This window comes from Phocoena sinus, chromosome 17, assembly GCF_008692025.1.
Source record: "Phocoena sinus isolate mPhoSin1 chromosome 17, mPhoSin1.pri, whole genome shotgun sequence".
Lineage (NCBI taxonomy): Eukaryota > Metazoa > Chordata > Mammalia > Artiodactyla > Phocoenidae > Phocoena > Phocoena sinus.
In genome coordinates this window covers 4,842,248-4,986,426 of record NC_045779.1, presented here as the reverse complement: position 1 = coordinate 4,986,426, position 144,179 = coordinate 4,842,248, and the positions used below count along the sequence as shown (strand labels likewise).

The window sequence follows — 144,179 nt, the reverse complement described above, 5'->3', positions numbered from 1 at the left end:
TTATAGGGGTCCCAGAAGGAGAAGAGAGAGAGAGAAAGGGCCAGAGAAAATATTTGAAGAGATGAGAGTCGATAACTTCCCTTACATGGGAAAGGAAATAGCCACCCAAGTCCAAGAAAAGCAGAGAGTCCCATACAGGATAAACCCAAGGAGAAACATGCTGAGACACATAGTAATGAAACTGGCAAAAATTAATGACAAAGAAAAACTATTGAAAGCAGTAAGGGAAAAATGACAAATAACATACAAGGGAACTCCCATAAGGTTAACAGCGGATTTCTCAGCAGAACCTCTACAAGCCAGAAGGGAGTGGCATGATATATTTATTTAGGAAGAACCTACAACCAAGATTACTCTACCCGGCAAGGATCTCATTCAGATTCGACGGAGAAATCAAAAGCTTTACAGACAAGCAAAAGCTAAGAGAATTCAGCACCACAAAACCAGCTCTACAACAAATGCTAAAGGAACTTCTCTAACTGGGAAACACAAGAGACGAAAAGGACCTACAAAAACAAACCCAAAACAATTAAGAAAATGGTAATAGAGACATACATATCGATAATTACCTTAAACGTGAATGCATTAAATGCTCCAACCAAAAGATATAGACTGGCTGAATGGATACAAAAACAAGACACATATATATGCTGTCTACGAGAGACCCACTTCAGACCTAGGGACACATACAGACTGAAAGTGAGGGGATGGAAAAAGATATTCCATGCAAATGGAAATCAAAAGGAAGCTGGAGTAGCAATACTCATATCAGATAAAATAGACTTTAAAATAAAGAACATTACAAGAGACAAGGAAGGACACTACATAATGATCAAAGGATCAGTCCAAGAAGAAGATATAACAATTATAAATATATATTGCACCCAACATAGGAGCACCTCAATACATAAGGCAACTGCTAACAGCTATAAGAGAGGAAATCGACAGTAACACAATAATAGTGGGCAACTTTAACACCTCGCTTATACCAATGGACAGATCATCCAAACAGAAAGTTAGTAAGGAAACACAAGCTTTAAATGACACCATAGACCAGATAGATTTAATTGATATTTATAGGACATTCCATCCAAAAACAGCAGATTATACTTTCTTCTCAAGTGTGCATGGAATATTCTCCAGGATAGATCCCATCTTGGGTCACAAATCAAGCCTAGTAAATTTAAGAAAATTGAAATCACATCAAGCATCTTTTCTGACCACAACGCTATGAGATGAATTGAATTAGAAATTCAAAATGAATTACAGGGAAAAAAATGTTAAAAACACAAACACATGGAGGCTAAACAATACGTTACTAAATAACCAAGAGATCACTGAGGAAATCAGAGGAAATAAAAAAATACCTAGAGACAAATTACAACGAAAACACAATAATCCAAAACCTATGGGATGCAGCAAAAGCAGTTCTAAGAGGCAAGTTTATAGCAATACAAGCCTACCTCAAGAAACAAGAAAAATCTCAAAATCTATCCGTACACCTAAAGGAACTAGAGAAAGAAGAACAAACAAAACCCAAAGTTAGCAGAAGGAAAGAAATCATAAAGATCAGAGCAGAAAGAAATGAAATAGAAACAAAGAAAACAATAGCAAAGATCAATAAAACTAAAAGCTGGTTCTTTGAGAAGATAAACAAAATTGATAAACCATTAGCCAGACTCATCAAGAAAAAGAGGGAGAAGACTCAAATCAATATTCATCAGTGTTAATGCATAGTTAATACAAGAGTGAGATATTTGTTTTGTTGTTGTTGTTGTTGTTGTTTTTTAAGAGTGAGATATTTGTGAGGAAAAAAAGAGAGGAAAGCCAGCCCGCCTGTGGAAATGTGCATAAAGCTGACCATCTGTAAACAGAAAAAAGGTCATTAGATTTGCCATACAGTTGCTGTACAGCTGCCATGGGTCCCACTGGTTCCTCATATTTGGGATAAAGATTTCTTCAATTCCCGTGCAAAAGTACACTCTATCCACTAATTAGGTCTACCTGCAGGGAAAAACATAATAGCAGCGTCTTGCTGGGTTTTCTTAAACCTGACAGGTCACTTCTTCCTAGACCTCTGATGTTGGTGATTCCCACCTCAGGAACAGCCAAGTGTAGAACACAGTCCGAACAACGGGCTGCTTTTGCATGGTGTCAGTTCAGCTTCCTACAAACAAAATTAAAGCAACTGGAAATACATATCAAAGGGAGGAAGCTTAACTCAAAACCAATTTTTCTAACCATCCTCAATATACGTGTGTAGGAAAAATGCATCTTTTTGTTGTAGCAATGCATACGTTGGTGTTTATACGCAAGTAAATAATGGCTTGCCAGCAATTCGTTCTTGCCCTTGAATGATGAGACCGATACAGGATTCAAGGCAGAATGTGGAACTCCCCATTGGCTCCGACGTGAGATACAGATATGTGAACAGTGGAAACAGGAAGGGACGTGAAGATCTCTTTTTGGGGAAGCATGGTGGTCTCCTAATCAACATGCCTGAAAACAGTAAATGTGTATCTTCTCCCACCAAGATTAAGACTGCCTAAAGAATGCAAATGTAACTAAGTTCATTTGAGAGAAAAATTAATTTACAAGGCCTGGAGAAAGAGAGATCATTCTAGAAGAGAAGCTCGGAGGAAGGGAGGGGCTAGGAAGCCACAGCATCCTGAGAAGGACCATAACAACATCCCTTCTTGCCTTTCACCAACCTGGATGCATCTCACTTTTTTTTTTTAATTTATATACCATGACCAAATGGGATTAATGCCAGGGATGCAAAAATCAATGCCAACATGCAAAAATCAATCAATATAATACATCATATTAATAGAAAAAAGGACAGAAAGCACATGATCATCTCACAGACAAAGGAAAAACATTTAACAATATCCAACATCCCTTCATGACGAAAACACTCAACAAAGTCACAATAGAGGAAAACTTTCCCAACCCAAGAAAGGTCATCTATGAAAAATCACAGCTAACATCATAATCAGCAGAGAAAGACTGAATGTTTTCCCCAAAGGTATGTGGCATATCCGTACGATAGAATAGTATTCAGCAATAAAGCGTAATAAAATATTGATACATGCAGTATCAAGGATAAACCTTGAAAACATTACAATAAGCAAAAGAATCTAGTCACAGGAAAACAAATATTCTATGATTCTATTCATATGAAATGTCCAGAATAAGCAATTATATAGCATCTCACATTTTGTTTCCCAAACAAATAACTAGATTTGACTCCACAAGGGAAAGAATTTATAAGTGTGTATTCTAAATTCCTTTGTAAGGGAAAATACACTTCAGTATGACTTAGAATGTTTAAGAAAAAAATGAGAATGTTGTGGTTAGAGATATTTCTGGGTTCATCTCAGAAAACAGAACGTTTGCCTGTTGGTTTCTGTTTTACCAAACAAAATGTAGCTGCCAATTCATCCGTCTGTAAAAGCTCTCCTTATGTACGGCTTAAGAGAACTACTGAGTTATTTTGTTTGCAAAAAAATGGTTTCCTTAAGTTCTCTTTCAGATTTTTCATCATTAGTGTATAGGAATGCAAGAGATTTCTGTGCATTAATTTTGTATACTGCTACTCTACCAAATTCATTGAATAACTCTAGCAGTTTTCTGGTAGCATCTTTAGGATTCTTTATGTAGAGTATCATGTCACCTGCAGTGACAGTTTTACTTCTTCTTTTCTGATTTGGATGCCTTTTATTGCTTTTTCTTCTCTGATTGCTGTGGCTAAAACTTCCAAAACCGTGTTGAATAATAATGGTGAGAGTGGGCAAGCTTGTCTTGTTCCTGATCTTAGAGGAAATGGTTTCAGTTTTTCACCATTGAGAATGATGTTGGCTGTGGGTTTGACATATATGGCCTTTATTATGTTGAGGTAAGTTCCCTCTGTGCCTACTTTCTGTAGAGTTTTTATCATAAATGAGTGTTGAATTTTGTCGAAAGCTTTTCTGCATCTATTGAGATGATCATATGGTTTATATCATTCAATTTATTAATATGGTGTAGCCCACTGATTGATTTGCTTATACTGAAGGATCCTTGCATTCTGGGGATAAACACCACTTGATCATGGCGTATGATCCGCTTAATGTGCTGTTGGATTCTGTTTGCTGGCATTTTGTTGAGGATTTTTGCATCTATGTTCATCAGTGATATTGGCCTGTAGTTTTTTTTTTTTGTAACATCTTTGTCTGGTTTTGGTATCAGGGTGATGGTGACCTCACAGAATGAGTTTGGGAGTGTTTCTCCCTCTGCTATATTTTGGAAGAGTTTGAGAAGGATAGGTGTTAGCTCTTCTCTAAATGCTTGATAGAATTCACCTGTGAATCCATCTGGTCCTGGGCTTTTGTTTGTTGGAAGATTTTTAATCACAGTTTCAATTTCAATGCTTGTGATTGATCTGTTTATATTTTCTATTTCTTCCTGGTTCAGTCTCGGGAGGTTGTGCTTTTCTAAGAATATGTGCATTTCTTCCAGGTTGTCCATTTTGTTGGCATATAGTTGCTGGTAGTAATCTCTCATGATCCTTTGTATTTCTGCAGTGGCAGTTGTTACTTCTCCTTTTTCATTTCTAATTCTGTTGATTTGAGTCTTCTCCCTTTTTTACTTGATGAGTCTGGCTAATGGTTTATCAATTTTGTTTATCTTCTCAAAGAACCATCTTTTAGTTTTATTGATCTTTGCTATCACTACCTTCATTTCTTTTTCATTTATTTCTGATCTGATCTTTATGATTTATTTCCTTCTGCTAACTTTGGGGTATTTTTGTTCTTCTTTCTCTAATTGCTTTAGGTGTAAGTTTAGGTTGTTTATGTGAGATTTTTCTTGTTTCTTGAGGTAGGATTGTATTGTTATAAACTTCCCTCTTAGAACTGCTTTTGCTGCATCCCATAGGTTTGGGGTTGTAGTGTCTCCATTGTCATTTGTTTCTAGGTATTTTTTTTATTTCCTCTTTGATTTCTTCAGTGATCTCTTGGTTATTTAGTATCATATTGATTAGCCTCCATGTGTTTGTATTTTTTACAGTTTGTTTTCTGTAATTGATATCTAGTCTCATAGTGTTGTGGTCGGAAAAGAGACTTGATATGATTTCAATTTTCTTAAATTTACCAAGGCTTGATTTGTGACCCAAGATCTATGCTGGATAATGTTCCATGAGCACTTGAGAAGAAAGTGTATTCTGTTGTTTTGGGATGAAATGTCCTATAAATATCAACTAAGTCCATCTTTTTTAATGTGTCATTTAAAGCCTGTGTTTCCTTATTTATTTTCATTTTGGATAATCTTTCACATTGGTGAAAGTGGGGTTTTAAAGTCCCCTACTGTTATTGTGTTACTGTCAATTTCCCCCCTTATGGCTGTTAGTATTTGCCTTATGTATTAAGGTGCTCCTATGTTGGGTGCATAAATATTTACAATTGTTATATCTTCTGCTTGGATTGATCCCTTGATCATTATGTAGTGTCCTTCTTTGTCTTTTGTAATAGTCTTTATTTTAAAGTCTTTCATGTCTGATATGAGAATTGCTACTCCTGCTTTCTTTTGATTTCCATTTGGATGGAGTATCCTTTTCCATCCCCTCACTTTGAGTCTGTATGTGCCCCTAGGTATGAAGTGGGTTGCTTGTAGACAACATATATATGGGTCTTGTTTTTGTATCTATTCAGCCAGGCTATATCTTTTGGTTGGAGCATTTAATCCATTTACATTTAAGGTAGTTATCGATATGTATGTTCCTATCACCATTTTCTTAATTGTTTTGGGTTTGTTATTGTAGGTCTTTTCCTTCTCTTGTGTTTCCCAGCTAGAGAAGTTCCTTTAGCATTTGTTGTAAAGCTGATTTGGTGATGCTGAATTCTCTTAGCTTTTGCTTGTCTGTAAAGGTTTTAATTTCTCTATCAAATCTGAATGTGATCCTTGCTGGGTAGAGTAATCTTGGCTGTAGGTTTTTCCCTTTCATCCCTGTAAATATGTCCTGCCACTCCCTTCTGGCTTGCAGAGTTTCTGCTGAAAGATCAGCTGTTAACCTCATGGGGATTCCCTTGTATGTTATTTGTTGCTTTTCCCTTGCTACTTTTAGTATTTTTTCTTTGTATTTAATTTTTGATAGTTTGATTAATATACGTCTTGGTGTGTTTCTCCTTGGATTTATCCTATATGGGACTCTCTGCGCTTCCTGGACTTGATTGACTATTTCCTTTCCCATATTAAGGAAGTTTTCAACTATAATCTCTTCAAATATTTTCTCAGTCCCTTTTTATCTCTTCTTCTTCTGGGACCCCTATAATTCGAATATTGGTGTGTTTAATGTTGTCCCAGTGGTTTCTGAGACTGTCCTCAATTCGTTTCATTCTCTTCTCTTTATTCTGCTCTGTGGTAGTTATTTCCACTATTTTATGTTCCAGGTCACTTAGCCGTTCTTCTGTCTCAGGTGTTCTGCTATTGATTCCTTCTAGAGAATTTTTACTTTCATTTATTGTGTTGTTCATTATTGTTTGTTTGCTCTTTAGTTCTTCTAGGTCCTTGTTAAACTTTTCTTGTATTCTCTCCATTCTATTTCCAAGATTTTGGACCGTCTTTACTATCATTACTCCGAATTCTTTTTCAGGTAGACTGCCTCTTTCCTCTTCATTTGTTTAATCTGGTGTGTTTTTGCCTTCCTCCTTCATCTGCTGCATATTTCTCTGTCTTCTCATTTTGCTTAACTTAACTGTGTTTGGGGTCTCCTTTTCGCAGGCTGCACATTCATACTTCCCATTACTTTTGATGTCTGCCCATAGTGGGTAATGTTGGTTCAGTGGGTTGTGTAGACTTCTTGGTGGTGGGGATTGGTGCCTGTGTTCTGGTGGATGAGGCTGGTGTTCTGTAGGAGTTGTTCCACATGTCGATGTACTCCTGTTGTATTTGTGGGGAGGAAGGTGATCTCCACATCTTACTCCTCCACCACCTTGAAGGTCCTCCCCCATTTTTTTTAAATTGTGCTGTTTGTTTTTTGATATTGACCTCCATGAGCTGTTTGTATATTTTGGAGATTAATCCTTTGTCCATTGTTTCATTGGCAAATATTTTCTCCCATTCTGAGGGTTGTCTTTTAGTCTTGTTTACAGTTTCCTTTGCTGTGCAAAAGCTTTTAAGTTTCATTAGGTCCCATTTGTTTAGTCTTGTTTTTATTTTCATTACTCTAAGTGGGTCAAAAAAGGTCTTGGTAACAATTTTTTTTTTTTTTGCGGTATGTGGGCCTCTCACTGTTGTGGCCTCACCTGTTGCAGAGCACAGGCTCTGGACGCGCAGGCTCAGCAGCCATGGCTCATGGGCCCAGCCGCTCTGTGGCAGGTGGGATCTTCCCAGACCGGGGCACAAACCCATGTCCCCTGCATCGGCAGGTGGGACTCTCAACCACTGCGCCACCAGGGAAGCCCTTGGTAACAATTTTAATATCTAACAAGTTTGGAGAAGATGTAGAGAAAAAAGAACTTTTGATACTGCTGTTGGGAGCATAAATTAGTACAACTGCTTCAGAGAACAATGTGTCAATAACTACGCAGTTAAAGGGGCACCTGCTCTAACACCTTGGTAATCTAACATGGGTGTGATTCTTGAGAGTCTCTGGAGCATGAGGGCAATGAGATACATTTAGGGGTATCTCTGCAGCACTGTTTGTATTGAAAATAACCTACATGCTCATAAGAAGGTAATGAATCCTAAATTGTGATTTAATCATTCCATAAAGCAATTAAAATGATTAAGCTAGAAATACATGTATTAACATGGATAAATTTTAACTGTGATTCTACAGACATCAACATGACCCTGTGTATTTTATGAACCCGAAGAGATGAAACAAAGTTTTAAAAATATGTGGATGAGAATATAACCACATACTCAGAAGTGAGTCACTCTGAAGGCAGAGATAGCACAACAATATGGAAAAGGAGTAGGAAAAAAATGCTTTACCTCTTGACAGTTCATTACCTTTAAAATGGGGAAATGTATGGTGATATTTATCATAGACATTCCGTCCAGGTAGTGGGTATATATGTGTTTGTCTTTTATCCTCTCTGTTTTTCTATAAGCGTTACTTACATGAGGCACCGGATATGAGGGGGTGAAAGGCACTTAAATCCACCACTATTGCATGAGCCAGTGGTTCTATCACATTTCCACACCTTCTGAATCATCTTTTCATTTCATAGGGAAACAAGCTATAATACTTAAAATTTCAAATCACTTTCTTACCATAGCAGTCTTTCTACGGCTGCTTACACATTTTAAATGTTTTATTTGCACCAAACACACCCTACTAAAAACAGAGTTTATTCTAAGCATCCCTTAAGAGGGAGAACCTCAGTCATAAACTACATTTTCTCACTCATTTTGGCAGCTCAGCTTATGGGAAGTGATCTCATCTGGGCTCTTGCTAATTGCATGTTCTTAAGTATCTGGCATAAGATAATTGCTTTTTTTGATGTGTGGAAGAAAATCTAATCTTTAGGACAGCAGCCTCTCACTCCCTGGAAGTCTGAATGCCAAGCTTGCTACCAATTCATCTGTTCACTCAACACATGCTTACTGAGAGCCCACATGCTCCCTGGCACAAAAATGGAATTGAGTACCAAGTACTGTGAAGTAAGCTTTACATGCAAGATACCGTTGGGGTTCATCTAAGGGCTTCTCATATACTGGCTGGCTCTGAACCTTCCAGGGTGTGAGTGCTTTCAAAGACAAACAAATAAGACCCTAGTCAAAGCAGCAAGGACACATTTTAATCGGTAATATACTACTGCAGTAGGGAAAACAGTCCAGCAGGGACTGACCTCATCTTTGATTTGTATAGAGGTGACTGGGCCTTTAAGGGAGAGTGAGAAAGTAAGGAGGGGTGAGCAGAAGCTCAGTAGAATCAGGGGAAGTGAGACCTTACAAAAAGCATGAAAGAGATGGAGGGATTGGTCCATGGGAAATGCATCTGGTTTGCCAGCTGGCACTTATGGAAGTTCATCTCCTCCCCTCCCACAGAGGCTGGAGACAGGGGTCCTATCTTCAGGTCTTGGCTGGAACAAACAGCAAATTCTTCCGGCAGCCTTGAGTTTTCTCAGGCAAGGCACTTTAAGGGGAGCTAGAGTCATCCTTGGGAGAAGGACTTGCATTGCTAGAAACCGGATTAGTGTTTGTTCAACCAAGTTTGAGGTCTACTGGAGAAGAAGACTCAGGAGAGTCGGGCTAGGGTTTGGTCAAGGAGAGAATCTTTGCCAGAAGCCCTGCCCCTACAGATGCAGGCAGGGAAGAGGAAGGAAAAGGAGGGCTTAAAAGTGACGCGTGACGTGGACACTTCTGCCCATGTCAAATGCAGTGTTCATAGCTAGCTCAATGGTTTTGAGAACTGGAAAGCATCCTCGTTCAAGTTAGGGGAACCACTGACCGAAACTGCCCTCCCTGGCCAGGCCCCATAGTAACCACTTGCGGTGAGCCATCTCACAACAGGAGGTCCTAGTAAGGAACATGGAACTAACAAGCTACCACCAACCGGAAGAATTCGGGAAAGACCAAAAGGAGAGAGGAGATGCCAGTCCATATGTCCTACTAACCTCCCAGAATCCTCCTTGCTGAATTCCACCCCGGCTGAGTGATGCACATGGCTCTCAAGGAGAGCCATTCCCTCTCCTTTTTCTCCTTTTATTAGACTTCCCTCTTGAGATAATGTAATCTAGGATGTGATTTGACACTTACCTTGTTAAGATGAACAATGAATACTTTGGGTGCCAATCAAGTGTAGAAAAAGTCCACATTTTTCAAATCAGTCAAGTAACTGTCAAATCACTTCATTCTACTTTTCAGATATAGCTCAAGCTATGAGAATCCCCAGAGTTTTAAATCCTGAGTGCTTTTTAATGGTCTTTTGAAAACTAAACCAAAATGAACTTGATCTTGAAAGTGATACTCTTATTCAAAAAAACTTTTATTGAGGCCTATTAAATACAAGTCCCTGTGCCTACACATGGGAATGAAAAGAAGACTCTGTGAAGTCACCTACAGGCTAGGAGTGGAGAAATGCACTATCGATTATAATCTAAGGTAGAATAACATCAGGTTAGAACCTATAAGAGTTCGTTCCTCTATGGGAAAAGAATCTAAAAAAGAGTGGATATATGTATATGTAGAACTGATCCACTATGCTGTACACCTGAAACTAACACAACACTGTAAATCAACTATACTCCAATAAAAATAAAAAACAAAAAAGAGTTTGTTCCTCTTTGCTAACAAAAAATCAGAACTAGTAACAAACAACTGGAAAATAAACTTTAAAGTCATACCATTTGAAAGAGATCAAAATGCATGAAATCCTTAGAAATAAATTTTATAAAATGTATGCAATATCTATACATTTAAAACTGATAAAAATTAAAGAAGATCTGAATATATAGAGAGATATACCATGCTCATGGACTGGGAGACACAGTTGTTAAGACGTCACTTCTCCCACAACTGATGTACAGATTTAATGAGTCCAATCAAAATCCCAGCAAGCTTTTCTGTAGAAATTGATGAACTGATTCTAAAATTTACATGGAAATGTAAAGAACCTGCAATGGCTAAAACAATTACGAAGAACAAGGTTGGAGAATTTACTGTTTGATTTCCATATAAAGCTACAGTAATCAAGACAGTGTGGAATGTTAGCATAAAGGTAAACATATTGATCAGTGGAACAAAAAACTGAACAGAGAATTCAGAAATAGATCCACAGTTACATGGTCAATTGATTTTTGACCAAGTTGCCAAGATAATTCAATGGGAAAAATAGTCTGGAACACTGGATGTTTGTTGAAAAACAATTTACTTTGACCCTTATCACAGACCCAAATATTAACTTGATATATATCAAAGACCTAAACATAGCAACCAGAACTATAATACTGGTAGAAGAAAATAGGAGAGTGTCTTCACAATCTTAGGGTAGGCAAAATTTTCTTAAACAAGACACAAATCTTTGGCTCTTCAAAAGACATGGTTAAGAAAATAAGGAGGCAAGCCTCATAACACAGATTTATGACAAAAGAGAAAATACTCATACCACAGATTTATGACAAAAGGCCTGTAGCCAGAATATATAAAGAGTTCTGACAACTCAATCATAAACAACCCAATAAAAATGGGCAAAATATTTGAACTGACATATCACAAACAATATGAATGACCAAACAGCATGTGAAAAGAAACTCAACATGAAGAGTCATGAGAGAAAACACTGTAAATCAACTATACTCCAGGAAAATTTTTTTTAAATAGTCATCAGAGAAATACAAATTCAAGTTAGGAGATGTCACTACACACCCATTAGAATGGCTAAATTTAAAATAAAAGAGAATGATTTCCTCTGTCTGCCATCCACTGAGAGTGAATACACAGCAAGAGCAGATTTAAAGAAGAGATAATTTAAGCAGTTGAACACGTGACAAGTTTGAGGTGCCCAGAGCACATACACATTGAGATAACCTCATGTAGACAGAGGAGGAGCCAGAACTGGAGACAGAAATAATTGATGCATAGATGAGAGGTAAAGTCCTGGAGCGGATAAGAGTTCCCAAGCAGAACACGTAACTTGAGATGAGGCACAGGACAAAACCATAGGGAACATCACCATTTAAAGGACAGATGGAGAAAGAAAAGTCCAGGAGATAGAGTAAGAAGGCACAGCCGAAAAAAGGAAGAGGAAAAGTTTTAGGGAGAACTCCTAGAAAGAAGGAATGGACAACGATATCCAACACTGCAGATACAACGTGTCCAATACTGCAGATATGACAAGTGTCCAGTAATGCAGATACAAGTGTCCAGTACTGCAGATATGACAAGTAATATAAGGTCTAAAAAGTTTCTTGGGCTTTCATCTAGAAGTTCCTACTGACCTTAACAGGTCACCGTGTCCTGTTTTACCGGAGTGGTAAGAGCAAAAGTAAACCGGCAGCGGCATAAGAAATTCATAGAGGAGATGAGGAAGGGCCAACGAAGGAATCAGACCATTTTCCGACAGTTTTCACTGCCAAGATGGAGTTAGATAGATATTGAGCATGGAGGAGAATGATGGCAGGTTTAAGATAGTGCCCTTTTTAAAAAACAAGAGAAAATAAGAAAGTTTTTATGCTTATGAGAGTGTATGAGGACTAAGAAGTAACTAAAATTAACCGTCCAAGAGAGGAATACGTCGTCAATGACATGAGCTACCTGAGGGCTAGGGAGTATGCCACATGCAAATTCAGAGACAATCTAAGTGGAAGAAGCAAATACATTTGGAGGACATATGGCAAGAAGCTGAAGGAGGACTTGCCTGGAGAACGTCCATTAATCAATAAAGTGTGTGTGGTCCTCTAGGGAAGGATGATGGACTGGGCGAATGATAAGAGATGATCCCAAAGGCTCACATTCTGTCTTATTCCCACGTCTTCCCTGGGGGATATGAAGTTAAAAACACAAACGTACTATACATGAGGGACAAAAGCATTTCTTCTCCCCCCACCCCCCATCTCTGAGCAAATCTCCTTGGGGGCATCAGGCTCCTTAGAGAACTCACTGTGGGAGTGGGCATTGCAGAGAAAATGGTGGGCTCATGGGAGCCAATGCCCTGTCCATCATGCATCCCTGAGTGGCCAGTTGCTCCCCTGCAGTCCCCCCCAAGAGCGCTTAAGCAACTTCCTTCCTTCCTGCGTCACTCCCACGGCCCCCCAGCCCACTCCCCTGGAGGCTCCCATGGCAGATCAATTCCCCATTCACACACCTTGCACTCTGACAGCTGTCTCCTTCGACAGGCTCCTTCCTGCCTCTCTGCCTTGTTCCTGGACTCTCTCTCCAGTCTTCTCCACTTGTTCCAGGAACCCTGCCCTCCTGGGGAGCCTCTGAGTTCCCCAAACATTTTCTGATTTTCTGATCCAAACACTTCTGCATCTTATCTCCCCTAATTGGCTCTGCCACGCATAGAAGTGTTGAAGATTAATGCGACATAATCTCTCCCAAATAAAATAACAATTGATCAAACTGTGCATGCCATGCCCAAGTCCTCTTTTCCAGCAATATCTTATTACAGTTTTATGAAGCAGCTTGCTACCCGCAGTTATTATAAATTGCTCTATCGATGTGATTTTTAATTTGGAGCGCTGGATCCAGGTAGATAAATAGCCTTTTTCCTTCAACCATTATCAAAATAGTCACTTGTTTTCATTATTTGAACACTCCAATAAGGAAGCCAAATCTTAGCTTCAAAAATAAGAGGCCAAGAACATGACAATCCAGAAACTGAGAAAAAAACCATTCTGCCTCAGAAATTCAAGTTTAACACAGCACAACAAAAGGTCATTAATATAAATTGAATTCCTACACAGTATATATGCATATACATATTAGTTTTTCGTTTAATCCATGCAACAAACTAGTGTGGTTGGCTTTATTGTCCCCATTGCATGGAGACGAGAAAAATGAGGTTTAGAGATTGACTTTCCCAAGTTTACATGCTCAACTGACAACAAAACAGAAATTAAACTTAGTATTTTCTGATCCTAAACTCTTAAGAGCAAAATAATTGTTTTCCTGCATGAAATCATGCGACTTGTTAGTTTCTAGGCCATCTGCTGAGATATTTCCTGACGTTGCTCTTTCACTAAATGTGTAATCAGATAACAGCTTCAGAGTAGAAAAAAAGCATATATTTTGACCTTACTCTTCTCCTCTGATTCTATTTCGTGCCACACAAGATCACTTTCTCTAGACTGATTTTCACAAGATTCATCAAAATAATATTTTTGTCTAAGCTGTAACGTCTATGCACAACAAAAGAGATACCAAGAGAGTAATGATAGAGTTAGAAGTGAGTATATGCTGGGTTTAGCTCTTCCTCTATATACTTTTATGGCACCAGTTTGACTTTGGGGGTCCATCCCATGAGCATGTGAGCTACGGAAGATGTAGCTACAAGAGGAACACGGTTTTCAAAAACGACTTTACTGAATATCTATCATGTGTAAAGCTTGTGCTGTGGGTTGTATGCAGAGGAGTTCCCTCCAGAAGCTGATGACCTGGAGCCACTGCACTTGCAACAGTGATTTATTGTTACCGAAAACCTGTTTTGAGTTGCTCTTCTAGCACCGCCTCGATTTCGGAAATCGTTTCCTTGGTGGATGTGTCCACTCATTCAGTTAATACTTTTGATCCCCTTCTCTTCAGGTCCTGCAGGTGGGGTCTTGAATTTGATTTTGGAAACCACCAAAAACAAATCAAAGTCAAGTTATGAACTAAGGATTAGGTCCAATGAGGCAATACCATTTTTTAACATGCCTGGTTCTCCGGGGTGGCTGTTAAATTCCTTCAAAGCCGTTCCAGAAGTCATTTCAAAAGTCAAGCTGCTCCAGAGTCTGGTTGCATCCCCAGCTATGTCTTCCTTGAATCTAACGAGTCATCGTGTGACTTGCTCTATTCGCGGGCTAATTACCTATACTTAACACTAAAATGTATGTTTCCCTGTCTGAGAGTTGAAGGCTAAGTTTATCAAGTCTTTCTAAGTTTACAGGATACAAACAGTGTGTTCCATAGGCTTCCTTTAGTTTCCCTTCCTGGCTGCTTTGTTACTGTTTCCTCACTCTCTTTCTCTCTCTGACACATCGACACAGTTTCTATTATTTAAACTCCGTTTCAGGCAACTTTGTACCAGGTTCCTTTTTCTTCCAAGGGGTTTATTTTGCTCCCTGGCTGTTTGAGGGTGAGGATGTGCCAGCATTCACCCTCCTTAGAATGGGGATTTATTACAGCACAAATCATCTTCCCACCAGCTCCGCTTACACCCTCTCTGCCACGGTGCTCTTTGTGTGCCAGTCTGAAGAAGACGCCTTAACAGAGGTCCTTCACGGTAACATGCCCAGCTCACAGAATCCTATCTTGCAAAGCCCACACTTTACAGTGTAACTGAAAATGGGCAAGTTTGCCCTGCCTCTGGTGTGACTCCAGACATCTGAAATGTGAGAACATGGTGTTTTTATGCTGAAACATTACACGATCCCCAGAGTGCAGAACTGCCTTGTTCCCACTGCTGCTATCTTACAGAGAGAGGGGCAGAAAAGCAAGTTTCCATAACGAAGAATGTGTGTTTGGGAGGCGGGAAGTGGAGGGAAGGAGAGGAACCTGAAAGACATCCCGGAAATGATGGAAAAGGACCCGGAAAGGACTTGTTAAAATCCCTCCTACAGGCTCCCAGAATACATAAGAACTGAGTAAAACACCACTCATCATCGGGGCTTCAAAAGCCACATTTCTTGGTCTCTAGAATGAATCTCTTTTGTCTGATGTTTGGGACCTTAGGATCAGAAGAAGGTGAGGTCTTGATCATAACCTGGGAATCAGAATTCTGTGGATTAAATGCTTTAAGAGAAGGTTCCCTTCTCTTTTTTGAGTCTGATTTCTAAAGCGTTTTCCCAGAAGATAAGGCAAAATCTATCAGTGCTTGATAAATATCTAGAGGATCGTGGAAAAATGAATCCCTTGGAACTCACTACCACTGTTCAAATATAAAGGAATGAACACAGAAATGTATGTCTTGTAGCCCCAGGGTAGATGGGGGAGGGTGGTAGGAAGAGATCCTCGCTGATTGGGGCACGCAAACCACACCCACCTCTCCCCACCGCATCCCTCCAGTCAGTCTGTCAACACAAATTCACTCAGTACCATCTACACCCCAAGTATCTAGGCGGGTGCGGGGGCAGTCAGTATCCCCACCCTACTCCTAGGGGACAGCCTTCTCTTTCCTTTTCTCTCTCTCCTGACATTGAAAACGCCTCAGAGAGCTTCCCCAGTGGTGCAGTGTTTGAGAATCCGCCTGCCGATAAAGGAGACACGAGTTCGAGCCCTGGTCCGGGAAGATCCCACATGCCGCGAAGCAACAACGCCCATGCACCACAACTACTGAGCCTGTGCTCTAGAGCCCGTGAGCCACAACTACTGAGCCCACGTGCCACAACTACGGAAGCCCGTGTGCGTAGAGCCCATGCTCTGCAACAAGAGAAGCCAGCGCAATGAGAAGCCCGCGCACTGCAACGAAGACCCAACGCAGCCAAAAATAGATAAATAATTAACTTAAGCCTCAGAGAATGACGCAGGTCCGCCAAGAGACACTAACTCAGAGCAGACAGTGATTGTTCCAACAGAAACAAAAAACAGTCCTGAGGGTGTGAGGGGAGGGGCAGGGGGAGGACCTCTCCTAGAGAGGTGTGATGGGACCTGGTTCTGCCTCGTTCTGTCTGGGCCGGTCACTTGGACGTCACTTGTATGCTCGGATCCTCGTTTTTCCCGTCTATAGAATAAAGGTTGGAATAACTTATCCCCAAGTCCACTTTCAGTCTTCAGCTTCTACTTTTCCAAGATTCTAAGGGGTCTTTCGGCGTCCAGCACTGTGTACCCAGGGAAACAGCACGTGGTGCGGTCACTCACACGCGGGTCTCAGCCTTTGGCCCCGGTTACGTGTTTAATGTTCGTACCTGGGTGATCCCCAGGATGCCAGTGCTCAGATATAGCGAGTTTTCGCTCCTTTTAGGCCCGGTTGTTCGTGCACGGCTTTCGCACTGAGTACTGCAGTGTAGTCGCTGCCTTTCCAAACCCCAGGCAGCAGGGGGAAACCTAGTTCCTGCTGGGGGACGGGTAAGTGGCTGGAGACAGCATCACCAGCTCTCTACCCTCGTCCATGTGAAAAGCCTAAAACGTCGAAGGGGAAACGTTCTGCTTTTCCGGCAAGATGTCAATGCTGGCTCCTCCGATCTGTGCGGAGCGTTCTGCCGCCGTAGCCCCGCGCTCCGCTTCCCGGCCCGGTGCAGGGCTGCCTTGCCCGGGAGGCAGGCAGGGCGCGGGAGGTGCTCCGCGGCTGGCACCCTAAGACCCCTCCCCGGAGCCCAGACCTACGCAGGAGAGCGCTGCCCTCTAGTGACCAGAGTGGGAGACGCAGCGCGGCCCGAGCTCGGAAGAGCCCTGCGGCGGCTGGTCCGCGCGAAGGTCCAAGTGCTGGCGCATCCTTTGCAGAAGGTGCTTTGACTGGGAAAGCACTGGGATTCTTTCTCTGTGTACGAGCTGTGGGACTCTGTGATTTCCCTCTAAGACCAGGATTGATAGATACATAGATGGATGGATCGACCAATAAACAATAAACGTAGGATAAGTAAATGATAGACAAACCTAAAGGCAGATAGATGGATGGCAGGGTTAGAAACACGTTTTTAAGGCTTGCTATGTGCCAGGCACAAGGCTATGTGCTTTGGTCCATTATTTCATTTGCGTCTCTCCGGAACCCTATGCGTAGCCTCCGGCCCTATTGTCCCTCATTACCTCTGTCCCTATTTTCCAAATGGGGAAACTAAGGCCTCAGACAAGGTAAATGGCTTGCTTCCTGGCAATCTTCCGCAGAGCGAGGATGGCGAGCGGGTCTCAATCGACGGCCCCAGCCTCCGCCATCGGCGCTCTGCCTGGCCGCGCCCCAAGCCCCAGACGCCCTGGGTACCGCGTCCCTCCAACCTCGCTCCTTGGCCACCAACCCTGATGCGGACATCGCCCCGGCCCCGCACCCAGTCTCACTCGTGGAAATCCCCCAGGACACCCTGGTAGGTGGAAACATCGTTAACGAAGCGTGGGCTTTACCGCGTGCGCGCTTGGCAAGGGGTCTCACTAACGAGAAAGGGGAAAGCTCTGTCCAGAGATTTTAAGATCCCCGGAAAGTTTCAGTCATTCCTTTAACTGTTAACTGAGCGCTTACTACGCGCCTGATGCTGTCAGCAAGGGAGTCTAGTGCGGGGACAGACCGGTGGACAAGTGGCCACATTCCGGACGGCTGCGCCCGGCGCCCACCCGGGCCACGGGGCAGCTCCAGGAGGAGGCGGGGGAAGGGTACCCCCGCATATACTCGGAGGGTCTCCAGCACATTCCGTGTGCCCCGCTAACTCCCCCTCCCGCCTGGGCCCTCGACCGGAGCCCGCACGCCAGGGAGGGCGATGGCAGTGACTTTGCGCGGGGGCCCTTGATCTCATCCCACTCTCTCCCCAACTTTCCTAACTGCCTTGGTGTGTCACCCGGCCGAGGGGTGGGCCGCCACGCGCATTCCCCCGCCGCGGTCCGGACCCCCCTTCCGGCGGGGGCGGCACGCGGCCGGCGTAGGGCCTGCGTCAGCGGCAGCCCGCCGGCGATTGGGGCGCGCACGCCTCCTGCGCTCCGGGGCGAATTATAAAGTGGCTCCGGCCGCCCCAGCCCGGAAGGCGAGGGAGGCTGTAGAGGCGGGCCCCCAACACCGCGCTGCGGCCGCGGCGACGCCGAGGACCGTGACGGTGAGCCCCGCGCCGCCCGCCCGCCTGCCTTGCTCTCCTCTCCCTCCTGGAGTCGCCCGCACCGGCTTTCTCCGACCAGCCTGTGCGCCCGGAACAGTGGCAACGTGAGTGAACTTGGCCAAAGCTCGCCTTGCTGCGTGGGTTTGGGGCCGTCCGCCAGCTGCGTTTTATTCCGCGTTGCGTTGCATGGGGTTCCCCAACTTTCTTCCGCTCCTTGTATGTGACCCCGGTCAATATCGCCCCTCCCCGGGCTGGCGCGCTCTCGAATTTGGTCTCCGTAGTTCCCTCCAGAATCCTGCCCGGGCCAGCGGCCGCCCGGAAAGGGAGCGAGCGTCTGGGGCCGCCCCGGGGTCCGGGTGACAGTGACAACTCGGGAACCGCGAGGCGATCGGAGCCGTCCCCCAGGCGGGCGAGGGGACCGGGAAAGAGTGTCCCGGCGGGCTCGACGAACGCCCCCGTTGCAGCTGCCCCGCGAGGAGTCCCTGCCAGGGAGCCGCTCTGCGCCCCGGGCGGGCTCGGAGTTCGTGTGCCCTCTCCCCGCAGACCATGGCGCGGTTCCTGAGACTCTGCACTTGGCTGTTGGCGCTCGGCCCCGGGCTCCTGGCGACCGTGCGGGCGGAATGCAGCCAGGACTGCGCGACCTGCATCTACCGCCTGGCGCGCCCGACCGATCTCAACCCGCTGGTGAGTGTTCCGCGCGGCGCGGGAGCTGGTAACCGCGACCCTGAGCGGACAGCCCGGGTCCTCCGCGCGGCGGATCTCGTGGTCACAGCCGGCGCGGACCCCTGGTAACCCAGGCGTCCCGACTGTTCCCTGAACGCTGACCAAGTAGCTCTCGGGACCCACGACTATCTAGGGACCGGAAAGGGCGGCGGGGTCTCCCCGCAAGCCAAGTTTGTTTTCACCCCGGGGAGGCGGGAGCCCCGAGCTGTACTGTCTTCAGCACCTCGGAGAGCACTGGGTTGTCGCCTCACCTGCCGCCAGGAAGATGCTCAGTTACCCCGCCTCCTCACGTAGCCCACCAAGGGCTCCTTCCGCACACAGCCATCTTCCCATCCTTCCCGCAAAGAATATAGCCTTTTTTATTAGTGATATTCCGCTGCCTTTATTCGAATGTCATATCTCTAGCCCTTTTAAGCTCAGGTCTCTCAGACCCTGACCCTCACTTGCGGGTAAGAGAGAGCAATGGGATGGGGAAGGGATAAAGGGAGGGGAGGAAGGGAGACCGCAGGAGGCTGGAGAGAAGGGGGTCAGCCACCGTTTTACAGACAGCAAGTGATGCTGGAATTCAACTTCTGTCTTGTCTAGAACGTACTTTTGTAACACCTACTAAGACAGCAGTTTACTTTGGCTATGAAGAGGGCACAGGAGACGTGGCGGAGTCCAAAGAGGTGGCCGCAATGCAGAGATAAATTACACAGGGGCTTGGGGTTGGGGGGGAATCTAAGGTCAAAAGAACCGTCTTTCTAATCATGGTCTGTGTGCTCTTGAATCACTCCTGTTGCTCTACTGAGTCAGAATCTCTGAAGCTGGGACTCGGGAAGCTTCATTTTAACTAGTTCCCCCAATAATTCCTTTGCACTGTCTCCTCAATTTGTTGAACTTCTGTGATAACTTAAGTTGGGCAGAGAATAATGTATTAATCCAAAGAGCTCAGCTCCTCACTAGAGCTTTTGAAGCAATTTTATTATGTAGATGCATAAAACAGGGACAAAAATTAAGGAAAGGATTCCACAAAACCCAAGGTGTATATTTCAGGTTAAATGTTTCTTCGTTCCATTGGATTACCTGATCCACTTCATTTGACAAGACAAGTAGTAGGGCTTTATATTTAAACTCTGAGAAAAATGCTGCATCTTAAGTAGGGGTAACAATCCCCTCCATCCATCTTTTTTCTTTCTGATTTGTTTTTTGTTTAACTGGTTAGTTTTCTATTGAAGCTTACATTTAGGATTGTTATTTTCTCTGTGAAAAAAGGCTTGTTGATGACTATATTGTTAGAATTATAGCAGCTCTGGAATTTTCACTTAGATGAAAAAGACACATGAGAAATTAGGTTGCTTGGCCAGAACTATGTAGTAAAATCAATGTAACACATATTTATTGAGTTTCTAGCATGTGAAAGACACTTGTGCTTCATTCTGTGGTGGATACAAAGATGAGCAGGCATGCCATGATTGATGTCCAAATTGAATTTACCCTCTAACACAGAGGGTGAATAATACAAAAATTCATAGATGGCTACAGGAGCATATAAGTTAACACCACTTCCATTCTGTGACTGTGCTATTCCGATTATTTGCCATTATTTGTTTTTGAAGGAATCCCTTTTTAAAAGCCTTTTGGTAACAGTATACAAATATTCAACATTAATTTTTGGCCAATAGATTATTTAAATTTCATTTTAGGATGGAAATATTCTTGACACCTGAACATCTTAAATTTTTAATGATGTTTTGATTTCTTAATCAGATGTGAAGAATAAAACAACCATTTAAATTAGATCTTTAGATTTTTATATATGCATATATTTAATTTTCTTAGACACAAAATTAATAAATAAATCATTAAGAGCTGCTTAAATATATACCCTAAAGAATTTTGTTGCACTAATAAAATGCTTCCTTTCATTGTGAAAATAATATGTATGTATTTCATATTAAGTAATATATATATATATACATATATACATATATATTTTTTTTTTTTTGCGGTACGTGGGCTTCTCACTATTGTGGCCTCTCCCGTTGTGGAGCACAGGCTCCGGACACACAGGCTCAGAGACCATGACTCACGGGCCCAGCCGCTCCCCCTGCATCGGCAGGTGGACTCTCAACCACTGTGCCACCAGGGAATCCCTACCAATATATTTTTAAATCTCCAGAAAATGCCTGGTTTTTATGTCTAAATCATGGGTTGGTAACTGGGCTCTATAAGTAGACTTCAGAGGGCCATAAAAACCCCTGAATTGCTAGGAAATATCATATATAGGTTAAAATTGGGTGGGAAAATATCTTTACAATATTGCAAGGGCACAGCATATACAATCTGTTAAAATGCAAAGAAAAATTCTAATTTGATTCCCCCCTTCTGAATTTCCCTTGATTTGCCTGTTCAGTACGGCAAAAAGTTGTAATAAGGAAAATGAGACCATTATGTGGGAGTTTCCACATCAAAGCAAGCATAGAGTGGTCTAAAAAAAAAATGTGTTTGATGAACGAAATCAGAAAAGCCTCTTTTTATCACTAAATCGAATTCTTTTCCCAGGCTTGCACACTGGAATGTGAGGGGAAACTGCCTTCTCTCAAGACCTGGGAAACCTGCAAGGAGCTTCTGCAGCTGTCCAAGCTGGAGCTCCCTCCAGACGGCAACAGTGCCCTCAGCAAACAGGAGGACCACCGCCTGCTCGCCAAGAAGTACGGGGGCTTCATGAAGAGGATGGATGAGCTGTATCCCCTGGAGCCGGAGGAAGGGGCAAATGGAGGTGACATCCTTGGCAAGAGATACGGGGGCTTCATGAAGAGGTATGGAGGCTTCATGAAGAAGATGGATGAGCTGTATCCCCTGGAGCCGGAGGAAGAGGCAAATGGAGGTCAAATCCTTGGCAAGAGATACGGGGGCTTCATGAAGAAGGATACGGAGGAAGACGACTCCATAGGCAATCCCTCCGACCTGCTGAAAGAGCTGCTGGGAGAGGGGAACCAGCGAGAAGGGGCTCCCCACCAGGAAGGCAAGGATGACGCAGACGTGAGCAAGAGATACGGGGGCTTCATGCGAGGCTTAAAGAGAAGCCCCCAGCTGGAAGACGAAGCCAAAGAGCTGCAGAAGCGGTACGGCGGCTTCATGAGAAGAGTGGGTCGCCCAGAGTGGTGGACGGACTACCAGAAAAGGTATGGCGGCTTCCTCAAGCGCTTTCCAGATTCCCTGCCCTCTGACGAAGAAGGTGAAAGTTACTCAAAGGAAGTTCCCGAAATGGAGAAAAGATATGGAGGATTTATGAGATTTTAATCCCCTTTCCCATCAGTGAGCCCAGGCCCCAGCAAGCCTTCCTCCACCCCCCAGTGAGAGACTGCTTCGCCGGCCGTGTTGTATTGTCCTGTGTTGCTTGCATTATACAGTTGACTTGATTGTCTGGATAACTTAACTGTACAACCTGAAAGCTGTCATTCCAGGTCCTGTGTTCTTTTGAGAATCCTTAAGCCTTTAAGTATTGGTCTCTTGCAGCTGTCTTGTTTACATGCTCAAATAGTTTTTGGTATTACCTTGTCCTTTATTTTTGACAAAACGCCAATAAATGCATACTTGTATGTAGATATAATAAACCCATCACCCCAACTGCACAACATTCTTGCAAGTTTCTTCCCCTCCGAAGCTCTCACTCGCCCTTAGGTTTCCACCGCATATCCTACACTCACAGACAGTGAAACCATCTGCTTTAAACAGAAGCATCACTGGCCCCCTCCTCTTCCAACTGCTGAGGCTGCAAAAACATTTTGCATTTAATTCCTTGTATATGACATCTTAGATGAGCAAACACAGTAGCAAAACAAAATGTATTTCCACTCTCGTTTCCGGAATTCAGGTACGTGAGGAATAACCAAAGCCTAATAAAGATACAAACTGTACCCTCATATATAAGGAACTCTGCATTTACATCCAAATGTTTACGTCTCTTTTCTTCAGCAAAATATTTTAGACGTTAATTAAAAAGAAAATTAAAGATAATTTAGCCCCATTTTACAAATACAGAAAGTGGAGCCCAGAAAGGTCAATTCATTGGCCCAAGATTGCCCAGCAGTTGAAGGATAGAAATGGAATTAAGACCCGAAACTTCTTGCTCCCAAGCAATGTCCTTTCCACTCCAGTTCCCTGTCTCTCATCCAGGCCACTACCAAGAATCGGAAGGACTTGTGTCTCTATCTCCACTGTTGTCCACCCCCTACACCATAACCCCGGTGGGTCCTCCAGAATCTGATGAATGGACAGATCCATGAATGGAGGGATTTGGTGACCAGATCACTGGGCAAGGTCTTATGAATGTTTTGGAAGGCAAATTCTCATCACACAAGGAGTTTATGACTACTTCACATTAATTAAAACATTTGGGACAACAGGTACAAAACAGGTAACATGTCTTTGTTTTTCTAACTGAAACCACCTGCAGCTAAATTCCCATCCACTGAGTCATTTTCCCAGGACCCTCGCTCATCCTTTCCTTTGCGTTCTTCCCCCCAAATCAGAGTTTAGCGACTGAGGGAGACAGAGGAAGAGCCTCTGCTCTGCAACCCAGGTCTGTGCAAGACCATGTGCTGTATCCCGATGGGGCCGCCCACCGCCCCTCTGAGTCCAGCCCTGCTGGGTTCCCGGGACCTCCCCACGGCCATGTGCTGTCCCCCCGGTCAGTGCAAGGGGTCACAGGTCCCTGCCACTCACTGATCCCCACCAGCAGCTATCTCTGTGATCTTTCCTCCTCCTTTTGAACTAGAGATGCAGGTAATGTAAGCGTTTGAAGCAGGTTGGAAAGGAGCTGATAAACAGCAGCAGGCCTGTGGAAATCCGTGTCTGGAGCAGTAAGAAATGGTAGGGCTGAAACACATCAGAGATCTTGGGTCTCTATTCACCCTGAGCCAACTCTTTCCCTTGGAAACGCCAGCCCAGTACTTTTCCAAAGAAATCTGAAACCTCAATTTTCACGATAATATCTCAAGTTCTTAATTTTGGTCTATTGATTCCATTTAAAACAGGGTGGCCCAAACAAAACCCATCTGCAGGTCAGATTTGAGAGACAAGGGGCTAGTCCTTTGAGGGAAAAAAAGTCACTTAATTCTCTCCCTCGGAGACACAAGAGGGAGGAGATATGGGGATATATGTACATGTATAGCTGATTCACTTTGTTATAAAGCAGAAACTGACACACCATTGTAAAGCAATTATACTCCAATAAAGATGTTAAAAAAAAAAAAATTCTCTCCCTTAAAACTAAGGATACCCAAATCTGAGAAACAGAAATCCAGCCTGCACCCCGGAGACAGTAAAAGCAGAATGACTGGTTCCTTCACTTTAAGATAATAATCCAATTATTATGTTACAGTAAAGCAATATGTGTACATATATATCTCATCCAATATGTATGAGAAAATACAGTCAAATGAATATGCACTCTTTTTCAAATCAAGCATAGTTCTTCCCGGGGAGCCTTTTCGTTTCTACTTGGGGTAGCTGTGCAGCCCGAGCTCAGGTGCTCAGGGTAGCTAACAGACAAACGTCCGGCCCTCTACGTCACCATCTGGGGCCTCTTCTGAGGGTGGTGAATTGAGGGCCTGGTGGATGCACCACAAATGTTTAGGGAGGGAAGGAACAGAGGAGAGGGACGGGGAAACAGAGGAAGGGAGGAGACCACGGGACAAGATGGTTCGTTCCCCTTGGGTGCATGTGGGGCTGTCAACTCCTGCCCGGAACATCCAACGAAGCAAGGACCTCACTCGGGCTGACCTTAACAGTAAGGTCACATTGTGTGCACAGCAAGGGCGGCTGTGCACAAAACGTGACTCCTGTGGCTCAAGGGGTGCTGGTTAGGTCTTCCTGTGTCCCCAGATATCCCCCAGGCTGTCCAGCCTTCAGTCTGAAATACCATCACCAGCTTTATCTCTTAAAGGCTTTCATTTTCAAGACTTTCCTATTTAAATGCTGAGGGGCATTTGCCTAAGAGGCCCCTGGGATGCTCTTTTATTTATTTATTTTAACATCTTTATTAGAGTATAATTGCTTTACAATGATGTGTTAGTTTCTGCTTTATAACAAAGTGGATCAGTTATACATATACATATGTCCCCATATCTCTTCCCTCTTGCATCTCCCTCCCTCCCACCCTCCCTATCCCACCCCTCCGGGCGGTCACACAGCACCGAGCTGATCTCCTGTGCTATCAAATGTAAGGTAGATAGCTAGTGGGATGCTCTTGTAAACGCAAATAACTGTGCCCTGGCTGTGGCGCTCAGCGTGCGTCCAGCACAGGTGCTCTGGGCCCCATAACCGCGGAAGGGGTGGGGGTAGCCCAGGACGAGGACTTCGAGTTGATGGGCTAGAGTGTAGGGTAAGATGAACTGGAAGCTGCAGCTCTCTGAGAGGGTCTCTGGGAAACTCTGTGCGCCTTTTACAGAGTTGATCCCCACAGACTGCAGAGAGCGGCACTGCTCCACTCTGTACCTGTCCTGGCACGGGGGCTCCCCAGCTCCACCTCCGAGCCTGAGTCCTGATCTGGTTCCTCCTGGGAGGTGATAACCTGTGACCTCTGGGGCCAGCCTGCCTGGGTTGAAATCCCAGCTGATGGTGTGAGCGGAAGCTCAGTAGGGGGTGGGAATACGCTAACACGGTAATATGCACGGATGCTTCAGCCCCGCCAGGGTCAGCGCCCACAGGGCTAGCTACCGGCTTCAAAACACCCAGCTGGTAATAATGGGTCTTGGGCTTTTCTCCACCTTGCCCTGCCTCACCTGGGCCTCTCGGGACCAGGTATCCCTTACCCCCAGGCTCTCAGTGACCGGCTATCCCTCACCTGATCCTCTCAGGGATCAGGTACCCCTCACCCCTGGTCTCTCAGAGACCAAGTGTCCTTCACCTGGGCCTCTCGGGGACTTGGACTGCAAAACTCACATCAGCAGCGGGAACTAGGCAATAGTTTAAACATACCCATCTATGTCACGTGCTTATACGTCTTCTCTTAGCTTTTTTTTTTTATCAAGTATAACATATCTCCAGAGGAGTCCACACATCGTAAGTGTACATCGTAAGCTGCAAACAAACGTACCCATGAACCATCATCCCGGTCAAGAAACAGAAGAAACAGAAGACCTCTGACACCTAGAATACAGCATCACCAGCACCCACTCACATGCCCTTCCGAATAAGTAGCTCTCCCCTGTTCCCCAAAGGTAACCACTCTCCTAACTTCTGTAACCATTGATTAATTTGTATGTTTTAAAACTTTCCATAAAAAGAAGATACACTTTTTTCTATTTAACCACGTGGCTGGCGTTATATTGACAAGATTCAACCATCCCGTTGCATATAGCTGTGGCTGGCTTATTATTTTTATTGCCAAAGAGTATTCCATTGCCTGAAAATAACGCACGTCCCATTTTGTTATTAATGGAGGCTCACGTTGCTTCCAGTTTGGGGTTATTGCAAATACTGCTGCGACCATGTCGCTTATCACAGGTGACACATTTCTCTTGGGAATATAACTAGAGTAGATTTGCCAGATACTAGGATATGCATAGGTTCAACTGTAGGCTGTCACGCCAAACAGCTTTTAAAGAGTGTACTACTTTGGACTCCTAACCGCAGTGCATGCCTCACCAATACTTCATACTGTCTCTTTTAAATTTTAGCCATTCTGTTTTGATTTACATTTCCCTAATTACTAATGAGACAGAACACCACCGTATACGCTTATTGACCGCTTGGGTATCTTTAGTTATTCTTTCGCTTTTCAAATGTATTTTTCAAGCTATGCATCTGAACTATTTTCTGCTCTGTGGTAAATGGCCTTAAACCACGACATAAATGCATGAGATTTTTCAACTATAAAATACCCCCAGGAGTCACTTTTTTTACCTCCCGGTTACAATCTCCACAGCGCGCCTATAACCCTGCCCATAGACTGACTCCATGGCATTGCTGGCAGAATACCCGATATGCTTTACGATCTCCCTGCCATGTTTTTTCATGGTTGGAACATGAGGTAGAGTGTTTGGTAGAGCAGCCCCCTCCCAGCTGGGTGCCTGTGAGTCCCCAGGGTCTCCTGCCATTAGTAGAAGGGGGAGGTCCTCCCAGCACCGTCCTCAGCAAGGTGAAGGGAGCATTTCTAAGGGGATTCCCAGGTTTTGATGAGTAGTTTCAAGGAATCCTCTTCATCCAGGTCTTGCAGAGTCATCCTCTCCCCTCATCACTGGGTGCTCGCCCCTCACCCCAGCCCGAGGGACATGAGGCTCCACGCTCCTCTCTTCCCTGGAGAACCCCAGAGAACTCGAGGGCCTCTGGTTCCCCTCATCTGGGGCTTGACCTAGAAAAGAAATTGGAAGGGGGAGGGGTATGCAAGGAGGAACTGAAAGTGCCAACTTTCCACAATTCCCCCTTCAATTTCTCAATCAAGTAAAAGGCTAGATCTTCCAAGCACAGAAAAAGTGCTAAGAATAGGGGAGAGGCCATGCGGAAGTCCACACTTTGAAATCCACATTTCAAAATGTCACAAGTAATTAAATATTTTTTGCTCAATCGCAGTGTTTTCTACTTGACTTCCACACAACTTCTGAGAAAAAAAGAATCCTTGGTGCTTCGTCATAGCTGTATCCTGGGAGCCTAGCACACAGGTCTCAACAAAACAGGTGTTTGAAAAATATTTGTTGAATAAATGAATGGCTTACAAATTAGCTGGGAGGACAGTGCACAGAGTTGATTATCAATGCAAGGGGGGAAATGATGGGCTCAGGCAACAATTCAGAAAAAGAGGTGTCCCTGTGTGCTGTATGGAGGAGATGAACTTGAGCTGTGATTGGAGAGAGGACCTGACCTTCCCGGAACGTGCTCTGGGGAGCATGGAGTGGGTGCTAGGGAAGGAATCTGGCCTGGGTGTCACATAACTAAGTCTTACATATACTCAGTCATAGCGGTCCACCCAAGAAGATTATGCTTACGATGGGACACCTCACCTCAACAGCACCAAGGATTAGACACATCACCTCAACAGCACCGAGGATTAGTATTTTTTAATAAGTTTGGTAGTTGTGTCCTTATCAAAATTATACTTCAGTGTGTCTTCTGGGTTAAAACTATGACCCATTAAGTGAAACTCTGAAGCCACAGCTTGGGTATGGGATGGCACAGAGACTTCACCCCAGGTGCCAAGTGTGATTCATATCTATAAGGGTTGAAAAGATTGAGGACATATCAGGGTTCAGCAAATACTGGGTAGCAACATCTCACAAGTGTGGGATGGGAGAACGGCCACCAGTGATCCCTAATTTAGGTCAGAGGCGAGTTTCACAGGTGAGGACTGTTGGCAAAGCATCCAACCGAATGGGAAAGCACAGAGGGCAGGAGCCAGGCAAGGATGCCCACTATTACCACCACTATTTAACATTGTCCTGGAGGCCTCAGTCAATGCATTTGACAAGAGACGTCACAAGTGTAAGGATTGAAAAGGAAGAGATAAAACTATGTCCATCTACAAATGCAAGAATATCAACTGAAAAGCGACAGTCGAAAAAGTCACTACGAAAACAGGCTATGAAGTTAACAGAGAGAAATTAATAGCATAATATACAACTTGTCAGAAGATATAACTAAGAGAATACAGGCCTCACACAGAAAAACTGGACATCTAGCCCTCCCACAGGTAGGCAAGGCCCTGGGACTAATTCCAGTGCGAGGTCAACTGTGAGGTGACCTTACTGATGGTGGCACCACAGCAAGGAATCAGCCTGGACCGCTGAGTCGACTGACCCACCTAGGTCCTTGCATGAGTGACAGACAAGTCTTGACTGTATTTTGCGACTAAGCTGTAGGGCTTTATTTTTTTCATAGCACAGCCTTTTGTACACTAGTGGTAAAGGGAGGTTAAAATGTGAGCCGTCTGAGTTAGGAAACTTTCAAATATTGTTGAGAGACACAAACTTAGACCTGAACATCAAGAAAGAAATTCCAGGTTTCTGGATAAGAAGGTCTGAAGATGTCAGTCCTTCCTAAGTGAATGTATCCATTTCATCCCAAGAAAAATACCAACAGTTTTTCCTTCTGGAACTAAACACGTTGACTCTAAATTTCATAAGGAAAAATTAAATAAGAAAACAGTGGAGGAGAGGCGTGCCCAGCCTGGCGTGGAGCAGGGTAGGCGCTGGGAGGTGGACTCTGCTGCTCTGTGCTCCGGGCACATCCGGAGGCTTCAGCAGAAGCTGCAGGGGCCAAGCCAGCGCCAAGGCTGCATGGCTGGGAGATGCCAGAGCAGATACTGCGGCGGCAATGGTTGTGGCACCAGCAGGAGGGCAGGGGCTGTGAGTGCCTCAGGGAACCCCAGCTGGTCTGTGCCCCGCTCGCCAGCCTCTGAGGGCTCCCTCCCCACAGCCTGCAGCCTGACAGCTCAGCTTCCTGGCTCAGCGCCTTATCCTCCTGGTAAAAAAGAGAGAGAATGAGAACCAGGTACAGAACGGAAGCTTTTCACCAATTTCTCAACCATGGCAAGGTTTTGATCTGCTGCCTTAAAGAATATGTACATATATAGCTGATTCACTTTGTTATAAAGCAGAAACTAACACACCATTGTAAAGCAATTGTACTCCAATAAAGATGTTTAAAAAAAAAAAAAGAAACCCTGAAAACCACCCTTGTGAGGCTCAAGAAAGGAATGAAATATTGGTTTATACAACCCACTGTTGCATGTAGCCTGAAACTAACACATTTCATTAGAAAAATCAAGAAGAGCTTGAAAACTCTCTCTGCTCCAGGGAGCTCAGATTTACCTGCCAAAAATAAAAAGTAAACTCAGGGGAAAAATTAAAAAACAGTGGAAAAGAAGAGCAAATACTGAGGAGTGACCCTACCAGACAGTAAAACAAAGATAGAAAGCATCAATATTGCAAACAGTATGGCCCATGAGCAAATAAACAAACCAAGAAACATAGTAGAAAGTTAGAAACACACAAATATACATGAGAATTTAGAATATGATAGGCATAATTTCAACTGGGTGCATTAAAATGGACTCTGGAAAGAAATGCTGTGTGTATGACCAGTAATAATTTAAAAAGGTAAAATTGAACCCACACTCCACACCACGAACATAAATCGGAGATTGTTGAGCCAGAGGGTAAGTGCATCCCTAGCGTGTTAGATACTGCTGAGTTCTGTGCTAGAGGGGTCGTATCACTTAATCTGAATAATCAAAGACCTAAAAGTAAACAAAACTATACACCATCAGAAGAAAACATGTGTGAATTCCTTTACTTTTAAAGTTGGACTGTGATAGGCCTTTCTAGCTATGACTTAATATTCAGAAATCATAAAAGAAAACATTGATAAATTCAACTAACTACTTTTTAAAAATTATGCATGGAAAAAAATCATAAAAAAGGACAGAAGGCAAACTGAGAAAAAAATATTTCGTACACTTGTCACAGTTAAAGGGTGAATCTGACTAGTATATATATAAGTGCTGGTAAAAATCAGGACGAAAAACCAATATCTTACAGAAAAATAGGTGAAGAGCATAAATAACAAGGCACTAAAAAAAAATTATAAGTGGCGCTTGAACAAATGAAATAATACCCAACTGATAATTAGAGAAAGGAAAATTAAAACTACTGCTGGACCCTGGTTTTCATTCATCAGAGTTTTAAAAATCCCAAAAGTTAACAACGCAGACTCTTGCCCACCCCGGGTAGCAGCACTTTCACACATGGGAACAGAAGAAAAACAAACCTAGAGGCAGGAGTGTGGCAATATCTGACATTATCCAGTGCGTTTACCCTTTGACCCATTAAGCTCACACCTAGTGATCTATCCTTCAGGTATGCCTGCCAAAGTATAAGCTGAAATTTATTCAAAGCTATTAGTTTCAGCATTGTTTGAAATAGCAAAAGATTGGAAACGATCCACACCATGGAATACTATGCAGAGTAAAAAACAAACAAACAAAAAGAGCAAGGTCTCTGTGCTAACATGAAAGTATCACTGGGATACATTTCTAAGGGAAAAATCAAAGCACCAAACATTATATACAATGCTATTTCTGTGTGCGGAATAAGTGAGAACTAAGAACATGAATATATAAATACACACATGCAAACACAAGTATCAGTATTCGTAAAAGTAAGCACAAAAAGAGAAACAAGCAAATACTACAAAGTTCTATGTATAGGGACCTCCCTGGTGGCGCAGTGGTTACGAGTCTGCCTGCCAATGCAGGGGACACGGGTTCAATCCCTGGTCTGGGAAGATCCCACATGCCGTGGAGCAGCTAAGGCGGTGTGCCACAACTACTGAGCCCATGAGCCACAACTGCTGAAGTCCACACACCTAGAGCCCGTGCTCCACAACAAGAGAAGCCAACGCAATGAGAAGCCCACGCACCGCAACAAAGAGTAGCCCCCGCTCGCCACAACTAAAGAAAGCCTGTGCGCAGCAACGGAGACCCAGCACAGCCAAAAATAAATAAATTAAATTATTTTAAAATTCTATGTATAGGTACATATATGTGTGTATATACACGTGTGTGTGTGCATAAAAAGAGAGAAAGCAGAAAAAACAGGGTAGGAGTAGGCATAGCTTCATTGGAGGCAGGACTTTTCTGTATAATTTTGTCTTTTGAATAATGAAGATAAACCACCTCTTCTAAAAAAATCGATAAAACCAAATTTTTTCAAAATGATTTTACTTTTAAGCAAGCTGAAACAAATGAACCTATCTGTATATCAAACTGATAACCCAAACTGCACGGGAAAAGACTGATCCCAGTTGACTTTAGCACATAGTGCTTTATACAGACATAGCAGAATATTTGCTGCAGATGCGAAGAAACTCAAGTTTTAAATTTCCTGGCTCTCCTGCCTCCCCTTCCACGTTGAAAGACCCTTGTGATAAAACTGGGCCCACCCAACTAATGCAAAATATATCTCTGTTTTTAGGACAGCTGATTAGCACTGTTAATTCCCCTTTGCTATGTAACACAGAGGTTCTAGGGAAGCCTGTGGGCACCTTCTGGGGCCATTTTTCTGCCTACCAGAGTCGCCTTCTGTATTAGTTTCCTAGGGATGTCATAACCAATTATCACTAACTAGGTGGCTTAACACAGAGAAATACATTCTCTCTGTTGGAGGACAGAGGGAATGAAAAATGCCCACTGAGCTGAGAAGACATCTTGAGACCGAAATTCAAGGCAGGCAGCTCCATAAAATCAACGAATCAGTTTCTTGTAGGGTAACTTACTCGCAGGATGGGATCTGGCGGACAACCACCCAGGAGCTTTCGCGGCTGCCGTCCACGCCACCAAGGGGCCACTGTGACAATCTGATAGTTAACCTAGGATATGAGGGCAGGTGCCTAGCAACAAGACGTGCATCCCTAATCAAGCTTTATGAATGGGTAACTAGTCCCGTGGCCACTGGGAGTATGTCAGGGAAGGTCTTCATCACTGTTTGGGTACTAACAGAGCATAGAGGCCATCTGGTCCTAATGATAATTAAACAATATCTATTAATTACAAAGCCCTAGATGCAGAGAAGGGATTCACTGCACAGGACGGTCCTGGGTCGGGTCAGCGAAAGGACAGCAGAAACTAAGGGCCCAAGCTGGCGTCAGGAACGCTAACAGTCATACACTCCAGCCCCATATTCTGAGAGGCCATACAGTCGGTCCCCTAAGAAGAAACGAGTTCAATTCCAAGAGCACATTCGTGAGTCCAATTTGTTCGCAAGTCCAAGAAAGTCAGCCTAGGTACCCAACAAACACAATCAGCTATAGAGTACTACCCGGTAGGAGGTTTATAATACTTATCACACAAATCATACAGAAAAAAACAAACACCAAAAAGAAAGAAAACATTTTTAATCTTACAGTACAGTACCGTGGAAAGTGCAGTAGCACGGTATAACAGCTGGCATCCAGGGGCTGGCATCGAGTGAACAGGCAGGAAGAGTTACTGACTGGAGGAGGGAGAGGAGGCGGACGATGGTAGAGCTGAAGGGTCATCAGCAATAGCAGACGGAGGGCGACCTGCCATTTCACTCATGCCTGACGCTGATGGCACAGGTTCTGGTTCCTTGCTGGATTCGAGTCTATCTACCCTCTTGAAAAAACGGTCCAGTGGTGTCTGGGTAGTAGCTCTTTTTTTCTCGTCATAGATGACACGGTAGCACTGGATTGCATTCTGAACGGCTGCTGCAACCTTCATGTACCGTTCTATGTTCAGGTCCTGTGCCTCAAAAACTAACAGCACCTCCTCAAATAAAGAAAATCCTCTTGCCATTTCCTGCGTCGTGAATCCCTTTGGTTCTTCAGTTACTTCTTCTTCCTCTTGTCTCTCTTCGTCCTTTCTCTGGGCCTCCAACTCCTGGCACTTCTTAGCGGTACCAGCTACATCACCACTGCTTTTACACTTGCTTCCAGACATCCTGGGCTTGAAATAAAGATACTGTACTACTGTACTCTATACAGTCCTGTACAGTAAAGTCCACAAAAGCACAAGCACTTGTGCAGGATGCACACATGTGACAATGTACAGCAGACATGTGAACTAACTTACGTTATTGGACATGCGAACACACGTTAGCATCTTTGAAAGTTCGCAACTTGAAGGTTCGTATGTAGGGGACTTACCGTATAAGCTTATCCGTCAGTGCAATCTTATCTGTCATTCTTCTAGGTAGGCCGGAGGGCCAGATACGGGGAGGTGGCTTGCATCTCGAGCCCACAGCAACAATATAAACAGCAGTAAGATCAAAGGATTCCTCCCAAACATGAAAGAATACTAAGAAATATGGTTCCCCTTTTACCCAGGAGGAAGTAAGCCAAGGAGTAACAGCTTCAGCAAAGGAAATTGTATCTATTTGATTAATGACTGTTTCCATCTGGGAGAGCAAACCAGTCATGTTGGATTCATATGACGGTGTATATACAACATTCCTGCCTGATTAAGGCACACGTCCCTCCCTACGGGGCTGTCCACACGTCCAAAGCCACACTGTTTTGCAGCGCCAACTTTCTCATTGGAGCAGCTTCCTGTTCTGAGGCCAGAAGTCCGTGCTCCATCCATGAGGCTCTAGGAGAGAATGCCTTCCTTGCCTTTCCCAGCTTCTGTTGGCTCCAAGCGATCCTTGGCTTGTGGCCATGTCACTCCAGTCTCTGCCATTGAGGTCACATTGCCTCCTACCCCAGCCTCTTCTCTGCATGTCTGTCTGTCCTCCTCTGGGTGTCTGTCCCGAAACTCCCTCTGCCTTTCTCTTATAAGCATATATGTGATTGCATTTGGGACCCACCCAGGTTTACACAAGCTAAATCTCCTCCTCTCAACATCTCTATGTAATCACAACTTCCACCATATTAAGATTCAAAGGCTGCAGGGATTCGGGTTTGGACGTATCTTTGGGACCACCTTTCAAACCATTACACCTTCTGAAAAAAGACTTGTCTGATCAACAATAAATATCTGATGATCAGCACTGCCACCTGCCTTAACCAACTCTTAGAATACGGTACAAGTTTCACAGCAGCATCCTAGCCCGCACTAGCAGGGTCACCAGATCACTTCACATCTGTTAATTCATGCCAGCTGCTGAAATGATGGAACCAGCCCATACTAGCATAAGGGGTCTCCTTCAGTCTCCTTGTAATCACTGTTTTCTTTCAATGTGGCAATTCAACACTTTAGCTTGCCCGCTTGAGTTTTTCCTTTTTACAGTTTTCATTCCAGAGTAGAAGTAAACACTCCATTTCAACCATAAGCAGCTCTCTATTCATTGTGCAGTTTAAATTAAAAGGTACTGAAGCCTCTTTACCTTGGTTTTCTATTCACAGAATGTTTCAATATGGTTTGTACCCAGCTCCACGCAGGCCTAGGTCTTGTCCTAGCTTCACTTTACTGTCATCCTTTTCAAATCTTCTAATCACATCTAATTTACTTTTGATGTTACCAGTTTTCATTTCTTTGCTGTACTTTAATCTTTTTTGGCCAATTCTCTCTTTTGATTATCTATTTATAAAAAATATCAGGTGAGTTAATCACTGGGAGACAAGGAGGTAACACAACTACGTACTTTGTTGTCTACGTGGGAAATGAATAGATACAGTGACTCATCACCAACAGACTATGATCGGTCACAGACCATGATGCTCATCTGTTATTTACGTAATGATTTTCAGACTCGAGAGCTAGCAACCAAGTCTGTGTTTTATGCAGTTACTCACAGTTGATATCCATAACTGAAATCTGAACAATGTTTTGGGGGGATTAGTGTGGTTTAGCTCAACTGTGGTAACTAAAATCCACGTGTATGAGAAGACTGCCTGCATTTACCAGAATGGCTAAAATTTAAAAGACAGACAATACCAAGTGCTATTCAGGATACAGGGCAACTGGGATTCTCATACCTCGCAGACATATAAGTTGGTACAATTTCTTTGTAAAACTCTTTGGCAATATTTCCTAAACCACAATATACACATGCTCTTTGATTCAGCAATTCTATTCTTCAGTTCTTATCCAACAGAAATTCATATTTATGTGCACCCAAAAACATGTATAAGAATGTTCACAGCATTGTTTGTAGTATCCAAGCCTGGTAACAACTCAAATGTCCATCACTAGTAGAATGGTACATTAACACAACTGAGTATTCAATTGCAATGAAAATGAACAAGCTACCACTATAGGCAACAACATAAGTTTCATGAACTTAATGTTGAGCAAAAGAAGACAGAAAGAACAGCAGCAAAAATACGTGTTGTAAAATTTCATTTACATAAAGTCCCAAAACAGGACCGTGGTGTCAGGCCAGTGGGGTTTGGGGAGTAATGACTAGGTGTGGGCACACAAAGGATTTAGAGGGCTGGTAATTTTCTTTTTCCTGATCTTAACTTTGTGTTCTTTTGAAGATCCACGGAACCATACATTTATGATGTGCACTTTTTGGTAATAACAGCATACTTTAATAAATAAATGTATTGTTTTAAAATGATGGGGCCACATAAAAAGCATTTAGGCACCAGTTGGGAGGTGACCCCACACATCAAAGTTGTGACAATTTCAGCATCAAAAATATTAATGAGTTTAGTTGATTCAAGTGCATTTAACCAATGAAAATGTATGAGTTTATAATAATCCCCCCAAATAAGAGAATTCGAACCACTGATGCATGTAACAAATTGGATAAATTGCTGGGGAATGACGCTAAGTGAAAAAAAGTCCCAAAACATTACATACTGTACGACTTCCTTGATATGACATTTTTGAAATGCCAACATTCTAGAAATAGAGAACAGATTAGGGATTGTCAGGGTTACAGATCAGGAGGAGGTGATGGGGTGTGGGATTGCGGTGTGTGTGGTTACAAAAGGGCAATTTCAGGGGATCCTTGTAGCGAGTGTCTGGGCTGTGGTGTAAATATATGTGAGAAAACTGTATAAAACTAAATGCACATATACACACAAACACACACACTCACAAATGAGTACAAGCAAAATCTGGGGAATCTGAGTAAGATGAGGTAGATTGTATAAATGTCACCATCTCAGCTATGATATTATACAGTGGTTTCCATGGTATGAAACTCGGTAAAGGGTACCCAGGAATCTCTCTGTTATTCATTACAACTGCATGTGAGTCTACTTAATCAAACTTCAATTTAAAAAAAGCGAGGGCTTCCCTGGTGGCGCAGTGCTTGGGAGTCCGCCTGCCAATGCGGGGGACACGGGTTCGTGCCCCGCTCCGGGAGGATCCCGCATGCTGCGGAGCGGCTGGGCGCGTGAGCCATGGCCACTGGTCCTGTTTGTCGGGAGCCTGTGCTCCGCAACGGGAGAGGCCACAACAGTGAGAGGCCCGCGTACCACAAAAAAAAAAAAAAAAAGCGAGAACTGGAAAACAGCCTCTATTTGAGGCATCTAATAAACCAACTCCTTACTTAGAAAATCAGTAACTAAAGAGAAATAACTAAGCATTTCCAGTAGGCACTGTATTTCAGGGAAACCAAATGAAGACAAATCTTTGCAGAGAAAGCTAGCTAACAAAGCATAAGGAATGATTGAATTAGAAAATCATCATTCTGCAACACCTAACAAGATTACTGACTCATACAAAAATTATGTCAAGATTAAATGTATTAGGTGTATTTTTACTATTCATAAATGGGAAAATGTAACTGTCTAATGAAGTAACCAAAGGCGCATTTCACTAATCATCAGACCATCTCAGATATTTAAATTTCCTTATGTGATATAATACAAATTGCACATTGCCTATCATTTGTCTAGATAAAAGTGTTTAACGTATGTCCTATGAGATAACAGAAAATATATATTGGTCTCTGCCCACAGTTCCTGGCACGGAGCTCCTAAAACTCCTATAATTTCCGAAGCGATAAGAGCATTAGGTGCATATTTGTTCTGCTGTGGCAGCTCTGGGTGGGCTCCTGGAAAAGGGCTGGTCACCAGAAAGACCAAAAGCCAAGATTAGAAGTTTAGGATTTTCAGCCTCCCTCCCATCCTCCAGAGAGAGGAGAGGGGCAAGGAACTGAGTTACTAATTGATCATGCCTATGTGAGGAAGCCTCCCTAAAACCCCAACAATATGGCGTTCAGGGAACTTCCAGGTGGATGAACACATACATCCCTGGTAGGTACTGGGAGGCCAATGTACTCCAAGTCCTGAGCCTGGGACCCTTCCAGACCTCAGCCTATCTCTTCGTATGGCTATTCTTCTGTATCCTTTATCATATCCTTCAATAAACCGGTAAATGTAAGTAAGTATCTCCCCGAGTTCTGTGAGCTGCTCTAGCAAATCAATGGAACCCAAGGAGGTGGTCATGGGGACTTCTGACCTACAGCTGGCTGGTCAGAAGTACGTGTCACCTGGGCTTGCGTCTTGCATCTGAAGTGTGGTGGCAGTGGAGTGGGCAGTCCTGTGGAACTGAGCTCTTAACGTGGGAATCTGACACCATCTCAGGGTAGTTAGTGTCAGAATTGAATTAAATTATAAGATGCCCAGCTGGTATCTTGGAGAATCGATTGATGGGGGAAAGACCTCCACACGCTTGGTGACCAGAAATGAACTGTTTTGTGTGAGTAATAAAAGAGACTCACAGGGAAGAAACTTAGACTAGGGAAGAACTGGGCTTTCCCCTACCCGGGAGGTAGAAGATTATTCTTCCTTTACAACCTTTAAGCTTCTGCATCTATCTTGTAGTTTATAGGAAATACAGGAGATAGAAGAACCACTTAAACTGCACCAGAAAAGCTGAAAGATGTGACACCCACAGGATAGCACCTGGGCCTCTTCAACATGACAGGTCGGGGGCTTAAAAAGGAGAAGCTTAGGGCAGAGACGTGCTCACTTACAGTTCCAGATGATCCTCTACATTTTCCAGCTTCCCTGGCCATTAGGTTGGGACCGTGTGGCCTGTGAGGGTGTCAATTCTGGTCCAAGACAGTTAGGAGCCAGCGGCCCTTCTCGGTTCCTCTCTTGGAGGCCACCACCCGGATCCAGACGGCCAACACAGGGGAGGGGAGGGCCATGTAACCTTTGCTGACTTTGTTGACTTCAGCCTTGTCAGCTGCAACAGCTAGCATTAATTATTCTTCACCAGTGCAGCCAGGGCTTGCGCTAAATTCAAAGGGAAACGTGGGCAAAGCAACAGATGCACTGCATGCCTCTGGACTGGAGTGCTAAAAACCCGGATGAACTGCTGGAAAAGACATTTAGGAGTCCATTGGAGAAATTCAAATACGGACTGGGTGCTCAGCAGGGTGTAAAAAAGTTGGAGGTCATTAACTTAAAAGAAGTTACAAAACAAATTTTCTGGAATGATATTATTTGCATAGTGTGTGTGTGAACATACACACATCTACATTTACAACACAGGGCGCTAACAGTGACAAATCTGGGATATAGTTGTCTTATTTTCTTACTTTTGCTAATCCTCAACAACTGCTTTCATAAAGGTAGTTTACATCAAAAGGCTATTTTTTTTAATTAAAAAAATGTACTGGTAAGTGCGGCATTATGCTTGGTCATGTTAGAAAAAACAAAATTCAACCGAGTGAATTTCAAAGATCTTATTGGCTTTATTTAGTGATTCATGCATCGGGCAGCATCCCATCCAGCAGATAGAAAGGTGCCCCAAGGAGCTGCACAAGGTGAAAGACTTGTATAGGCAGAAGGGAGCAGGGACAAGGAAGTTATACTGGAAAAAAGCGGACTGGTTGTCGCACTTTCCTTTAGGGGATGCCAGGGGTCTGGCAGACGAATGACCTCCCTAGTGCTAATCGGGTGATCCCCGATTGACTGGACTCACATTCCATTTCTGGGGGAACCCAAACTGTAGTTAAGTCTCGGTTTGGTCATGGGGGACCTAGCATGAGTGACTCCGTTGGGGGCCTGTTGGCTTGTTTTTTAACAGTCACAAATAGTGGGGGCGTCCAGGTAAACCAGGTTTTGGTCAAAAAACTAATGTGAGAACAGAACAGAGTTAAAGCCTAAACAGAACTCCAGGAAAAGAATCCCAGGAGTCTTTCTGTTGTTAAAATTGCTTCATTTCAGAAGCAGCCATTTATCCAAGGCAAGAAACGTCTCCCCCAAGCGGCCTGCCCTCTTCCTGTCAGCCAGGTCGTCCTCAACTTTAAAAGACCTGAGAATGGTGAGTGGTGAACATCTCTGTTATCCATCAAGGTAGCCACCAGCCGTATGGAGCCATTAAGCTTCTTTTTTTTTTTTTTTTTTGAATTTTTGAATTTTATTTTACTTATTTTTTTATACAGCAGGTTCTTATTAGTCATCCATTTTATACATATTAGTGTGTATATGTCAATCCCAATTAAGCATTTTAAATGTGGCTGGTGCAACTGAGTACTGAATTTTTGATTTTTAATTTGATTTGATGTAATTGCACTTTAAATTTAAAGAGCCCTACACGCACGTCCCAAACCCTGCTCAAGCTGCTGGAAGCCCTGTGGGGGGAGGCGGGGAACAAGCGGGGTCCCCTGGGAGGGTGGCTCGTCTTGGATGGGAGACAGGCTTGGCTGGGTTTAGACCTGTTGACTTAAAAAAATATATGCACAACCTAGAAGTTGAGAGTTCTGTTTCATTCGGCAGGAATTTTAGGACTTCAAGCCCAGAGGCAGCATCTCAAGTTGAGGAGGTGAGGGGGGGAGCCAGGTAATATAGGAGTTTTGCAACAAAGGGCAGGTAGTCTGAACGTCAGAAGAGTATTGTTGATTAAAGGAAACCAGATATCCCAAGTTAAGAAATTTAGCGCTTTTCTCTGTATGGGAAGATGCAAGCGTCTGGGCTCACTGAAATCATTCCTTTGACATGCAGCTCAGCTCTCTGGGGCCAGTATCCTGTGTTTTCACATCCTGAGTTTCCGCAGGGCTCACCTAGGGAGTGGCTTCAGTCTGATGGCTGCTAGATGGCAGGTATTCTTTCCTTCCGGAGTTTCCTCAGGGCTCAGCAGCTGACCAATTTAATGGCTGATGACTGTGACGTCCTTTGTTTACTGATATGGGAGGCGACATTCCACTTCTCAGACCCCTCCTCTCTCTGAACTTTTCTGCCTCTGATGTTTTACCGGCTGCATCCCGACCCCAGGCCTAGGGCAAGGGTCTTCCTAAAGAGACTCTGATAAGGTTGCTTCTAGGTTTTTCATCAAGCGCAATCTCTCCTCCCAAGGCACTGCTTCTGTGACCTTAGAGGCCGTCCCCAGAAGCCCTCTGGAACTGAAACGTTGCCCAAGGCAGCATTCCTTGTGGGAGGTTCTGAGCCTCCCAGGTTTATTGTCCAATGCAAGTGAAAGAAGGAGGAAAAATTACTTAACCAGAACAAAGCCTCAAATTCAGGGCTTTGCATTGCTAAACAGGCCTTTGAAGGCAGTGATGGAGACCTGAACCTGGGAAAGGAAAAGCATTTTTTCAATTGAGGTATAGTTGATTTACAATATTATATTAGTTTCCGTGTAAAACATAGTGATTCGATATTTTTATAGATTATACTCCATTTATAGTTATTATAAAATATTGTCTATATACCCTGTGCTGCACAATATGTCCTTGTGGCTTATTTATTTTATACACAGTAGTTTGTACCTCTTAATCCCCACCCCTATCTTGCCCCTCCCCCTTCCCTCTCCCTACAGGTAACCACTAGTTTCTTCTCTATATCTGTGAGTCTGTTTCTGTTTTGCTATATCCATTCATTTGTTCCACTCCTGGGTACATAGCCGAAGAAAACGAAAATACTAATTCAAAAAGATACATGCACCCCTACATTCACAGCAGCATTATTTACAATAGCCAAGATATGGAAGCAACTTAAGTGTCAACAGGTGAATGGATGAAGAAGATGTGGTATATATATATACACACATACACAATGGAATATTACTCAGCCATTAAAAAGCCATTTGCAGCAACATGGATGGATTGGAAGGTATTATGCTAAGTGAAATAAGTCGAAAGACAGACAGTGTTGTTATCACTTAGATATGGAATCTAAAGAAACAAAACAAATGAGTGAGAAAACATGTTTTGAGCTTCTGGAGGTTGAGCCTGGAGGACTCCACTTAGGAAAGGAAGGAGCTCGGGATGAAGCAAGTACAAGGGGCCCACGACATGGACAGGACACGGCCACTCCTTTTTGAGGGAAAGGCCTACAGGGAACTCAGGAAAGAGAGAGAGCCGCTGACGGGCAACAGGAAGCAGAGTGACATGTGTGGCCTGGCCCCTGGGGAGCAGAATTGTGTGGGGAGCCCATTAGGAGACACCGCGGGGTAGAAGCTCACAAGATAAAAAGGGAAGTTACATCAGCGGCAAAAGCCTTGGAGAGAGTGTCCCAAGGAGAGGCCCCCCCATCTCCCTGCAGTGCCCTAGAGTCTGCCCGATGGCGTGGGGCAGGTGTAATATTTTGAACTGACTACCTTTCCAAAAAAGACCAAGCTTGAACCTAGAAGAAATACGGCATCACCTTGAATTGATAAGATGAATTATCTGCCATCAGTACAAATGAAGGCTTGAGAACAAAGATCATTTATTTCTAGGGGAATAAGTACTGTTTCTGCACTTGGGTCTTGCGGCCCCTGGAGAAGGAGTGGCAATTAGGTGTGCACTGGTTAGTTGATGATGAAGATGTCAGTGGCAGAGGGGAAGCGTCTTTGGGGCAGTGGGGTTTAGAGGACAGACTTCCACGGACAAAGGTATAAGGGGTAGACGGAGGAGGGCCACCTGTCTATCTGTGGCCTCCCTCCTCTGCTCGGCAGTGTCCAGGGGCACGGAGGAGACCCCCTCACTGAGCTCAGGCCTCCTCTGGAGCTGGGCACTGGGCTCCCCGGGGCTCCTTGGTCCATGGCCGGAGCAGAGGCACTGGCTTGCACAACCCCAGCGATGGACACACAGCGCTTTGATGATGCTAATTAGGGCAGAAAGCAAAATGATGATTTGGAATACGGGCTCACAGCAAGAAACCAGTAAATACTGAAGCCAGGGGCTGAAAAGACAGACTCAAAGGACAGAAGGAGCCTGAAATCCCAATGACATTGGGGAGTTGCCATTCTTGTCCAGGAACACTTAGCCATGGTATGTGTATCTACATTTAAAAACCAGGACCTGTGCTCTACAGTAGGTCCTTATTAGTTCTCTATTTTGTATATAGTAGTGTGTACGTGTCAATCCCAATCTCCCAATTTATCCCTCCCCCCTCTTTCTCTCCTTGTAACCATAGGTTTCTTTTCTACATCTGTGAGTCTATTTCTGTTTTGTAAATAAGTTCATTTACACCATTTTTTTAGATTCCACATATAAGCGATATCATACGACATTTGTCTTTCTCTGTCTGACTTAAGAATCTAAAAAAGAGTGGATATATGTATATGTATAACTGATTCACTTTGCTGTACAGCAGAAACTAACACCACACTGTAAATCAACTATACTCCAATAAAAATTTGTAAAATAAATAATTAAAAAATAAAGAGCAGTGCTGACTACAGAACAATAGCTCAACAGTGAACCAATCTTACATCTTCATCTCAGGGATTCATCAAATGTTTATGGAGAACTGACTGTGAGTCACACCTCTCGTCAGGTGCTGGGTAGACAGAGTGAATCAGCCCAGTCCTTTCCCTTAAGAACGTCATAGTCTAGGGGAAGAGAGAGCCATGTAAACCAGCAATTACAGGATGATAAATAATCTGAAAGATGATGTGGCAAACGCTGAGCTTCTATAGTTATTATACTTCAAAATATATCTCTTCTGCTATCATATATTTCTTTCATGTCATTTTCTATTTTCCAAGACCTTGAAAATACATTGAGAGTTTATTGACCACAGCCATAATAACATTTGAAGCTCATTATTCAATTCAACAAATAATTACTGAGTACTTGTTATATGCAAGGCACTGGGCTAGGTTTTATGGGGAATATAAAAAATGATGGAGTAACAGTCAGTCTTCATGTAGCTTTCTGTGAGTCCCAGGGGGGCACAAAGCATGCTAAAGCTACATGGGCAAGAGAGTCATTCTTTTCTTTAGAATTCCCCACTGTGAAAGAGAGATTAAAAAAAAAAAGAAAGAAACATGGCAAAATGTTTCCTGTTACAGAAGAAGGCTATTTAATAAATGTAGTAAGGGATGCTAAATTAGAAATTCACCATTTTGCAAGCCCCAGCATAAACACTGACTCAGGCAAGGGTCATGAGTGGAGGTTAAAATCAATGGGTGCACCCACACCTGTTCGAATGGCTAAGATGAAGACACTGAAAGCACTCAGTGCTGGTGAAGATGAGAAGCAACAGGAACTCTCATTCATTGCCGATGGGGATGCAAAATGGTGCAGTCTCGCAGTTTCTCATAAAACTGACCATACTTTTACCATGCAATCCAGTAATCACACTCCTTGGTATTTATCCAAAGGAGCTGAAAATTTATGTCCACAGAAAAAGTCGCACACAGATGTTTTTAGCAGCCTCAATCATATTTGTCAACTAAGATGCAACTAAGGTGTCCTTCAATGGGTAAATGGATAAATAAACTGCGGTGTGTCCAGACAATGGAAGATTATTCCACAATAAAAAGAAATGCGGGGCTTCCCTGGTGGCACATGGTTAAGAATCCACCTGCCAATGCAGGGGACACGGGTTCGAGGTCTGGTCCAGGAAGATCCTACATGCCGCAGAGCAACTAAGCCCGTGTGTCACAACTGCTGAGCCCACGAGCCACAACTACTGAAGCCCACACACCTAGAGCCCATGCTCTGCAGTAAGAGAAGCTACTGCAATGAGAAGCCTGAACACTGCAACAAAGAGTAACCCCCGCTCACCGCAACTAGAGAAAGCCTGTGCACAGCAACAAAGACCCAATGCAGTCAAAAATCAATCAATAAATAATTTTTTTAAAAAAAGAAACTAAAAATCTATACATTAAATAAAAAGAAATGGGAAAAGAATTTGAAAAAGAATAGATACATGTATATGTATAACTGAATCACTTTGCTGTACACCTGAAACTAACACAACATCGTGAATCAACTATGCTCCAATATAAAATAAAAATTTTAAAATAAAATAAAACAATAAAAACAGAAATGCGCTCTCAAGCCATAAAAAACAAAGAGGAAACTTAAATGTATACTATAATACCAAGTAAAAAAAGTCCATCTTACAGGATTACAGTCTGTATGAATCCAACTCTGACATTCTGGAAAAGGCAAAACTATGCATACAATAAAAAGATCAGGGGCTGGAGGAGGGAGGGGTGAATACAGAGGATTTTCAGGACAGTGAAACTACTTTGTATGATCCTGTAATTGTGGATACATGTCACTATACATCTGTCAAAACCCAAGAATAGAATGAACCCTAATGTAAACTATGGACTTGGGGTGGGAATGACATGTCAATGTAGGCTGATCGATTATAACCAGGGTACCAACTGGTGCAGATGTTGGTAGTGGGGGAAGTGTTTGTGTGGCAGGGGAGGGAGTATATGGAAATGTTCTGTGTTTTCTACTCAATTTTGGTATTAACCTAAAACTGCTCTAAAAACTAAAATCTATATATTTTTAAAAATCAGTAAGTAAAAGATTGTGGGAAGCAATATAGTCCCAGGGTGCCCAGGTGCCATCCCCCAGACCACTATGAATTGTAATGGAGAAATTCGATGGAGAAAACTTGTGGTGCCACCTTCTCCTGGGGACCAAATTTAGCATCTCTGTTGGTGGAACAGCCTGACACCAGACATTACGCCAGGTTGCAGTAGGAAGTGTTCAACAGAATGTATGATGTTTTCTTGCCAAAAATGTTTAAACTGAATATCATCAAGGCTCTAAGTCTAACTTAAAGTTTGCAAAAAATACAGGGGATGGAGGTCAAGTTAAATGACACCATGAGAAAAGACAGACAAATAGAGAATTATAGGACATTCTATAAGAAACCTGGCCTAGACTTTTCAAAAAGTCAGTGACTATATATTTTTCAAAAATTTTTGAGATGGACAGAGCTATCCTAGGTGAAAATTACTAAACGGGTATGACAGCCATAAGTAGTGCATAAAATTTAATTGGATCTTTGGGACAAGTGGGCAAATTTAAATATAGGTCCATGTTAGATGATGTTATAGCATTAATATTAATTTCATGAGGTGTGGTCATCTTACTGTGGTTACGTATGGTAACTTCCTTCTCAGGAGATGAGTGCACGGTACTTGTAGTGAAGGCTCATGCCTGCAGCGTACGTTGCAATAGTTCACCCAGAGTGAAGGAGATAAAAAGCAAATACGGTAAAATGTTAAAATTGTCTTTGTGTAGGTTCTTGGAACACTTACGTACTATTCAAGTTTTATGTGTGTTGGAAAATTTTTCATAATAAAAATTGGGGGAAAATGATGTATCTTGATCATCGAGATGCTGAGATGAGTCAAACTCTGTTCCCCACTTTCCTAACTGAGCTAGAAGCAAAATTTCAGGACACCTTCAGGAGGGCTTAAGCCTGCAAATCACTTTAAACATGTCCCTTCACAGGACACACCTTCACTCCAGGTCACTGTGGGATGTGAAAGTTTAAGATGTATATCACCCGCTTCGGTAAGGTCAAAGTGGGTGAAACTCAGGCAGGTTCTCTCAGTTGACACTCTTTTATCTGAGAGCCATAGAGACAGCAGAAGGTGTGGGAAGACACGTAAAACCAAAATCATTTAAAAAGACAGCGTCTGGCTGCGACCTGAGCTCTGTTGCTTCATCCCCTGTAAGGAGGACTTTGTGCCACTGGAGTTCAGTGTCTCTGCAGGTAAGATTTGGGCTTCCTGGCCCCTCAGGAGCAAATATTAGGCTCCCGCTGCTGAGAACCAGTTTCTCTGGGCAAAATTTAGTGCTGTTTCCCGAACAGGGGCATGAGGTAATTCCGTTCTCATCTCCAGGGTCTCTTTTTTCTTTTCTGGTTTTGCTCACTCTGGGCGAGGTGAGGGAAAAGGTGGTGAAAGGACAGCGGAGAAAGCCAGGAAGGAGCCCAGGGGCTGGTACTTGTGGGCGCCGCTGTGCACACAGGCGACTGCATGCGTTTGACCTTGCAACAGGGCCTTCATTCACCAACAGCTAACGTGAGGACTGCGACTCAGATGAAATCCTGTGCGAACCCGGCTCCCAAGCCCCACTCAGCAAGGTCACAGCGCAGACACACCCTCCGCGGTAAAGAAGAGCTTTCCATACCTCCCTGACGGGTATCCTCCCGGATGACCGGCTGCGGGTTCAGCACCATTACCCAAAAGCCGCCGATGCAGCTGATAAAAATCAATATTTGCGTAGCACTTTACAATTTACAAGAGGCTTTTGTTATATGGGTTATTTCAATATTTTTAACATTCCTGAGAGTCGGAGATTTCTACAAATACATATTCCATGCTCACAGACAACCTTTTAACCCGAAGGGCTCAGGAGGGCCTGAAAAATGAAAGAAGGTCCTTGTGATTCAAAGTCCAGTTTATAGAATGGGAAGTTCCACGTGTGGTGGTCAAAGGGGCAGAAGAAGTTCCAGAATCACAGTCTGCGTTCAAGTCCCACTTCTATTCACAAACCATGTGCCGCTGAGTTTTGTCTCTACCTGAGTCTCATACTCACCCCACAGGGCCTTTTTGAGGCTTACAAAAAAACGAGGTAATGGAAAGGTGTGACGCGGTTTAGAACTTGATAAATGTTTGTTCATCACAATGCTTCATCATTTTTTTTCTAACTGCCTGGTTACCATGACCGCCCAAGGACCACCTGGGAGTAGTCATCTTTTCTCACCAGTACTTCCTACATCTAGGGCTTACGTGTACTTTTTCCCTTTGTTCCCAAACTGAATGCTTTCCGAGGCCCGAGAGTGCGGCCTCTTAGTTCAGGGAAACTTTAAACAATGAATGATTGGAGAAATGTCAAAATATTGTCCTCAAAATGGTCCCAAAGCATAACAATCTGTTGCTGAAATTTAATAATTTTTAGAGAAAGCTACTTGAACTTCTTTCAAGATAAATCATCTACTTCGAGAACGAACTTCCTCCTACAGAAAAAGTAGGAGAGGAAAGCTGAAATCTTCTCGTTCTCCACATGAGAACCCTGTGATCCAGAATGCCTTCTCTGTTGCGTTTGTATTTGTTTTTGGTTTTTGGGGGGCTCTTTTTGCGGTACGCGGGCCTCTCACTGCTGTGGCCTCTGCCATTGCAGAGCACAGGCTCCGGACGCGCAGGCTCAGCGGCCATGGCTCACGGGCCCAGCCGCTCCACGGCACGCGGTATCCTCCCGGACCGAGGCACGAACCCGCGTCCACCTGCGTCGGCAGGCGGACTCTCAACCAACTGCGCCACCAGGGAGGCCCTGTATTTGTTTTTAATAGATGATAAGATACGGTTTCCTTTCACGATGGCAACACACTACATGTTGCCAGGATTGTGCTTAAGCCAGAAAAGTCTATATAAGCTTGGAGAAGAGACAACTTTCCGAAGCTTGATCTCTTTCCTGACTGGATACTTGACATCTGCATTAACTCCTGCTGAACATTAAGGTAAGTGGGAGTCTCTAAAGTTTTCCTAGGATAATACCATTAGGGATATAGTTAATATTCTTCATAAATGCAAATAGGTTAATGGGAGAGATCTGAAATGCCCTTTCTCTTGCTGTCTTAAAGGCACAGCCTTCTAACGAGAACTCAGATGCAATCCTCCTGTCCATTTTCTTCACCCCTCTACCAAGAAACTCATTCCCTGTCCCCAAACCTGGGACCAAGCTTTGTCCAGGTTTTATCTGCAGCACTTTTCACTCCGCAACCCTGTGTTTACTTGTCATTTTCCAGAACTGGACTCCATGCTCCTCAAGGCCAGGGACTGTAACTCAGCATTTTTAAAACTCAATGCCTAGAAGACGGCGGAAGAGTAAGACGCGGAGATCACCTTCCTCCCCACAGATACACCAGAAATACATCTACACGTGGAACAACTCCTACAGAACACCTACTGAACGCTGGCAGAAGACCTCAGACCTCCCAAAAGGCAAGAAACCCCCCACATACCTGGGTAGGGCAAAAGACAAAAGAATAAACAGAGACAAAAGAATAGGGACGGGACCTGCACCAGTGGGAGGGAGCCGTGAAGGAGGAAAAGTTCCCACACACTAGGAGCCCCTTCGCGGGCGGAGGCTGCGGGTGGCGGAGGGGGAAGCTTCGGAGCCGCAGAGGAGAGCACAGCAACAGGGGTGCGGGGGGCAAAGCGGAGAGATTCCCGCACAGAGGATCAGGGCCGACCGGCACTCACCAGTCAGAGGCTTGTCTGCTCACTTACCGGAGCGGACGCGGCTGGGAGCTGAAGCTCAGGCTTCGGTCAGAGCGCAGGGAGAGGACTGGGGTTGGCGGTGTGAACACAGCCTGAAGGGGGCTAGTGCACCACGGCTGGCCGGGAGGGAGTCCGGGGGAAAGTCTGCACCTGCCGAAGAGGCAAGAGACTTTTTCTTCCCTCTTTGTTTCCTGGTGCGCGAGGAGAGGGGATTGAGAGCGCTGCTTAAAGGAGCTCCAGAGACGGGCGCGAGCCGCGGTAAAAGCGCGGACCCCAGAGACGGGCATGGGACGCTAAGGCTGCTGCTGCCGCCACCAAGAAGCCTGTGTGCGGGCACAGGTCACTCTCCACACCCGCCTTCCGGGGAGCCTGTGCAGCCCGCCATTGCCAGGATCCCGGGATCCAGGGTCAACTCCTCCGGGAGAACGCACGGCGCGCCTGGTGCAACGTCACGCCGCCTCTGACGCCGCAGGCCCGCCCCGCACTGCGGGCCCCTCCCCCCCACCCCTCCCCCCCCCCCCCGGCCTGAGTGAGCCAGAGCCCCCGAATCAGCGGCTCCTTTAACCCCGTCCTCTGCGGGGCCAAATCCAAAGCGGAGCCCCTGGGAGCTGTGAGAACAAAGAGAAAGGGAAATCTCTCCCAGCAGCCTCAGGAGCAGCGGATTACATCTCCACAATCAACTTGATGTACCCTGCATCTGTGGAATACGTGAATAGACAACGACCCACCCCAAATTGAGGAGGTGGACTTTGAGAGCAAGATTTATGATTTTTTCCCCTTTTCCTCTTTTTGTGAGTGTGTATGTATATATGCTTCTGTGTGAGATTTTGTCTGTATAGCTTTGCTTCCAACATTTGTCCTAGAGTTCTATCTGTCCGTGTTTTTTTGTTTTTTTAATTTTTTTCTTTTTTTCTCTTAATAATTATTTTTTTATTTTAATAACTTTATTATATTTTATCTTACTTTATTTTATTTTACTTTATCTCCTTTCTTTTTTCCTTCCATCCCTCCTTCCCTCCTTCCTCCCTCCCTCCCTCCCTCCTTTCTTTCTTTCTTTCTTTCTCTCTTTCTACTTCTACTAATTCTTTCTTTCTACTTTTTCTCCCTTTTATTCTGAGCCGTGTGGATGAAAGGCTCTTGGTGCAGCAGCCAGGAGTCAGTGCTGTGCCTCTGAGGAGGGAGAGCCAACTTCAGGACACTGGTCCACAGGAGACCTCCCAGCTCCACATAATATCAAATGGCGAAAATCTCCCAGAGATCTCCATCTCAACACCAGCACCCAGCTTCACTCAACGACCAGCAACTACAGTGCTGGACACCCTATGCTAAACAACTAGCAAGACAGGAACACAACCCCACCCATTAGCAGAGAGGCTGCCTAAAATCATAATAAGTCCACAGATACCCCAAAACACACCACCAGACTTGGCCCTGCCCACCAGAAAGACAAGATCCAGCCTCACCCACCAGAACACAGGCACTAGTCCCTTCCACCAGGAAGCCTACACAACCCACTGAACCAACCTTAGCCACTGGGGACAGACACCAAAAACAACGGGAACTACGAACCTGCAGCCTGCAAAAAGGAGACCCCAAACACAGTAAGATAACCAAAATGAGAAGACAGAAAAACACACAGCAGATGAAGGAGCAACAGAAAAACCCACCAGACCTAACAAATGAAGAGGAAATAGGCAGTCTAACTGAAAAAGAATTCAGAATAATGATAGTAAAGATGATCCAAAATCTTGGAAATAGAATAGACAAAATGCAAGAAACATTTAACAAGGACCTAGAAGAACTAAAGATGAAACAAACAATGATGAACAACACAATAAATGAAATTAAAAATACTCTAGATGGGATCAATAGCAGAGTAACTGAGGCAGAAGAACTGATAAGTGACTTGGAAGAAAAAATAGTGGAAATAACTACTGCAGAGCAGAATAAAGAAAAAAGAATGAAAAGAACTGAGGACAGTCTCAGAGACCTCTGGGACAACATCAAATGCACCAACATTTAAATTATAGGGGTGCCAGAAGAAGAAAAGAAAAAGAAAGGAACTGAGAAAATATTTGAAGAGATTATAGTTGAAAACTTCCCTAATATGGGAAAGGAAATAGTTAATCAAGTCCAGGAAGCACAGAGAGTCCCATACAGGATAAATCCAAGGAGAAATATGCCAAGACACATATTAATCAAACTGTCAAAAATTAAATACAAAGAAAACATATTAAAAGCAGCAAGGGAATCCCCATAAGGTTAACAGCTGACCTTTCAGCAGAAACTCCACAAGCCAGAAGGGACTGGCAGGACATGTCTAAAGTGATGAAGGAGAAAAACCTGCAACCAAGATTACTCTACCCAGCAAGGATCTCATTCAGATTTGATGGAGAAATTAAAACCTTTACAAACAAGCAAAAGCTGAGAGAGTTCAGCACCACCAAACCAGCTTTACAACAACTGCTAAAGGAACTCCTCTAGGCAAGAAACACAAGAGAAGGAAAAGACCTACAATAACGAACCCAAAACAATTAAGAAAATGGGAATAGGAACATACATATCAATAATTACCTTAAATGTAAATGGACTAAATGCTCCCACCAAAAGAGCCAGATTGGCTGAATGGATACAAAAACAAGACCCATATATATGCTGTCTACAAGACACCCACTTCAGACCTAGAGACACATACAGACAGAAAGTGAGTGGATGGAAAAAGATATTCCATGCAAATGGAAATCAAAAGAAAGCTGGAGTAGCAATTCTCATATCAGACAAAATAGACTTTAACATAAAGACTCTTACAAGAGACAAAGAAGGACACTACATAATGATCAAGGGATCGATCCAGGAAGAAGATATAACAATTGTAAATATTTATGCACCCAACATAGGAGCACCTCAATACGTAAGGCAAATACTAACAGCCATAAAAGGGGAAATCAACAGGAACACATTCATAGTAGGGGACTTTTACACCCCACTTTCACCAATGGACAGATCATCCAAAATGAAAATAAATAAGGAAACACAAGCTTTAAATGATACATTAAACAAGATGGACTTAATTGATATTCATAGGACATTCCATCCAAAAACAACAGAATACACATTTTTCTCAAGTGCTCATGGAACATTCTCCAGGATAGATCATATCTTGGGTCACAAATCAAGCCTTGGTAAATTTAAGAAAATTGAAATTGTATCAAGTATCTTTTCCGACCACAATGCTATGAGACTAGATATCAATTACAGGAAAAGATCCGTAAAAAATACAAACACATGGAGGCTAAACAATACACTACTTAATAAAAAAGTGATCACTGAAGAAATCCAAGAGGAAATTAAAAAATACCTAGAAACAAATGACAATGGAGACACGACGACCCAAAATCTATGGGATGCAGCAAAAGCAGTCCTAAGAGGGAAGTTTATAGCAATACAATCCTACCTTACGAAACAGGAAACATCTCGAATAAACAACCTAACCTGGCACCTAAAGCAATTAGAGAAAGAAGAACAAAAATACCCCAAAGTTAGCAGAAGGAAAGAAATCATAAAAATCAGATCAGAAATAAATGAAAAAGAAATGAAGGAAATGATAGCAAAGATCAATGAAACTAAAAGCTGGTTCTTTGAGAAGATAAACAAAATTGATAAACCATTAGCCAGACTCATCAAGTAAAAAAGGAAGAAGACTCAAATCAATAGAATTAGAAATGAAAAAGGAGAAGTAACAACTGACACTGCAGAAATACAAAAGATCATGAGAGATTACTACAAGCAACTCTATGCCAATAAAATGGACAACCTGGAAGAAATGGACAAATTCTTAGAAATGCACAACCTGCCAAGACTGAATCAGGAAGAAATAGAAAATATGAACAGACCAATCACAAGCACTGAAATTGAAACTGTGATTAAAAATCTTCCAACAAACAAAAGCCCAGGACCAGATGGCTTCACAGGTGAATTCTATCAAACTTTTAGAGAAGAGATAACACCTATCCTTCTCAAATTCTTCCAAAATACAGCAGAGTGAGGAACACTCCCAAACTCATTCTACGAGGCCACCATCACCCTGATACCAAAACCAGACAAGGATGTCACAAAGAAAGAAAACTACAGGCCAATATCACTGATGAACATAGATGCAAAAATCCTCAACAAAATACTAGCAAACAGAATCCAACAGCACGTTAAATGGATCATACACCATGATCAAGTGGGGTTTATTCCAGGAATGCAAGGATTCTTCATACACGCAAATCAATCAACGTGATACACCATATCAACAAATTGAAGGAGAAAAACCATATGATCATCTCAATAGATGCAGAGAAAGCTTTCAACAAAATTCAACACCCATTTATGATAAAAACCCTACAGAAAGTAGGCATACAGGGAACTTCCCTCAACATAATAAAGGCAATATATGACAAACCCACAGCCAACATCATCCTCAATGGTGAAAAACTGAAAGCATTTCCACTAAGATCAGGAACAAGACAAGGTTGCCCACTCTCACCACTCTTATTCAACATAGTTTTGGAAGTTTTAGCCACAGCAATCAGAGAAGAAAAGGAAATAAAAGGAATCCAAATCAGAAGAGAAGAAGTGAAGCTGTCACTGTTTGCAGATGACATGATACTATACATAAAGAATCCTAAAGATGCTACCAGAAAACTACTAGAGCTAATCAATGAATTTAGTAAAGTTGCAGGATACAAAATTAATGCACAGAAATCTCTTGCATTCCTATACACTAATGATGAAAAATCTGAAAGTGAAATCAAGAAAACACTCCCATTTACCATTGCAACAAAAAGAATAAAATATCTAGGAATAAACCTACCTAAGGAGACAAAAGACCTGTATGCAGAAAATTATAAGACACTGATGAAAGAAATTAAAGATGATACAAGTAGATGGAGAGATATACCATGTTCTTGGATTGGAAGAATCAACATTGTGAAAATGACTCTACTACCCAAAGCAATCTACAGATTCAATGCAATCCCTATCAAACTACCAATGGCATTTTTCACAGAACTAGAACAAAAAATTTCACAATTTGATGGAAACACAAAAGACCCTGAATAGCCAAAGCAATCTTGAGAACGAAAAACGGAGCTGGAGGAATCAGACTTCCTGACTTCAGACTATACTACAAAGCTACAGTAATCAAGACAGTATGGCACTGGCACAAAAACAGAAATATAGATCAATGGAACAGGATAGAAAGCCCAGAGATAAACCCACGCACATATGGTCACCTTATCTTTGATAAAGGAGGCAGGAATGTACAGTGGCGAAAGGACAGCCTCTTCAATAAGCGGTGCTGGGAAAACTGGACAGGTACATGTAAAAGTATGAGATTAGATCAGTCCCTAACACCATACACAAAAATAAGCTCAAAGTGGATTAAAGACCTAAATGTAAGGCCAGAAACTATCAAACTCTTAGAGGAAAACATAGGCAGAATACTCTATGACATAAATCACAGCAAGATCCTTTTTGACCCACCTCCTAGAGAAATGGAAATAAAAACAAAAATAAACAAATGGGACCTAATGAAACTTCAAAGCTTTTGCACGGCAAAGGAAACCATAAACAAGACCAAAAGACAACCCTCAGAATGGGAGAAAATATTTGCAAATGAAGCAACTGACAAAGGATTAATCTCCAAAATTTATAAGCAGCTCATGCAGCTCAATAACAAAAAACCAAACAACCCAATCCGAAAATGGGCAGAAGACCTAAATAGACATTTCTCCAAAGAAGATATACAGATTGCCATCAAACACATGAACGAATGCTCAACATCATTAATCATTAGAGAAATGCAAATCAAAACTACAATGAGATATCATCTCACACCAGTCAGAATGGCCATCACCAAAAAATCTAGAAACAATAAATGCTGGAGAGGGTGTGGAGAAAAGGGAACCCTCTTGCACTGCTGGTGGGAATGTAAATTGATACAGCCACTGTGGAGAACAGTATGGAGGTTCCTTAAAAAACTATAAATAGAACTACCATATGACCCAGCAGTCCCACTACTGGGCATATACCCTGAGAAAACCATAATTCAAAAAGAGTCATGTACCAAAATGTTCATTGCAGCTCTATTTACAATAGCCCGCAGATGGAAACAACCTAAGTGTCCATCATTGGATGAATGGATAAAGAAGATGCGGCACATATATACAATGGAATATTACTCAGCCATAAAAAGAAACGAAATTGAGCTATTTGTAATGAGGTGGATAGACCTAGAGTCTGTCATACAGAGTGAAGTAAGTTAGAAAGAGAAAGACAAATACCGTATGCTAACACATATATATGGAATTTAGGGGGGAAAAATGTCATGAAGAACCTAGGGGTAAGACAGGAATAAAGACACAGACCTCCTAGAGAATGGACTTGAGGATATGGGGAGGGGGAAGGGTAAGCTGTGACAAAGCGAGAGAGAGGCATGGACATATATACACTACCAAACGTAAGGTAGATAGCTAGTGGGAAGCAGCCGCATAGCACAGGGAGATCAGCTGGGTGCTTTGTGACCGGCTGGAGGGGTGGGATAGGGAGGGTGGGAGGGAGGGAGACGCAAGAGGGAAGAGATATGGGAACATATGTATATGTATAACTGATTCACTTTGTTATAAGGCAGAAACTAACACACCATTGTAAGGCAATTATACTCCAATAAAGATGTAAAAAAATAAAAATAAATAAAAAGCTACATAAACTAAAAAAAAAAAAAAAGCAATAATCTTTAGGGAATTCTTCCTTTCCTGTGTGTGTTAACTTCAATGCAAATTGTTCAAATATATCAACAGGAAAATAAATGTTATTTCATAAAAAAAACCTCAATGCCTAATGTTTTGAAAGTGACTCAGGTTCAGTACATACTCATTTAATCCAGTGAAGGCCCAGATGCTTTCCTGGGGACTTTTTGTGTCCCTATGGAAATTCACATAAATATTTATAACAGTGTTCTTGCAGTAATGCTCTTTTATATCTTTTCTCAGTGGAAAGTTCTGGCTGGTCAGGACTGACAGCAAGATGAAAGTAGCCTGGGTCTTTTGGCAAGCTCACTTGGGTCCCAGAGACATCTCAACGTTAATTCCTCACTGACTTAAAATGAAATAGATGTAACACAAAAATAATTCTTTTTACCAGACTCAACTTTTGCATTTTTGTTTTTGTTGTTATATCTCTTGTCATCTGGAGCTTGGCTGTGAAGTCACTGTGTGGCTTCAAATTCCATCCTCATTACTTTTAACTGTGTGACCGTGGGCTAGTTGGCTTAGCCTCTTAGTAACTCTGATCTCTCAACTGTAAAACAGGGCAGCGCTTGGAAGAGTTAAATGAATCAACACATGCAGAACACTTACAACTTGCCAGGTGTGTAGGAAGAGTCCAAACGTATTGCTGTTGTTATTACTATTATTATTATGGCGCTAGTGTTTGTTATTTCCTCAAGAAGCTGTGGTCTGTTTCTTCATTTTGTTTTTTTTATTTAAGTATAGTTGATTTACCGTATTGCAGCAATCTCTCCTGTACAGCAAAGTGACTCAGTTATACATTCTTTTTCATATTCTTCTCAATTATGGTTCATCACGGGATGTTGAATATGGTTCCCCGTGCTCTACAGTAGGACCTTGTTGTTTATCCATTCTCGATGTAATAGTTTGCATCTAACAACCCCAAACTCCCAATCCATCCCTCTCCCTCCCCTCCTCCTCCTTGGCAACCACAAGTCTGATCTCTGTGTGTGTGAGTCTGTTTCTGTTTTGTAGATAGGTTCATTTGTGCCATATTTTAGATTCCATATATAAGTGATATCATATGGTATTTGTCTTTCTGTTCTGACTTACTTCACTTAGTATGATAATCTCTGGTTACATCCATGTTGCTGCAGGTGGCATTATTTTGTGTTTTTTTATGGCTGAGTAGTATTCCATTGTACATATTACCACATCTTTATCTATCCATTCATCTGTCGATGGACATTTAGGTTGTTTCCATGCTTTGGCAATTGTGAAGAGTGCCGCTGTGAATATAGGGTTGAATGTATCTTCATGAATTATAGTTTTTTCCAGGTATATGCCCAGGAATGGGATTGCTGGATCGTATGGTGGTTCTATGTTTAGTTTTCAGAGGAACCTCCATACTGTTCTCCACAGTGGCTGCACGAAATTACTTTCCCACCAACAGTGTAGGAGCTGTGATGCGCTTTAATGTGGGTTTTTATAGGTGTCCACATCTAACTTCTACAGAAATGATCATGTGAGAATGTTCAAGTGTACCAAGATGATTATCAAAAACCAAGGAAATGTCACCGAAAACAAAAAATGCTCCATTGTTTTATTTTTTGAAAGGTGGGTCTTGGCAAAAGGCACATTAGCTCCAGAAAAAGCCTGTTCTAATGGTAAAGGCCTGGGCATTCAGAAGACCTCTGTCCCCAATCCAGATATTCCCTATTTTATTAGCTGCCTATGTGACCTTGAATAAGTCTACTCAATCATTTTAGTCTCAGGTCTTCACTATAAACCAGTAATAACTGTACCTGGTTTGACTCTCTCAGAGGGATATTACAAATATCACGTGAAAACATAAAAAGACTTTATTTGTATTACAATAAATATTATTTCTACGTTATTGAACAACTTCTTAATGAAAAGCAAATTTCTATTAGACACGAGATCATTAATCGAGTTCATGTAATAGAAAACTGACCAGACTAAGAATCCGAAGTCTTGGTGTACAAGTCACATAATGTTGGGCAAGTTGATACTCAAAGATCTTATGTCCCTCACTATGAAGCTCTCCTAGTAACATGCGATCTACCTGTAGGTCAAATTAGATTACCTGTAAGAAAGCGCCCTGTAAGTTGGAAAGATTCTTGTTAACATAAAATATTTTCATACTCATTATTTATATAATTTAAGCATTCAAAGATGGTAGTAGTTATTGCTGAAATTTGTATTTTGAAGAACTGATGTCTCAAAGGTAATTTCCCTTGGACTAGGTGCTTTACGTGTTTTGCAGTCGTTGTGATAGTGTCATGAATTTATCAGTTACCTCTTTCCTAATTAAGACGTTCCTTTCTTCAGTGAATTAACATGAGTACAATTTTGGACACCTCCATATTTGGGGGAAAATGTCTCTATTATATTTTAGAATCTTTAGTTTACAGGATAATTCCCAAGAAGAAAAAGAATGTTGCTAGAAAGATTGTCCTTATAACAGGAGCTGGAAGTGGACTTGGGGGGTTATCGGCCATAACATTTGCCAGCCTTGGAGCCATTTTAGTTCTATGGGACATTAACGAAGAAGGCAACATGGAAACGTGTCAAATGATCAAAGAAAAGGGTGATGTGAAAGCATTTGCCTACACATGTAACTGTGGCAACAGGCAAGACGTCGACAGATTTGCTGATCAGGTAAGCTGATTGGTGTTCTTAGTTTCTATGCCCAAGAAAAGCATTGCATCTAGTATGATTTTACAACGAGAAGAGGAGAAAATCTGTCATCCACTTCCTCTGAGAGTTCTGTGTGCCTCTCGCTTGATTCTGCACGTCAGAAATCTGACTCTGTGGCCTCCAGAAAGGGAGACGGAAGAAAACAATGCAAGTGGGCATTTGCTGAGCCTTTTGAGTTGTTGCCCAGCTGCTTTCTTCTGGTGACTCATTTGCCATCAGAGGTCAGTAGAAACTAGAACTAGCACTGGCTCTGCTGTTCATTTACCTAGTTACCTGTCCTCTCTACGTCTCTGTTTCTTTATCAGTAAAATGAAAAGACTGGACCAGATGATCTTCAATATGACACTCAGCTTTAACTTAAGTCTCTTCATGGTATGATTCCAATGTACATCCACTGTCAACCTGTACTGAGGGTAGAAAGTATGGAGAATAGGGAAGAAGCATTAAGCACGTTTCTAGACTAAATTTTCTCTTAGATTTAGCCTGTGGATATTCGTTCTAACTTCACACTAAATATCGATAAATACTTTAATAATAACAGCTATTTGCTGTGCAGTTTCCACGCACTCTAACAACGGTCTAGCTGCTGAGTGGTGTTTCGACCATATGCCTTGGGTGAGATGCAGTGAAGCTAAATACACAGATGAAGCAGAGAAACCAGAAATAGAGTCACAGTCCTGCTAGACTAACAGTTCCCTGGGGAGAACACGGCATGCCACGCAGGGCCACCAGGGGAAGCACCAGGCTGGTCAGGAGGCAGGTGAGACAGAGGACGTGGACCAGAGACTTTATTGTGGTTTCCACAAGTAGGAACAGGTGAGGCAGGACCAGCAGGCTTAGGATGGATTGATCTGAATCATGTCAGCAGGATCTGGGCCACACAGAGCATCCCTGGCCATCTGATACCTGACCCTGGGGCGATTAGGACAGGTGTATGGTAGTCTACAGAGTGAGAGCCCAGTAAGGGAGGTGCTTGGGGTGCAGACTTAATCAGCTGATCAAGAGGGGGAATGGACTAGCCTCTAGCCAGGGCCTCAAAACTGGGTGAAGACAGGACAAGACAAAACACAGTATTAACCAGGAGCTATTATTCTAAACACTATAGGCACCTAATAACTCATTTAATAAAACACACGCAGCCCTCTTGGGAGTATATTGTCATCACCCTCCCCATTTACAAATGAGGAAACTTAGGAGTGAGGAGAATGTGTAAGTTGCCCAAGATCCTGAAACTGATCATAGGCGGAGCCAAACCCACCAGGACTTAGAGTCAAAGTCGCTCTCATCCTCTGCACCATGATCTGAAAGGGTGCACACAGCTCGGTTTGATAGCAGAATCTCCGAGAGACTGTCCTTTCCTCTGGCAATCCATGCTCCAAGTGTAGAATACACTTACTCACTCAGAAAACATTGATCAACTCCCGGCTCTGGGACACTTACCTTCTGAAACCTCCTCTTCACTTTTCTCCTTCAATTTCTATCGCCTCCATTTTTCTTTGGGGCCCCATAGGATTTGTTCTTTATAATGCACCACCAGCTAATGAGAATATTAACCTAGGGATTATATATAGATCCCTAGGTGTATTTTATTTTTTTTAATAAATTTATTTATTTATTTAATTTTAGTTTGGGCTATGTTGGGTCCTCATTGCTGCGTGTGGGCTTTCTCTAGTTGCAGTGAGCGGGGGCTACTCTTCGTTGCGGTGCGCGGGCTTCTCATTGCGGTGGCTTCTCTTGTGGCGGAGCACGGGCTCTAGGCACGTGAGCTTCAGTAGTTGTGGCTTGCGGGCTCAGTAGTTGTGGCTCACGGGCTCCAGAGCGCAGGCTCAGTAGTTGTGGCGCATGGGCTTAGTTGCTCCACGGCATGTGGGATCTTCCCGGACCAGGGCTCGAACCCGTGTCCCCTGTATTGGCAGGTGGATTCTTAACCACTGCACCACCAAGGAAGCCCCCACTAGGTGTATTTTAGAACAGAACAAGTGGAATCAATATCAGTTCTTATTCTGCAAAAGCAAAAACAGTGTGACAGGAAAGGTTCACAGATGAAGGTCTTTGGGGTGAGCTCAAGGAAGGAGCTTGCGGAGGAGGGGCCCCAGTCCCAGTGCCAGCACTAAGTCACAGATCAGGACTCTGAAGCCTGCAGCATTATTATATATAGTCTTTATAATAAAGTAGGTACTATAACATTGTCCACTCTACTGATGACAAGAAACCAAGTCATGAAGGAAATTAGTGATAGAGCAGAGCTGTGATTCCATCTGCCTGGCGTCAGGGGCCCTGGTGCCTCCCCAGTAGTGACCCACAAATGTGTGAGCAATGAAACGACGGCCTCACAATCCTCTTCCTTTTATCAAAAGTATTGTAATCTCCAGCACCCCCCACGGATCTTTCCTTTTTGTTCAAAATTTTCTTGCTGTCTAGTAGAAAACCAGGCTAAAAACATTAATCAAAAACTGTCTTTTCACCATTGAATATGATATTAGCTCTGGGCTTTATATATGACCTTTGTTATACTGAAGTAAGTTTCCTCTTTAAGAATTATTTTCTCTACTTCTTTGTTCTAATATTATTATTTAAATAACAATATTAGTAAGAATTGATAATAATATGTGATTAAGTGATATAAAAGTAAAAAGGTGTTATGAGAGAGAATAAAGGACATATACTTTAGAATGGGGAGGAGGAGTCAGTGATAGTTTCTCAGAGGAAGTGACATTGAAAACTGAGACCTGGGGACTTCCCTGGCAGTCCATGCTTCCACTGCAGGGGGCATGGGTTCGATCCTTGGTTGGGGAACTAAGATCCCACATGCCACACAGAGCAGCCAAAAAAAAAAAAAGAAAAGAAAAGAAAAGAAAACTGAGACCCAAAAGTCAGAGAAGTAGGAATTAACTAGGTAAAGAGCAAGTGGGAAGAGCATCTAAGTACCCTGCACAAAGCCCTTGAGATCAGAAGGAAATGGGGATTCTTAAGAACCTGAAAGAAGGCTGCTGTGTCTTAGCACAGTGAGGAAAGTAGAGAGTAAAGTCAGGTGAGGTTAGAAACCATAAATACATTTTTCACCCCAGAGGAACCATTGTTCACCATTTACCATCACATCACTGTTCATTATACTTTTCTACTTTTGTTTCTTTGAAACTCTTTATAATAAATATTTTAAATAAAATAATGAATTAAAAATTCATATTAGCTGACGGAACGGCCATAAAGGGAAAATGTAGTATTATTGGAAATAGACTTCTAGAAAATTTGAAGGAAGTGTGTCTACAAAAGAACTCTACACAGAAGAGTTTAAAAGCTCTGGAATTCAGCAGAGATAAGGTATATCTGGTTGGAAAGGACAGCCGTGAATGGCAGGAAGAGTTTCAAATGATAAAATCAGAAATGAGACCTTTGCGTTTGCTAAGAAACTTTTGCTGATAACTTAACAGAACATTAGTTTCAAAAGCTAGAGGGTCAAGGTCACAGAATAAATGTGACCAGCCAAGAGGAGGTGGCATGGTAGCCAATGAAAACAGTGATATTAAATGATGGCCCATATAAACGTGGAGTTCCTAAGTTCATAAAAGGTAAAAACAAAGTCTCTAGAAAAAGAAAGATGAATAATCCTAACTGGTAGAGTATGAAATGAACAATGATGTGTAGATTATATTTTTTCCAGCTTCATTGAGACATAATCATCATATAAAATTGTGTGAGTTTAAGACGTACAAATGTGTTGATTTGATACATTTATATGTCGCAAAAGGATTACCACCATAGCATTAGCTAACACCTCCATCTCATCACATAATTACCATTTCTTTTTTGTGGTGAGAATATTTAAGATTTACTCTCTTAGCTACATTCAAGTATGTAACAAAATACTGTTAGCTATAATCACAGCTGTATTTTAGATCCCCAGAAATTGTTAATGCTATAACTGGAAGTTTGTACCCTTTGATCAATATCTCCCTGTTTCCCCAACCTCCAGCTCTTGGTAACACCACTCTGCTCTCTATTTCTATGAATTTAGCTCTTTTACATTCTCCGTACAAGTTATATATCATACAGTGTTTGTCCTTGATTATTTCACTTTTCATAATGCCCACAGGTTTCATCCAAGCTGTCACAAACGGCAGGGTTTCCTTCTTTCTCCTGGCTGAATGATATTCCACTGTGTATTTGGATTTTCTTTATCCACACCAGATTTTCTTTATCCATTCATCCACCCACGGACACTTAGGATATTTCCATATCTTGGCTATTGTGAATAATGCTGCAATGGACATGAGAGTGCAGATATAGCTACAAGATCCTGATGCCAAATCCTTTGGATTTATACCCAGAAGTGGAATTGCTGGATCATATGGTAGCTCTATTTTCAATTTTTTGAGGAACCGCCGTATGGTTTTTCATAGCGGCTGCACCAATTTACATTCCCACCAGCAGTGCACAAGGATTCCCTTTTCTCCACACACTCACCAGCATTTGTTATCACTTGTCTTTTTGACGATAGCCATCTGACAGGTATGAGGTGATATCTCATTGCAGTTTTGCTTTGCATCATGACTGAGCACCTTTTCATGTGCTCGATTTCAGGTACCTGTTGGCCATTTGTATTTCTTCTTTGGAAAACTGTTTTTAAATAAATGTTGGAGCCCTTTAGGCTATGGTTCTAAGGAACTTTTAGGAGAAAAAATATAAAGACTAATTACCAACATTTAATTACAAGAAATCGATCAGCTTTCAATAATCAGCTGAGATAAATAGAATTTTTGAGGCAGTGTAGTTCAAATAATAGAGAAGCATAATATAAAAGTATAAAATGTCAAAGTAATGCCTAATGGGAGCTTTATTCCATGCTTATCCCATCTCAACTCCAACTGATTTCACAAACATCTAAGTCTGCTTAACGTGGTAACAATAGTCTGCCTAAAGTAAAGACACATGACGCATGCTCAGGGGATTTTTCCTTTTGGTAATAAAATTTTGCAATTTTGCTTCTTAATAGTGTACAATTGCTTGATGTTTGGACTGAAAGAGAGAAAAGAAAAATACAAAAAAAAAAAATCTCAAAGCAGTTCCTTCCATAGGTGTAGACCATCACATAGCAGAAAATCAATAAAGGCCAGGCGTTCACTCTAAAAAATTAAATGTATTAGCACTGGTCCCAATGTTGGTCACGAGAGAAAACACAAGGCAGTTGCTGATATTTACATTTGGTTTGCATATTTAGAGACATCTAATTAATGACATCTAATTAATTACTGTAATCTAATTAATTATCAAGTTAATAACTTGATATCTAAAATTTAATAATTAGTGCTCACGATGGCAGCAAAAAAATACCACTCTGACAATATAACTTTTTGTTGTTTTCATTCCAGGGATCCACTTCTGCTGCCTATACTGGAGCAGGAATATGTTGCCCCAAAAGTTTTAAATGCTATTTTAGAGGAACAGGTTTACTGGATAATAAATGCTGTTTTAGAGGAACAGGTTTACTTGATAATGCCCACACTTTTGCATGTTGTGTTGCTCCTTAAAGCGTACGTTAATAATGACTTCTCTATCATTTTGGTTATGTGTGAACAAATTGTCTCATCATTGCTTCCTCTTTTGCCAGAAAGCAACCTCATACCTTTTAAATGATAAAGGAAAAGTAATATTTAAATAGTTCAAGGGTAATTTATTGGACTGTTTCTATCTGGGCTTGGTTACTCCAGACACTGAGAAAATTTAGAAACTATTGGGTCTTACAGAGTACAAATTATTAACTTCAAGAGAAACAAATAGAACACCAATTTTTTTGGTGAATTCTTTTGGTTCAGCTAATGTAAAATTCTATTTTGAAAACAAAGGACAAATAAACCTCAGTGTGTTGACGGAAAAGTATTAAGGATATTTGGCAAGCTCCTCACTGCTTTTAGTAAAAGAGCACCGGCACCTTCATGCTAAGAGTTCTGGAGTCTTTGCGGGTGCATTCAGGCCAGGCCCACTGTCTTCTCTGGAACAACATCTCACATTCATCAGGAGGCTATATGTGCCCGACTCTGCACAACAGCCTTGCATGCATTTTATCACACTTACGGAATCTGAGGATTACAGAGAGCAAGTCATTTTTATAGGATTAAACAGCTAATAAACTCTGGAACAAAGTTTTCATCTGATCACGATCTTAAGCTCTTACCATCAGATATACTCCTCCCCTGCTGTAAGTTACTAGCAGAGTGGAAAACACAACCGGTGATTCACTATTATGAAATTATGTTATTAATAAATCTAGGACTCTCTTTACTCTTTATACCCTCTTCAACATATTTTTGGGACCTGTGGGTTTATTCACGCATTCCCTGAACAGGGAGGCACACAGGAGATTCTAAGACACTACCTCCCGTTCATCCTGCCTTGGCTGCTGAACTAGGTCAAAGTCCCTTATGTTGCAAACCCTCACATCTGTCCCTGGCCTTTGCAGCACCCACCATACCTGTGGGTTGCACGTATGATATCTGTCCTCCTTGCTGATAGCACACACGGCCTGAGGGCAGGACACAGTTTTCTGCTCCACGCTCCAGGCTGAGTACCTAACACAGAATATGCACGCAATAAGTAATTGCTGAGTTGAGCAGAGCTGAGCTGATCTAAGCAGAATTCAGCCAAAGGCACAGTTCCTCTCTCTTCAAGAAACTAAAGCAATGATTCTCCACCTCGGGTGTCCACTGGAATCACTTAAAACAACTGATGCCTACCCCCTCCCGAGGAATTCTGCTTTAATCGGTCTGGTTTTCTTTCTACTTTTTGCTACCATGTGTTAGTTTAGTGAATCAGGATATACACAGTCTTACCACAGAAGACAGTGAGTTAACATATGAAGGGACTTCCCTGGCGGTCCAGTGGTTAAGACTTCGTCTTCCAGTGCAGAGGGGGCAGGTTCCATCCCTGGTCGGGGAGCTAAGATCCCACATGCCTCGTGGCCAAAAAAACAAAATGTAAAACAGAAGCAATATTGTAACAAATTCAATAAAGACTTTAAAGACGGTCCACATCAAAAAAAAAAAAAAAAAAAGGCTAAGCTGTGGCCTGAGCATTGGGATTGTTCGAGGCTCCCTGGTTGTCGGACTGCGCTCAGCGCACGTGACGCAGTGTTTGCCCGTCCTTGTCGACGGTGACGCGTGCAGTGTGAATCACGACAACTCGCACGTCGTGTAATTCAAAGTAATCTTTACAAAGATGTCCCTTTTCTATTTGTTTGTTTTGGGGGCGGGTTTGGCTGCGTTGTGTAGCTTGTAGGATCTTAGTTCACCCACCAGGGATGGAACCCGCGCCCCCTGCAGTGGAAGCACAGAGCCCTAACCACTGGACCGCCAGGGCAGTCCCTAAAGATGTCACTTTGACTCCTTTTAAAGGATTCTGCTTTTTTTCCTCTGCTTTTCTCTAGAATAGTATCTCCAGACATGATGATCACCCTTGCCGAAACATTGGAATGAACACTTCCGTGGCTTCGTTGACAGGTCAAGAGAAAACAGGTGACGTTCAGACTGAAAACGAGAGGAAACACCTAGAGCTGAAGCCTCACATGCGGTAATAAAACCAAGTGTTGTGAGGATAGACCATTTGGAGCTCTTCCTCACGCTTAGAGCAGTCCGGTCTACCAAGGATTACTGAGGCTTTCAGAAGGGCTAGGCTACTTCCCAGGACATGGTTTGCACACTGATAATTTCCCTAGGCGTTCAAATTATATATTGGACAGTTTTTCCTGTCACTTTTTAGTTTGGTAAATGACGATAGTGCAGCCATTCCAATGAACTCAGAGAATATAATGTATTAATAAAAACATATTAATGCAAATTGACACTAATTTAATTTTTAAATAGTATAGGATACTTTTAGAAAAGGAGTCATTATAAATAATGACCTTGTAAATCAGCGTTTTAGGATGGTAATTTTTCAACATCAGATGTAAAGAAACATTTCAGTTTTGCAATGAAGAAAAATAACACTTTTCTGTTTGCCTATTAATTCCTACTGGAGTTGGATGACCACATCAAGGTCCTTAGGGAGATTGAATCTGCTTATTGGACAAAATAAGTCCACAACTAATCATGTTTGTTTGCATCTGAACATGCCAAAAATTCCTAACTTCTTTATTCCATAAGAAAAAAAGTACACATTAGACTAGGTACTGCTGGTTTGAGGAGGAGACTTATTTTCATAATTCGGTCAATAAAGTAGCCTTAACTCTGGTGAATTTGTATACACAATAGGAGCCACTCCCCTTAAAAAAGTATATACTCGTTCGAATGTGCACCTCACCTTGCCAGCTCTCAGCAAACTTTCCTAAATGACGCTCCGAGTTTGGAAATGTTCTTGAGCTGGGTTACAGAACAGCAACGTAGCTTTGCCTCTAACAGGTCAAGAGCTAGTGAGTAACGGTAAAACCAAAAAAAGAAGTATCAAGTAAAGTAAATATTTGTTAACCAAAAAGTGAACACTCAACACATAAGATCTATCCCATTATTGGGGACGTAATATTTCTATATTCTTGCAAAGAAACTTTAACTTGCGGTGAACAAACTAGAGAAAACTTTTGAACTAAAAGAGGGATAAAAATTCCAAAGTGCAATAACTTTCAGGAAATGAGTTCTCTTTTAACAGTTTTGTAGGTAAAACCTTTTTTTTTTTTAACATTTTTATTGGAGTATAATTGCTTTACAATGGTGTGTTCGTTTCTGCTTTATAGCAAAGTGAATCAGCTATACAACCAAATCTGGTCATTTCTTAGGTAAAACCTTTGTAAAATTTTGACATCTCTATACCCTCTTAAACCAAGTATTCAAAGAACCACTTAAATTTTTCTTAAACTTCCATAAATTTCCATCAATTTTCCTTAATGCCTAAGGAGCACTGACATATTTTTGTCTACCTGGGTTGACCCCCAGTAGTAGCTTTTGAACGGCCATTTATCTCTAAGTAAACTGGTCCACACCCCCTCACTGGGCATCACCTTCCACTTCACTCAGCCAAGAGGGGTACTGCTACTTCTAATTCGGGCCCATCTTATTTTCAATTGTTAGGCCTCAGGAGGGCCTCTTAGGCATTCACTTGTTCATTCATTCCACACGTATTTCCTGAGTACCTACTATGTGTGGCACTAGAAACACAGTGGCGAATAAGACAGTCACTAAGTGAGGTACAAGATCTTTGTGACAACTTTCAGCCACATAGGGGCTTTGGCTGGGTTTTGCCTATTTTAATACTGTTGGAAGTCTGGCTTTCTCATCTCCTAGGTTTACTGTATCTAGAAACTGCATAGTCTGTTTCTCTGTTATCTTTCATTTGTATTGTAGGTAAAGGGTTAACCAACCTTTTTTCTTCAAGAGAATGTTCCCTTAGGTTGACATCCTAGCTCTGTTCCCCTGGTAACCTGGCAAGAGTCAAATGTCAAACACGTTTTTAAGCAGCGTTGCTCATGATGAAAAGGACCAATGATCGGTACCTTGTTTCAGATTGAGAGGAGCTGTGAATGAATTCTAAGGACATGATGGGGAGGGACGTCGCACTTACGAGCTGGCACCTGAGAAGTTTCCTGACATCTGTGCCCAGTGCTACCTGGACTGAGGGAAGGACCCCCTCCCCGGTTCCTCCTCTCCACCTCGGAGGAGATACCCGTCCCCTGAGTCTGAATGTGGAGTTGAACCTAAAAACGATTTCCTGGTGGGCACTGCATTTTCTCTTCCTATTTCAGTATCTTTGAAATTTGAGAATATATAACAGCTGTCCATGTAACTCTGTTCCCAGTTTTCATATATAACAATGAATTCTGTCCAACAGAAGCAGCAAAACTGAATTGATTATCGTGTCCGAAGTTTGGCCGCCTCTATTATTTCCTTCCACCAAGTTCTCAAAACCCCCGTTACCCTAGTACTTTACACGTGAAGGCCCCCCTCACCCTTTCCCCGTACTTAAAACACTTCATGGGCGTGTTTTGAGAAGTGAAGATTCATTTTTGCAACAGAATAATATTATACTTGATAGTGACTCTCATCCTACAAAAGTTTTCCTAATCCAATACAATAAAAAATAGTAAAAATATTAAAAACTAAAATATGTGAAAACAGTATTTAATAATGAATTAGCCATTTTTTAGTTAAATGCTTGAAAAAAATGTATAGGCTGAAGAGATAGGAGAAGTTTGTGATAGTTCTGAAATTGATGACTAGACTCTTCCAAGGGTTTGGAAATTGAGAGCACTTTCTTTTACGTAAGTTCATTTCTTAAAGTAGCCTTTTCTTCTTGATACTGGAAAGGAGGCAGATTTTTGGCTTAACCTAAGAAAGAACTTTCTAATAATAACAGCTGCTTGAGATAAAAATGACTTTAGACTCTTGAAAAATGAAGTTTCCCATTTTTGAAAAGCAGAGGAGGTTAATGATTAAATTATCTGGATCCCTTCCAATCTGGAAAATCTTTATTTAGGGTTCATTCTTGTCATAAATCTTTATCGAGAACTTAAGTGCAAATCATAAATGTTTGTGAAATTATTGAACATACTTTTGACTCACTAGTCGGACTCAGTAAGAGAAAAGGAAAATAGGAGAATTTGAGGGTAACTCTGTAGAATTTGGAAGAAAAACGATGAAAGGCAAGTGAAGCAAAAAAGAAAATGGAGAATATCTTTTCTGAGAAGAGAAGATCATCTTAGGATGAACCTTAGGCGTTAGCTGGCAAGAATTCCAGAAACGTCTTGGAATGATGAATAAGCCCTCCCTGAAGCAAGAGGCAAGACAGACGGCAGGTTCTATCCCGGCGCTCAGGTGGGTGCCTCGGGGACAGGCTCTGGGGGCAAAGGACAAGCCAGCCTTCCACCCCGCATCTCGGCACTGCCCCCGTGTGGAGCCCTCTATCCCCTGCGGCCATCACCAGGCCAGGTCCAGGCCCAGCCACCTTCTTGGGCCCCGTGCACCCCAAACTGCCCCACAGCAAAAGCACAGACCTTCGGAGTCATCTCTCTGTGCGCCACCCACTGTGCACGTGGGCGGAGCTGGACCACAGCCCTGCGTGCACACAGCTACCTGCTCACTGTGTGTGCCCACGCACACACTCTGCTGTCCTATCAAACTCAACTCACAACACACAAGCTCAAGGTTAAATGATGAGCAAATCGAAGAGAGCAAAGGCAGAGCATTACGCTAAGTCCATACAAAGCCCTCCGACACAGGACCCTGTGCCTCCTCACACTCGAGGGTCCTTGAAGCCGGTCGTGACGCTCTGTGTCACACACTGTGCTGGATCTCCTGCAAGAGAGGCCACGTGATGGCTGGTTCAAGGTCAACTCCCGACCTACCAACTAGCTGACCTTCGCCAAGGTCACTCACTAAGCTGCAGTTTTCTTGCCTGTAAGATGAGAGTAGTAACACACCACAACTCCAAACACTGCTGGAGGAGGTGCGTTGCAAGCATCCATGGAAGGCTCTTAGCACAGTGCCTGGTACACCGTCCAGGCTCAATACATTACAGTTCTCCATAGTTTATTACCCATGGCGAGAGGCAGGAGAACACTGTCGTCAAGATGGTAGCCCTGTTTGGAATCCGGCCCTGGTGCCACCAATTGCAACTGTAACTCTGGGCAAGTCATCCTCTCTGCACTACAGGTGTCCTGTCTATAACAGAACTCACTGAGCGATTCACGGAAAGAACTCAGAAAAGCACCTGGCAAGTTGCAAGGATTCGGTAAGTGTTAGCTTTGACTATTTTTCATTATCATCATTTACTTCTTACACCCAGAATAAGTACATGCTGTGACGCTCACTTTACAGAGAAGAAAACTGAAGCTCCAGTAGGTCCAGCAGCAGGTCACCCAGCGTCACAGGGCCCAGGAGGGGTAGATTCGGGTCTCGTCCGGGCTGCTGCACCTCCATCCTGCCCCCGCTGGGCTCAGGGCCCAAACTCAGAAACACTTGCTGTTCCCGAATACAGAAGAGGCTCAAGACGCACCTGATCTAGTTGACTGGGTGGTGAGGGTCCCACAGCACCTAAGTCACGTCTGCAAAACCACAGGTAGAAAACTTCTGGGTTTAACTGATTTCCAGAATCCTTCCCAGCTCTAACATCCTGTAAACCCAAGACAAAGCCGGACGACATCGCCTGTGGACTTTCCTGCATTCAAACTTCCCTGCAGTTTCCACCGTATGCGCTGACATTCCCCAACTGGCCCTGACGGATGGAACAGATCAACAGACACGTGGGGATCTGTGCCGTCGTCACCTGATGGGACGGCCTGCTGTCAGCCTCCATCCACAAGCCAGCGAGGCAGTTTCCTCCTCCCTTTCTGCTGAGCCAGGGTCCAGGGTCACTTGCGCCCCACTGCCCTCTCTCCCCCTCCCTCCCATGCACCCTGGAACCCCCCTCCTCAGGAACAGCCACATTTCAGCAGAGGCCAGGCTGGGCTCCCAACTCACCAGGAGCGGCCAGTGGCTGGGGTCGCAGAGAGGATGAAGGATGCCCTGCTGGTCCTCCCAGAGGCCGGTATTGCTCCCACTCTGGGAGGGAGGTCCTCGGCACCTAATAAACCTAGAGGGGTGCTTCTCCAGGTTTCACTACTGTCATTTTTCAAACTGTAGAGGTTAGACTGTGGCAGCAGATATGCAAAACCCATGATTATGAATTTGATAATATGGAAGCTGTCTGTGAATGAATCTCTTGAGAATACGTGAGCCTACGGCTAAATTTTCAAGGGATCAGTTAAGCCTAAAGGCAAAGAGATTGGCTGTCTTGGCCCCCGAGGCTCTGGCTGCATGTGAGCTGGCCCCCTGGGAGGCGGTGGGAGTGGCTGGAAGGACGTGGGTAGGGGTGGTGGAAGCCTGGTCATGCGGTAGGCACGTGTCCTACCGCCTCGAGGTGCTGTTCGCTGCACCCACCTGCACCCCTGGAAGCCAGTGGGCGGTCCCACAGCGTCCCCACCAAGCACTGGCTTTTGCAATTCGACGAGAAAATCTTCTGGGCACTTGGCGTTTCAGACCCCACCTCAGTCCTGCTGTAAATGAGAGATGCTACAGGAAACCAAGCTCAAGTGAAAGCTTGTTAAATATGATCAGACTCAAAAGTAACCTGCTTCTCAGCGATTTCTTCAGCCAAAAAGGCTGCAGAAGGATGCAAATCCTTAACAAGGTGGGACCTGGCATAAAAATATCACTACGCTGTGTTTTCTCCACAGGCTAAGGCTAAAAGATACGCTAAGTGAAAAAATTCACCTGAAAATCATCATCGTTATCGGCAACAGTAAAAAGGTAAAACAGAGAGTATTTAATGTTAAAGAGTTGCCATGGTTTTAATTGGGTAAAAGAAGCACGATGCCTTTTTTTAAAGTAAGCTTTTTATTGAAATAGAACATACATTCTGTGAAGTACACCCAGTGTATATAGCTTGATAGATTTTCTTTATAGTGAACTCATCTCTGTGACTTCCACCCGGATCATGATGTAGCCGATAAAGGACACCCCAGGACCACCCCCTTTGACCCCTCTCTCAGTCATTACTCCATCTAGGTAACCACTCTTCTGACTTTTAGCATTGGAGATAAATCTTGCTGGTTTTGAACTTTATATAAGTGGTATCACACAGTATCTACTTGTGTGTATCATTCTTTTACTCAGCATTTTGTTTGTGAGATGCATCCACAGATTGTGTCCAGAGTAGTTCATTCCTTGTCATGACTGTATAGTATTCCCTTGTATGAATATGCCACAAGCTATCTGGATACCTGGTCCAGTTTGGAGCCACTAAGATAATGCTAAAATGAGCACTCTGTCTATATCATTAAAGGGACGTTGACCTAACTCAGTAGAAGCCCTTTAACTCAAAACTAATTTCTAACCATGGCTTTACTGTATTTGACAATTGAATGGTTCGTCTGTTTATTTTTTTCCATTGTTTCTTGCTAGATGGAGCAGATTTTTAAAGTTTTACGAATTAATCAATATTAATTACAAAATCTATTACTAAAGTGACTAAAATGATAAAACTCTAAAATGGTAATTGCAAAAGCAATTTAAAAAAAGACAATATAAAAACGCTAAAGAAAAATTGGTATATGTCAATAGTCTTCAAACTTGTTAAAACTTTTAAAATTGTAAATCCTGAGGAATGGCCAAGATGGCAGAGAAGTGAGACCCTGGGCTCACCCCCTCCCACGGGCACACCAACGTTACAACTATTTACAGAGCAACCATTATGAAAGCAACCTGAGGACTAGCAGAAGAGATCTACAGCAAAGATACAAAGAAGGAACCTCAGGAGATGGGTAGGAGGGGCAGAGACGCAGTACAGTCAAGACACACAAGCAGGAGGATAATTACAATCGCGGAGGTTCTCTCCAAGCAGCGAGGGGCCCGAGCCCTGCATCAAGCTCCCCAGTCCCGGGATCCTGCACCAAGAAGATCAGCCCCCAGAACACTTGGCTTTTAAGGCCAGCAGGGTTACTTCTGGGAGAGCCAAACGGCTTGGGAAATAGAGACTCCAGTCTTAAAGGGTGCACACAAAACCTCACATGCTCTGGGACCCAGAACAGAAGCAGTAATTTGAAAGGAGCCTGGGTCAGACCCATCTGCTGATCTTGGAGAACCTCCTGGAGAGGCAGGAGGCAACTGGGACTCACCCTGGGGACACGGAAACTGGGAGCAGCCGTTCTGGGAGCTCGTTCTACCACGAGGACACTGGTGCTGGGAAGCACAACATTGGAATCCTCCCTCTAGTTTATCAGTGCCAGGACCGGTCCCACGTGCCAGCAGGCTGACACAAGCTCAGAGACCCCAGGACCTGGCCTCACCCATCAGTGGGTGGGCATCAGGCCCGGGACCACAGTGGCCCTGCAGCCAGCCATGTCAGGACCCAGCCCACCCAGCAGGCCAACACTAGCTCCAGGACCCCCCGCCCCACAGTCAGTCACTCCGGGACCTGGCTTCACCCACCAATGGGCCAGCACTAGCCCCAGGACCCTCCTAGGGCTCCAAAGCCAGCCACCTCGTGACCCAGCCCCATGCACCAGTGGGCCAGCAGCCTCTGCATTAGTCAGGGCCCAGCAACTAACTAGTTGCCCACAGTAGTCAGCCTGCCACAACAGAAGGGCCCACGCAGCCCACATAAAGGGCACCCCTAGAGCATGTAACCCTGGTGACCAGAGGGAAATGCACCGCTGGGCCCACAGGACGTCCCCTACATAAAGCCACTTCTCCAAGGTCAGGAAATGCAAATCAAAACTACAATGAGCTATATCACCTCACACCAGTCAGAATGGCCATCATCAAAAGAATTTATAAACAGTAAACGCTGGAGAGGGTGTGGAGAAAAGGGAACACTCTTGCACTGTTGGTGGGAATGTAAATTGGTACAGCCTCTATGGAAAACAGTATGGAGGTTCCTTAAAAAACTAAAAATAGAGCTACCATATGATCCAGTAATCCCACTCCTGGGCAGATAACTGGAGAAGAAAAATGGTTCAAAAGGATACACGCACCCCAATGTTCATTGCAGCACTGTTTACAATAGTCAAGACGTGGAAGCAACCTAAATGTCCATCGACAGAGGAATGGATACAGAATATGTGGTACATATATACAATGGAATATTACTCGGCCATTAAAAAGAATGAAATCAGGCCATTTGCAGCAACATGGATGGACCTGGAGATTGTCATCCTAAGTGAAGTAAGTCAGACAGAGAAAGATAAATATAATATGATATCGCTAATATGCAGAATCCAAAAAAAAAGATGCAAATGAACTTATTTAAAAAACAGAAATAGATTCACAGACTTAGAGAACTAACTTCTGGTTGCCAGGGGGGAATGGGGGGGAGGGAGGGATACATTGGGAGTTTGGGATTGACATGTACCCACGGCTATATTTAAAATAGATAACCAACAAGGACCCACTGTAGAGCACAGGGAACTCTGCTCAATATTCTGTAATAACCTAAATGGGAAAAGAATTTGAAAAAGAATAGATACACGTATATGTATAACTGAATCATTTTGCTGTACACCTGAAACTAACACACCATTGTTAATCAACTATATCCCAATATAAAATTAAAAAAAAAAAAAAAAACCTCACTTCTAAATTCTAGCACTAAGATAGAGAAAGCAGGAAGCATTGTCATGAGTTGGCCACCTGGATGAAAAGGCACTGCCCCCTTCAGCTCTGTGCTAGCTTTCCTTTGCCCTCGTGCATCTCTTCCTCAGGAGCTATCCATTCTAGAATTATCTAACTGTCATCCAGGAGGGGTTTGCATCCAGGGCAAAACATGAGTAAAGTTCAGAAAGAGTGAGAAGCACCCCCAGACTTTGTATAACAGGACCAGCTCGATTATGAGGGAAGGTGGAAAAGCAGAACCAGCAGAGCACAGTCTAGTTCCGGGCAGGTCACTTTAGGAAAGAGCACATGTGGGGTTTAAGACCCGGAAATTAGTTCCCTTAAAATCAGCCCACTCTGCTTCGTACCTCCTTGAAGTTTTCACATACACCCATTTTGAAGACTCCTGGAATATTCTAAATATTATTTCAAAACTCAAAAAAGGAAAGTTTTTAAGGATGAGTGTAATGACTTCCATTTCTGGTTATATGAGGGACTAGATGTCCGGAGAAAGCCTTCTGATATGGATCTAAACATTCTGGATAAAATTTTTTTAATATTTTAAACCAATTGGTAGAACTGTTTTGAAAAGGATAGATAAGGATAAGAATGTGAAAATCCTGAGAGTTAAGCCTCTCTTATGCTGGCGTTTGTCAGGAGGTGGGGCAGGCATGTGTACCTGGGTCTCCTAGGTGGTCATAGAGTGGGGAGAAAAGACAAAAACACGGGGCCTGTAAAAGTCAAGAGGATGGATTGGGAAACATCCACATGAACCCAGAATCCCAGAAAGGATACACTGTCAGAGGGTTGAGCTGGGGAGGGGGTTCTCTCTAGAGAACTGCCCTAGTGAGATACAGTGTAGCTGGGACCAGAATTGCTATCATCCGTGTTATCCCCTACAATAAATCTCAGCCAGATGGTTGGTTTAAAACGCTGCCAACAACTTATTGGGGTGATGGAAGGCAGCCCAATAATGCACAACTATGTAAATATGCTAAATTAACGAAACTTGCATATGTAAATTTGCTATGTGAATTACTAAAAACCCAAAGTGTACACTTAAAATGGGTGAATTCTATAGCATGTAAATTAGACTTCAGTAACGCTTTGGGGGCAGAGGTAGGAGGCAGATTGCCTGTCTTGCTCCCGATCTGATCATATATCAATAGCCAATACAGGCAGCTAATGCCCTTCACCAGCAGTGTTTCCTGACCAAAGACAGAATCAAAAGGGAAAAGAAATCCAAGAACAGAAAGGCAGAATGAAGAGGAGAAAACTTATCCGTGTCGTGAGACACCGGCTGTGTCTGAATTGTCTTCCAACATGACTCAAGCAACCTTGGCATAGCAAACCAGGTCAAATCTGCATTAATTCACCACCATGACACTCACGCTATGATTACTCAGGAAAAAAAAAGTGATCTTGGGATAAATAGAGGCGCAAGAACAAACTCATAACAACCCCTCCTTTTGTCTTTTTCTGTGAGAGGTGGAATGAAGAGTGTTTGGCTGTGTGACCAGCCCTCCTGAGAAATGCAGCACACAGGGAATGCCAGTCATGTGCCCTGTCCTATCACTGTCTTCCCCAAGTCTTAGGGGAACTTGTGGGTTTCTGTGGTATATGGTTACTCTCCCCAGCCATGTGTCAGCAGAACTGTCCCTCGCCTCCTTCAACTCTTGGGTTACTTGTTTATATGTATTGTTCTTCCTACCCACTCACGTGAGTCACTTTAGGAAAGATCACATGTGGGGTTTAAGACCTGGAAATTAATTCCCTTAAAATCAGCCCACTCTGCTTCGTACCTCCTTGAAGTTTTCACATACACCCATTTCCTACTTCTGTCCCAGCTAACACTGCTTTCCTCTTGTCATGGAACAAACAAGACTATTTTTAAGCTAATTTTGTTTTTCTCTGAGAATTTTGTAATTTCCTTCTAACCAAATCCAGACAGTATCCCAAAATAATACATTTTGGTAAAACTAATATAGTTTGAATGTGTCACCTGTTGACTAGACTTCTTCCACTATTTTACAAAGTAATTCCCAAAGGCAACCTGGTCTTTTTTTTTTTTTTTTTTCTGGAGATTTGGAATTAAAACTTTTTAGTTAAAGTATAGTTGACTTACAATGTTGTGTTGACAACCTGTTCTTAAAATGAGTCTTTTCTAAACAGACAGTATGTCCATTTTAAACGGTATTTTCATTTTTAAGATTACAAAATAACGCACAACATTTGTAAAATGTCTAATAATAAGAAACATACAGATGTAGAAAACAAACTTATGGTTCCCAAGGTGGAAAGGGGGGAGGGCTAAACTGGGAGATTGGTATTGACATACACACACTACTATATGTAAAATAGATAACTAATAAGGACCTACTGTAGAGCACAGGGAACTCTACTCAATACTCTGTAATGACCTATATGGGAATAGAATCTAAAAAAGAGTGGATATATGTATATGTATAACTGAGTCACTTTGCTGTACAGCAGAAACTGACACAACATTGTCAATCAACTATACTCTAGTAAAAATTAAGTTAAAAAAAAAAAGAAAAGAAACCTATATCCTAAAGCGAGAAGCCTCCCTTAATGGCCCTCACTGAATTTGGTCCCCTCCTAGGGGTAACCATTTGAACAGTTCGGTGTGTGTCCTCAAACCCATTGCTCTAAGTGTTTCCATCTGTATTCACACACGCACGCACGCACACACACACAGTGCAATCTTAAATTTAACTTTCATGGGATAAGTCTGTACTTTTTTTTTTTCACTTAACATACCGTGGAGATCTTTCCCTGTCAGTATATAGAGTTCTAACGTCATTCTTTTTGTTGCTTCATAGAATTCTGTTATATGACTACACCATGATTAACGGAGTTTCCATTTTTTTGCTATTGCAAACAAGCTTCAGTGAGAATTCTTTATGCACAAGTGTCACTATTCCTATGTGATCGATCCCTAGATGTGGAAGAGCAGAGTCAAAGGCATGACAGCTACTGCCGAATCACCTTCCATAAGGGATACATCAGAATCTGCTCTCACGCTCAGTGCACGAGAATACCTGTGTTCCCACACCCTCATCATTCCTGGATTTTCTCTAACTTCTTAATATCTCGATATCAATGGATTAAAAAGAGGATATTCTTTTTCAGTTTGCATTTTCCTGAATACTAGTGACATCTAGCATCTTTTCAGATGTTTTCAGTCATTTGTATTTATTTGCCTATTAATTCCTGTGCATTTCTTTACCCATTTTTCCTACTGCCCTACTCAGAGTGGTTTAGAGGAATGCTCTAAATTATGCCTAATTATCAAATGTCGATTCTTTATGTGAAAATATTGCCTCCTTAGTCTGTTGCTTATGATATTTTTTTTACTGTGTGGTGGTTTACACTCTTTATGGAGCCAGATCAATAACTGATGGTTTCGGGGTGGGCGCTTGCCTAGCCCCAAATTACAAAATAAGTTTTCTATATTTTATTTCAGTACTTTCAGTGTCTTGTTTTTTATATCAAGACTCTTATTCCATCCGGATGCCCTGTATCCTATTTCCACTCTTTCGTGTTTATTTACTGAATTGTAGTTACTCAGGGTTTTGTTGGGAAGAATGACTCATTTCTGTAGCTCCTGCCACGGGTGTGTTTTAGGTTAAGTATCTTTTGCTCTGGTTTCTGGAAACGGGATCCATCTGCTTACCGACCTCTAGTCAGTCCTCACTGATAGATCCTTTCCTTTTTTTCTAGCACTACTTTGTTTGTATTCACATTTTTACAACTTCCCTTTCATTTCAATGGAATTTTGGCAGAAAATGCTTGTCTGCCATCTTGAATGGAAATGTCTGTGTATATATGTTCTGAGAAACACTTTTTATTATGAAGTAAAAACATGCACATAATCGAAAATTTGGAAAATACAAAAAGACACAAAGAAAAAATAAAAACCAACCAAAATTCCACTATTCGATAATAAAAAATATCAAGATGCTGGCGAATTCACTACCAGCATTTCTAATGCTTATAAATACAGTTTTCATAGAAATGTTGGATCGTATCATATATTTAGTCTTCTACTATGCTTTTTAAACTCATATTATGTGAAGAGTATTTTTCTATATCCTCGAGAACATGATTTTATTTGTAAAATGACTGTAGAGTACTCCATCTGCACATGTTTCTTAGAAATTAATGATCAGTTTCTTTTTAATAATATATGTATTTCCAGAAAGAGTAATACACTTCCATGAATCAATACAATCAGAATTCTCCTTTCCAACCCCGACTCCCAGTAGCCAGTTTCCATTCCTGGAGTCAACAAATGATATCTGATTATTTCGTAAAGATAAACCCATATGTGGAACTGGGTGAGAGGTTACGTACCTTTCTAGTTTCTGATACCTACTTGCTCTCCAGATTTGTATAACTTATACTACCTCCATATGAAGACATTCTCTCTCTCTCTCTCTCTCTCTCTCTCTCTCTCTAATATTTGTCAATTTGGAAGGCAAGGAATGATTTAATATGCATTTCTCTAAGAATAAAGTTAGAGCAGTTTCTTTCATATGTTCATTAGCCCATTCTACTGTACACCTGCCACCATAAACTATCTGTCCCTATAGCCTTTGCCACAAAGGACCCTTTAAAAGCACTTTCTTACGGCTTCCCTGGTGGCGCAGTGGTTGCGAGTCCGCCTGCCGATGCAGGGGACGCGGGTTCATGCCCCGGTCCGCGAAGATCCCACGTGCCGCGGAGCGGCTGGGCCCATGAGCCATGGCCGCTGAGCCTGCGCGTCCGGAGCCTGTGCTCCGCAACGGGAAAGGGCCACAGCAGTGAGAGGCCAGCGTACCGCAAAAAAAAAAAGGAAAGAAAAAATGTACTTTCTTAGTTTTCAGGATTATGGTCATCCACTGAGCGTTCCCACACCAAGTCAGACTGAGGCCTTCTCCAAAGGCGGGGCCTCTAGTTCCCTGAACTGCAACATCAGTGGAGCCCCACTGCTTTACATTTCTGTTTTGTTTCAATGAGCTTTCTAATACTGCTGGAGACTTCTTTCTTGAGGTCTACTGTGAACTTCTCACCAGAAAGAAGAAAGACCGCCTAGGATTATTCTCAGAGAAACCATGAAGATGACATAAGGCTGCCGTTTTCCGACGTCCCCCGATCTGAGCTCTTGCAGGTGGGCTGTGTGACCTGGTGTCCATCACCCAACTTCTCACTCCCTGCTGAGTGCCCCCCGCACCTTGACCCATTCTGTCCCCGAGTGCGGAAGGCTCTTCCCAGCTACCGCTCCTCATCCAGGCTGCAGGTGCCCCTCTTCCATGCACCCGGGGCAGCACCCTGCATGTCTATATCATCTGCAGGTGTGCATTTCCTGACTGTGTCTCACCCCCCAAAAAGAGACTTTGCGGTTCCCCCAGCCATGCAGAGGCCCCCACGGCACGTGTCCTCGGGTGATGTTCGCTGACTTGAAACCAATGAGCACACCTGCCCCGTTCTCCAGGCTTATACAGCCTACCTGGCTCTTCTCACAGCCGAAAAAAGAACAAAGGTGCAGTTCCTCACATACCCAGGTCTGTCCCAGATATACGTTGGCTAACCAGCTCTCCTCTGCGTGTTCAGCACTCCTGGACCTGCTACTCAACCCGGGCTGAACTCCAAAGGCAATCTTGTCCCGACTCCCAGTTTTTCTTCCAGCACCCTGTAATTGGATGTTTCTTCTCCTCACGCCACCCATCAAACTCCAACCTCAGTCATTTCAGTGGTGACTCATATTAAATGATTAGCTAAGGTTCTTAACCGAAGTTTTTCTTTTTTTCCCCTGACAGATGTAGCACTGCTATGTCTTCTGCATATTTGCACACAGAGAAGACGTTCGATAAACACCGGTTGGATCAGAAGCACTGCTGACTTCCTTTTTCCCAACCTGATCTAGTCAGAACAAACTTCTTCCGCTTCTCCTCGGCCCCCAGCTAGCTCCGCCCCCACTCGCCTCCCCCAGGCCCACACGCCAAAGTCCGGGCCAGCGAAGCTGTAGACCTTGATCCCAAGCGGAGGAGTCACACTTTGACCCGAACTGTTATCTGTGCCCCGCACTGCAGGCTGCAGAGGCTGGACTTGGCCCCCTCCTGCAGGGACTCCGCATCTGCCGCCCCCTGGTTCTCTTCTACGGGGGTCCCAACCTCCGGCTGTTCTTTAAAAACACCGGGGGAGCTTTTTTTTTCCTTTAAACTTTTTATTTTATGTGGGAGTAGAGCCGATTACCTGTTGTGAGAGTTTCAGGTACACAGCAAAGCGACCCGGCCATACGTATACATGTATCCACTCTCCCCCAAAACTCCCCTCCCATCCAGGCTGCCACATAACATTGAGCAGAGTTCCCTGGGCTCTACAGTAGGTCCTTGTTGGGTATCCATTTTAAATATAGGCGTGTGTACATGCCAATCCCCAACTTGGGGAGCTTTTTAATCGCTCGTACCAGGGCCTCCTGCCAAGCCGGCAATTCTGACTTAATAATCCCGGGTGCAGCTTGGGCATCGCAATGCTTAAACATCCCCTGGTGATTCTCCTGCTCGGAATCCAGGTGCGCGATGGGTCCCCGCAACAGAATCTCCAGCTCCTGCATGCGGCTGCCTGGGAAAAAAAAAAAGAGCGCGCGCCCACACGGCGGGCGGGGTCCCCGGGCGCCCCACCCCCGCGCGGGCGTGGCCGTCCCGCCCTTGGACTTCGTCTCCGGCGGCGCGGGGATAAAGCCGGAACCTCGCGAGGCTGAGAACCAGTGACGCGAGGCCCGTGGCGGAGCAGGCCGGCCACTCGGTCGCAGCGAGGGCAGCGCATCCCGGGTGAGTAGCCGAGGCCCGCCGGCGGCGTTAAGGTCAAGGCGGGGCGGGGGCTCGAGACGGCGCAGCCCGGGAGCCTGGGCGGCGGGGACGAGCGCGGGGGAGCGCCGCGAGCCCCCGAGGAGTGAGCTGGTGGCCTCCCGCCCCATCCCGGAGCAGCGCGGGGTTGATCCCTGGTCACCTCGTCACCTTCGGGGCATTCTGACCAGGTGCCCTGCTCCCCGCTGCCCTTTGCATCTGCCTGCCCCTCCCCAGCCATCCCCCCGCATTCACCCCATTCCGCACCCCCGGTACCAGGGCCGACTTGCGGCCGCGCCCTGGCCGGGGAAGCGGAAGTCACCTGTTTAGGCTGCACCAAGTTAGCTCAGCTTTTGGACTAAGGGGGTGAAAGCCATGGGATGGAGACACCAAAGACGCCTTCAGCCTGATTAAATGTAATGCACATGCTCCCTGACTTGCTAAACTTTATACTAAAACAGAACCGGACGTTTGCCTGGGTACATCGTCTGCATGCTGTAACCCTCTTTCTTTGGTATAGCTGAGGATCCGAAGTTCACATTGCTAGCAGGAACACCAATCACAGCCCTAGCTATTATTTACTTTGCTCTCATGTGCCTGGCTTCCGCATTATGGGGGGCGGGGGGGTGGAGGGGTGCGTAACCTGGCAGGGGCTGAGATCCCACGGCACGCCCTCCTCTACCTCCTGGAGAGGGCTGCCCCCTTCTTTGTTTTTCCCCAGTCTGCTCGGAAGTTTCCTACGGGGTAGTAGTGACCATACTACCCTCCCTTCCTTAATACCTGTATTAACCTCATTTAACTTGCACACCTTCCCTATTTCATAAATGTTGGCATGTACCCGTAGAATCCCACTATTTAGATAAGGAAGCTGAGGCAGAAGAGATGCAACAGTTTTTAGCAAGGATGCTGAGAGGTCAGTGGCAGATCCCGAATTCCAACCCAAACCTTAATCTCTAGACCTCACTACCTGTGCAGGTGCCCAGCAGACACCCTAAACCCCAAATGAGGGAGGTCTCAGGATGCTAGGCTCTGGAGAACCCAGGAAGAATCTGCCAGGACAGGGATTAACGAGGGGCTCGTTTCAGGGCTTGCACCATGCCGGCACTGAGACAGCGGAACACCGAAGTCTAGAATCCGGTAACTTTCACGTCAGCCAGCACAGTGGTGAGGCTTCCGGCCACTCTTGTGGTGCTGGAGACACTGAGGAGAGAGGCGTCTCACCAGGGCAGAGATTATGGGAGGCTGCCCACCCCTTCAGCCCCAGGGACCAGCATCTTACCTGCCCGGGGTCGGTGCTCAGTAAACAGGATCGTGAACTCACCTGGCCTGCACGAACTAGCACAGGGACCCTGGCTAAACCACACACATATTCTTCTGGTCCGCAGTCCCATCTGTAGAATGAGCCAGAAACAACAGTTTAAGTCACAATTTCCTAAGGGTCTGACCATGCTTCAAGCCATCCTGCGGATGAATCTGCGAGAATTAGTCTGTCCTCAGCCACGCTGCAAAGTAAGTGAAGAACCGCTTCACCTCACTCATGATGTCCATCTTCTGTCCTCATCCCTGCCTCTCAGGTGACCGCTCCATTCAGGGAAGCCTTCCACCCCCAGCAGTTTGCCCCTTCTCTCCTCATCCCGGAGGAAATAAGACCTTCCCTTCTTTCTCAGCTGGTTGTTAGCGAAGCATCTTATACACTTATTCTCACTAAAGTGTGAGTAACTGATAGGATGGAAGCACTGAGCCTTGTATGCATTTGTCAAGGGGAGGCCTTTTTTTCATTCAGCAGACCTACTGAGTGCCTTCCCGTGGGTCTGAGAAACAAGGTAACATCGTAAAGCACTTACTGCTGGCCAGCACTGTGGTCACATGCACCGCAGACATTTTCATCCCATCTGCAAAACCACCCGAGGCCACAGGACCAGTAGAGGTGCGGAGACCGAGGCCCAGAGGGCCTTCGTGGGCCGCCCCAGGTTCCACAGCTAGGCAGGGGCAGGGCCTACCCATCTCCCACCGATATCCTACAATCACAGGGCCGAGTGGTAAGTGATCTGGCGTGCGGGCCTCAGAGCGTGGGGAAGGGGTACCGTGTGCTGACAGCAAGTCCGGGGGAGAGGTTTCGAACGTCTGGTTATTCCCCTCCTCACATTTTCCTCTTGAATCTCAGATTGTAAAGAACAACAGTGCAAATAAGAAAACAGTGCAAATAAGAAACCTAAACGGAGGTAAAAATAAAACCAGAAGGGAGCAGTTACGTCATAAACACCACATGGTCAAGGCTTTGACCATGAATAATCAGGACCTGTGATTATTATGAAGAAAGGTTAACTATGAGAAATAGTGAACTTCTCCTTTGGGTTAAATCTGGGCACGTGTACAGTTCCTGATTACTGAACATTTCTGTCAGTATAATGCTTAGCAGGTGTGCAGATAGCGATGACCTTGCTGCTATGAAGGCAAGTTGGCCGAGACGGTCCCTGTGGGTTCCCTCCCCCTTCTAAGTCGAGAGTCTGCTGCCAGGAGAGATGTTTACATCACGCTTCTTGGTTTCTTTCACTGTTGCAGAAAGTATGAGCTCCATGGAGTAAGCAAGCTCAGAGGGAATGGATACCGAGGTCCTTACATGAGTCTCTCTTGCTTTATAGGTGTCAGCCAGAACATGGCGAACCTGAACTCAGTCAAGACATTTTTCGTTTTCTTGGGAAAATCAGTGTTTGCCCTTCTGGAGGTTATGGTTTTTGCCATAATCCCAAGGCCACAGAAGAATGTTGCTGGTGAAATCGTACTTATAACAGGCTCTGGGAGTGGACTTGGAAGGCTCTTAGCCATCAAATTTGCCCGCCTTGGATCGGTGCTTGTTCTCTGGGATGTCAGCCGGGAGGGGAATGAGGAGACCTGCAAGATGGCTCGGGAAGCTGGAGCCACAGAGGTTTATGCGTATACCTGTGATTGCAGCCGGAAGGAGGAAGTGTATAGAGTGGCCGATCAGGTAAATCTTGGGTGCTTGCTGTTGCCTGTGGGTAGTGAGACCGCTACGTAAATTCTTTGACAGCCATCAGTTTCTTTGTCTGTTCGCCTTCCTCAGTGCTGATGTACCTCTCCCACATCCCTTTACTTTAAAAAATACCGGAGAGTGGGAATTAGGATGTTTGAGTTCTCGCCGTGTGCGATACACCATGCTTAGCGCCCTGTGTGAGTTGTATCACAATCCCGTAAAGTCAGGGCTCCTATTGTCTCCACATCACAGATAAGAAAATGGAAACTTAGGGCAGGTGAGTCGCTTACCTGAGAAACACAGGTAATAAGTAGCAGAGCGACCGCTGGGACTTGAGTCTTTTAACTCTGAAGAATGCACTCTCACCAGCGCGTGTGCTGGCTGTGCTGGCCCCCGTTACCGTGCGAGAGATGGGCCGTAGCACCCCTTTGAGGGTAAAGAAACTGAGAAACAGGGCTATTAAATAACCTGTTTGGGGTCACAGAGCTAGCATGGGACCAAGCCAGGATGTGAACCCGTATCTAGCCTCATTGTAAGTCCAGCTGTCCCCCCTGCCCCCATCAGTGCTTTCCATTTACGTGTATTTCTCTTAAGTGGCCATATGAAACTCAGAACATTCATCCTAAAGACTCAACTACAGCTGCTGCTTTGGCAATGACACAGATGCTCTTAGAAAGAACGCTTTCAGGAAACCAGAGCTCCAGTAGGCCGGCGGTACGGGCGTTCTTAGCTCACGGAGGCACGTACCTGTTTGGTGGTTGCCTCTTTTCCCTGGGAAATCCCGCTCACCGGCACGAGCGCTCCACACATCACCCTCTACGGCTCTCAGAATCCCCCAGTTTAGCAAGAAGGAAGGAAGCAGACCGGCCTGTGGGAAGGGTCCTGCGCAGCCTGTTGGCTCGAACCCGGATCCCCTTGCGGCTTCTCACCTCACTCCCTAGCGCAGATCCCTGGCCAGTGAGTTTCTTTGGTTTTAAGTTTGTCTTTACGTTTTATACGTCCGTGACCACCACCGTCACCAGTCGCAGGCTGCCCAGCAGTCTGGGGATCCAAACCTAACACACTGGCATGGACTTATGCAGGGACCACCCTTCAAAGCGCAGGGGTGTTTGCTGTGGTCACCCTCACAGAGTAAGCTCTTTGCACTTGGAGCGCCAATCGCCCGGCACATTGACTTCCACTGGCTATGACTGACGTCTCCAGCCACTCTTAAGCAGTGACTGGTTCATATTTAAACACAAAAGACCTTAAGATATTGATACTATAAAGCAACCATTTCCACTTCTTGTTCTTGATAGACGATAGGTACCAGAGATTTTTTTTCCCATAAAAAGGAGTAAACAAGGGGCAAACTTTCAGATCCAGAAACTTTCTCGATTGCATCCTAAATTTCCCCCAGGCTATGGATCTCCTTGGCTAGTGGATACCCAGCACGTCAGCCTCCTTGCTGGGACCCGGGCCTTCTGCAACAGCAGATGGGGAAGGTGGCAGCATCCACCTGGCTTCAGTAGTACAGCCTCCCTGTGCCCAGCTGCACCATCCTCATAGGCAGGTTCACCCCCATACGTGCTCACCCACACGTGTGCACACACACACAGAGCTAGAGATGTAAGCGGTGCTGCAACCAGTGGCGCCCTCTGATTCGCGGGGGACAGGGCCCCTGCTGTGCGACACATCACAGGAATGAAATTCAAAACACAAAGGCAGAGGGACAGCCGCGTCCCCTGTCGTCAAGCCTAGAAAATCCTGTTGCTCGTTTCTGACAAAGGGCCTGGGCCACAGGCTGAAGGTTTGCTCTAAGGGGAAGGCTCCAGCGGCGCTCCCAGAATTTTTATTCCTCAAGGTTATTGACACCTACTCTGGCCAGCGTGACAGCAGCAGACGGGGGCCCCCCTCTGATCCTCCTTTCACAGATCTTACACCTGAAAGTCTGTGTTGGGGAGAAGAGAACCAGCCAGCTGGTGAGAACAGGACAGACGGGTTCTGAGCCCAACGGTGTGTTTGAAATATGCATGTGAATATCGTAAACCCTCCGTTTCCGCCCCCCCCCGCCCCCATCGCTCTGCGGGCCAGGTCGTGATTTATATGGCATGGCTGTCATGCCTGGTGTGCCATCGCATTAATTAAAATGGTGTGCTGCTTATACATCATTTTCGCATAGGACCACTGAGTATAAGAGTAGCTCTAGGGCTTCCCTGGTGGCGCAGTGGTTGGGAGTCCGCCTGCCGATGCAGGGGACACGGGTTCGTGTCCCGGTCCGGGAAGATCCCACATGCCGCGGAGCGGCTGGGCCCGTGAGCCATGGCCGCTGAGCCTGCGCGTCCGGAGCCTGTGCTCCACAACGGGAGAGGCCACAGCAGTGAGAGGCCCGCGTATCGCAAAAAAAAAAAAAAAAAAAAAAGAGTAGCTCTACCTGTAGAAGGAAAGTAGCATTGCAGTGTTGGAACCATCATAGGACGGGAGGAGAATGAGTAGAGAGGCATCAGACCTAGATTTCTGGTGCGCCATAAACTCTGCAAAGGAGATAAACATACTTTGTTTTTAGAGCGCATTAACTCAGTCTGAGTTAACTATGGGGAAGTGAACCCGGATGATGTAAGGAATTACAGGCATACCTCATCTCATTGCACTTCAAAGGTACTGTGTTTTTTTTTTTCCATTTGAAGGTTTTTAACAGATGGAAGATTTGTGGCAGCCCTGCCTTCAGCAACAGTGTTGGCACCATTTTTCCAACATTTGCTCACTTCATGTCTCGGGGTCACATTTTGGTAATTCTCACAGTGTTTCACACTTTTTCATCATTATTATGTCTGTTCTGGTAATCTGCAATCAGTGATCTTTGTTACTATGATAATTCACTGAAGGCTCAGAAGATGGTTAGTATTTTTAGCAAAAAAAAAAAAATTAAGGCAACTTGTCTCTAAGACACAATGCTATCGCACACTTAATAGACTACAGTATAGTGTAAACACAACTTGTATATGCACTGGGAAACCGAAAAATTCGTGTGACCCCGCTTTATTGCGGTATTTGCTTTTCTGCGGAGGTCTGGAACCGAACCCGAAGTATCTCCGAGGTCTGCCTGCACTGCACTGGTGATGCTGTTCTCCTTATTCAATTCAGGTTAAGAAAGAAGTTGGCGACGTTTCAATCCTCATCAACAATGCCGGAATCGTAACAGGCAAAAAGTTCCTCGACTGCCCGGATGAGCTTATGGAAAAGTCTTTCGATGTGAATTTCAAAGCACATTTATGGGTAATTATTTTTTCTTCTTATTATAAATATACTCTGTCATTTTACCTTTTTTTTTTGTGGTACGCGGGCCTCTCACTGTTGTGGCCTCTCTCGTTGCGGAGCACAGGCTCCGGACGCGCAGACTCAGCGGCCATGGCTCACGGGCCCAGCCGCTCTGCGGCATGTGGGATCTTCCCGGACCGGGCCATGAACCCGCGTCCCCTGCATCGGCAGGCGGACTCTCAACCACTGCGCCACCAGGGAAGCCCCTACTCTGTCATCTTAAAGTGCCTTCCTCATGTTCTCTTACAGTAGTATTGGTCTCTAAATAAAGCACAGACTTCTTAATTCTAGCTTGAGCTGTCCTCTCCAGATCCAACTTAACCTACACCTCCCAGCGCCTCTGCTCAGAGAATCCTACAAAGACACAACTGTCCTCTCCTCCTGTCATAATCATGAACTGAAGGCCAACCTGTGTCAGGTACTATCCCAGGCACCTCATGAAGAAGCCTTAAAACAGCCCAGTGAGACAAGGGACCATAGAAGTTAAAAGTGACCATGCTTAGACATGACCAGGTGACCTTATCGTTTGCCTAAGAGAGTTCCTGGCTAGAACTCTCTTGAAGTGAAAGGAGGCGTAATTAACAAGCAAGCATCAATCAGGTCTGTTCGGGGCGAACCAAGACGCATGGTCACCTTACTCGGTACCTAACCAGGGAAAGGAGAGTTCCCACCAGTCCCACCTGGTGACTAGGGGCCTTGGACATTGAGGCACAGCCCTGACTTCCAAGGCGACGTGCCCACATTCAGGCTGCGTCTTCCTGGCTTCTGCAAAGACCAGTCACGTCAGCTTCCCCAGCCACACACGTGCCCTCGTTCTACCCCCCCACCCGGCTCTTGCCCACAGCCCGTCCCCCAGACCAGCTCTCTCCATCGGGGAGTGAGAGTTTGCCGGACATTTCAGAGACCCCCTCCTTTCTCCCCACGCCAACCTCAGGGGCTCCTGCCCAGCTCTCCTGTGACAGCCTTCACATGCCATTTGGAGTTTGTAGGTTTTGTGTCCCCTGGTTTCACCAAAAACGTAACGCTGCTGTGGTAGTTTCAGCGTTCCGTATAGTTTGGGGGAGAAAGATGGAAAGATTCCAAGCTAAGGGGCCACCGAGTTCCTTCAGGAACGACTGCACGGGATTGATGTTGTCTTGTTGCAAATGCCCCGCTCCTTCTCGAGACAGAGGTTAGAAGGTACGGTCAGCATGAATGGGAGGGCGTCGTCTCCTAAGTGTCCACCCCCGGGGCGTTGTGTTCCTTCCCCACCGCTGTCCGCGTCCCCATCCTGGTCTCCTCTTTCTCTCTCCCCTGCTAGTTGCTCCTGAGCTGCTGGTGTTTCCCTGGCCCCTGTCATGCCCTCGAGTCCTCACACTCTGTACACTCTTCCCAGGCGAGTTCGCAAACGCCCTTTAAGCACCTGCCCGGAGTAGGCACGTGACTGCCGAGGGTCAGAGAGCTCGTGGTGACCGTGCTCCCAAGGGGCGTGTCCCACGGAGCAGTGATGCCCATCATCATGGACTGTCGGAACTCGGGATGCCGTGGGTCACGCTGAGCTCTTGGTGCCTCTCTGACTTTCCACTTCTCTCTCTCTCTGTTCGTTTCTCTCTGAAACTCATCGAGATGCAGACAAACAAAGGTTGCTTGACTTTCATTAGAGATCCCTTTTCTCATATTTATTCGTATTATTCCTATTTGAAAATACGAATATAAATTTATTTCATATAAATATGCAACTATCCATATTTGATTCATTATTCCTTTGTTGCAGAATACATGTCCCCAAATTTATTTCTCTTTTAGCTTTTTCTCCCAGGTCCCACAGGAAAGGTGAAGGTATTCTATATAATACATGCTGAGACACAGTGTGTGTCTCCTCTGTCTAACAGATATTCTCCTTTATGACATGGAATAAAAATAAGAAACCATCGTTCAAAGAAGTATAGATGAGTTTAAAAATAAAGTGATATTTTTAAACTGAAGCCAGCAGTCGCATGTCCTGTGAACAATGTTCAGAAAAATTTGAAATTCGGCTGTAAGCCCAGGGAGGAAAAAAGGCACCATGAGTTGAAATAATCATATCCTTGAGTGTTCTTATTGGTTTGTGGGTCGTGGCTGCCACAACTAAGAGTTTCCTATACTGCTTCAATTATTGTCTTAATACTGTGTTTTTAAAAGTCAAACACGAGCAAAATATACGTCTGAATAAGTTATTTTTAATAATATTGGAATTGCCATCAGGAAAGCATCGATATAGATTAAACCAGTTAAGATGGTTATTTCCCAGACGGTTAAGTTTGAATATCCCAGTGCCTTCAGGTATTTTTTTGAGCTTCATTTTTTTTTCAATCACAGTGATCTTATAAACATCTGAAAAAAATATAAAATGTGGCATCAGATGTTAAACATTTCACCTTGATCTTCTTAGACTTATAAAGCCTTTCTACCCGCGATGATCGCTAATGACCATGGACATTTGGTTTGCATTTCAAGTTCAGCTGGATTAATTGGAGTAAACGGACTGGCCGGTAAGAGAAATGTGATATTTCACAATTGCAAAGTTTCTTGTAACTTTAACTTGAGTAATAGCTCTGAATAATCAGCACTGACCTTATGCACTCATAATAAAGGATAATAGATGAAGAGGGATATTCAGGTAAGGTAAGTGGTTGAGAACTTCACGGTCCGGCAAAATCACCCAGCAGTTTATACGTACACGAAGTTGAACTATGCACTTGGGAAGCATTAGGTCTTAGGCAATCCCTTGGCTTTAAAAAGAGAGAAAGAGAGAGACCCTACTGATAAATTTCTTACACAAGTGATCAGCTCACCCGGCACTGTTATCAGGATGATACCAGGAGGACTCTCATCCCTCCTAAGTTTCCATTAAGTGATCTCCCCTAGCCGTGAGTTTAGAGAAAAATGTCTTCACCCCAGGAAACCTAAAATTAACCTCTTTGCTTTTCCATTGGTTGGAGACGTGCAGGAACTTGTTGTGACTTCCATTTCCCTGGCAACTGACTTGACATTAGAGGTGGGGAGGGGACAAAGACGTACGCCAAGATCTTCGGGGAAGGCGGCCCACTGGGGAGCTGGTTCCAGGAGGAGCGGAAGTGCTGTCCCTCCTGGAGGCTCACCCACCGGAACCCTAACTGCAGCACTCAGTAGTGGACGGCCCAGCGGGCCGACTGGGCCCTGCCTAGTGCTTTGGAGCTGAGTCGTGTGGGGGAAGGTTCACGACACTAGTCTCAGCAAGTACGTCTCAGCTACGTGGATAGGTTTCCGGAACCACCCATCACCCAAAATATTAGCAGCCTGTACACATCTCCCTGTACCCTGGATTTCCCTTCCTCTGTCCTCCTTAGAATTCATCAGGTGTTATTATTACCTCTGTCTTGTACATCTGAGAAATCACGGGTCTTGAAATCATACGAGTGTATTTACAGCTCGTCTTAAGCCTTTTCTTGGACACAACATCTCTGTCTTCAGACGGACGTCTCTCCCACCCGTGCTCCCCTTAGGAACAAGTGTAAGCCTTTTGAGTTCCCACAGTGTGAGTGGTGGCTCCCCTGTGTCAGAACCTCAGATATGCTATTTAGAATGCAGATTCCCTGGCCCTGGGCCGTACCCACACCTCTTCATCTCGCGGGCCGAGGAGCTCAGAGAGCTGCATTTCTACCAAACGACTCAGATGATCCCAGAAGCGGCTCAGGACCCCCCCTCCCCGGCCCCTTCTTCTGTCGGCTTTCCCACCGTCTTGGGCAGCAGCGGCCCCCACCAGCCCACACCTGGCACGTGTAGCCTGGATCTTGCCAGCTGGAGGAGCTGCTTTCCACCGGAGCCAGGAGGTGTGCATCGTGTGAGGCAGAGGAAAGGATAAGTCCACCTAAACTCCTCTTCTCCCCACGTTTCCATTTAGTAAATTGAATATTCAGGTGTTTACTTGAAGTGAGCGTACCTGAGGACAGAGAGCTCAAAACTGACACAAATACCAGTTTCCCCTCCCCCTGCACCTGAAGATAACTCGCGCAGTTGAGGCGGAAGGGACAGAGTCCTTTGTTTTTCTCCTGGAAGTGGAAGAATTAGAGTTGGAAGAAAATTTGATCTGAGTATCATGGCCCACACTGATCTCCACTGCCTAGACTCCCACTTGACCTATTATTTTATTTCTCCTTTTGTGTGTCTTCCTGCCCCGACTGGGCTGCAGTTCTTTGGGACAGGGACAGGACGCACATCTTGGGCCGCGTGTCATGGCTGGCGGAGTGTCTGACCATCACTAACACGGGAGTAAAGGCCGGCTGTGTGACCCGCCCCTCAGGAGGCTCCCCGCAGCCCTGCTTCTCCGCGAATCCACGTGGTCATTGTAATCTGACCTTGAGGTGACTGTGGTCCTTCCGGCTCACTCCTGGCCCCTTCCAGGTGGAGCAGACCAAGATCATACGGAATAAGAACTCTGAAATTGCCGTCCCATTCTCTGTTGATATTCATGTTACGAGGAAACCTTAACGTAATGGCATTTAAAAACTTTTTGCTCTACGTTAGCATCGTTTGTCTTCTTTCAGATTATTGTGCAAGTAAATTTGCTGCCTTTGGATTTGCTGAATCGGTATTTATGGAAACATTTGCCAAGAAACAAAACGGGATCAAAACCACTATTGTGTGCCCATTTTTTATAAACACTGGAATGTTTGACGGCTGTACTACTGGGTAAGCATGTCCTCTGATTTCAAAGAAACTATGTTTTGAAAAATGATTAGCCATCCATTTTATTTTGTTCTATCTGCTTTCTAAAGTTGTTTAAAAAGATGTTTCCAGCATGCAGCCTGATTTATAAATGGTTTCAGAATTTCCTTCCTCAAATGCAGTTGTGTTTAAGATACTGGGTTTAATAAGCAATGGGTTATCAAGGCTGTATCCAAGTTGCAGCCACCCTGTGGCCCAGACCTCCTCCCCCATCTCCTCGGCACTCCCATCGCACCCCCTTTCTGCCACCTGACTCCATCCTGCCTTCTCCCTGATTCCACAGAAGGACCAGAAATTGTTGAAGGGGCATAAATACCCAGTCTGCACTCATGAGATGACAGGCAGGTAGTTTTCTTTTCTTTCTTTTTTTGTTATTTTTGTTAAATATTTATTCATTTATGTATTTGGCGGCGCCGGGTCTTAGTTGCGGCATGCATGTGGGATCTAGTTCCCTGGTCAGGGATCAAACCTGGGCCCCCTGCATTGGGAGCGTGGAGTCTTAACCACTGGACTCCCAGGGAAGTCCCGGCTGTGATTTCTCAAAGACTCGCTTTACAACATTTAGACCATTCATTTAATACAGTTTCACCTACGGGCATATTGTAACATCAGTGTATTAATTAGAATCATTTTCCATTTCGAATCCTAGTTATGCTAGTATTTGCCAGGTAGGTAATAAGGAAGTAAGTATAGAAAAAGATCAAATCTGGCAGGGAAAGAAGCAAATAAATGATAATGTCTTACAACTGTTTTATCCTATTTTTAAGAATTGCTTTTATTAATTTCTTAATATACGGCTTTTTTTTTTTTGACCCCCTAGCTGTCCTTCTCTGTTACCGATTCTGGAACCAGAATATGCAGTCAGGAAGATAGTAGATGCTATCCTGCAAGACAAACCGTACTTATATATGCCAAGGTTTATATACTTCATAGTGTTTTTAAAAAGGTAACAGTACCTGCTTCTATTACTTCTGTAATGTGTCAGTCGTATCAACAAATCACTCCAGGTCCTACAGCCGGGAGCCACTTAAAAAATATCTGTTAAATGAATGGATTTTGATCCCTTGATTGTTCCCATTTGCTGACACAATCTCAAATTTGCATACTTGCGGTGCTTCCCATGAGTCAGAAAATGGAGGTTACGTTTACTTTCATAGGCTGTTAGTTCTGGGCCCAGTTGGGGAGCTATCTGCATAGGTCCTGAGAAGGCTTTGGAAACCTGAAGAAGTTCAGTGACAGGGAACCACATCACACACTCCTTCAAATATCCATTCAATCATCATCAGAGTGGCTAGTGTGTGCCATGCTCTGTTGGCCATCCCAGGATCTGGGTTACAGCAAAGAACAAGAGAGACAAGAGTCCCTGCTCTCACTGGAGATTCTCTTCTCGGGGGGCTGGTGGAGGGAACAAACAAACAAGAAAGTAAAGTAAAAGAAAGATATTCTGGGTGGTCCTCAGTGCTATGAAGGAAATACAAAGCAGGAGAAGGTGATCCCAGAGCAAGAGGTGGAAGAGAGCACGGCAGGATTGAATTGTCAGTAAGGTCCGCACGGGCGTCTCATGGAGAAGGGTAACATTTGACCAGAGACCGGAAGCCGGGGAGGGCAGGAGCCACCTGGATATCTTGGGCTGCCCTCGGAGGTACAATGAGCACGGGGCCCTTTTCTTCACCCCACTCCCAGGACAAGTCTCCGGTTTGTTTACTGTGCCTCTCCTCACCCTGCTGTGTGAACATCTGGATGGACGGGGTCAGAGTGTCAGGAGGGGTGAGCAGGGTGGAGAAGATGAACAGTCTTAGTTGGGCCATGCCAAAGCTCGGAGGAGCTATTGCATCTAATCCTCCCAGTGGTCCCAGAAAGAAAGAGTGATGACCTCTTTTGACAGTGGAAGGAACTGAGTCTCCAGAGGCCAGTGACACTGCGGGTGACAGAACTGGGATGCAAGCCAGGCTCACGACTCCACAGGACTTCACGGCTTCCTGTCCATCGTTACAGAGTGTAGTGAGGCCCTGGAGACTGAATAGTGTAAATAAAGCAAGGAGAGATACAGAGACCCTGGGCCAGTGTCCTCCCACGTGGTGGACAAGCCCCGAGTGACCATGAGGCAGGGACATTCAGGTGGGCGTGTGTGAATGACTTCTTCTGCAACAAGTCAGTGGCCCTGCTTTTCAGCGGAGCCAGTAAAGATGCTTTCATGAATTATAACCAGGAAAGTTCACTCTTGTGTTCTCTTTAGTTTCTTGCCCCTCAAGCTTGGAATGCTTTTGGCTGAGTATATGGGTGTCTTTAATTCAATGGATAGCTTCTCTGGCCATAAGAAGAAAGACTAAAGACCAACTCTGGCTGATGTCACCTGATACCCAAAGCTACGCAATGTCTGTTTCAATGAAGAAGTGTTTGTCCGACAGAATGTATCTGGAAACCACAAGTTCTTCGTCTGCTGTCCGGACTGGTATTTTCAACCAATGCCTTTGAAAATAATGTTGCGTACTGCTTTTCTGTTGAGTTTTTTAAATTAAAAAAAAAAAAAAAAACAGCCCATTTTTGTCATTTGCTTGCAACAGATGTGAAAGTGAGATAATCCTCTCTCTCGTGAACTGCCTTTCGCTTTGGTCTTTGGGGAGGTGGCTCAGATGGGGCTGGCTGTGGCTGAGCCCGCGCTGGGCAGCGGAGATGAGGGCTGATGGGTCGTGCTGAACTGGGTGCCCTCTCTCCAGAGGACGCAGAGCTCTGGATTCCCCCTTGCCCTGCTCTCAGCCCTGGCCTTGTTGAAACTGTGCCACCTGGTGTAGAAAGGCCAGCCTCCCACGTCCCCCTCCGCACAGCAGCCACACAAACGCTTGCTTCTACAGCCCTGGGTACCCTGCGGAGGGTGCACCAGGGCCGCTGTGTCGGGGAGCCTTCCTGCACATTCCCCGGGTGACCCGAGGGGCAGTGATTCTAGACCACACTCTAAATAGGGTCACATTTCTTTCCTAGAAGGGATTCAAGAATGGTTGCTTCTTACCCTGAAGAAATGATATTCTACTGAGTTAGATGACCTGTTCCCTGTTAAGCCAGAAATCATATTCATGTGGGTAATTTCAAGTGCTTCATTTAGTATTTCAAGTTGGGGTCCTTGTGAGGTGTTTTTACCACAGAATGAACAATTTTATCCATTTGCATTCCTCAGGGCTGCCTTCATTTCAGATCTATTGTATGCTTACAGTTTAATCAACTGGCCAACTGTTTCACGCTTTGGAGATTAACTATAAAAGCACGATTAAGAGAAACACGTTAATTACCGTATCCCTGGAGCTCCTTCCCAGGCTGGTGGGAGCACCTACCTTGCAAGAGAAAGAGCAGCCGTTGTCTCTTCCCATCCTTTGGTGGAGCGCGGGAAGGGATGAGAAGTATCCCGGAAGACCCTGTGAGAGTCAAAAGAAATGAGAGTTTGAGTATCTTGGGGGTAAGATTCTCTTAGAGGAGCAACCGTCTCAGGGAATGCGGCGTCTGGGATTCATTGTGGACCAATTTCTCTTGAGCTTCCTGCATGGCTCCGACAGCTCCGCCCCTGTATTTCCTGTCCCTTCAGAAAGCCTTTTAAAAACTCCTTTTGTGATCCTAAAAACGATAGCTCATATTAACGCGCCTGGCACGAAGCTAAGCGCTTTACACACGTTATTTCATTGAACCAGAATCATAAAGGTATTTGGCGTATGCCGAAGAAGAAAAAGCGTTTTATTTCCTCCTCAACTAGAGACGTGCATTCAGAGGATCAAAGGCCCGCTTACGCCAACCAACTCATGTTCCAAATCCTTGGTTAACAAGGTTAATTAAGAGAGAGGCACAATATTGCGCCTATATTACAATTCCAAAAGCGTATATTCTAGGCGCCTATCTATTTAGTTGAAGAATAAAGAAGAGACTCCCAGGGGATTTTGTAGAACAAAGGTCTGGGGCAGAGTGGGCAGCACCACATCATAACAGCGTTAACAGCAATTATTTCTAATTGGAGTGCATCTTGGCTGGACGACTACAAAGTCCTGAAATTTAATTGTGGTTTTACAGTACCCATACAATTGTCTAAGTGAATTCAGATTTATTTGAAGCGTTCACAGAAGAGACCACATGTAAATTAGAGGATTCTAAAGGGTAACAAATAACAAGCTGATTTAATGCCGAGGAGCAAGTGTCCTCAGCGTGTGTTTCCGAGCAGCTTCCATCTGAAATTTAATCCTAATGAAGCCACGATCAAGAGCCCAACACCTAGGGAGGCCTTAAGACTGGAAAGGCTGGAAAACAAGGGCTGTCCCCAGAAGTGGGCACGCTGCCCTCCGGATGGCATCATCCTGTAGTTGGCGCGCTGCTCAAGAATGAGGAGGAACGCTTGCTATTAGAAGGAGTTTGGCTGAGGAACACGTGTGACCATGCTTTGGGGAGGTTTTGGGGGCTTGGTTTTTACATTGTGATGTTGTATTAGTTAGCTCAGGCTGCCATGACAAAAGACCACAGACTGGGGGGCTTAAACAACAAACGTTTATTTTCTCACAGTTCTGAAGGCTGGGAAGGGCAAGATCAAGGTGCCAGCTGGTTCAGTTTCTGGTGAGGGCTCTTCCTGGCTTGCGGTCAGCCCTCTTCCCACTGTGTTCTCACGTGGCCTTTCTTCCATGTGTGGCCATGGAGAGGGAGATCATCCTCTTCCTCTTCCTATAAGGGCACTAACCCTATCACGAGGGCTCAACCCTCATGACCTAATGACCCTAGTTACCTCCCCAAGGCTCCATCTCCCAATATCATCACACTAGGAATCAGGGCTTCAAACGCCACATCCTATCAGCCAGAATTAGTCACATGACTAAACCAGCCTGCCATGGATGCTGAGTGTGGTCCCCGTTTTGCCCTGAATGAGCCAGCTAAAGATCAGGGGTTATATCACTGTAGGAAAGGATAAAAACAGGGGTTGGTGTCAACTTACAGTTCTGTCACAGTCGGCTTCCCTAAATATCTATGTATCCTCTTATCAGATGGAACCCACAGACCCACTCCCCCTCAAAGCCCTTCCCACTCACCGCATGTCTTGCAAAGTCCAGAACTTTGCTCTGTCCTGGCTCTGCTCTGTTACTGGCATCTATGCCCTGCCTCTCTCTCTCCCCCCGTTCCTCCCCATCTAGTAAAGACTCTCTTGGGGCCATCTGAAGCATAGCTTTAGGGGAAAAACCTATCATTTGATGATTGCTACTGTGCTGGATACCATGTCTGGCAAACAACCTTTAATGGAAGGTGCTGGAAAAAGGCTTAGGACCACAGTCTTACTCTGCTAAGGCCATTGTCTGGAATCCACACTTCCAAGGGCTTCTCATCAGACACAGAGGGTGTTGGCTGTTTCAACCATCCGAGGCTCTAGATTGTAGGTAGAGAGGGCCTCCTGGGACAGACTTTTATTCCCTCACACCTCCTTTTGCACACAGGTGCTCTCCAGCCTGGGTTCAACTCTGGGCGACTCCACTTAAAGCAGCAGAAACATCCAAGTCATAGCAAAATTCTGAATTTGTCTTACCTTTTCCCTTCATGCTACAGTCTCCCTCAGCAGGTGACAGAGCTTCCAAGGTAGAGTAAGGTCAGTTTGAACTAAATGTTCCCACTGCCAAACACGGATTACCAGGTTTCTAGTCTGTACGATTCTGAGCCCTTGCCACCTCCCACCTGAGAACTTGAACTTACACCACATATTTTCATTTCTGCCATATGCAGCACTGCTCGACAAGGTACTGAGTTCTATATTAATTTTAAAATGATGTTCAGCTATAATAATGATCGTAAATAACAGTGAGGTAGGAACTATGAGTGTGTTCTCTCTCTTGTGTGAAAGTCCAGAGGTGAGTGGATGATACCTTCTCTGCTGGTTCTCCTCTATGAAGTTCCAGGGACCTGGGCTACGGACAGCTCCTTACTCGGCCATCCCTGCAGTGTGGCCACCACCATCACCGCCAAGATGGCAGCCATCATAGAACCTTCCTGGCGGCAAATGTAGGAAGGGTAAGGATGAAAATGACATAGGCACCAATTTGCCTTTAAAGGATATTTCTAGAAACAGCCACATAACACTCTCTTCAAACATTATTAGATGCAAGTGAGACTGGGGATTGTAGCTTTGATTACAGCAGCCATGACTCCATCTAATAACATCTAATTTAACATTAGACATTAATAACATCTAATTTAACATTAGACATTAATAACATCTAACATTAATAACATCTAATAACAGCAGAGATTTCTAAATGTGGGGAAATGGGCATTAGTAATCTTGGCCACAGGCGCTCCCAAGTCATAGAAGAGGTTTCGAATCAGTTTAGCTATGCGACTTAGGTCAAGTGACTTGAACTTTCTGAAACCCTTTTCCAATTCTGCAAATGGCTGTAATTCCTCTTTCGACTGCTACAAGGATTAAATGAGTTGACAGTGATAAAATGCCTAATGTAGGGTCTGGTACATACCAACACTCAATAAACATCAGTTTCTACTATGTCCCCTATGTAAACTCTGACCTTAAACTTCTAGTTTGTAGCAATGAGTCTGGTACCACTTGAAATCTCTTTATAACACATTTCCGTTGACATTTTTTAACCTGTTTGTTAAGGGTATTTATTTAGAGCTATGGATTTTTTATATATATAAATTTATTTATTTTATTTATTTATTTTTGGCTGCATTGGGTCTTCACTGCTGCACATAGGCTTTCTCTAGTTGTGGCGAGCGGGGGCTACTTTTCATTGTGGTGCGCAGGCTTCTCATTGCAATGGCTTCTCGTTGCAGAGCTCAGGCTCTAGGCACGTGGGCTTCAGTAGTCGTGGCACGCGGGCTCAGTAGTTGTGGCTCGCGGGCTCTAGAGCTCAGGCTCAGTAGTTGTGGCGCACTGGCTTAGTTGCTCCGCGGCATGTGGGATCTTCCCGGACCAGGGCTCAAACTCGTGTCCCCTGCGTAGGCAGGCGGATTCTTAAACACTGCGCCACCAGGGAAGTCCTGGAGCTATGGATTTTTATAGAATAGATATTTTAATTCTTTGTTATCTAAAAGAATTTGCCTGCCTTTGGGAGTATACCAAAAAAAAGAAAATATAATGTTCTACTTTGATTTTTATTCATGTTACTATTCAGTATATGTAGGCCACTTACGTTGATATAATTTTGGATAAACCTTGGATCTTAATTCTCTTTCTCCTTATGGTTCCTATTTGTTCTCTCTTTCCTTCTGACTTCCTCCTTTCTAACTTCTCTGTCTCTCTATCTCTTCCTTTCTTCCTTTCAAAAAATTACGTTTCAGTCACTTTGCAAAGTACTATGTACTAGGTATGCAAATATTTAATATATGTTACAGACTATTAAATGGAACATTTTCTTGACATCTTAAAATTTTGGCTGAAGCCACAAAGCTGTAAACATGGAGGGTAAGGACGTTTATCTTCTAAAGAACAGTGCTAAATGTAAGCACGCAGGACTAGCTGATAGATGCCAACTTCTGGTTTCAGGTTTCATCTTCCGAACGTTGGGTTTCGTCTTCTAAATGTCAGGTTTCATTTCTGACATGAAGTCATCATTCCCATCTTAAACAACAAAATCTGGATAAACTGAAAATAAATTACTTTTCTTTGACCCATCAGAAAACCGAGGGCAAAACCTACTGTACAGCACAGGGAACTACACTCAGTATTTTGTAATAACCTATAAGGGAAAATAATCTGAAAAAATATATATATATTTAATTTATATATATATATTACATATATATGTAAAACTGAATCACTTTGCTGTACACCTGAAACTGACACAACATTGTAAATCAACTATACTTCAATGAAAATTTTTAAGAAAAAATAATAAAATATATAATGGAATCTTTTATACCAAATTCTATGTAGTTTTGGTGTTAAATGTGATTATAGCTGCATGTGGTTTATTATCTTGCTGCAAAATATGGATGAGGTCATTAGTTTAATGATTTAAACCTCCCAATAAAAAGAAATTAACATTAAAAAAAAAGAAGAAGAAGAAAACTGAGGGCAAACCACCACTGCAGGCTCTGGAGAAGTTGGTTCAGAGAGACGGAGCCAAGAGCTACTTACCTGGAGCAGAAACCACTGGAGCTATAAAGTGGTCGGAACACTTAAATGGCAATTCTGACAAATTGCTAGAGGCTGAGGATGAACTAATATGACAGTGAGAAACTCTTGGGAATCAAAGTCTTAAGGGCCCTCACACTTACGTGGGTTTACCTCTGGGAATCCTAGCAGGTTCTCACAGTGAAGGTCTGAGAAAGATCCCTTCCTGGCTCTGGGGAAGAGGGATCATTGTGAAAGAAGCCCAGGGCCTTCCCCACACAAAGCACTCTCCAGGGGAAAGAACTTTGCCAAAGCCTTATCTCAGCAGGACGAGGGTCATTCTACCCGCTTCCAGCTCTACTGTCTCACCTAAGAGGAGAAAATAGTCAAGTCGGGCCAGGGCTTCCAGGAAGTGGATTGGGAACACTGCATCCAGGGAAAGAAGATGGACAGGGAAAAAGCTACACTCCTGGAAAACATTTATGAAGATTACAGCTCTGAGAAACAGGTCCCCTAGAAGGTGAGGTTCAGTCAGAAGTTTGTAGACTGCTACCCTTCTCCCCACACCTTACTGCACACCAACAGAGCTCCAGTGTAATAACAGTGGATTATAGCTGAAAACATTGCAACATACAAGCTCTCTCTCTGAAGAGAAATACTTAGGGAAACCCAAACACCAGAGGGGAGACAGAAACAAGGGCCATGGAGGGATTTGAAACCTCTGGCACTTAGAGCTACAGTAAACATTAAATATAGCCCAGCCCCTAAATAGATTAACATCAACCCTCACACCAAAAGCCTATTTACCCCAGTTCCCATAACCCAATAAAACATACTTGGCTTTCAACCAAAAATTACAAAGCATGCCAAAAAGCAAGAAAAAAACAGTCTAAAGAGACAAAGTTATTATCAAAACCAGACTCAGATATGACACAGATGTTCAAATTATTGGGCAAGGAATTTAAAATAACTATGATTAATATATTAAGGACTCTAACGGAAAAAGTAGATAACATGCACAAACACGCACATAATTGTGACCCTGTGACTTATATTGAGATAATATATATTCCTCTTCCCCATTTCTGGCACAGAGCTCCTAAAACCCTCACGATTCCTAAGTGATAAGAGTGATAAAGATGAAGTGGGTGCCCTATTATTCATCTGACAAGTTCCCTTCACCCACACCTGAGTTTATATTAATGAGGGGACTTGTGGAAAGCCCGTAAGGGTGCAAGCTGGTTGCCTGGGAAACCTTTGGGGAGGGAAGAGGGACCAGAGGTTGAATCAGTCACCAATGGCCAATGATGTAATCAATCATGCCTATGTCATGAAGCCTCCATAAAACCCAAAGGACAGCCTTCAGAAAGCTTCCATGTTGGTGAATGCATCCCCATGGCTGGAGGATGGGCACCCCCAGTTCCATGGGCACAGAAGCTCCTGCACTCGAGACCCTTCCCAGCTCTACCCTATGGACCTCTTCTCCTGGCTATTCATCTGTATCCTTTATAATAAACTTATAAATGTAAGTAAATGTTTCTCTGATTTCTGTGAGCCATTCTAGCAAATTAATCAAACTGGAAAAAGGAGTCATGGGAACCTGCAGTGTCAAGCCAGTTGGTCAGAAACACAGGTGACAACCTGTGCTTACAATTGGCATCTGCAGTGGGGGCAGTCTTATGGGACTGAGTCCATGACCTGTAGGATCAGATGCTATCTCCAGGTAGATAGTGTCAGAACTGTGTTAATTTATAAAACACCTGGTCAGTGTCCACTGAGAACTGGAAAATTGCTTTGTGTGGGGAAAAACCCCCACACATCTGGTGTCAGAAGTGTTGTGAGTGTGGTAGTCTTCCCAACTCAGTTGGTGGTGTTGGAAAACACCCATCAGAGTAATGTAAACAGAGAGATGGAAACTCTAAGAAAGAATCAAAAAAAAGTTAGAACTCAAAAGCACCATAACAGAAATGAATGCCTTTAATGGGCTCATTAGTAGACTAGACACAGCCAAGGAAAGAATCAATGAAATTAAAGATGAGTCAATGGAAATTTCCCTAATTGAAACAGAAAGAGGAAACGATGGGGGAAAAGACATCCAAGAACTGTGGGGCAATTTCAAATGTGTATCATAGGCATAACTGGAATACCAGAACCTAAAGAAAGAGAGTAGAAAGCAGAAGAAATATTCCAAGTAATAATGGCTGAGAACTTTCCAAAATTAATGACAAACACCAAACCACAGATTCCGAAAGCTCAGAGAACAACAGCAGGATAAATACCAAGCACACACACATATATCATATGCTAACTACAGAAAAATCAAAGACAAAAAAAAGAGACAATCTTTAAAGAAGCCAAAGAATAAAAACACCTTACAGCTAAAGGAACAAGGATAAGAATTTCAGGGTGCTTTCATTACAAACTATGTGAGAAAGAAGAATGTAGAATTTAAATATGTAAAGTGTTCAAGGAAAAAAACTACCAACCTAGAACTCTATATCCAGCAAAATTATCCCTCAAAAGTAAAGGAGAAAGAAAGACTTTCTCACACAAACAAAAACTGAAGGAATTCATCACCAGTAAACCTATCTTATAAGCAAGAAATGTTAAAATGAGTTCTTCAGAGAGAAGAAAAATGCTATATAGGTCTGAATTTGGATCTATATAAAGAAAGGAATAATGTTAGGAATAAATGAAGGTACAACAAAACTTTTTATTTTTATTATTTAATTGACCTAAAAGATAATTATGTGCTTAAAGGAATAATAGCATCAATGTATTATATGGTTATAGCATGTAGATTAGTGGAATGAATAACAGCAATGCCACAGAGAACAGGAGGAAAGAATTGGTAATACTCTGTTATAAGGTACCTGCAGGCCACACAACACTATATGGTTTACTTCAGAGTGGACTTAGATTAGTTAAAACTACATATTGTAAACTTGAGAGCAACTGTTAAAAAAATTTTTGACGTATAATCAATGTGATAAGTGGGGAGACAAAATAGAATCATATAAAATGTTCAATGAAAACCAGAGAAGGCAGAAAAAGAGGGGAAAAAAAGAGACAAAGAACAAATGCAACAGTAGAAATCCTTAATTCATCTACATAAATAATCACTTTAAATGTGAATGATTAAATACACCAATTAAAAGACAGAGATTGTCATAGTGGATTAAAAAACCAGGACTCAACTATATATTACATATATAATTTATATATTAAATATAAAGACTCAGGTTAAAAGTAAAGGGATGAAGAAAGATATACCATAATAATACTAATCAAAAGAAAGCTGGAGTAGTTATATTAACTTCAGACAAAGCAGACTTCAGAACAAGGGAGTTTATCAGGGATAGAGAGAAGCCTTACTTAATGATAAAGGGGTCAATTCTCTCTGAAGATATAACAATTTTAAATGTGTATGCGTCTAACAACAGAGAGTCAAAATATATAAGGCAAAAACTGATAGAACTGAAAGGAGAAATTTTAAATCTACTATTATAGTTAGAGGCTTCAATATCCCTCAATCAGTAATGCATAGATAAAGCAAGTAGAAAATCAATAAGGATACAGATAATCTGGACAGCACTATCAGTGGACCTAACTGACATGTATAAAATATGCCATCCAACAACAGAATATACATTCTTCTCAAGGTCATCTGGAACATCCACCAAGAGAGACCACATACCAAGCCATAAAAGATACCACAACAAATTTACAAAAATGGAAACCATACAAAATATGTACTCTGGGCTTCCCTGGTGGCGCAGTGGTTGAGGGTCCGCCTGCCGATGCAGGGGACGCGGGTTCGTGCCCCAGTCCGGGAAGATCCCACATGCCGCGGAGCGGCTGGGCCCGTGAGCCATGGCCGCTGAGCCTGCGCGTCCGGAGCCTGTGCTCCGCAACGGGAGAGGCCACAGCAGTGAGAGGCCTGCGTACAGAAAGAAAAAAAAAAATAAAAATGTACTCTGACTGAAGTGGAATTAAACTCGAAACCAGTAACAGAAAACTATCTGGAAAGCCCACAAATATGTGGAAATTAAACAACATGTTTCTAAATAACCTGTCTCAAGAGAAACTTAAACATGAAACATATTTTGAACTAAGCGAAAATGAAAATACAACTTACCAAAATGTATGCAGGGAAATTTACATCATTAAAAGTATCAATTAGAAAAGAAGAAAGCTCTTAAGACAACAACCTAAGCTTCCAGTGTAAGAAACCAGAAACAAGAAGAGCAATTTAAACCTCAAGTAAAAGCACAAGTAAAGAAACAGTAAAAAATAGAATAGTAATCAATAAAACTGCAAAGAGGAAAACAGTAGGAAAAAATCAGTATAATGCTAACAGAGGAGATAAAATGGAATCATAAAAAATGCTCAAAACCAGAGGAAGCAGCAAAGGAGATCAACAAAATTGATAAGCCTCTAGTTTTCTCAATGTCTGGTGGAAAAGTCATCAATGCATTCTTTCTAAGGTTGACTTAAATTATCATGGACCTTAGATCTTAACTCCTGCATAAAATTTTTAGAGCAAGTGTATAAAAGTTCATTTATAAATCTAACTGGGTTTTACTTCAGTATTAATCAACCAACCTATTTGTAGAGCGGGTGGAAGGCTGGGAGTTTTCAGTGGCCCAGAGTAAGAAAGGGCTCTGCAGCAAAGTGGTAGAAAGATGGGATTTTTAATTAATGGAATTGGGACAATAGGAAAACAAACTAGATACCTTACACAACAGTAAAACAAACTTCAAATAAATAGAAGATGTAAATGGACCAGAAGAAAAACATGAGAATATTCAATTTATAAATTCAATTCATAAAGAAAAACATGAGAAACTTTAATTCAAAATACATGAAAGTATTGGCAGAAAAACATAAGAAAATTCAAATAGAGCCTTGGAGTAGGGGAAGCCTTTCTAGTTAAACCTCAAAGGAAGGGCTAACAAGTCCAAATACATAAATATAAAAGCCTTCCTTACAGCAAAGAAAACAAGCTTTATATTGCTTTTAAGAGGAATGTGTGTAAAGCTTCTTCATTAAGTATAAAGTTTATACACTTAAACACTTATAGTTCCACAAGTATAAAATCTTTTAGTATATAAACTTTATCAAGTTCTCTTTTATCCCTAATTCTCCTTCCTGTATCTCTCAAATTGTAATGAGGAGCTCTGCCAGGGGGCCCCTACCCAGCTCCCTTTTTCCCTGTGATACACCCACCCCAGCTGCTGCACGGGACTCCTAGCAACTGAGGCTTGTGACCTTCTCCCCAGACTCCTTCCTGCCCGACTGAGCCAATGCTCCACCTTCAGGGCCTGTATTTGTTTGACTCAGGGTACAAGGAGTGGACTCAGGATACAGTTTAAGCTCCAGAGTGCCCCCTGCACCCCAACGGAGCCGGGCTCAAGGTAAGACTTTACCTGCCCACGCCTGGCTTTGCTCTTTCCCCTTCCTTATAAAGCTTCCCTCACTGCCGTGGAGGGTTTTAGCAACCAACCCATACTAAGTGCTGGGTCAGGCTAGGGGTTTTCAGTGGCCTAGAATAAGAAAGGGCTCTGCAGCAGAGCTGTATAAGCTGTGGGATAAGCAGCCCCGCTACCTGGGCCATACGGCCCAGAAGATCCCATGATATTGGAAATCCAATAGGAGACATGCAGGCACGCTTCCTGGTTTCTGGAGCAAGACCGCACCATCCGTAGTAGGAAATTAGCTCCTGGGTCCAGCTGGGACCTGGTAGAGATGAAGCATCTGGCTGTAGAGCATCAAGTAACTATGCAGCAAGAACTCCCCACGTTAAATGAGGACCGTCCCACTCACCAGGACATAGGATCAGGCAAAGCCAGCTTCAGTCTATCACAGGATGGAAGTGGTATATCCAGGATCGAGCTTGACAGGCCCAGAAGGGACAAGTAAGGGGCACAGACAGGCCACTCAGGCTCCCTGTCACCTTCCACTGCTGCACGAGTTCCACTCTGTCAGCTCACACATACGGGAAGTCCCCTGTGGCCAAATGACAGAGGAAAACCCCAAGCTTTGTTCACACGGGGATGTTCAGTGTTGGTACAAGTCAACAAAGGAGCGATGCGTCACCTCAACCCCCTGGCGGGGGAAGGGGAGGGTGTTAGGAGACCGAGTGGGATGGAAACCATCCCAGTTGTGCAGGGGTCCAGGCGGTGTACCCAGCCATCTCCTTTGTAAGAGAGGGGGGTTCATAGCCAGGATACACACAGACTCATGCAGTGGAAATGGCTTGGTGGGTGATCAGGACCTAGAAGGAGCAAATCTGGGATATCAGAGACAAGAAGGTCTGGGGAAGGAGCAGGAGATAAACCTATGGGAGTGGCCGTAGCATGTGAGGGTCTTTTACCACGTGTTAATGTCCACCGCAGAGCATCCCTTTAGCAGAGACGTTAAACTGAACAGACAGGATGGCTTGGCTAGGAGACATCAGCCAGCCTCTGTCCTCAGCTACCCCAGTCTTTGTACAATGGCCATAGACTGGAACAGCCATGGTAGTAGAGAAGGAAGCCAGGCATGTCCCAGCACGGCTGCCTTTCACCACACGCTCCCTTCCACCGAGACTGATCTAGCCGCTGCTACGGAGACGGATGCTAGCCCTCCATTACAACACTGTCCCTCAAGGAGACTGACCAGGCCCTTCATGGCAAGCGATTACATTGGATCCATTCCATCCTGGCAGGGTCAGCGGCGCCTCCTGACCAGTCTAGAAGGTTAGATAACAATACCATATATCATAAAATATGCAAATTGAAAAAATGAGTTTTTGTATTCTTACAGATTCACAATACCTGTATCACTGCAGTTATGTGTGAGGAAAATTCTGATGAATTAGATTGTTTGTAATTGTTTTTTCCCCCTTCTAAGTTTACTCATTTTATTAAGAATATGTGGAAAGCAAGGAATACTGTATTTTTTTTTAAGGTAATGATTTGAGATTTCTCAGGGGATTTCATTAGAGTTCATTAGAGTTGGAACAAGGTTTTAAACGTCTTTTAAAAGTCGTTAAAAGACGACTTTTCTGGGGCTTCCCTGGTGGCACAGTGGTTGAGAATCCGCCTGCCAATGCAGGGGACACGGGTTCAAGCCCCAGTCCAGGAACATCCCACATGCCCTGGAGCAACTAAGCCCGTGTGCCACAACTACTGAGCCCGTGCTATAGAGCCCGTAAGCCACAACTACTGAGCCTGCATGCTGCAACTACTGAAGACCGCACGCCTAGAGCCCATGCTCCGCAACAAGAGAAGCCACTGCGATGAGAAGCCCACGCACTGCAATGAAGAGTAGCCCCCACTCACCACAACTAGAGAAAAGCCCACGCGCAGCAACGAAGACCCAACACAGCCAAAAAAAAAAAGACGACTTTTCTGTATTTCATTTGTTAAAAACATTCTCCGATCTGAGCACCAGCACCATGAAGGATTAGATTTCTGTTCAGCCAGAATTTAATTCAGAAGGATGCATTTATTATTCACTCCCCTCCCCTTTCCCCTTGGGGCAGAGCACACTTCCACGCTCCACTGACCTTGGGCTTGGCCATGTGTCTTGATTTGGACAGAAGAGGTGATGTGATCAGTGGAAGTGATCTAATCAGATGTCTTAAGAGGCATGGCCTTGGGCTGACTCATAGCCTGAAGCAAAGCCTCCCAATGACTTGAGACCTATAATCAAACAGTGTGAATACATAAATAAATGCCTACTTTTATGAACTCTGAGCTTTGGGATGTCTTGTTCTGCAGTACTGTTGAGCAATACCTGACAATTACAAACATCACCAACATTGTCTAATCATGATTACAGATAAAAGGCACACACCTGAGTGTCTGAGCTGTCAAACCAGAGGATGTAGAATCACACTTTAAAGGGATTTGGACAAGATTGTTCACCTAGAGAACAATCTGTGTTGTAAGCCTAGACTTTTATAGTTACATGAAGTTTATCATTTGCTTAGCTTCATTTTTTTCCATATACCACGTACAGCACACCTGTGCCTTGGAGGGAACCTACAGCCACGTTCTAGACCAGCACTGACAAATCTCATCTTCCAAGTTTCCACCGTCACGCATGGACTCACGTGCATTGGGAAATGGCTCATCGGTGATCAGGGGCCAGCACAGCCCAAATAATGAGCACAGTGTCAATATTCATGTGACACTAGTTGTGAGACAATCAGGAAAGAACATTTTGTCCCAAATTAGGCAAATTCAAAGTAAAATCAACCCTAGGCAGATGCAGGAAGTTGCCAATCACTCCCCAAAGGAGAAAGGTGAGCTAAGGCTGTTGCTGCCGACAGCAGGGGTGAGACTTGAAAGAGAAGAAATTGGGCAATATTCTGTATATACCTCATGGCTCAGAATCACACTTCCCAACCATCCAGCATACATTAAGACGGGTTCAATCTCTGGTTGGGAAACTAAGATCCCACAAGCTGCATGCCATGGCCAAAACAACAACAACAACAAACATTATTCATGATACATTAAGAGAGGACTCTAGTCAAGGGGTACAGAAATCTGAGGGATGTGGAAATGCAGTGATCCTTCCCCCAAACACAAACACACACACACACACACAGTAGATTCATGGGTCATGTAGAAATGTAATCAGGAAGCTTAACAGAGTCTAAAACACTTTTTTGAGAGTGTAGTTTGTGTTCTGATTGTTCCCATGTTCCTTCTTTACCCTAAGATTCTCCTCTGCTGGGTGTAGATGTTGCTTCTGCATCCTGCACAAGTACTGAATTCTCGACTGCTGATGTATTTCTTCTTGATATCCCTCTAGCACATCACTCTCTCCTGACTCAAGTCTCATCTTTCTGATAGCCCCTCCTCCATCTTCCATGCCAGTTCACTTGTGCACCCTGTTTCTTAGTTCAGGCTGCAATAATAAAATATACCACTGACTGGGTGGCTTAAAAAATAAACTTATTTATCCCAGTTCTGGGAGCTGAGAAATCCAAGATGAAGGTGCCAGTAGACTGGCAGATCAGGTGTCTGGTGAGGACCAGCTTCCTGGCTTGCAGACAGCCACCTTCTTGCTGTACCCTCTCAAGGGAGAGGGAGAGAAAAAGAGAGGGTGGGGTAGAGGGGCCCTCTTGTGTCTGTTCTTATAAGGGCACTAATCCCATTCATGAGGGCTCCACCCCCATGACCTAAGCACCTCCCAAAGGCCCCACCTCCAAACACCATCACATTGGGGATTTGAATTTCAACATACAAATTGGGGGCAGGGAGAGACACAAATATTCAGTCCATAAAATGCTGTCTGTTGCATGTTGCTGTTCTCAGTGTCCCATCTTTAACTCCTTTCTCATACCACTATAACATATTCTCCCCAGGTGGTCTCCTGAGGCAAAAGAAACAAAAGAAAAATAAACAAATGGGACCTAATTAATACCTAAAAACACTGCACAGCAAAGGAAACCATTGACAAAATGAAAAGACAACCTACTGAATGGGAGAAAATATTTGCAAATGATATGATCAATAAGGGGTTAATATCCATAATATATAAACAGCTCACACAGCTCAATATCAAAAAAAAACAAATAACCTGATGAAAAAATGGCAGAAGACCTGAATAGACACCTTGCCAAAGAAGATACACAGATGGCCAACAGGCACATGAAAAGCTGTTCAACATCACGAATCAGAGAAAGGCAAATCAGAACCACAGTGAGATATCACCTTATACCTGTCAGAATGGCTATCATCAAGTCTCTCTGGATTTGGGCAAACTGCAGTTCTTCTTTGGTGACAGAATGTCCCTTTAAGGCTAAAAGTGTTAGCAAGTAGATGCTGTCTTCCTGTGAGAAGGCTTGAGAAAGAGAGCAGAGAGGTAAATCATCCATATATTGCAACAAAGTAGAACCTCTAAGGAGCTTTATATAACCCAGATCAACCTTCAGGATTTGTGAGAAATAAGAAGATTCTCAGTAAAACTCTGAGGCATTACTGTCCAGGTGAATTGTCGTTCTTCCCAAGTGAAGGCAAAAAGGTATTGGGTAACCTTGTCAACTGGAATACTAAGGAAGGCACTGCATAAGTCAATTACAGTAAAGAATTTTCTTCTGGTGGGAATGGATGGTAGTAAAGTCTGAGGGTTAGAACCACAGGGTGTTGAGGGCTAAGAAGGTGTTTACTGCTCAGAGGTCCTGGACAAACCTCCACCCTCAGCCCTTCAGTCTCCTCACTGGCAATATGGGAGTGTTACAGGGGCTATAGCACTGGGATAATGGGGCCTTGAGAGACTTTCAATCTTCTGTTATGGGTTGTATACCTTGAAAGGCTTCTTTACTTATCAAGTATTGATTAATTCTGGGAAGATATTTTGATGCCTCTGTTTGAAACTTGATGGAAGGTGCACTGTGAATTTTGCCAATATCAGTTGCAGCTTTTGCCCATAAGGAGGGTGGCAGCTGATTCAACAGGGCCAAATGATCAGTGTTTCCAGAATCAGTTCTAGTACCACAAGAGATGGAACAAATTAAATCAAAGGGTGACTTAATTCACCTGGTTGGCTGCTTCGATGACTACTGTCAAATTCTAGGATTATTTCTCCTTCTGGGAGAAAGAAATCCCAGCAAGATTCTTCCCTAAGAAGTCTTGGCCTAACAGATGGCTAGGGGCAGAGTAACTAAGGAGAAAGTGGCGTGTATCTCTCAAAGGACCTAAACAAAAGGGAACAGGTTCAGAGACAGGAACCTCTTGAGGTTTGTTAGAGATACCCACAGTTTGAACTGTTTTAGTCCTCCGAGGCAGGGGCTACTTTGTATAGTGGGGTTGAGCACAGAGAGTGTGGCTCCGGTGCCAGTTAGGACTGGACGAAATTCATCCCTGATCTGGGGAAATGCTTCTCCAAGCCAATTAAAAGGGAGAATTGGAAAAAGGCCCTGTAGTTCCTCAGAGCCTTACCGTTGTGAATGGGAGGACATTGGAAAGGCTGGTTAGAAGGCTGAAGGCGTCTAAAGCTCTAAAATTTCTAACAATCTCCCTTCCAGTGTCCTGGATCTTTGCAACAATAGCAGAAACTAGGAGGGTTTGGTTTTGTTTAGAAGACTTCATTTGCTGGAGTTGAAGATTAAGAATTTTGGCGGTCTTCCTTTTGGTGATTCATTTAGAGAGCAAGAGAGCTGGTTTGCCAAATTAACTAAGTCTGGAGTGGACGTAATTTCCCATTCTTTTTACTAGAATTTTTACTAATTTCCCATTAACATAGAGTTCAAGCTACCCGGGGGAATCAACATCTGAAGGAAGACCGGGATTTTCTTTAAAAGCAATCTGAAGTCGATCGTAATATTCGTAAACAGATTCATCAGATTTTTGTGCGCAAGCCTGAATTTTGTTCCAATCAACAGACTTTGGAAAAGCCCTAGGAATTGCCCAGTGTAGTCACCTAGCAATTGCCTGAGCCTGATCATATAATAAGCTAGCCGGCTGGTCACCCAGGTGTAATTCTGGAGAGTCCAGGATTTTCCCAATTGACAATTTTTATCCAATATTAGGCCTGATCTTCACTGACAAGCATATGCTGTAAGTCAGAGAAACCGGCTCGATCCGTTTGAATGACTAATTAAATTCCTCGACAAATCTATGAGGCTCTTCGGTTACTTTGGGAGAATGTCTATGGTTTGCAGTTCAGCTTTAGCCCAGGAATATAAGAAATCAAGGGTTTGGCCTTTGGCTGCCGAGAAGTCTTAATTTTAAAGGGACAGTTTCTGATTAGTTAATAGGAAAAGGATGTAGGGAGAGTTTCAGAGAGAAAGGGAAGTTTGGAGAGAGCTTAGTACGGAGGAACGGAGGGTCTAGAGGAGGTGTAAGTGGCAAGAAAGGAAAGAGGAAGATAGTACGACAGGCAGAGCGTGACCACAAGGAGACAAGGGAGAGAGCTGAGATGGAGGCGGAGGCGGGGTCTGAGGAAAAGAAGCCAAGGAAGAAGAGCCTGACACTTCAGGAGCCATTTTCTCTTTCTTTAATCATTAGTTTGCCTCCGTTAATCTTAAAATCTCATTTTACAGAGAGGCAAACCCCTGATAACGTTTAGAAGCCTCAAAATACCATTGGAAATAGGCATTCCATTCACTTCCAGAAATTCTAGACCTCTAGATGTCCAATTTGGTTTTAAGAAGATTAGGTTTGGGGATTTCCAAGGTTCCCCATCATAGCCATTGATGTGCGAATCTGCCTTTGGTCAGGTGGGTCCATTTAGTTAGAAATGGGCATGAGGCAGGACCAGAGTTTTTAAACATAAAATCAGCTAGAATCCCTGTAGGGGGGCACATGCTCAAAATCTTTAGATAACCAGGATCCCCTTTCTCTCTCTCTCTCTTTTTTTTTTCCTAGAGTAAAAGAATAATTTTCAAACAACCTAACTGGCTCATTATAGCTCAAATGACTCAATTCAAGCAGCTTAAAGAGTTCAGACATCTCAAACCACCTGCAGGCCTAATGCCAGCCAGTTCTAAGGCAACAGCTTGGTCCCAGAGGAGCAGGGTCAAGGGCTTTTCACCAGGGCCTATAGATCAGCTCCTCTTCCAAAGGCATGGGCTGACAGCTGAACTGGGACAGTTTCAGTAAAACAAATGCTACAAAAATCAGACCAAAGTACCAAACAAGTACGCTCATACAGAACAAGGCCTTCACCAGAAGAAAACAAAACCGTAAAATAGATCCCCATTAAAGCCCAGAGAGCTTCAAATGCAAAGAGGGTGGAGGTTCAGACTGAGGAGAAAGACTCCAGGGTCTGGGAGAAAAACCGTGACCTCAGTGGGGTCCACTGTGGGTCCTGCACCTGTTTGCTCACTGGCCCCGGAGCTGGCAGTGGTCTTCTCTGGTGCCCCCACCAGGCCCCCAAAACGTGGACCCGAAATAGGCAGACCGCCAGATGCTTCTCCAGCAAAGAAGGGCTTCCCTGGGATAGCAGAGCACTGCAGCTTGGGGTGGGCAACCACGGCAGCCACAGCAAGTCCCTGCAGGGCAAGGGAAGCTTTTATGGAGTGGAAAAGAAGTGGAGAGGGATGCATTAAACGGAGCCCACGGCTTGTCATTGGCTGAGTCCTCCCAGGAAAAAAGAGGAGCCGGGCTTCTTCCTGTTCTGCTCCGCTAGAGTCACAGGGTGTGAGAGCTCCCCCTGCTGGTCTCCTGGCGCTATTTAACTGAGGTTTCTGTTTATTAATTTTTTTACAACTTCATCTGTAATATGTAGATAATGACAATATTTACCCTATAAAGTTGCTGTGACCATTAAACAAGTTGATATAGGTTTTAAAAAAAAGCTTAAAATAGTGCCTAGCATATAGGAAGCACTCAACAAATATTAGTTTACAAGATTCTAGGATATTACTCCTCCAGCTTTGAGCGGAAACGATGTTTTCCCATAAGTTACATCTTCAGTTTAAACCACCTTCTGTCACTCTGATATCTAACAATTCCCCCAAGTTTTCCCTCATTCATAGAATTTGAACCTGGTTCCCTGGTTCATGGATCCATCCCCCACCCCCCATTTTACCACCCTTTGGGGTAGCTCAGACGATGCTGTCCCCATGACTAATCCAGTACTTGAGCATCAATGGTACTTGAGGAACCCCCTTGTTTGTGGGCTTCCCTAGAGCTCACTGTTATGTGCTGAATGTGTCCCTTCAAAATTCACGTGTTGAAATCCTAGGCCCCCAATGTAATGGTATTCAGAGGTAGGGCTTTGGGTGGTAATTAGGCCTTGAGGGCAGAGCCCACAAGGTAGGATTAGTGTCCCTATAAGAAGAAGAGAACCAGCTTATTTTTTATAGCAGCCCAAGCTAAGACATTTGCCTGCCAGACTGCCTTGTCCCTGATGCCCTAGGTTTCAGTTTCCCATTCTGATCACAGGGTCTGTCCCTCTACTTCCCTCAAAAGATTTATGCCTTTCGCCCCCAAATCAACAGGTTCCTTGCATTCCACCAGCAGCATCCTATATTTCTTTATAATACTATCACCAATGAACATTTTTTAGTCTGTTCCTTATAATTGTCCTCTTTATCACCTGAACTGACACCTGGCCCCTATCACAACCTTCCTTCCACTTCACTGACCTTTCTCTTTGTTCTTCACATCTCTCTTGACCACCTCTGAAGTGCACGTGATCCCCAGGGTTTCTGCCTGTGTCAGAGCAGTCGTCACTCTAGGCGCCTCCCATGGTTAGACAGACAGTTGAGTCTATTTCACAAAACAAAACAAAAATCATCCCTCTTATTCTTTTAGCAACCACAAATAGGTCCATGGCTCCCATACCAGCATCTGAGGCCCAGCCCTTGCCCCTAAACCTGGATTTCTAAAAGCCTGATGGACATCTGCACAAATCCCTTCCTGCAAAAGAAAACCAAAACAACAACAAAAAAAACACAGGACCCCCTCCCCTTGTATTCTCTGTGTCAGTGGATAGAACCACCACCCACCTGGGCACCCTGGAATTGATCCTTTATTCTCCCTCTTGGTAGTCAGTTTCCCAATAGTCAGATCCAGTATGTGTTCAAGGTACCAGTAATGGAAAGACACCAGAAAAAAATATTTGGAAAGCATTCAGTATTTGAAATTGTACACACACACACACACACAAACTTACTACAGGAAAACAAAACTAAAACAGAACTTTGCTGAATTTTCTCATACTCGTTATATAGACCATTATAGCTTGTTTTAAAAATATGTACAATGAGGCAACAGATTCATTTTTAACACTTAGGGTCCCTAAAGATCTTAATCTAGCCCTGTCCTTCTCTTTTAGCTACTACTAGTCACCAGGTCCTGGCAATTTGGCATCCCAAATACTTCCGGCATCCCCACCATCGCACACCCCGACCTTCATCCTTAATGGCCACCACCCTTGGTCAGGCTCCTATCCTCCCACTGGAGTTTTACAAGCGCTTTCTCAACTACCTCCCGGTCTCCCTCCCATCACAGTGTCCTTCCCTCAGGACCACTGTGGTGGCTCCTCTCAAAAGCAATTCCAAAACCATCTCAGTCCCTTGCAAAAAACAAACAAACAAACAAACAAAACAAAACAAAAAAGAAAAAAACAACCAAAAAAACCAAACAGAACAAAATAAAACCTCTTTAACAGTACCACACAACAACAGGGAAGTCCATGCACCTTAGCCAGACTCGGGGATCCAGGATCTATGTATTTAACAAGCTTCCTGCATGTAAAATGTGAAGACTCCTGTCTACCTTCCCGGGTCATTTGCCATCACTCTCTCCCCAGCAAAAAAAGTGTTTCCCAGCCCTGGATGCTTGTTAAAATCACCTAGCAAATTTATTTTTTTTTAAACACCAGCACCTAGGCATCTCCAGATGAATGAAAGACTACCTGGGAATGAAGTCCAGAAGTTGGTATTTTTTAGAAAGTCCCAAGTGAATCTAATATGCACCCAAGATTGAGAACCACTGCTAGCGTTTAAGATTGAGCTGCTTGGAAAAGTACCCACACACCTATGACGTATTTCACCTCCATTCCTTCACCCATAACACTCCCCACCTGGAATGTATCTCTGCCCTGACATCTGCTGAACTAATTCCACTTTATCCCTTAAGACTAGGCATAGGTACTGTTAATTCCAGGGAGCTCTCCCACACTCCCTCCCACGGACTGAGCTTGATCCATTTTCTCTGGGCTCCCATAACGCCAGGTGCATATCTCTACTATCGTAATAAGTATAATTGTGTACATAGTGTGATTATGTTTCTCTCTGTCTCCTCCAAATAAGTTTTGAGCTAAAGGCAAGGAGCAAAACGCACGCATCTTTGCATTCTTTGAGCTTAGCAGTATCTGGCATATAGAAGGTACAGAATGAATGATTGTAGATTGAATAAATAAAACAGTGAAAAAAATGAATGGCTTGATCTTTTTGATAAGATAGTAGTTGAGTCACCTGTCTAGACTAAGAGGCCTAGGGTAATGTTAGAATATTGGAAAGAGAAGGATATTTGGGATTATGGTAGTGAATCACCAAGAGAGGAACGGAAGAATTGAATTTTGCAAATATATTCATATAAAATACAGCAGATTTCTTTACTGTAGTTAAAATATTGGCTTAGCCATGCAATCCATTCTATGTGCAAGTATTGTAAGTGTCATAGGGCCATATGTATGTATTTAGCTAAGACCCAAAGAGGATTTTGTAACTGTTTTAATGGACTGTCAGCCCTTTACACCTTAGTGTAAGTAAAAGCTTTAAAGGTGGGAGAAGGGTGCCATCTACTGAGAAAATGGAGCATAACAGAGACGTGAATGCTTCAGAGGTTTCTTATTTTTAAATTGCTCCTAGGAATTGTCTTACCAAACTTCTTACTCTGTCCGCTGCCTATCTTATCAAGTATTTTTCTAGATTATTTTAAACACGTTACTTAGGAAAACTTTATATTGCCTCAATAAATCCTGTGCCCATTTTTAAATACATCAAACTTTGGTCGTATTTTCCTTAAAATTTGCAGTGTTTTTTCCTTAGATGTCCTTAATTTAAAAAATAGAAATTAATGGATAGCACAGCTGCAAAGTCCAGACTGTTATTTATTAACAAACAAACAAAAACTACTACTTGTTTTGTTCATAAATTCAGGGGGTAAAAGGATTTTTGACACAAGGCAATGGCCAGATGTGTTCACCTTATTTAACACAAATGCAAACAATGTGCAACTAAAGGCATCATTGGAGGCTTTGCAAGAAGGCATCCCTGGCCTGGCATTGCGGTCCACACGGTGGAGCAGACGAAATCACCCGGACTTCAAGAGAGGGCCACCCGAAACCCACTTCTTAGGTCCTGTGGCCCTACGATGGTTAATACTTTGTACATTGTATTTTCTCAAGGGCCTTCCTCGTGCACAAGAGACTTAGTTAACATTCAGAGAGGAGGCTGAACCAAATAAAGAGTCTGCTCCATGACCTTCCTGCTGAGATCCCCTGAAAGTTCAAACAAGTAGGAACAGCATTTATTGAGCAGTGTCTATGTGCCCGGCACTAAACTTTTCACTTTGCACATGGTGTATCGTTTAATCAAAACATTCCTAGGAGGTAGGTTTTTATACAGAGTTTAATGATGAAGAAAGGAGACTTGAAGAAACGCAAGAAGCTTACCAGAGCTCATACATTTAGTAAGTTGTTGAAATTCCAAGGCCAATCTCTTCGTCGCTCAGATCTATTTTGTCCCCTCTTGCCCAGGCTGTGTCATAAGGGAAAAGTAGACAATCTAGCCAAGAAAAATGGTTGTGGGCAGCATCAAAAGAGAAACTAATTCTTAAGATGGGGGAGGCAGAGTTGAGTGAATCCCCATTAGTCTGAAAGCAATATCTATAGGAAGTGTTTCTCAAAATGTTTACATTGTAATACTAATCACTGTGGTGCTTCCCTGGAGAAAGGGCACAGCACAAGCAGTTGGATTTGGGAAAGGCTGTATCTCACATCCCCTCTCAAAGGGTCAAAATGTTCAGTTAGTATGTTAAGAGCTCTGAGAGGTAAAGAACTCTGTTTAAACTGGTTTATACAAGGTTTTGTGTCGAATTTTTCTTGCAGCACTTCTAACGCCCCAGAGAAAACCAACCTGAAAGTGCCAGTGAGGAGTGGATGGGTTGTCAGCAGGGCGAGATATGGCGACATTTCCATTCCCCCACAGGCTTCTGGCAGGTGGCGCTGGGGGTTGGGAGAGACATTAGAAGAGGCAGCCAGGGACTTCCCTGGTGGCGCAGTGGTTGAGAGTCCGCCTGCCGATGCAGGGGACAAGGGTTCGTGCCCCGGTCCGGGAAGATCCCACATGCCGCGGAGCGGCTGGGCCCGTGAGCCATGGCCACTGAGCCTGCGCATCCGGAGCCTGTGCTCCGCAGCGGGAGAGGCCACAGCAGTGAGAGGCCTGAAAAAAAGAGGCAGGCAGAACCCGTAATAGGATATTTTGGGAAATAGGGATTGAGAGAGACAAAAATGGAGAAATATGTAGGAAATAAAATTAATAGGACTTGAAGATGGATGAGGTGCAGAAGGGAAATAAGTAATAATATTATTTTATTATATATTATTTACAACATATAAATAATATGTAATATATACTATAAATAATATGTAATAAACAACCCACAGCTTTCTCGCTTGGGTGACTGGGTAGATGTTGTACCAGACGAGACAGAGTTGTTTAACTTTTTAAATTCAGTGCTCTCCAAATTTATTTATCCCTAACACTTTTTTTTTTTTTTTGAGATCTCCAATGGAACTGATAACCTGCAGAACACATTTTCAGAAACACTTTCTTCTGCGTTAGAAAGGAACTGGCCCAGAGGATGTGCTCAACATCATTGAGCTTCTGTGGGGAAAATCCTAAGGAATACCTCAGGGAGACAAGTGAGTTTCACTGTACAAATGAATAGTGCGCCACTATAAGACCTAGAGCAAAGCAATCTGGAAAGGGGAGTGCTGAGCCTTCCAGCCCACCGCAGAGGAAGGGAGAGGACACTGGGAATGTTTTCGGGAGCAGTGAAGCCACAGTGTCTGACTCAGAGCCTTTGCTCCCACCATTGTCTGGAAGAAGGCAATGCCGCCATGTTGTCGGTGCCCCACGCGGACGGTCCCACTGGCCTTGCTCAGTGTGTGTGCCACAGCCTCCTTTCCTCAAAACTCTGGGCCTGGCGGGTAACACGCTGTGGGACAATCAGCAACACAGCCCCACCTGACTGACTTCACCACGGCCCCCTCCGTTCTTATTTTGAAGCTCGAAAGAAACAGGCTTCTTCAAGAAACTCTTGCCCATGTCCCCTCTAGCATCTCATGTTAGTTCATCTCTGGAGGGTCCTTCCAGATACCTCCAGACAGGGCAGAACTTACACGTTCTTACAGCTCAGTATCCCACTCTGGGATCCTCGCAAACCAAAAAGGTAGAGCCGGACAAAGTGGATAGAAATAGGGTTTCAGTGAGAAGGTGGAGCCTACAGAATGGAGTGTTTATGGAACACCTACCACTTGCCACAAACTTCAAGTCTATATTTTGATTATAAAGTATTAAACACAGTCAATAGGATATAAAATATAAATTCTATATTTTAATTATAAAATATTACATTCAATAGAATATAGAATATTAAAGTCTACATTTTAATTCTAAATATTCTATCTATCTAAATACCAGACCAGGACTTCCCTGATGGTCCAGTGGTTAGGATTCCTTGCTTCCACTGCAGGGACCATGGGTTTGATTCCTGGTCAGGGAACTAAGATCCGCAAGCCACGCAGCTTGGCCAAAAAAAAAAAAAAGACGTTCTTGGAAATATGGTGACTAGTAAGGAATCATGTTCATAAGTTTGATAAGAATTTGTACTTTGATGACTGGATGAATGGTTGGTTGGTTGACTATTATTTTTGGTTAAAGTCTATGATAAAAAAATAATACAAAATATAATATTGAGTATTCTAAAAAATAGTCTTGCATTAAAATCAATCAGACTTTTTATTCTTCAAATTAAAGAAGTTATATTCAACTCAAGTGCATCACAAAATAGGTATTTACCCCTTTACCAAATATATTGCTTTGGTCATGTGTGAACATTAACTAGGAATCTATCCAATATTATGACATAACAATAATTAATTTTGGTGTAGAATACCCAGATCCAATACACGTGCATTATCTCATTGGACTTCCATAAATTTCACAATTTTCTTCAGATCAGATTTGCTACCCCAGAAACACGACTGCCTTTATCATAGGCAAATTTAAGGGGCCTTAGTTAAGGGCTCCCTATATCCCCTAAATATTTTTGCAACCTGCTCACTAATGCTTGACATCTTTTCATAAGAGGTAAATCTTATGAATAAAGACCAAAAAAGATTTCCACGGGACAGGTGATATTTTATTCAATTTCACACATAAGTGTGAAGGCAACATAGTAAATAAGAGTTCAGGCTCTAGACAGACAGGCCAATGATGAAACATGGGCTCAGCCATCATTAAACATGCTTCCTCATCTGTAAAAGGGAATCATGATTATGTATTATCTCTACCCCATGTGTTTTTTTGCAGGTTTCTTTTTTTATAGGAGAGAATTATTTGAAGAAATATTGCAACATACAAAAATGACATAAAGTCTTAACTTCCACTCATACGGTGGTAAATTCGATACAATGGATAATAAAAACTTTTTTATGCTTCAAGTACTGCACAGTTTGATCACTAAGTCCAATTAGTTGATAAGCAAACCTCACAGAACAGCTTCATGTCAGCCAAGGCCACAAACACAGGAAATGTTAGCTGTTCTGGCTCTCCTTCGTGGACTGATGGAAAAGGAGAGACAGTACGAAGGGAATCAAGCTTTCTAAGGGGATGAGAGACATAATCCACGGAGGAGAAAAGAACGCCAAAAGAATTAAGAAGTTCGTGTTGGGCGTAGTGGACAAACAGGCCAAATCCCCAACTTTGCATGTTAGCTGGTGGACCAGCCCAGGGCCAGTGAGTCTGACTCACCAGCGAGGCAGAGCAGCAGTTCACCACCAGGTGGCAGCATAGACCAACTGCCATTTTCACCCTTGGGCAGCACTGCAGCTTCATGATGCAGTACTATATACAATGTTCCAAAGAAGAACCGAGTTCACAGCTATGGAAACAGGTATTATCCCAGTCAGACTCCCTTTATTTGCACCATCTAAGACTGGAGCGCTGATGTTCCTGAATTCCATTTCCATCCACTTTCCCTCACTCCCCCTTTTCTTCTTGCTGTCCTTGGGAAGGTAGAATAACTAGTAAATCTGATTTACTACGAGAAAGAATCATTCCACTCTCAAATTGAAGAGTTGCAGGGTCCACTCTGCAGCAAGCATCTTAGCCGTTCTTTCTAAACCCATAGTGGTTCAGCTACAGCTAAAACTTTTATTAAAACAAAACACCATTTGCTATGCTTAACAGTACCACCAGTAAGAGGTAAATCACATTCTGACAAAAGTTGTTCAAAACAGAAGACGCCACAGAAATCCACTTGCTTTTCTGCAGGAAAGTCAAGCATTTATGCCATCAATATCCTTTAAGATTAATTTTCAGATACTGAATAGCTTCTAAATGGCTTCATACGAATAAAGTATACTGCATCCAAAAACCCAAAGTCTTTATGAGCAAAGTACTATAGGACCATCAGTCTGAATCCATTCATTTTTCATTCGCGCCAAATAAGTCATCCAAGGAGAATTTCACAAACATACATAATGTCCCCCAAAATGCTATAATTTACATTTGCTGCTTAGATTCTGTCGACAGATATGAAGACATATGTATCCAAATGATTCCCTAGAAATTATACATTATGCAGAAGTTGAAAACACGTTATTATCCTTGCTTACGTCACTGTTTACCTGTACCTGAAGTTTTCCCTTAATCTGCCTTTTTTTTATTGCGAGTGAACCTGGCCTGGTATTGCAGTTATGCTCATCCCTTGTTCTGTAGGTACACCTAACTTTCAGGTGGATTAAATGTGAGCCCATGTTAATTTTTAAAATATTTCCCAAACTATCTATTAATAATGACACTACATTGAGCTGAAGACAACAAAAACATCTACTATTTGAAATATATAGCCTTACCCTTAAGTTAACATCACCAGTAATTAACCTCATCAGCGATACTTACTAATCACAGCATGTGTTTCTAGTATGATGCACCGGAAAGGCCACAATAGCTCTTAGATAGGACTCTCTCCAAAAAAAGCACAACCTGAATCCAGTCGTGAGGAAATCACAGATAAGCCCAAGCTGGAGAACATTCTACAAATAAATGGGTTGTACCCTTGGAAAATGACAGTCGTGGAAGAAAAAAGGAGAAACTGATCCAGATGAAAGAAAACTGAAGAGATGTGGAAAAAACTCAGTGCAACGTGTGATCCTGGATTGGATCTAGAACCAGGGGGAAAAAATGCTATATAGAACATTACTGGGACAATTGGTGGAATTTGCATAAGGTCTACAGATTAGATAATAATAATGTATCAATGTAATGTTCCCTGATTTTGATAGTTGTACATGGTTGTTTAAGTGGATGTCCTTGTTCTTAGGAAATATACACTTAAAGTATTTAGGGATAAAGGGCAATGTACTCGCAAGTGATTTAGAAAGAATACATAATTTTCATGTGTAGGGGGGGAGAGAATGTGCAAACATAGCAAATGTTAACAACTGGTGGATCTGATTAAAGAGTTTGTCAAAGTCCTTTGGATCATTCTGGCAACTTTTCTATCAGTTTGAAATTGTTTCAAAATAAAAGGTAATCCATTAAAAAATGGTAGCCAGAAAGTCGTTCCAGGCTAAGAACCAGTAAAGTAATTTTTACTTATTCTTTTCTTACTGAAACAACATGTACCAAGACAAAAAAGAATATTTACAAAGAAAGTAAAATCACCCACAATCCACCTCCTTACTCTGCAGGCATTCCCATGACAGTTTTCCTCCCCTGTCCTTGCTGTCATGCATCTGTTGTCCCCTCTGTGTGGCTACCATCACCCGTTCCAAGGCGCCATCATCTGTTGGTCAAAGGTCAGGCGCCCCACCTCTACCTGTCACCTCCCGATCTATTCTCACCAGAGCAGCTGAGGTGTGCCTTTTGTGTTTGGCACTTTCAACAAAGTGGTGCTCATTCGCCAAAAAACCTCACGGGAGGAGAGATTTGGGCAAAATACGTAATGAAGTGTCTGGCTGAATATTCTTGCATTTGAAGACATCCAAGCTTTGCTTAACCTAGTAAAATCCCTTCTCCTGTCACTCATCCCTAGAGTTCACCTTCTACCCAGTTGAAAAGGAGACCAAATGTCCCCAACTCCACTTTGGTTCTCCCCCCTCCACCCCTGCATTTATCTCACACTGTGGCTCTCTACCTGGGCACTTCCGAGGTCAGGTGGCAGTGTCCAAATCTCTCAAGGTAGATCAGATTGGGCTCTGCGCTCCGAGTGAACCAGAACCTCCTGGGTCTCACCGAAATCAGCGGGGCAAGGGTCAGGCGTCTGATCCTGAGCGGAACTCTGCCACTAGCCAGCTGTAGGCCTCTGGCAAATTGTATAATCTTTCCTGTTCCCAATTTTCAATTAAGTAAAACAAAGGCAGGATTAAATAACTTCTAAAATCACTTTTAATTCTGAAGGACTATGATCTATAGCTGGGAAAAGTAGAAATAATCAGATAGAAAATCAGGAGTTGAAAAATTCTGAAATGCAGCAGAATGAAAGATGATTATGAACAACATAGGTTTACTTTAGGACCTAGATGCAGAGAATGGAAGAGTAAGACTCTCCTTACACATAGTGGTGGAATAGAATTAGAGACTAGGAATTGTACAATGAGATGATTAATGACTTAATAAAACAGTTGACCATGACTCTTACCAGCTATGGATGAATGACACATCTCCAAATGCTGTAATTAAATCTCTCTGAAACCAAATTCTAGCGATGAGTAAGCTTTTCTTCCTTTTACTTTCAGTAGCTTAGGAAGGAAATACAGTCAGCTTTTTAGGTCAGTAGATCAATGGTTCTCCAAGCATGGTCTATGAGTTTAGACCAGAGATCAGAGCATTTCAGAGGGAGAAGGGTTGATGGCCACCAACTTTTCAGTTACTGCACAAAGAGAGTAAAGACCAGGCTGGTTGAGTGACTTGTCGAAGGTCACACAGAACGGTGGTTCACTCCCAAAATGTCTGATGGGCAGGGTGTCCCACTGCCACACATCCTCGTCCGGGAAACATTTCTCACTAGTCAGTTATCAGACTGGTCTCTGGTGCTCTTATTGAAACCATGGCCAGGCTTCACCCCTGTATACCCTTCACCCCTGGGACTGTCAGGTTAGGCAGGTCATGTACAAGGAGACCTCTTGAAGAACTGGAGTCATTCCACCGCTCTGGGATGGCATCCAAGATGCACACCTTCTGCCTGCCTCCCTGATGTGGGTCCCTCTGGCAACCATCCAGGTGTTTTCAATTTTTGCAACGGCAGTAGGTGAAGGGCTCCACACTGCTCCAGGGGCATGTATCTCCACCAACGTGTCCTCTAGAAATTTGGAAAGTTTGAAAGCCAGTACATGTTCTGAACTCAAATGAACATGTTCAAGAAAAAAGCCAAGTCCACTTATAGAACACCCCACAGTATGTCTCTTCTCCGGTTTTGCCCAGAGAAGGGGGCAGTTAAGGGGGACTCCATGATAGAAGCTAATTCCTTGCATTATCGCTATTGGCAATAGTAAAGATAGCTTTCGTTACTTGACATGGTGATGGTGGTTTCCACTGTGGGATGGGATGGAACAAAACAAGCAAGCATCGTGCCTTTTGCTGGCCTTGCAGTGAGCCTTCCACAGCACCCCTTGTGTTAATCCCTAGACCCTGGCAAGGCTAGATGAGAGCGCTGCTTTTGCAGTTCACCTTCCTCTGGGCAAGGACCACTCTCTGCAAAGCCCTGGAATCCAGAGAGAGAGAGTGCACCTGCCGTCACACATCGCCTTGCAAGAGATAGTGCACCTGCCGTCACACATCGCCTTGCAACGTTTTCTCGTGAAAACAGACGTAACGTTTTTTATCTGGTAGAAAGCATCTTTAGTACAGAAAAGAATGCCATTCCTTGAATCTGTCAATAAAACCTCCCTAATCACCTGGCAGGTTTTTTTCTACACCTTTCCAGGTCTCTCAAGTTCTTTAGTAATCTGTAATATTCCAGAGGAATTTCAAAGGACATGGATCCCAGGCCCTCATATGAGAGAATCTACACCTACAATTTAATTGGTGAGAGCATTCCCAGGAAGGGGAAGTGGTAGAACTACGGGATTCAATTTCCCTGTTTTTGTAAATCAGACTGCCTGAATCTGAATCTCTATTCTTTAACTTACTGGCCGTGGGAACTCGGGCAGATCACTTCACCTCTTCAAATCTCATTTGGGTCATTTGTAAAAACAAGTCTGATGACCAACAACCTACACATTTCAGATATTACGGTTGTTATTACCATTACCATTAATTATTAGTTGTTCGGAAGGGAATGTCACATAAAATTTCGGGTTGTGGGTTCTGAAATTACATTGCCTGAGTAACAATCCTGGCTCCATCCCGTGTTAATTATGTGACTATGAGAGAATTATTTAACCTCTCAAGTCACAGGTTTTTCTTCTCTGAGGATGAAGGTTGTTATGAAGAGTCAATGAGGAAAAAATGCAACATATCCACAAAAGTACATAGCACAGCACTTGGTGTGTCGTAAGCACTTAAAAAATATTAGTTGTTGTTATCATTAGTGGAAATGCAGCGGCAGCAATGGTAGCAGGAGTGGTAGTAATACTGCTTTATTTGGGAGACAACTTGTAATTATTAACAGTGGAATATCTCTGGAAAATGTTCTTGGCAGAATTAATATTTCCATCTTTGACTGGAGCTCATTACAAATACCCATCTTCTCTGAACGGCGCAAGAAGCTTTGAAAGAATGTTCCGGATGAATTGGGAGTGCACGGCATCCAGTGATGTGTAGACAGGGAAACATTTTTTTCCCTCCTGAACTGTTCCATTGGACTTATTAAAAATCTTTCATGTGTTACTTTAATAGTTGGGATACTAATAAAAACAATAACAATTCCTGCCAATATGTATAATATAAAATTTTACACTGGTCTGACACTCTTGAGTATTTTAAGTATTTACCTGAAGTCCAATTTATTCTCGAGAGGCACTATTCCATGAGATGTCCACTGGATTTTAAGTTGAAACAGAACCAAACATACTGTATGTGAAACGCTCCTCCAGCTACTGTCTTGGATAGAATATTATGGGCCTGGACCATCGTCGAATATTTTTTCATCTGTTTCCTCCTCTTTAGTAGCTGCCCCTCCTGTCTTCCAAGGTGGTTATTGCAGATGAGATGAGGAAAACCTTGGATCCAATTGTAATTGAAGCTGTACAAATTTAAGTTGTTCTTATTTCAAGATGTGAGCTCACTGCTCCCCTCACGCACTGGCTCTTGGGTTCTATTTGCACTCACTGAAAAACAACTCATTTGGTTGGTACATTTCCTCCACTGTCGGGGCCTGAATTTGGCTCCCAGAAAGGAGGACAGGCCGTCTCAGAACTTGCTGGAAGGTATTCGGATGCACAGCTATCTGCACTGGAAACAGGGAGGCCATGCTTCTGCAGCAGGAGCCTTTCCGAGACTCCTTTAAGGAATGTTACCAGGCCTTCTCAGAGCCGTGCGCAAGCCAAAATATATATTGACATGATAGACCACAATGGATTTAAGTGTTTAAAGTCAAAAATACACTTTTAAAAATAAGTACTTAAGTTGGCTGCTTGAGCAATACCTGGGTGCCAAAGTGAATTTGTTTAGAATAAACCACCAAGTATACTTTTTTTTTTTTTTAACATTTTTGCACGGAAGCAAGGAGAACCAAAGGGGAAAAACACAATTCTGTGGAACACTCCCTTGTTTCTACATTATGGAACAATTGCCACTTGTAGCAGTTCTATCGTGAGGCCAGCAAATTCTGAGTCTCTATAAAAATGTTTAGCTTCAAGTGAAAATTAAAGATGCGTCCGTGCCCCCGGCTCTGTGCCCTTCTCTCTGTCTCACACGTGTCTCTTACGCTTCCTGTGATCCCCTTCCTGACGGCCAGAAACTCTGCTGCAGAAGAATCTCCCAAACTTGGGAAAAAATTGCAAAAATGTCAGCCGCCTAGTTTTCACTGATGTGTCTGTGGGCGCACAGACTCCGCTCTCTCTTCCTTTGGTTACAGCACACAGTTCCTATTACTCTCCCTGGTTGTCTCCATTGTTTTAATTTGGGTGGAATATTGTGAAATATTCTGACTTGGGCAACGTCTTGTGTGGGTGGGCTATGTAGGGTGTTCTGAACGTAGAGGTGAATTTCTCATTCATTCGGTTCCTTTCGGGAGGCACCGATGCCTCCAGCACACTCTAAGAAGTGCTACTTCATTCTCTGGTGAGGTTTCAAGCACCAGCTCGAAGCATCAGAAGGGAGAAACCGTGTTGACCTAGGTAGGTGGTCAGAGCATCCTTGGTCGCATCATGTCCTCGGATACGCAGACACTTGGGCCATCACACTCAGGGGCGGGCTGCAGGGTGGCCCTGGGAAGGTCTTGGAATTTGCCACAGGGTTTCTCGCTCCTCCACTTCTCTGGACCCGGTTCTTCAGTCCAAGGCTGGGAACTGGGGAACGGGGCCCGACTCTGGCATAAATGTATAGCAGTAGGTCAGAGGCGGTCAAATTCTCCCTCTGGCTTAGAGGCGCCCTCCGCGATTGAGACAGATTCATCACGTTTGCTTGCCTCTGTCAGAGGTGAAGGTCCACTAAAGAGTGTTTAGCAAGGTCCCCGGCAGCTAGGACAGGGCACAGCATGTTTCCTCAAAGGGAAAGAAGTTTTCCTTCCCTCTACCTGAGATGACATTCCTCCAACCTCAAATGAGAACCCTGATCATTTTCCACCAGCCCCTGACCACAGCTCCGAGCCTGACCACGGGTATGCGGTGCCACGTCCTGGAGGAAAGAGAGAACCTGAGGCAGCCATGTAGGTGCTGGGAGTCACGTCAGCAGGCAGTAACTGAGTTTCTCACTTGGGATCTTAGAATCCCCTGTGGGAAGAGATTTTCTTCAAAGGTGTTTAGCACTCTATAGATCCAGAATCCAAAGCGTTTCTGAATCCAAAACCTTCCTGCAGAGCCTTTGTTTATTTTATGTATGACAACAGCTCTCGCTCCTTGCTGCATGTGGTTTCTGAGTTCATGGCACCCACTCACTGTCCTGCCTTCCCTGTAGTCCTTGGTTGCCTGGACCCTGGGAAGCTTCAACACTACTTTTCATTGTGCATTTCCATTACCTCAATAAGTGTGATTCCAGGTTCTTTAAGTGCCTATTCCTGCTCTCCTGCTCTCCCAGGGACACTCGTATGACCTCTTTTACCTCCATATCCTAAAACCCAGGAGACGCCCATTAGAAAAGCAAAGTCAGAATAGCAAGAAGCGAAGTCACCCGTTGCGTGGTGGCCCCAACTGCTGGCGGAGGGGTGAGCATACTCAGCACATCCACATCCGCTCCCCCTCCGACGTCCGTTACCCCTCGCCCCTCTTCTCCTGCCTTAATAATCCCTTCGTTCACAGCACTTATAACTTTCTAATACACTAGCTCATTTATGGTGTTTATTGCTAATTCATAGTCTCTCTGTCACCCTCTTCAGTCATAGAAGTCCCATGAGGGCACAAGTCTTTGCCTATCTCGTTTGGTAATGAACCTTAAGTTCCAAGGACAGTGTAGCACATAGTAAGTACTCAATTAAGTATTTGCCGAAAAACAAACAAAAAGGCTTTTGCTGTACAAATGAATGAATGCCAAAAGACGGACATTTCTCTAATGCTCAGGTCATAAAGCATACCCTATAGACTGCTAGATCTTTTCCTTGCTTACGTTCCTTATCTGTACGTACAAAGCTTTGGCAAAATTTTAAACCCTGTCCATGTTTTTCTTCTGCACTCTCTACATCCTTCCGTAATCCCAGTGGCCCAGAACTTTTATTTAACCTAAACAAAAACCATTTCTTTCGTCCAGTCTGACCCATATTCTTCAAAGAGCCCCATGTTTCAATATATAATGCGTTCTCTCTCGGTTGTTCACCCCTTCTAAGTAAATCCATCCCATCATTTGTTTTATCGTTTAGAGAAGTACTCAAAACTTCAGAGCCATAAACATTTCAGGAGGAAAGTCTCTTCAAATTAGAAGACAGTCAGACTCTCTTTGTAAATATGCTACTGCCTCCTTGAAGATTACTGGTGCCAAATCATGCAATCTTACGCAGCTGGCCCCCTCCCTTAAAGATACCCAGATAATAGAATTACTATAATTAGTTTTGCAATCACTCAGCTCTAAGGAACTCTTAGTCAAGACTAGGATGCTCTTTTGAGAGCACGAGGAGGTCAACAACATGGAAATAAGTGGTATTGATCTACTATTCCCGCGAAGAAAAAATCAAAGTATAAGCTCTCTAATTTTCAAAATTTAATCTCCTTGAATGGAGATTTCATGAGGATATTTACTTTTCCTTCTCCTCAAAAGGGAGGGATACAGAATAAAAATAGCTATAGCACTTATTGCTGCTTTCCTATGGTCCAGTTACTGTGCTAAGCTTTTTTTTTTTTTTTTTTTTTTTTTTTGCGGTACGCGGGCCTCTCACTGTTGTGGCCTCTCCCGTTGCGGAGCACAGGCTCCGGACGCGCAGGCTCAGCGACCACGGCTCATGGGTCCAGCCGCTCCGCGGCATGTGGGATCTTCCCGGACCGGGGCACGAACCCGCGTCCCCTGCATCGGAAGGCGGACTCTCAACCACTGCGCCACCAGGGAAGCCCTGTGCTAAGTTTTTTACAGACATCATCTGACTCGATGCTCACAGGAACTATAAAATGTGGGCATTTTACAGCTGCAGAACTTGAGGTTTCTGCATCTAAGTAATTATCCAAAGCCCACAGCTTTAAGACAGCTAGAAAGAAGCGGGGTTACAAATCGAGCCAGAACAAAGCGGAGCCCTCACCTTCAACCACCAGCCGCACCCCTCCCACCCTGTCCCTGATTTCCTCTGCTTTCCACATCTTCACCCCACCCCCATCCCCAAATGATAGATAAAGGGGTTTCTAGAGACATACAGGTAACTGACCCAAACGCTGTCCTAAGCCCTCTTGTGCTGGAGCTCGGGGGCCACGCGGCCATGGGGGGCGGGAGCCGCGCCCACCCGGGAACAGGACTCGGGAGAGTTAACCAGGCGGGGTTTGCTGCTATTCTTGGCGTTGTTCGGTCTTGTTTTCCCAAGACGTGGAGAAATATAGTCTATTGAGGTTGTGAAAGACATTCTTCAAGAGTGGGAATTACATACAGAAGCTGTCAAGGCTCTGGAATGCTGCTCTACAAGATGACATCTATGTTGAAAGGGAGAAGCAAGCAGGGAGACAGACGACAACTCCAGCAGCCCACCCCATGAACCACGAACTGAAAACGCCCCAACCCCTGGCCACAAGTCCCCAGTCTCTAAGGGGCACAGGTGTCAGGAAGCACTTCGGCACAACAAGATGACAAAACCCACCTTTATATCCAGGAAAGAAGTCTGCTTTGCAGATGACCCAGACCTTGGCCTCCCCTCCATGCTCTTCTCGACAAAGAGCACGGTCATCTCAGCAACGTCACGTCCCACTGTCACCTCAAGAGCAGAAGAAGCAGGTAGGGTTGACAGGGCACCCGGCACCAAACATCTGAAAGACTTCTTAGAAGTTTAAGTAAAGAATCAGTCACGCAGTCACAGACGCTGATTAATCTGTAAGTTTCTCCCTAGAGTATAAACCCTCATTCACTTTTACATCTCGTGCAGAAGCCTTTTATCTGTGTCCAAGACTCAATAAGTACTAGATGGTGAAATGAATAGTAATTGGAACACTAGGCAGAGACAGGAGCCGCAAAGGAGAGGAAAGACGCTGAGGAGCCTGGGACCACGCCGAGAAATGCGAGGGTAGGGAGGCAACTGCACCAAAACGCAGTTTATAAGCTGCAAGTCTCACTCCTGCATCTGCGAGCCAGGAAGACCACCGGCTTCCCAGGGGTGGGCTGCGAGTTAAACACGACCGTGTTTCTGACGATACCTTGCAAACTGCAAGGTGCTGCACCAGGAATCATGGTGGTCCCTGCTTTTGCAGTTTAGTGCAGGATGTGACGGGGACAACCTAGGTCTACAGTCAGGGACATGATGGAAACCAGCATCTAATTACGGACAGAGCGGACTAGAGCTGCACTTAGCGCCCAGGCACCAGGAGGTGCAGAGGGTGAAGAGCCGCTTCTGGCGTGGGACTAGGCCTAGTGTGAGGCAGAGCTGACCCACCAAGAGGCCAGCGCGATTCCTGAAGGGAACAGAGGACGGCTTTGGAAGAGAAGAGGGAGAGGGCTCCTGTGCGCCGGCAGAGGGACCATCCGGCCCGCGGTCAATTCTGTTCATGCAAGTTGGGCCCTGAATACCGGTGCCTAGTGAGTTTCTTCCGGGTGACTTGGTAAATATTTCCTGTTCTTCTAATCTGACCCCACCCCCAAAACGAATTTTTTTGTACTTGTTCTTGCTTATTAGAGATTTCAAGTATACATGAGGTGACTAGGATAGTGGTAGAATGTGAGAAGAAAATTAAAGAGAACATTCTGGGCCAAATTACATTATAAAACTGGAAGTGAGGGCGTGAAATAAAACAATGATCAGTTTGGCTTCCTGCAACCTCTTCTAGCAGAGATGGAGTTTGGGGGTATTTTTTAGGGAGGGATTGAGGGAGGCGGTCAAGTTAAGAAGATTGTAGTGGTTGATATTACGGTTTTCAGAGGGGACCAAAATCAGCCAGGCTTTTGCTGATTACATACAAATCCACTAGCTTTATCAGCGCATTTCAAATATTAATAATATTAATGATACCTACTTGCACAACACACGTGAACTCTGCTTTGGGTTTCACAACAACCTACAGGACAGTTAGGGCGTATTCACAGTACGAAAGGCTCTAGAAGGGTCAGCGATTTGCTCAGGACTGTGTGGGCAGTAAGGGATGGAGCCCAAACTCACACCTGGATACCGTGACTGCAAATGCAGTGCCGTTTGCACATCGTGCTGTGTCTCGCTTCCGGGTATGAAGTGAGGTTTTTGGCTTAGGCCCTGGCGTTGGAAGCTTTATTTGCAGTGTGAACGACCTCCACCCTCGGTGCTCACTTCACCTCTCCTCCCCCATCTCAAAGCCCTACACTTGCCCCTTCCGCATTCTGTCCACCCTGAAGACGGGCCGGGACACAGTCCTGACTCTCTTCCTTCTCTGGGAGGACAGTCAGAACTGGTGGAGGAATCCGAGTCGGTACCAAGCTGACACATCTGTGGTCTCTAAACGCAGTGATGAGATAAAGAGAGAATCTGAGCGCACAACCCCACCGTCTCGGGCTTCGAGTGTGGACACGACCAACGCCAGAGGCGGCTCCTGATGCGGGTGCCTGTCCACGAAAGCTGTTCCTATGTTCATAACTCAAAGCACAACCGGTTCACCTCTTTCACTCTCCTTTTCAGAACAAAGCGTTTCACACTTAGGAGACATTTCTCTTACTCTGCTTCTGCAAAATAAAAACGAAAGGTGAAAAATTAAAAGCCCATCCGGGTGACTTTATTTGCCTGGTTCTACCTCGTCTGATCATATGAACTCATGAAGTGAGAACCACTGCAGTGCGGGGGCGGTGAGGGGGGCGCGAGGGGGGCGCGATGGACCCTGACCGGGGCAGCAGGGAAGCTGCAGAGGGGGTGGGGGGCTAAAGGCCCTTTGAGACCTGACTGTGGCCTCAGGAGGCCTGGGCGCTCGGCGGGGAGGACCGGGCCGCCCAGGGGCAGCGATGGTGCGGGGAAGACACTGTGTCTGGAAGGAGTGGCGGGTACATTCCCGTCTGCCTCCCTCTCTGAAGTCTAAGGTCCTTGAGGACAGAGCCTGGGCCTCGTGTGTTCAAAAACACATCCTCCGCATCCTGCTCAAGGCTGCACCCTTTACGAATGTCGCCAGATCTAGAGAACCTTGGCAACTAGGGGAAGGAGTGTGGATGTCTATCCTGAGGTAACGGCAGGTCTTGGGAAGCTTAAGCAGGGGGTTTGCTGGGGTTGCATTTAGGGAGGTTCTGTGGGCTGCGGTCCCAAGAAGGACCCGGAGCTGGGCGAGGATTCCCGAGGGCAACAGTGTAGATGGTCGCAGGGATCCAGGGTCATAACCTCTGTCTCAGCGCCTCCAGAACTATCCTTCTAAACACACACGGGACTTGACCTTCTCCATCTCAGAACGCTGCAGAGCTTTTCTTTCTGTACAGAGGGAAGTTTAAGTCCCGGGAACAGCATTCAGGGCCACACACAACGTGAGCCCAGCCCACCTGTCCAGAGCCCCTGCCGCATCCCCTTCACCTACTCTGCTCTAGTCAGTGAACAGGACGTGCCCCTTCGTGTCTGTCGAGGCCACTCCCCCTCTGGGAAGCTTGCCCTGGCCGCTCCTGGGAGCATCCTTAAGTCCCCTGCGGCTGGCGGTGCCTGGCTCCTCCCGCACGCTTACCCCAGCGCTTGGCGCGTTGCGGGCACCTGGCGGATGTTTACTGAGCAGAAGTGAACTGCAAGTGCAGTGCTTGTACTTGGATTCATTTAGTGTTTATTGACCACCAGAAACCACAGGCAAAAAGACTGATCTACTTAATTACCTTAAAATGTAAAACACTGCTCAGAAATGAAAACACAAAGTTAAAAGACAAACTGGGAGAAATATACAGAATACATTTGACAAAGAGGCAATTCCCTTACTATACCAAGAGTTCCCCAAATTGCTCACACCAACAATCTAAAAAAAAAATGAGCAAAGGAAACAAATACGCCCGTTCCACTTTTCACTCACCAACTCACAAGGATGAAAGTTTTAAAGTGCCCAGTGGGACTGAGGGCGTGAGGAACGAAAACTCTCAGGCTTTGCTTCTGGGAGTGGGAGTATGCTTCCTGTGGGAGGGGGTTTAGCAACATCTACACGATGCAAACTACTGAAACCTTCCACTCCTACACACGTAGCATACACATAAAAACGGAACAAGCAAAGAACCGCAGCTGTCGCCTCGTTCCTAAGAGGGGACCCCTCAGTGGGAGACTGGTTCCAGGACGGTGTACCTGCCCAATGAACTAGAGTAAATCTGTAACCACGCATGGGGAATTGTTCCATACTATATTGCTAAGTGAGAAAAGCAGAGGGCCTCCGCTCGTGTACTATGACGTGCCTTTTGTGCAGAACAAATAAACAAATAAACAAATATACAGATATGCTCGTGCATACATATAAGACCGTGAAAACCCTTGACGTTGGCTGCTCCTGGGCAGATTTATTTGCATTGTAAACCCGTTGGCATTGTTTGAACCTGCGTGTTTTTCCTTTTTATTTTTTTTTAAATCAATTTATTTATTTTCGGCTGCGTTGGGTCTTCGTTGCTGCGCGCGGGCTTTCTCTAGTTGTGGCAAGCGGGGGCTACTCTTGGTTGCGGGGCGCAGGCCTCTCATTGTGGTGGCTTCTCTTGTTGCAGAGAACGGGCTCTAGGCATGCAGGCTCAGTAGTTGTGGCATGCGGGCTCAGCAGTTGTGGTTCGCCGGCTCTAGAGCATAGTCTCAGTAGTTGTGGCACGCAGGCTCAGTAGTTGTGGCCCGTGGGCTCAGTAGTTGTGGCTCGCGGGCTCTAGAGCACAGGCTCAGTAGTTGTGGCGCACAGGCTTAGTTGCTCCGCGGCATGTGGGATCTTCCCGGACCAGAGCTCGAACCCGTGTCCCCTGCACTGGCAGGAGGACTCCTAACCACTACTCCCCCAGGGAAGCCGTGAACCTGAAAATTTTTCATTGTGTTCAATTTTAAAAGCTTTCCCTCCGCAAACACATACGCAGCTTTGATCCTTTATTACATACTAGACGCTTGCCAGGCGTTATGGGCAGAACCACAAATGACACTGCTGCATCCTCCAGGAGCTTTCAGATAAGATACAGTGATTCTCAAAAGGACTGGTCTTGCATACCACACACACACGGAACCTGCGAGGAGACGCTTCCTACCAGCGTGAGATGCACGGGAACACGGTAAAATACCTTCTAGGCACCTTGTTAGTCGATAGCTGCTTCCAAAGGCCTGCCTGCCCCCCAAACTTCTCTAGGCACCTACTCACGTCCTGACACAATTAATTTAACAGCTTCACCTCTCCCAAAGTAGAATCGTAGAAAGAGAAATTAAAAGAGTGGCAAATTTAACAGTGATGACGGGGGAAACCCCTGGGACTCTGTCCCTTCAAGTGGTGCAACAAGATCTCTAACAGCCAGGTTACAAGAATAGTGTCCCGAAGTCAGCAGGGTGTGTGCAAAGGTGTAAACAAGAAGTTAGCAAACTACTGAAGACAAAGTTAGAACTGAACAGTGTTGCCTGGGTAGAACCTGGGTAGAGCCATATGCTCACATATGTTAAGAGTTTGCTGATCAGAAATCCCCAGTTAGTCTGTCTTCAAAAGTACTTCATAGAAAACACACCTATAGATACCAATCATCGAGGAGCTGCACCAGCACTACAAAACTACGGTGATCAGGACCGTGCACGACTGGCACAGACATCAACACAGGGATCAGTGGGACACAACTGAGGTCCAGAAACACTTTCACAAACACCATCAGCTGCTGTGCCACAAAGGCGCCAAGACAATTCAGGAGAAACCACAGGCTTTTCAACGAAAGAGGCAGGGACGACAGGCGGGGCAGCCACGTGTGCAGCAGAATGAAGCTGGACCCCTACCTCACACCACATTCAAAAACTAACTCAAAAAAAAAAAAAAAAAAAACTAACTCAAAATGGATCGAAAACCTAAACATAAAAGCTAAAACCATAAAACTCTTGGAAAAAAACGTGGATGTAAACCTTTGGACCTTTTCTTAGATATGTCACCGAAAGCTACAACAAAAGATGAATTGGACTTCATCAAAATTCAAAGCTTTTGTGTCTCAAAGGACACCACGAGGTGAAAATACAACCCACACAGAATGGGAGATAAAATTCACAAACCATGTATCTTATGAGGGACTTGTATCTAGTATGGAAGGGACTCTGACAACTCAGTAATAAAGATACACAACCTAATTTAAAAATGAGCAAAGGACCCGGAAGAACATTTTCCAAAGAAGATATACAAGTGGCCAACAGGCAAGTGAAGATGCTCGGCATCGTTGGGCATCAGGGAACGCAAATCAAAACCACAGTGAGACCCCAGCTCACGCCCACGAGAATGGCTGTGACCAAAGGCAGATAATAAGGGTTAATGAGGACGTGGAGAAACTGGAACTCTGATACCTTGCAAAATGGTGCTGCCACTTTGGAAAACACTTTGCTGGTTCCTCAAAAGGCTAAACACAGTTACCGTATGACCCAGCAATTCAACTGCTAGGTATACATCCAGAAAGAAATTAACGTCCACGCAAAACCTCGTGCACAGAAGTTCAAGAAGCCACATGACTCATAAAATAGCCAATAGTGCAAACAACCCAAATACCAATCAACTGATGAGTGGATAAATAAAAGGTGGTACAGCCATACAATCGAAGGTTACTCAGCAGTGAAAGGGAATGAAGTACTGATACACGCAACAGGAATGAACCTTGAAAACATGAGGCTAAGTGAAAGAAGCCAGCCACCAAAGACCACACGTTGCATGGCTCCATTTCTGGAAATGTCCAGAACAGGCAATTCTAGAGACAGAAGGTACGTTGGCGGTTGCCTACGTGCTGGGGAAGTGGAGGAAGGGTGGTGTTAGGAGGAAAGGAACTGTGTGCTAACAGGTACAGGCTTGCTTTCTGGGGTGATGCCCCCTAAAATCCATTGTGGGGACAGCTGCACAACTTCGTCAGTACACTAAAAGCCATCGCATTGTACACTTTAAATAGACGGCTTATATGGTTTACAAACTGCATCTCAATGAACCTGCTGTTAAAAAAAAAAAAAAGAGCTAGGCCAGGACAAATAGCTAGCGGATGAATGCTGCTGTTGGTATGTACCTTTAAAAGGGTGACATTAAAATTCCAAGCCCCTGAACAAGCTTAAAAGTACTGAAATGCTTCTTACATAGTATCTATTAGTTTCTTGTCAGCTCCTATTCTAACCCATCATTTTAGAGCAATCAGTACAAATCAAAGAATCTCTGAAAGAATCCATCTTTTATTCAAATAGAATCACATTTGGAAATCAAGATCATATGGTTTAAAACCATCTGACCTGGGTTTTGGATTCAGACCAACGAGAAGGATAGTCTGTTGTCAGCATCAGTGAAAACACTACTCTTGCTCCAGGACCAGATGAAAACAAGGGACACAAACTATTTGTTTTCGCTGACTTTATAAGTACATTAAATTTTATCAAATAATGTATCTTTTACAATTCTGTAAATGAAACAAACTGGATTTTAAAAGGCGGTGAGCCTGAGGGCTGCTCCACAATCCACCTGGTCACTATGCTGAACGTTCCTGCTTTCTTATCATTAAATGAAGCTGAGCTCCGGCCTCACCCGGTGCTGCAATCACTTGATGGGCCCCAAACTCTCCTGGTCCACCTCACCCTGCAAGCAGAGATCCTACTTCTGAAAGTATCACCTTTTCTTTCCATTACTGTGGTTCAAGGATACTACGCCTTCACAAGGTTCTCCGGTATTCATAGATTTTATAGAATCCTTCGACTAAGCCTTTCCTTAAAGAAAGAAAATGAAGACAGCCAGTTCTTTTTCATGCCACTTCAGCCAACCTTGCCTTTCCCCTGCTCCCCTAACCTTTTTAAACCGAGGTACGTGAGTGAAGTCAGGGCAGGGATCTAACACACTGGGATTAGACGCCCACCACGCAGCCACCCTGGACTTACCTTCCCGTCTTCTCCCCACCACTCAGTCCCCCACCTCACCCTCCAGGGGGAACCGTCTACACACTGCTCTCCAGATGTGGCTCCAGCTTTCCCTCCATCATGTCGTCACTCACATCACAAGCACTGCTTCCCTTTCACCCCTGTTAAGTCCTTCCTCGTTCCCGACTTACTTCTCTTTCGAAACTCAGCGGAAAAGCTCGACTCTTCATGGACTCTTTCCTGACGCTCCCGACTTCAGGAAGTCTTGTAAACTCGGTGACACGGCACAGCCAGAGCGGCCTGCTCTTGTTATGGCACTGAGAGCAAACACAGAGGACACAGGGCTTCCCCTGGTGGAATCTGAGATCTGTCTGGGTAAGGCCTGGAAGGTCTTAAGAAGTTACCGTAACCACTTATTAAACATATTCATCTGCTTCTGAGTTAAATAAACCACTTTAATGCAAACACTCAATAGGGCATCTTGCCCATTGCTTGCAAGATTATGTCTCTCTCTGCTGCTGTAGGCATAGACGGCTTCACTCCATCCCGTCTTCTCTGGATCATGACAGAATTCTGTGTGTACGTGCAAAAAAGAAAAACCAAAATCAGTCAAGTACTAAATGCTAATCAGTTAGTTGCCAGTACTCTGCTATTGTGGTCTTCAGAAAGGAAACGTAAAAAACCGAGTTTAAAAAACAACGAAGAATGAATTCTAGGACTCCAGATACCGTTTTCAGACGATTCTCAATTAAACAGAAGTGATTCTTCCCACAGGAATATGTTAACTGTAACTGGGGTGAGGACACACTTTGTAACTTCAGGCCCATCGAGAGGAGCTACGGAATAACTGCCAAATGAAACCAACAGGTAAGCTAGCAGAGGGACAGGAAGTAGCTGGATCCAGTGCTCAGAGAAACAGAAATTATATGGCAACGTCCGCCAAAAATGGGACCACGGGTGATGGCGGGAGAGGAAGAAGAGAAAAGGAAGCCTGATGCGTGCTGTGACGGGGACGAGCCACCTAGTCCGCTCACCTCCAGAAAACTCCAATTGTAACAAGGCTATCACTTTAGGGCCGCAGGCACTCATGCACGTAGGAAGACACACCTCTATCAGAGCTGCGTCCTTACACACGGGCAGAGGGTGAGGCAGCTAACGAGAGCGCCCAAGGATCCTTTAGGGCACACGGAGGATAAAGTCAAAAAGGTAAGTTTCCGACAGCCATCACTAAGGAAGGATTGTGGGTGCTGACAAACTTCAGGCTTCAGTTTCAAGCCGAACAGATGAGTTTCAACATAAAGGTAACCAAACTAGGCTTACCCAGAACTTCCGGCAGTTTTTGTACTTCAAGAAGTGAGTGGAACACCTTTCTCTGTCATAGTTATATTCATCCATACATCTGGTAGAAGCATCAGATTCCTTAAATAGGTAAGATAGGTATCATTTAAGAGGTGGAATGGCATCTAAAAAAAAACAAACTTCTGAAGCTGCTTCCCCCCCAGAGCAGGTAATGTGAAATAGTTCCTTTTTGTTCATTTGGACGAACAGATAATGAACAGGAACAGAATCATCTTTCCAACTATCCCAGCATTCGTTCTGCTCAAAGCAGACATCTTCCTTTTCACAGTGGCGTCAGTTTTCTGAACACCTGACCACAGGAATTTGAGTCGAAGCACTGACTGAGATCACTTAACCCAGTAACCGTTCAATGAAGAGGCCGAGGCAAGGTGCAACGTGCTCAAGATCACGGTGCAAGGAGTTCCCTGGCGGCTCAGTGGTTAGGACTCGCTGCTTCCGCTGCCGGGGCCTGGGTTCAATCCCTGGTCTCGAAACTAAGATCCCACAAGCCACACGAGGCGGGCTGGAGCGGGGAGGGAATCACTGCTGTATGTGGAAGCAAAACTCAGTCTCCCAACTCGGAGGGCAGCTCTCCGCCCCTCCAAGTTCTCGCTTGGACTTGAATGTTTGAGTTAAGGTGGTTTTGAGAACCTAAGTAAGTTGCTAAAGACTGGTCTGCAAGGTAACTTAACAACATTCATCTCAACGTATGTTCGGCTATCATTTGCTCCATTACGCAAGTAAGTACACAATTATGCAAGCAATTTTAATAGGTTATCATTAATATCACTTCAAAACCACAAGGAGCAACACAGGGCTAAGAGTTCAAAGGAGGGTAGCTGCCATTTGGGAGTTAAATTTCAGCTGTCTGAACTGGAAGTAGATTGGAGAACAAACTTCAAAGTGAAAGGCATGATTCCGAGACTCCAGCTAAAGGGAAGCTTTAAATAAAGGGGAAGGTAACTTGCTTCACAGATCTAAGAAACATGGTCTAGCTGAAGAGACTTAGTAAAGCCGTTAAACAGATTTCATATGTGTAGCAAAGCTTATCTTCTAAGCCAAATATTTAATGAATGTGTATATTTGGAAAATGCATATAGGATCGGGAATATAATTTTCATAGCACCAGTCCAACGACTGCATTATTCAAGGGTGACAATGCCACAAGTAAGAACCGCTAAATCTTACCAAATAAATGCCAATAAAGCTTTACCATTACAACAAAATGTTTTGTTTACGTGATACCTTTGTGAAAACCTTCAGGCTTTAAATAGCCTAATTCAGTTATCAACCCTCATCCTCAGCCAGGCTGTCTCAGGGACATGATGAAGGCATTGCTATCAAAACATAAATTTCAGTGACCGTTTAAAAATACCTACTTTCCATCTTTGCATGTTTGGACTCAAGAATTTCCTCTGTGTTACACATGCTTGTCTAGTATAACAGTGATGTTATACAAATTAGGGAAACTTAAAAGAGATGAATCCTTGTTAGCTAGATTATGAATATCTAAAAATGCTCTAGTGAAATAAGGATACACAGGCCAGGAATATTTCTCGTACAGAAATAACTTTATTTAAGAACTGCAGAAAACTGATGCCCACAAAATCAGAAGAAGCCTGTTTTTCCAACTTAATACTCGCGACAATTAAAAGCGATCTGGCTTACCAACAAGCAAGGATTTATGTCAGGATCTCTCAGCCTTCCAGCTACCACGGACATCCTACCTGTCTTCTTCCTGCAGGCAGATGTTGGGGAAGAGTTACACAGTGGATGACAATATAAGCTAGTAAATCTCATCAGCTCCACAAGTACTTGAAAAGTTAATTCTGCCATAATGATTATCCAGTGAGGAACTCATATAACCTCTGTATTTTCAGAGTAAAGACTTGGATGTGATTCTCCTTTGCACTGACTTGTGCCTCAGCACAAAGGCCTTATTTAAATTCCTAAAGTGCATCTACTGAAATTTGATTACAATGTCCAGAAAGAAAGACAATTCAGCTAAAATTTGGTTTTAGTTTACTCTTATTTCTAAAGGTTAAAATTAAATGTATTAACGAAACCTAAGAATACCGCATGCACTCTATTACTTCCTTATGATATATGGATTAGCACACAAAATAAGGGTGGAATACTTTAGTACAACCCAACTTTAGCAAAAAACATTTGTTAACTAAAGTACGCAAATGTCTACTCCATGGCCGGCCCTGGGGTGGCCGATATACCAAAAACAAAAACAAAACAAAGTTATTACTTAGTTGACATTCTGAAAAGTTAAAAAAAGAAAATCTGAAACTTAACTTCCAGGGGCATCTTCTATTTAGCTGGTACTTCCCAGGGTTGAAGGAAGTCAGGGAATGCTACTGTAGAGCATTCATCTTCCAACTAAAGCCGTATACAGAGATACAGCTCTGAAGAAGCCTTTATCCATTAAAGATGACCACAGTTCTCTAAGGGCCAATTAGTGATTCCAAGTCAAGTCGTATACTCATATAACAAGTATGTCGACTCTATCCCAGGACAACTACTCTCTATAATGAAGTTAATTGAAATTGGTATACTATTATCTTCAAAGACATGTCATAGAAATGAACTAAAAGGGAAACTAAAAAAAAATAATCAACTAACTGTTAATTACTAAAAGGTAATTTTTTGTTTATTTCAACGTATTGGCATACTATCGATTAAGCCACCCACAAATATTTTTAAATGCTCTGCACTAAGTTTAAGGAACTTACTCCTGAATGGCGTTCTAGCTTAACTGTCTTCTACCTAGAGGTCAAAGGAGAAGCCAGCAAATAATGCAGTATGACTTACCAAAAACACCACTGAATAAAAACTGCATCAGTATAACCAGACAGAGCTCAGAATTTTTGTACAAAGTGGTTTCTACTTTCCTTGCCCAAGATGGGATCATCAAAACATATCAGTCATGTTAAAAGAAATAAAGTACATTCAGGAAAAACAATCAAACCCCACCAACTCCTGAAAAGTGAAGGTATTTGAATCTTGAGTCAACTAGTTCCGTTTCTTTATTAAGAGAAAGATCACGATGTCCAGGCTAAAGGAGATAACCTTTGCAAAGAAGGATGGAAAAAAGTCTAATCGTTCGGGGGTCTTTTCAGTACCCACTAAGTAATCCTTCTATTTTATCATCTTCACTGACCAATACATGAGTATACCTAGCTAGCAGAAACATCTTAGCAAAAAGGAAATTCAAGATGCTGTCCAACTATATGTAGAAGCTTCTTCCTCTCCTGAATACAATTCCTTTGCAGCCTTCACTTCTTCTTATGAGAGGTGAGGGCACTAAGTAAATTCACAGCCTTCCTTTCTACATCTGTCCTATGCCGTGAGAGCAAAGAACTCTGCTTAGCTGTTCATATGCCTTGGATATAATCTCAACAACGATCAGACGCAGACAGAAAGGTTGCCTGCCTCCTGTGAAAGTGTTCTGCTTCGCATTTTATCATTGTCATGGGTCAGGAATTCTTTACAAATAACACCGAGGTAACATCACATATACCGAATCAGGTCTGCTGTAGGAGTTTATCCACCTTTCATTTCCTCTCCCTTCCGGATTCTAAATACAAGTCAATCTAAGTTTGGATTTCCGACTGTCACCTTCTTTGCATGAATCCTCATGTTATCAACTGGAAATGAAGAGGAAATGTCAGTTTACAGTGAGGAGCGGGGCTGAAGTCAAGTTCGAGTGTTCCGCCAGCGAGGCCTTATCTACTTAGTTTCTGAAGGTACCAAACAAACGTGACGAAGCTCTACTTGCAGGGGACAGTCAGAAAGAAACCAACGATTTGAGAGAGGGGCCGCAAAAGCACAGCACGTTTGAGGAATAGCCCTAAAATCTTTTCCAAAGGGCAAACTGCTTTAAAAAGTATTTCTTGATTTCCCACCCAGTGGTTCAGGTCGCCACTCCGAGCAGCTCTGCAAGGGAAGGGGGACGCGAACGCTGCTGACCCGTCCAGCCCACCCCTCCCGTGCTGGTCCTTGCCCAGGCAGGGGTTGCGGCCCTCCCACACCGCAGGGCAACCGTCGGGAAGCTGAAACACGTCCTGCGAGGCCCTCCAGCCTTTAACCCACGGCTGGGTGCAGGCAGGCAGGGTCAGGAAGTAGCGGCGGCCCTGCGGAGGGGGCGGGGAAGGCGAACGGAGACTCGAGCCAGGCGAGCCCCAGGCCCCGCTACCTCCAACGAGCTGCCCGGCCCCCCGACGGCGGGCGCAGGTGAACCCACCTTGCCCCGACCTTCACCTTCGACGGCGCCCAGAAGAGCAGGGGGAGAGGAAAACGCAGGGAACTGGGGGCAGGGGTAGGCATTTACGCTCCAAAGGCTGGGAAAAAGGGTGAAGGAAGGGTGAAGGAAGGGCCAGGGGTGCCCAGGCAGGGGGCAACTTCCTCGTCCCCGGCCCGAGAAGACCCGTGCTGCGGGGAGGATGTGACGGGAAGGGGCCCGCGCCCAGGCGAGGCCTGGTGGAAGCGGCGCCACGCCGGAGAAGCGGATGCGGGCCCCGCGGCGGCCCAGGCGCGCCAGTCTCTTCCCGCAGCCCGGCAGCCGCCGCAGAGGGAAGGGCGGGGAACTACTCACCTCGGGCCGCCGCTTCACCAGCAGCGCCCAGGCCGTCTCCAGCTCCAAACACGTCAATGGCTCACGCAGCGGGACCTTAAGTAGCGCGCATCCCAACGTGCTGCCCCCGCTCCCCGGCGGCCGCCGGCCCAATCGGGGCGCGCCGCCGCCTGACTGACAGCTGAGCGGGGCCTGGCGCGGCGGGGGCGGACGGGCCTCGCCCCGCCCCCGGCCGGCGGGAGGAGGACCGAGGCGGGAGGAGTGGGCGGGGCGGCGCGCGCGGCCCCGCCCCGCACGACCCCCCCCCCCCGCGCCGCGGCCCGCCTCTTAACACTTCGGCTTGACGGGCGGCCTGGC

At 44.1% G+C, this 144,179-nt stretch overlaps 4 protein-coding genes across 14 annotated transcripts; 3 read left to right on the top strand and 1 right to left on the bottom strand.

Annotated features, from left to right (window-relative positions):
* The first annotated feature begins 18,387 nt into the window (after positions 1–18,387).
* On the top strand, positions 18,388–22,699 carry PENK (proenkephalin). The gene is made up of 4 exons (XM_032610273.1): positions 18,388–18,463; positions 18,903–19,043; positions 21,627–21,775; positions 21,863–22,699. The coding sequence occupies exons 2-4, from the start codon at positions 18,906–18,908 to the stop codon at positions 22,365–22,367; spliced, it is 792 nt and encodes a 263-aa protein (XP_032466164.1). The 5' UTR covers positions 18,388–18,463; positions 18,903–18,905; the 3' UTR covers positions 22,368–22,699.
* A 35,338-nt stretch (positions 22,700–58,037) lies between these two features.
* Positions 58,038–65,866, top strand: LOC116742712 (short-chain dehydrogenase/reductase family 16C member 6-like). Its single transcript, XM_032610550.1, has 5 exons — positions 58,038–58,358; positions 62,979–62,995; positions 63,767–63,842; positions 63,879–63,928; positions 65,818–65,866. The coding sequence occupies exons 1-5, from the start codon at positions 58,038–58,040 to the stop codon at positions 65,864–65,866; spliced, it is 513 nt and encodes a 170-aa protein (XP_032466441.1).
* A 15,035-nt stretch (positions 65,867–80,901) lies between these two features.
* SDR16C5 (short chain dehydrogenase/reductase family 16C member 5) lies at positions 80,902–94,904 on the top strand. Of its 4 annotated transcripts, none has more exons than XM_032609459.1 (7): positions 80,902–81,342; positions 84,000–84,343; positions 87,473–87,604; positions 90,057–90,156; positions 92,191–92,335; positions 92,655–92,716; positions 93,192–94,904. In XM_032609459.1, the coding sequence occupies exons 2-6, from the start codon at positions 84,014–84,016 to the stop codon at positions 92,671–92,673; spliced, it is 726 nt and encodes a 241-aa protein (XP_032465350.1). In that variant the 5' UTR covers positions 80,902–81,342; positions 84,000–84,013; the 3' UTR covers positions 92,674–92,716; positions 93,192–94,904. The 4 variants fall into 4 exon arrangements, with proteins under 4 accessions (XP_032465350.1, XP_032465351.1, XP_032465349.1 ...); XM_032609460.1 differs by having other exon boundaries at positions 92,655–92,712; positions 93,192–93,307; XM_032609458.1 differs by lacking the exon at positions 92,655–92,716 and having other exon boundaries at positions 80,903–81,342; positions 93,192–93,317; positions 94,257–94,904.
* Positions 81,356–143,971, bottom strand: CHCHD7 (coiled-coil-helix-coiled-coil-helix domain containing 7). Of its 8 annotated transcripts, none has more exons than XR_004346387.1 (8): positions 143,844–143,955; positions 140,909–140,978; positions 139,223–139,321; positions 130,565–138,475; positions 114,544–114,667; positions 95,698–95,778; positions 82,679–82,748; positions 81,356–82,557 (listed from the first exon to the last, which is right to left on the bottom strand). XR_004346387.1 is itself a non-coding variant. In XM_032609461.1 (5 exons), the coding sequence occupies exons 2-4, from the start codon at positions 140,960–140,962 to the stop codon at positions 138,371–138,373; spliced, it is 258 nt and encodes an 85-aa protein (XP_032465352.1). In that variant the 5' UTR covers positions 140,963–140,978; positions 143,844–143,971; the 3' UTR covers positions 126,977–127,669; positions 130,565–138,370. The 8 variants fall into 8 exon arrangements, 2 of the variants coding, with proteins under 2 accessions (XP_032465352.1, XP_032465353.1); XR_004346390.1 differs by having other exon boundaries at positions 81,356–82,748; positions 130,565–137,755; positions 138,094–138,475; XR_004346389.1 differs by lacking the exons at positions 81,356–82,557; positions 82,679–82,748 and adding an exon at positions 87,745–89,998 and having other exon boundaries at positions 130,565–132,603; positions 138,094–138,475; positions 143,844–143,952.
* Positions 143,972–144,179: the final 208 nt, after the last annotated feature.

Excerpts from the sequence above, each read along its gene's own strand:
- PENK (XM_032610273.1), top strand. The coding sequence starts at position 18,906 with ATGGCGCGGTTCCTGAGACTCTGCACTTGGCTGTTGGCGCTCGGCCCC. Across the intron at positions 19,044-21,626 it reads CGACCGATCTCAACCCGCTG|GCTTGCACACTGGAATGTGA; the intron begins GTGAGTGTTCCG and ends TTCTTTTCCCAG. Across the intron at positions 21,776-21,862 it reads CACCGCCTGCTCGCCAAGAA|ATACGGGGGCTTCATGAAGA; the intron begins GTACGGGGGCTT and ends CCTTGGCAAGAG.
- LOC116742712 (XM_032610550.1), top strand. The coding sequence starts at position 58,038 with ATGAGTACAATTTTGGACACCTCCATATTTGGGGGAAAATGTCTCTAT. Across the intron at positions 63,843-63,878 it reads ATGCTATTTTAGAGGAACAG|GTTTACTTGATAATGCCCAC; the intron begins GTTTACTGGATA and ends TTAGAGGAACAG. Across the intron at positions 63,929-65,817 it reads GTTGTGTTGCTCCTTAAAGC|AATAGTATCTCCAGACATGA; the intron begins GTACGTTAATAA and ends GCTTTTCTCTAG.
- SDR16C5 (XM_032609457.1), top strand. The coding sequence starts at position 84,014 with ATGGCGAACCTGAACTCAGTCAAGACATTTTTCGTTTTCTTGGGAAAA. Across the intron at positions 84,344-87,472 it reads TGTATAGAGTGGCCGATCAG|GTTAAGAAAGAAGTTGGCGA; the intron begins GTAAATCTTGGG and ends TATTCAATTCAG. Across the intron at positions 90,157-92,190 it reads TGGAGTAAACGGACTGGCCG|ATTATTGTGCAAGTAAATTT; the intron begins GTAAGAGAAATG and ends GTCTTCTTTCAG.
- CHCHD7 (XM_032609461.1), bottom strand. The coding sequence starts at position 140,962 with ATGTCCGTGGTAGCTGGAAGGCTGAGAGATCCTGACATAAATCCTTGC. Across the intron at positions 139,322-140,908 it reads ACATAAATCCTTGCTTGTTG|GAATCTGATGCTTCTACCAG; the intron begins GTAAGCCAGATC and ends TACCTATTTAAG. Across the intron at positions 138,476-139,222 it reads AAAACTGCCGGAAGTTCTGG|AATTCTGTCATGATCCAGAG; the intron begins GTAAGCCTAGTT and ends ACGTACACACAG.